At 37.6% G+C, this 144,179-nt stretch overlaps 5 protein-coding genes across 10 annotated transcripts; 3 read left to right on the plus strand and 2 right to left on the minus strand.

Moving 5' to 3' along the window:
• Positions 1–33,062: 33,062 nt before the first annotated feature.
• Positions 33,063–39,843, plus strand: CCNG1 (cyclin G1). The gene is made up of 7 exons (XM_033096729.1): positions 33,063–33,293; positions 34,446–34,706; positions 36,282–36,538; positions 37,109–37,187; positions 37,268–37,366; positions 37,585–37,779; positions 38,584–39,843. The coding sequence occupies exons 2-6, from the start codon at positions 34,446–34,448 to the stop codon at positions 37,774–37,776; spliced, it is 888 nt and encodes a 295-aa protein (XP_032952620.1). The 5' UTR covers positions 33,063–33,293; the 3' UTR covers positions 37,777–37,779; positions 38,584–39,843.
• A 5,831-nt stretch (positions 39,844–45,674) lies between these two features.
• Positions 45,675–51,797, minus strand: NUDCD2 (NudC domain containing 2). 2 transcript variants are annotated; one of them, XM_033096964.1, is made up of 4 exons: positions 51,350–51,797; positions 49,959–50,007; positions 49,571–49,722; positions 45,675–47,260 (listed from the first exon to the last, which is right to left on the minus strand). In XM_033096964.1, exons 1-4 carry the CDS (start codon positions 51,512–51,514, stop codon positions 47,177–47,179), a joined length of 450 nt encoding a protein of 149 aa, XP_032952855.1. In that variant the 5' UTR covers positions 51,515–51,797; the 3' UTR covers positions 45,675–47,176. The 2 variants fall into 2 exon arrangements, with proteins under 2 accessions (XP_032952855.1, XP_032952853.1); XM_033096962.1 differs by having other exon boundaries at positions 51,326–51,791.
• Positions 51,798–52,076: 279 nt separating this feature from the next.
• HMMR (hyaluronan mediated motility receptor) lies at positions 52,077–80,744 on the plus strand. Of its 2 annotated transcripts, none has more exons than XM_033097058.1 (18): positions 52,077–52,212; positions 56,160–56,258; positions 56,692–56,771; positions 58,587–58,634; positions 61,520–61,708; positions 62,760–62,846; positions 62,934–63,034; positions 64,612–64,686; positions 64,821–64,999; positions 65,463–65,611; positions 66,943–67,157; positions 69,214–69,330; positions 71,372–71,518; positions 71,798–71,950; positions 72,035–72,134; positions 72,788–72,964; positions 78,089–78,251; positions 78,810–80,744. In XM_033097058.1, exons 1-18 carry the CDS (start codon positions 52,167–52,169, stop codon positions 78,827–78,829), a joined length of 2,145 nt encoding a protein of 714 aa, XP_032952949.1. In that variant the 5' UTR covers positions 52,077–52,166; the 3' UTR covers positions 78,830–80,744. The 2 variants fall into 2 exon arrangements, with proteins under 2 accessions (XP_032952949.1, XP_032952950.1); XM_033097059.1 differs by having other exon boundaries at positions 52,093–52,212; positions 58,590–58,634.
• A 7,643-nt stretch (positions 80,745–88,387) lies between these two features.
• MAT2B (methionine adenosyltransferase 2B) lies at positions 88,388–102,727 on the plus strand. Of its 4 annotated transcripts, none has more exons than XM_033096296.1 (8): positions 88,388–88,739; positions 95,807–96,001; positions 96,511–96,622; positions 97,333–97,447; positions 97,641–97,793; positions 100,214–100,407; positions 101,333–101,446; positions 101,837–102,727. In XM_033096296.1, exons 2-8 carry the CDS (start codon positions 95,904–95,906, stop codon positions 102,005–102,007), a joined length of 957 nt encoding a protein of 318 aa, XP_032952187.1. In that variant the 5' UTR covers positions 88,388–88,739; positions 95,807–95,903; the 3' UTR covers positions 102,008–102,727. The 4 variants fall into 4 exon arrangements, with proteins under 4 accessions (XP_032952187.1, XP_032952184.1, XP_032952183.1 ...); XM_033096294.1 differs by lacking the exon at positions 88,388–88,739 and adding an exon at positions 90,984–91,142; XM_033096293.1 differs by lacking the exon at positions 96,511–96,622 and having other exon boundaries at positions 88,394–88,739.
• On the minus strand, positions 102,021–105,904 carry LOC117016712 (receptor expression-enhancing protein 5-like). The gene is given in 2 exon segments (XM_033096297.1): positions 102,021–103,667; positions 103,670–105,904. Coding segments are annotated over 2 exon segments (702 nt in total). The 5' UTR covers positions 103,971–105,904; the 3' UTR covers positions 102,021–103,266.
• Positions 105,905–144,179: the final 38,275 nt, after the last annotated feature.

Consider the following 144,179-nt stretch of genomic DNA (forward strand, 5'->3'; position numbering starts at 1 on the left):
GAGGAAGAGGGGGAGGAGCGAGGGTGAAAAAGAGCTAAATCTTTATCTTCCACTGTAGAAAGGTCACCAAAAAAAGTGACTAAAACTGAAAAATCAAGATATAACACTAAAGGCCTGTTATTTAGAATTTTGCAGATAAATGCCAAAAGAAATAGATGGAAGAATTCAAGGCATTTGTCTCTGGAGGATTGGGGATAGAGCAAAGCAAAAAACAGGGAGGTGAGTGCTGTCTTTAAAATAAACGTTGAGAAATTATTTGATTCTTAAAGCCGGATATATGAGTACATATAACTAATTTTTAAATGACAGTGTTTTTTAAAAGCAGTAAATGGGCTAATTGGAAATTAAAATATGAAAGATGGGAATGAAGACAAGAAAGAGGCGAATGAATGTTGTAAAAACGGGTGCATCTCCTAGAGATGGGCCACCAAATTGATCTTCTCTAATACATGTAATTCTTGGGAAAAAAAAAAACTCTTCACCAAAAACTTTGTTCTCAGAAAAATATACATCTCTATGATTGCCGTTAGCACCTTGTGCCTAAAAAAAAAAATGTGTCTTCGTTTTCAATTGTTCATTGGTAAGCTACTGGTACCATTTCCAGAAGAGGTAGGTCACTGGGAAAGGATCGTCCAGAAGAACTCATTCTCCAAAATGCACCATGACCATTAGTGACATTTTTCTCAAGATGAAAAATGATGTTTGATGGCCCATGTATGTTGTTAGGCAAATATTTCTGATATGGAAAATAATGAGAAGGTCATGTTCTGCAGCAGAGAATGCATAAGTTTAAGAATCAGGAAAACTGAGCTGTGGACCTGTCCAACCCAATATGGTAGTCATTCACCACATGTGGTACTGAGTATCTGCTGTGTTGCTAGTCCAAATTGCAATGTTCTGTATATGTAAAATATGCAAGTGGCTACTAGAAAATTGTAAATCACATCTGCGGTTTGCATTACACTTTTTTTGACCGTGCTACTCTAGTCTTAGCCCTTGCCTTTAGTGATTGCATGGTAATGACAGTATAGCAAATCATTGAATTTCACTGGGCTTTAACTTCTTAAGTATAAAATAAGAGGTTAAATAGATGTCCTCTAAAGTCCCGTCTATCTCAGAAATTTTACAAGGGTAGAAACCTAAAATATAATAGATATTAATGAATTTAATTTTTGATTTGAAAAACCAGTAGATGTTTCCTTCAGATGGCTCCCCCCTAACCACGCTGAACTTAACCCCCTGGCACCATCAACACCATCTAGACGTCTATACCAAATGCCGCTCTCACCAGTCAATAATGTTTGTCCCATGTGAAATGCTTTACGGTTATTTCATTATCTCCCAATCCCTGTATAATGAAATTGTGTTATTACCCTGTTTCACAGATATGGAAACTGAAGCTTGAAAAGGATAGGTGACTTTGGAGGACCTCAGAGGCAGGACTGGAGGACTCAGGATCCATGTTCCTCTGAATCTCACACTTGAATTCTTTATCACTGCGCTCTGCTCCCCTTACAGAAACCAAATTGGTTTTCTTTTGAAACCTAAATAACAGCCCCAACTTTTTGAGTCAGTACACCTCTCCTGTGTTGTTTTCCATCCCTGGATCCTTAGCCCCTGAAAAGTATGGGTAATGAACATTATGCATCATAATATTCTGAAATTCTGTGTCACTTGGTTTAAAATATATATTACACTTTACAGTATGCCTACAAAATAATATGCAGTGGTTGGACTTTTAAGACTAAATATTCCCCCAAAACATATACACATGATTGTTGTGCACTTCAGATGAATACCTTTGAAGAGTTATTCCAACATTGTTGTCTTAATTCAGAAAAGAATTAACTTCTGCTTATACATGTCATTGGAGCTTACAATACATTCCTTTGAATGTCTGTGGCACAAATTTTGTCTTTTCCTTATGTATTGTTTTTGTTGTACCAGAGAACAAGATATCAAAAGGACTCAAGAGCCGACCTGAAGAGACCCCTAGTGGTCTAAAATGGGACAATTTGAGTATCAAAAAGGAATAATAATAGTATCTGATTAAAATAAAGCAAATATTTGAAAAACCATACTGGAAAAAAAAAACCTCATTTATGATCACTGGAACTTGCTATATAACAACTCATACTCTAAAAATCGACAAAGGGAATAAATCAAGCATTTAGCCCAACCTTCCTGTATGAACTATATTTCAGAAAAACCAATAGCTGCTGAGGAAAAATGTCTTTTACTGAACATTTCTAGCAAATAAGTGCAGAAAGAATGATAACATTAGAATCACCATTTTGTACCCCCTAATAAAATAATGGATCAGAGCAATAATCAACATCAATGCTAAACTAAGACCATTAGGTGAATGTGGATGAAGAACTTTAGAATGAAGAAATCAGGCTGACACTACCTCAAAGTGGAACCTTCAAAATTACGTGTCTCTTCATGTGATGCGATAGAAACTAAAGAACACTTGCTCTAAAAATGAAGAAGAAAAGAAGGAGGACGAGAACAACCTGAATCTAATCAACCATCCAGTTCTAACTTCCTATTTACAAAAAATTGGGGAGGCTAGAGGAAAAAAAAAAAAGTTAAATACCAGAGAAAAATCAGCCACATCCAGAATTCAACACATTCTGCAAGAAAATTAATTTGGTTTGTTCAATAAATAAATAGCACTTTTTTTTAAAAAATGTGAAAAGGAAGGACTATTGTATAAAAACCAAAAGTAATGTGCACACCTTATTTGGACCCTGATTCAAATAAACTAACTAAGAAGAAAGAAAAAAAACCTTTTGAAATAAACAAGGAAACTTGAATATGGACTGGGGATTATGGGGATTAGATAATAAGACATTGTTAGTTTTTTAGGTATGATAATGGCATTGTGATTGTGCTGAACATATGCCTTTATATGTTAGAGATGCATAAAAAAATAGCAACTCAAGATAGATATCATGATATTTGGGATTTGCTTTAAAGAATGAAATACACTAGCAAAAACACCTCCAACATCACCAATAGTAACAGAAGTAATAGGGATGGGAAATAAGACTAACAAAATGCTTATAATATGAAAACTGGATGAAAGGTACATTAGGATCATTATATTTTTCTCTCTGCTTCTGTATATGTTTGAAATTTCTCTAATAAAAATAATTTAAGCTCTAAATAATTTGTAAGCAAGTCTCATGAGCAAAGTATTGATTAAAATTGTGTTATTCCATTTTTGTTGAAAACTGTCTCTACCATAATAAGTGGTTTTCTTTTGTGTTTCTGAAGGCAATTCCAAAAGAGGAGAACTGGATTTTAATTATCATTCTAGGTGACCTTGGGCAAGGAGGCCTCCACATATCTTGCTTTCCTTATCAGTCAACTGAGAAATTGAATGACTTGATCACTAAGATCTTTTCCAGCAATATTCTAGAGCTGTTTTTGTTCTGTAATAGAATTATTGGGTAAGAGAATGGCTTTTTCACGTAATAATGATCATTTAATTATGTAAGTATTCATTTTTTAAAATAATCTAAAAGACAGCTTTATCACCTGTAATGACTATATTTAATATTTGACCACAGTGATATACAAGAACAAGAATGTTCAAATAAATCAATTATATGAACAATAAACTGCTTTCATTTGTACTTGTCCAGTAAGAAGGAACTCCTGGAAATTCTTGCCTGCTAATAGTAATCCAATCTTAACTGTCTACATGGCTCAGATCACCAGATTAATAGTTTAATTTACTACAATAAATGGACTGGTTGCCCCATCACGTGACAAAGAGTCTTAAAACAGTAATCTGATACTATATCAACTAAAAGAAAAAGAATGGAGGTTTTATACTCTTCAAACAGTTGTGATAAGGACTAGAAGTTGACTTTGTGAATCAAATATCGTCAGTTGAACTAGCCATTACATCCCCACCTTCCATACACACCAAGGTAAAGTGAGGTCAGCAGGAGAGCCTAGTTTGGGGTTTGGCTTTTTATTTTTGTTTCTGTTTTTGTTTTTTTAATTCTCAGTCCATTATTTTTTTCACAACTCCATTCTATACTCTTTCAATTCTTAGGAACTTTTCCAAGTTAGGATCAAACAAATCACTCATTACGAGTAATGTTTCCGTAGCTCTCTTTTGATAATTTTACTTAATTCAATTGTTAAATTGCCACTGGCATGATTTGATTCTTAAACTAATTTTCATCAGACAGAGAAATTTGTCATATCCAATGCTGCTCCTCTTACTTAAGCTGACTTTAAAACTCTAAGTCACTGCTTTTCAACAAGGGAAGAAATATAACTTGCAATCAGTAAAATAATTAAATATTTGTATTGGAACATGGCAGATATCATTAACTACAATCATAATTAGGCTCCAATCTGAAATATTTGAGTGATGGCTAATTACCTTAAAAATATTATTGCAGCTATTTACCTTTATTACTCAATATGAGTATCTTTTTTTCTTAATTGCAAATAATGAAACAACCTGTCAATAATTTTACATGTTAAAAGATGTCAAATCTGGAAGAAAGTAGAATTTGATGACGCAGTTTTGAAGTTTTCAGCAATAGCTCTGGTTTCTTGCCCTTACATAGAAAGAGAGTAATCACACTCTATGTACATTTAGAATTTTGAGAGAGTTTATGCAATGACCCTTTGTTTCATTTTTCTAAGCCCTTTCAAGATAAAATTCTACATTATTGTAGTTTATGAAATGAGAGGTCTGATCAATTTGAAATAAAGTATTGTTATTGAGTTCCTTCATGAATTTTGTATCAGGCTATTAAATCCCTACTAGATAATTCTGGATTGAAATGTTTAAATTTCCCTTGAAATAAACTTCCAAATACAAGTTGTCATTGTTTTCAAAAGCCCTGTAGAAAACAACTTGAAATTGTTTTGTACTTTAATTGTTAAACATATATATATGTTAACATATATATGAATATATATATATATACATACATACATACATATATACACACACAAACTTCTAGTAGAGCTACCACACTGCATACCTTCAAACAGTAGCATCCATTCTAGTCTGTGTAAATGATGCCTCTTGGACTATACTACATGACTATGTGTAGTGGTCCTTACCTCTGGCAATTTCATGTTCAATTCCATAAAAATGTTCTACCAAAAGTAAACACTCAATGATTTACTAACTAACTACCAGTTTCTGCAGCAGCAGATTCGGTTGAACATTGGTGGGATATTAGAAAACTCAGATTTCAGAAGTTCTTAATGATCAACTAGTAGCTGATGAAACAGTTTTTTATTATATTAAACTCTCCTAACCCAGGCTATATTTACAAAATGGGTCAATAGTTGGCAATCTTTAACTTCATTCGTTACAGAGATAAACAAATTAGACTGGTAATAATACAAACCAGCAGTGTAATAGTAGGCATTGATCAAGCAAATACAGTGAATACCAAAATTCTGTTTTGCTCTAAGAGAAACACCTAACAATCACTTCAGTGTGCAACACAATATAAAGCTTTTTAGCTAGGAGTGCCTTGCTCTTAACAAAATGCTGTCACAGAGTTTTTTCTTTTCGTTTTCAACAATGGCATGAGGTGTTATTATTATCAATATTATTATTACACATTGGAAGAAGCTGAGACCATGAGAATTTAAATAGATTAACTATGGTCACAGTAAACGGTAGCCAAAACTGAAATCCCTGCACTTTAACTCCAAGACTTAAACACATTCCATCACAAAAAGTCAGGTTCTATTTTAGTCACTCTTTAATTCTTCCAACCTTCTCTCTCTGTTGCTTGAAAGTAAAATAAATAAATAAATAAGTAACGAAAAGAGAATTAGGTTACTGTATAAAACTGTGATGAAATAAACAGCCAAAAATAAAGATAGGCAAGTCATTTTGATTTGCAAACTTGTGATATAAAAGTTTATGAAATGAATGGAATGAGACATGTAGCTTACGAGTTGACCTTTATCATTAAAAATATCTCCCCTTCAGTGATTGGCAACAGTTGGGGGGCAGGGAGAGGTAGAATAGAATGGCACAGTTGGAAGCATTCCTTAAAGCCCAGACTTATTCCAAAAATCTGGGCACAAATCCAACTAGGTGCCCTTAAACAATACTGAATGTCACTGAGCCTCAGTTTCTTCATCTAGAAACTGTATGGCTTAATACCCACCTTCACAGTAGGTATTGTGGGATTGAATGAGATATCATATGTATGACATTTGTACATGACATTTACGTCAGTTAAAACAAAAGAGCCTTTTTTTTTAATATTAGCGCAATAATATTATAGATGTAAGGGGGTGGGGGGAAAAAGGCATGAAAAAGGATATACAGATAACTGAAGTCTGAGAACACTGGATTAACCTAACCCATCTTTCTCTTCGGAAATGACAAAACGGAAATTCAGTGATGTTACATAATTGCTCAGAGTCACACAGCTGACTAGGGCCAGAGCCTGAGCTATGTTTTAACTTTGTTGCAGCAAGTCTCCCAAAGCAGGGACCTCTTCAGATTAGATGTGGTTATTCCACACAAAGAGACACGGCATGCTATTATTATAAAAAGGCACAATTTTCCCACTCATTTGGATGGAGTCTAACATCCCTTTGTTTAAAGACTTCCTGGCTTCTTCTATTCCTCCATTTCAATGACAATCACAAACTGTAGAAAAAATATTAAGATTTTGGGAAAGAGAGGTGGCTGGCACATTATTATCACACAGTAGGCCCTATGAGTGTCTTTTGAAGGAAGACATAAATATACACACACACTCGAGACACAGAGAAGGACCCTTGGTGATTGATTTAAGTAAAAGAATGAGAACCACATTTTTTTTTTCTTTTAGTGATGAAGGACTGAACTGAGGAAAAGTCATACTGGTGATCTTTAAAAGTGCTGAGTGACAATGATGTGAAGTTTTTACAGGGACCTCCAAATGCTGTAATCATTCCACTTCTAGAACTTAGTAGAGTCTTCTTCTAAGGAAAAAAAAAAGTAAAGGTAATAAAGACCTGTATCCTAATTCTGGACCAAGGCTGAGTCACTGCAAATAAACTTCAGCTGCCGGTAAATCATTTGCCTTGAAGAATGAAAACAATGAGTCTTCCAGGTTTAGACCTGCAAAATAGAAGCACTTGACATTGTTCTGCAGATGCATGAAGTACAAGTTCATGTCTCCTGGGTTTGCTAGCGCTCTTCTATTTGGGAATTCAAATGTGTCCAACAAGCCTGCAAAGACAAGCAACTAAACAAAGGAGAGTTGCTACAGTACCATGAAGGCACAAGAGACTAGGAACTTGGAGACCCAAATTTTTTTTATGGCTAAAACATAATAAAATTCCAAAGTCCCTGGAAGAAGAAAAGTTACCAATACATTCACCGTAGGATACAAAGGACTAATTGCACAGCCTTTCCTTCCTTCTTTTCCAACAAAACTCTGCTCCAGAAAAAAAGCTGGGATACAACTCTTCCAAGGCCTCCTCTATCACTTACTAACTAATGTTAGGCAAGTCATGTAAGCTTTATGAACTCCAGCGCTCTCTCCACCTCTACAATAAGATATATTACCTACTGTTCCTAAGAGAACTAAATGAGATAATACATCGAAAGCATTTAGCAATATGTCTGACATAGAATAGCAGCCTGAATAATGGACGACTAGTATTTTTATTGATATATGGCAAGGACAGTATGACTGGAAAATAGCTTGAAGACTACTCAAGCCAGTTTACATGTAGTGAGGGACAAAGATAAAAAGTTCAAAAGAAAAAATACAACATTTCTCTTTCTTTAAGATTTTGCTAAAGCATGATTCCAGGTTTACAATAGTAGAAAGCCAAGCACCAGACTGTTTTCTTTATTTTCTTACAAAGCCCAACCAGTTCTTCTAAGAATGGACCCTGTGTGGACCTCATTACACTAGGATTGCCAGATTTAGCAAATAAAAATACTAGACACCCAGTTAAGTTTGAATTTTAGGTAAATAATTTTTTTAGTATGAGTATTCCATGAAATATTTGATACATATCTTTACTTTAAAAGTATTTGTTGTATTTCTGAAATTCAAATTTAACTGGGTATTTTGCATTTTATATGAGAACTCTATCGAACACCTGGGCTCCAGAAATCAGGAGATTCTAGATGGTGTACCTAAAAGCAACCTTCACAGACCACAAGTGTAAGCCTAGTGGCTGATGAGGGTATTTAAAGGAAATGGAAATATAATATTTACCTTCACTGGCTTGAATGGGTTTCTTTTCCTTGCAATCAAAAAGGTTTGAAAAGCAAAACATATATGTTGTCTGTTTTAGTTTTCCTATCTTAAAAGATGGAGGAATAATATTCATAAGGCTCTTATAAAGACAAAATGGAAACTGAATGTGAAAACGCTTTGTAAACTAGGTTTTGGGAATGTCTGGGTAAAAAATGCTAGACTGAACACATGCTCGCTCCCTCCAGCAACCATACTACAATAAGAGGAAAGGGATTTTTTCACGCATGAGCCCAAAAGAAAAGGGAAAACAGAACCCTAAGGGACAAAGAGGAAATGACAGCAAAAACAACCCCTCCAACCAGTTAGTTCTCTGCTCTCTTGGGTCTTCTAGATAAGACCAGCTAAATACCATCAAGTGACCTCAGTCAAAAACAGATGAGAACAACCTCCCAGCTAAGTCCTATTCACATCCTTTAACAATAAAAATGATATCATAAAATAATGGGTGTTTTAAACCATTAATTTGGGGTAATTTATTATACAAAACTGGAACACATAACAGAAGGCAGAATGGGATTGGTGACATTAAGACATAGGGTACTATGGGACCAGGTGGAAATCTACTTCTAACTAAGCAAATCACAAGGAAGTTGATATTTCAGCTGCTGTTAAAGGATATGTAGAAAACAAGATGCATGTCAGACAGTATATAGCATAAGCTTAAAGACCTCTCTTTCAGAAGACTTTTGAGAGTCCTCGATATTAGCGTGAAGGTCTCCTCAAATTATGGGGAGACACGAGGATGAACTGAGCAGTAAAATCATAGGTGGTAATGGGAAAGATGAGAAACTTCATTAAAAATATTAGCTTCAATTTGAAAATAAGACTGTGAAAAATACATTATTTCCCAATACCTTTCAAAAAAAATTGCTAACTGCAGAAAGTTTTTATTGCCAGTGTAAACAGAGACCCTGAACATTTAACATAAGTATTATTGCTCTTTCTTTTTATGGACTGTATTAAAAAAGACTATTTCTGTTGCATCTGACAGAATGCCAATTGAAACCAGCTTAAGCAATGGGGCAACTTTATTGAGTTAAGAAACTTAAAACTTCAGACATGGAATTGACCTTCTCCAAGAATTCAAATGATAATTTCATTCTCTCTGCTTCCCTCTGTGTGCTGTCTGTGTTGTCTCATTTTTTCCTATCATACAGAGGCTTATGATAAGCGTGGAGCAGGCTATGACTTCAGATAAGACTAAGTCATCCCAGTTTAGCAAACCCAGACGACAGTGAAAGCTTTTTGATTCCCAAGCCCTCCTTACTAGTATTTCAAATCCCAGAGAAAGTCCCTTGTTCACTTGCCCACCCTCTGTCCATCATTTGATAGGATGACATAATTGTCCATGGCTCAAATAAGTGAGTTAATACCAGTGCATCCCCAACAGAACCACTTGTACTGAAGGAATACCAGTGCCTACTAAAGAAAGGTAACAGGGCTGTGTGAATCGTGTTGCTGGGCTGATTAGATACAGATGGCTAGGACATGGGTGTGATGGCTTTGTTTTCAGAATTACAATTTGAACAATGGACCCTCACACTTTTAAGGGCAGCATAACAATTCCTTCCACATGCACTTTTTCCTTATCCCATCTCTGATGGACTCTAGTCTGATTGACGTTAGACTTAAGAAATCATAATCCTTAAGGAGTTAAACAATGTGTACATCACAAAGGAGGCCACTAAATAGACCTAGCAACATAACTCACTTTTTCTGAATTCCTGACATGTGCAACAAAAGCAAGCATTCAAGCAGGGATACACGCCTTGGGAGAATGCAAAATAAAAATATAAACAACACAAGTAATGTGAGAAATGGATAAATTTTCCACTCTTGCACCAATTTTTCTCCCCAAACATCTCATTCCCTCTCAAAAACTGCAGTGCAGATTTTGCAGGCACGATGGGTTACATAAGTAGGATTATGTACTCTTCATGCAAACTCTAAAGCCAGCTGTCCATCCAGTTCTATTTCCCAGTTAGGAAAAAGGATTACTGCACAGCTCCAACACAATGCTGGATAGATATTAATAAATTCTGCCTCTCTTATTTCAAGTTAGGAAGAGGAAAATACATTTAAAAAGCTTGTTCAACTAGACTCTATCTTAATGAAAGCAATGGCATTTTGATCTATAGTTTTATAGTTATAAAACTATAGTTTTATAGCTTTATAGTTATATATACAGTGTGCATATCAGGGATCCACAAAACATATTTTAATATCATGGGTTTAATTGTGTCCTCCAAAAGTTCATTTGTTGTAGTCCTAACCCCACCCTTCAGACCAAAGAATGCGACCTCATTTGGAGTCAGAGTCTTTACAGAAGTAATCCATTTAATACGAGATTTTCAGCATGGGCTCTAATCTGGGGAAATTTGGAGCCAGACTCACACAAGGAGAACGCTATGTAAAGATGAAGGTAGTGATCAAGGCAATGCTTCGGCAAGCCAAGGAGTACCAAAGATTGCCAGAAAACCAAGTACAGGATTTAATGATACAGAGGGGGGTAGACAAGAGGCATGAAATAGATTCTCCCTCACAACTTCAGAAGCAACCAACCCCACCAACACTGTGATCTTGGGCTCCTTGTGTCCAAAATTATGAAACAATACATTTCTGTTGTTTAAGCCACCCAGTTTGGAGTACTTGGTTACGACAGTGATAAGAAACTAATACATTAAGAAACTTCACTTCAGAAATGAAAAGAAAGAATGCATTACCTCTAAGAACTTTAAACTTTTATTATCACATTTACCCTATAAAGAAAGGATTTAGTCTATTTTCCCCAGACCAAATAAAAGTCAGAAATTGAGATAACTGCCTTTGTAGCATAAGTCAGAAACTCTATTAAGTTTTACTCAGTAAAATCAGATGAATTGAAGCAAGATGAGGTTCCTTCCTGATGCTTAAATTATCCAGATAATGGTCTTCAACCTTCAACTTTGATTGTTCATTGTGAAGTAAACCTGATTTCAAGTCAAGGAATTTAGATCACCTTTGACCAAAAAGATTTAACACCTCCACCAGAGCTCCTTGGCTCACAGTGAAGAGACCTCTCCTACGTGACTACCTGCTAAGCAATTTGCCCCAGTTTCCGTGTCTGATCTAATATTCCCATTCAGTTCCATGTGGGTTCATGTTTCTTTTTGTGCAAGTTGGGGGGAAGGGCAGGGTAGAGGTGAAGATAACACTGGAAATGCATAAGTAGCAACCCCAAATACCTGAGTCTATGTGTATACAGAGGGTGCCAAAAAAATGTATACATATTTTGAGAAAGGAAAAAAACTGTATTAAAATTGTAATTCTCAATATTTACTGATGACAAAAGATGAATACAGTCATGTACATGCATTTTTTTGGCACCTATGGTATGTGTCAGGTAAAGGTCAAGATTCAGTAATTGCCTGGGAGAAGACCTAGGCTTCTCAGCTCTTTTATTTCAGTTGCATTAGCAGTCCCACGCAGCCAAGAAAAGGAATCAGCTTTAGCGAAGAAATTATAAAGCTGATATCCTTACCCCATGATTCCAACAAATCTCTTTATAGGCCAGTGCACAGTTTTAGCAGAACTACATGGTCCCTAGCTACTTATCCATTGGTCAATCTGAGCATGAAATTCAATTGTTTCTCCAATAGGTCGCAAGAAAGCGGGAAGCAGAGAGGCCAGTTCTCAACTGGTCCTAAGGTAGCCTGGAAAATCTGGGGTTTGTAGTCATTTCAACCTCAGTTGGAGTCACTAGTAGACATAAAAGTAAAACAGAGTTAAGATGATCGCATCATTCAAGAAACAAAGATTCTAGGAGAAGCATGCCATCCCATTCTTGTCTCTGTTGTCTTTTTGTTAGAAAACATGTCTATTTACCAATTGCAGAAGCCCACTTAGGAATGCAAAGAGCATGGTAGATACGCCAACCTCTGCATTCAAAATGGCAAATGTCACATTGTTCTGTGTAGGTAGATGGTGAACATTTGGGAAAGGCTTTGAGGTGCATATATTTTGAGTAGAAGTAAAACTGCAAAGCTTCAAGGAATCTTCCCAGTTTCAGACCCTTCTCCCCTCCCAAACCTGCCCAATCCCCCAGATGACACTCCTTTCACTTCAGGCTTGGTTGTTGCCTCTCTGCATGCCCCACCCCCTTGGGACTCACACTGCCTTTTGGTTTTAACACGTGCTTCACTTAAACACCCTCTATTCGTACAACATTCCCACCCTTACCCCAGCTTCTTCTCTGTAACTGAAGATCACCTCTGCCTCACAGTACACCCCAGCACCAGCTCACAGCCTGGTGGTGCACAGCTTGGTTTGTTGTGCTTATTTGAAGCTTGCCCCATATTAATAAATATAGGAGATTTTATCCCAAATGCCACTTCCTATTAATTGATAGAGGCTGCTTCAGGTACTATGTTAAGAAGGATTCTGAGGTCTTATCCTAACTTAGTGGGAAAGGATGCCTAAGCAATTAGCAATACCAGCCATAGTCACTGGAGAGAGAAATGGAAAAACATCTGCTATGAGTATATATATTTGCTAAACCCTCTCTGTACCACTGAATTCTGTGCTTGGTTTAGTTATTTACACACACACACACACACACACACACACACACACACATTTTTAGTTAGATATTCTTACATCTGGTAGTTCAACCCACGTGATCAAGGCAATTTTAACTACACGGTAGCAACCCGGTGTTGCAAACCCAGGGATTTAAAAATGGGGTTTGCAAATTTAACTTGTAAAAAGATAACAGTAATATGACACATTATAAAACATCAACACATACACTTATATTTATTAACCATACTGCCTCAAAAGATCCTGAAGAAAGAGAGTATGAAACAAGTCATTTTGATGTACTAGGAAGGGAAAGTGTTCCTTCCAGTCTAATGCATGGGGTAGGGTCTGGGAGGTCACGTCTAGAGGACTGGAAGGATTTTGACAGACCAGGTTAGAAACATCCAAGGAGATTCTGAATAAAAGGACAGGACCTCTAAAAGAAAAAAAGCACCAAAAATCAAGTTGCTTTTGAGGTTAGATGCTAACTACAGGGAACATCTTGTGAATGAGATGGCATTAGACTCTGTCCCCGAAATGAATAACCTTGAAACCGAAATCCACAAAAAGAAAAATCACATGAGTTGGAGCCTCCATAGTCTATCTTTACGCAGAACTGGGGGTTGGGGGAGATCTATTTAAAACAAGTACTTAGAAAAGCATCATTTCCCTGGCATGATTATTAGGTGCTTCAGATTGGCAGGAAGACTTCATTTCCAGCGATATTTTTCAATTGTGAAAATAAAAAATCAAAAATCTCTGCTGCCTGCTTTGCAATCCATAATTTTGTATTTTTAATTTCAATAAGTCAAGTGTCTCTACACAGAAATAAGCTGCATATTCGTGAGTCGTGCTTTGCTGCGACGCTTATTTCTGAGGCTCTGTATCTGTGAAGACTCCAAGCGCTTGAGTCTTGTTCTCAGACAATTACATCACATTGGTTCAGAGGTGAGGAAGTTGGGAGACCCCACTTCTTCATTTTTCTCTTTGAAGGGCTCTGTTGGTCTGAGGTCAACTTTTCTTGCTCCTGATAATTAGTGGGGGTGATAATTTGTTGCCTCAACATTGGCAGGAGGGATAAAAGTCTATTTAATATGTTAACTAGAGAATTGTTAACTTTTCATCAATCACCCTTGGGTCATAGCCAGCAAAGGGAAAAACCAAAATGGGGGGAAAAGATATATTAAAATGAACTGAGCAAAAGTTAAGGAAGGAGATATATATTATCAACAATATTTTGTGTATGTGAAAAATATGGATGGAGAAATTTAAAAAATTAAAATAAAACGTAGATGGCATAGGAAAAAATATATACTAGGAACTAGAAAAACATCTAGAAATCATCTATCTTCCTGTATAAAACTTGGCTTCTCTTGGTGGAACTAGCCCGGGTTTGGGGTTCTACGAAATGGGAATTTGAACGTCAGGCCTGCTACTTACCAGCTATTTATTGAAGGGCAAGTTTCTTAACCTCTAGGCTATGGTTTCTTCACCAGGACTAATACCCTCATCTGTGAAAGGATGATCACACTTCCCTTTAAAGGTTTGTTGGGAGACTTAAATGAGATGTAATGAAAGTATATATGTAGTATGGAGTCTAGCACAAAGTACACACTCAATAAATGCCAGTGTCTTGCCCTGCCTGATTTCTCTTTTTTCTCTTCTGGCTAAATATCTATTCTGTTTTTAAAGGACTTGCAGCTCCCTTTGTAAATCACTCCAGACTATAATAAGCATCTCATTTAGATAGTTCTTCCTAAAAGATAAATCTCTAGAGGTCATCTATCCATTTGCCTGCAATTGGGCTTTCCCTAGATAAACTGGAAAGAGTACAAACCAGGATTCAAAATCTGGCACCACCATTTACTAGATACACGAGTATGACAATGGATTTTCTAAACTTCAGTTTCCTCATCTTTAAAAATGGGGATAAAATGATATCTACATTGTAGAGTAGTCCTTTTTCAGAATTAAAAAAGATAAATTGTATGAAGGGGCTTACTGTGGTAGTTGAACAAAGTAATAGAATATCAAATACATGTATTATCGTTATATCTAGTCTACTCTTCCTACTTCCCCAAGAAAACTCCAGAAAGAAGAAACAGTACATATGGGGGCTATGTTCTTCCTTTCTGCAGTTATTTGGCAATAGTCATGTGGCCACATCGTTCAGTTCCCGAATCAGCTTAAATCAACAGCTAGATTCCACCCAAAACTTCCATTTTTCAGATGACGCCCATAAAATTATGGGCGGTCACATAGCAGAGGAAATCTGAAATTTTAAAACCATGAGATCAAAATAATTACGTGCTCAGCTTCCTGGAGTGGCTCAAATCTACATCTTTAAAAATCCAACCCAACAAACCATTTTTTCTGCCTGTCAGTCAGTCTGTTTGTTTCTATGTTTGTTTGGGGAAAGTTTAATTTGAGATATATTTTACCAGCACATATAAAGTACGTTTATTCATTGATTTAGAGAATTAATTTCTACTAGGGAAGTAAGTTTTTCTATATAATTTTGAGAACAAGGATTATGTCTTAACCTTTGGATTCCTAAAAGTACTTAGGAAGATACCTCCTAATCATTATTTGTTAAATAAATCACGAAGAATTATCTAATTTGTGGGGAGGGGTTCTCCTACTTTTCCCTGGCTCTTTCCTTACTGTGCCATTCACACAGGACAGAGTTGAACTCTCTCCCCGCTGAGCCTTTGCACCTGCTGTTCCTCTCCCAGCAATGCTCTTCCCCATCTCATCAATGAGCTGCCTCATTCTTTTCCTTCAGTTTCTGGCTTATTAAGTGCTACTTCGTCCCAGAGGACATCCCACACCATCCTTTGTAAACTCCAGTTACCTATCTTGCATCCCTGGTAGCTTTTTAAACTGTGCCCATCACAATCCGAATGACTGGATGGTATATTTTACATAAGCAGTGAGAACAGATTGCTTATCTGACTTGTTCTCTGCTATATGCCTAGGGCCTAGCATCATTCCTGGCAGCCAGTAGAGGATCCACAACTAGTCACGGAAAAGTGAGCAAAAGAATGCAAAACCGGGACCCAGAGTGAATTTCTGATCTAGTATTAGGATTACATGAACTGACTCCTATTTGTCTTCTGTTAAGAGTTAGAAAATGTTAAAAAAAAAAAAAAAAAAAATCCTATCATATCGGTGCACTGGGTTTGTTTTCTTCATTACTTAAAAAACAACAACAAAAAAATCAATTAATGAAATTTATTCCCGGGTGTGAGTTGAGCACATTGCAGGATTCTGAAAGCTTCACACACCGACTCGAGGCTTCAGCTTGATTCCAGGTGACTATTGAGGCCTCTAAAATCATGATTGGTAATTGCATTGGAGAGCTGTTATTGTGTTCCTTTTGAAAATTGAGTCCCACCTACCATTCAAGACATCAGCACTTATGCCTCAGTGTTTCCTTGTTTGGTAACAGAGAAAGAGTAGGTCGATTCCCAGTACAATGATTACACTGGCAGGCCCTCCCCTCCACCAAATCTTTCTATATAAGTGAATCTGAGCTGACAGGCCATTAGGGCAGTACAGTACCCAGCTGCCAATATTGACTGAAAAGCAGCTACCTTGTTTATTCTCTGTTGACTAAATGATGGGACAGGCACAAACGGAGCTCCCTGTTTTAGCTTTTAGTTCTTAATCCTATCATAGTACATAACCACTATCATATTGGTCATGTAGAGAAAGCAATCAAGCTAAAAATAAAAGCCGGGCTAGGATATTTTGAGAAGATCACATGGCAAATATCATTCTTATATTTAGAGTTTTCTCTCTTACATCATATTAATGAATCATAGGAAAATGCACCCCAAATGTCTCATTAAAAAGCAATTTTTTGCTATATACACATTCTTAAATATTTGATAAATTGTGTTTGTTAAATTATTTGGCTCTATATAGCACATTTAACTTCCATCAGCGATCATTACAAATACTGAGAAATTCCTATGAGGTGAGCAAATTAATCTAAAAAAAGTTTTCAAATGGAATGGAATTTTATGACTTCATTTAAGGATTACTAAAATTAACAAAGTATTAGATTTTATAATATTTGATTTAACATTTATTCCATTATGATTTTTAAAGTTTTTTTCTTGCATCTTTGAGTCAATTGAAAGAATTTATTTATTTTTTTCCGACCTCAAACACAGCCCTTTAAAAAGCCCATAGACCCTAATAGACCCTAATCTCTTACTGGATAAATCAGCTCTGCATGTGCCTAATCCATGCAAAAGTCAGATTTAGAATTGATGGCTTTCAATGGATAATCATTCCTCTACAGTAAAACGACTGTTGGATTATCCTGAAATTGTGCACAAAAATAAAATAAGTAATATTGGATCTATATAGTAGAGAAATGAATAGGCTCTTGACCCCCTTCAGAGAAAGACTTAATGGAAATGAGATATGTTTGATAGACCTAAATAGAGTCTACCAAATAGTAGGTCGTCACAATATTTTTTACTCATGTAAATTTATATTATATAGAGAGTGGCCGGGAATATCTCCAGTTCTTCTGCATAACCCAAATACCCATGCATCTTCATTTGGTCACGGACATGACCACCTTAAAATATTTTACCCTGAATTTATATTTCTTTTGTACCCAACTATTTGGAAACTTCTGGTATCCTAGATATATTTGCAAAAGTGGTTACAACCGGTTTCAAATAAATAGTTTGCATACTATACATTCTCTTATAGATACACTGAAAGGCCTTTTAATTACTGATTTTTTTTTTAAGAAAGTTTATGTGGGGTGCAAATGAGAGGATGAAATAATCGAGGGCACGATATATCCATATTCTCCTTCCCTCATAGTTCAGTATTAACATTCACTGTAATTTGAAGCAACCCTCTTAAATCACATTGGTAATTAGGTAATTTTCCTCTTCAGTTATCCAACTTTTCCGAAGCTCATCCCTTGAAGGGAGTGCATTAATATTAAAGTTTGCAAAATAGCAACCTTAGAAAAAAACGTATGTTCTGACCTTTCCCCTCTCAGAAGTGACTCATCAGTGGCTGCAGCCATCTGATGCCCTATCAGCTGGATACCCACGATGATAATTATTAATAATATTTATCGAGCACTTGTAATATGTCAACATTGTGCTCAGCACTTTACATAGATTACTTCTTTGAATTTCTACAGCAGTCCTAGGAAGCAGGCATCATCTCCATTCTATAGATGATGGAACTGAGGCTCAGAAACAGTAGTAAGTCTCACAGCTGGCAAACTGTTATCGGGATTCACAGCCACGTGGTCTGACCCAGAAGTTCACACTCTTACCCTCCAGACCAGTTCTTTTCTTAAGTAGATGGTAATTCAACTAATCATTTAACAGGCACAGGCAAAATTCTACACAATAATGGATTTCTTTTTTTCTTTAACTAGACCAACAATCTTGACATTGTGATGATAGAAACACTACATCCTGAACTCCCTACAATTAAACTGATTGTATCTTATTGTCAATTATTTAACATGACTTCACTGGTAGTGAATACTGACAAAAGCTTTCAAAACATGGGGGTAGGGGGTGGAGGCTCCAGGTGTCCTCATAGAGATGGCAACAGCTTAAAAGATGTACTCTAAAAAAGCTACAGCTTTTACGCTTCAGAGTAAATATTGATTGACCTGTTTTCTTTTCCTTTTTTCTCCAACTTCCGAAAAAGATGTGGAAAGAGAATAAAAGGTTGAGCTAAGCTGAGAACATGATCAAGGAGGAGAGGATCGGGAGGAAAGAAAAAATGAATCTCCCCTAGTCTGCGATTGTTGGCTTTACATTTACTCTGCTATCTATTTGAATAACTCCACTTGACTTGGGTGCTTTGTCAAGGAAATTGATAGTCATAGAACTGGAAATATCCTATCCCGCTTGCAAAAATCTATTTTGCCTTCTTGAAGCCTTCTTTTGTGGTCTTTATTCAACGCAATCAAGCAAAGTACAAAAAATGTTCATTGGATTCACTGCAACTCCTCACTGACCATTTGTCTCCGCCCTTTCAGACTGCCGTGACAAATACCACAGACTGCTGCCTTGGCAACAACAGACCTATATTTCACACAGTAATGGTGGCTTGAGGTCCAAGATGAAGGTGTCAGCATGAGTGGGTTCTGGTGAAGGCCCTCTTCCAGGTCACAGACTGCTGACTTCCCATTGTGTTCTCGCTTGTTGTAAGGGGCAAGCTAGCTCTCTGGGGTCTCTTGCATAAAGGCATTGATCTCATTCATGAGGGCAGAGCCTTGTGACCTAATCCCACACACCTTCTAATACAATCATATTGGGCATTAGGATTTCAATTTATGAATGTTGGATGGACACAGCATTCAGACCATAGTACTTTCCTAGACAGATATAATCTCTCTCTCTATCTCTATCTCTATCTCTATCTCTCTCTCTCTCTCTCTCTCTCTCACACACACACACACACACCACCACCACCACCACCACCACCACCACCACCACCACCACCACCACCAAAATGACCTTTATATTTACTTCACAATTGCATGCACACCTCAGCTACTTAAGGGCTTTTATGATTCTAATATTCATTCATTTCCACATGCTTTCATCAAAGGTTTATCGAGTAGCTGTTAAATCCCAGACACTATGAAGAACACCAAGCATACAAAATGAATAATCTATACTTCCTATTGGATTTTAAAAGATCTTTAATTGAGAAGACAAACATTTAAAGAAAAGAGAGGGAGCTTTTTTTGAGCATTTATATGCCAAGCTGAGTGATTCCCACTTATTCTCTCAGTCATTACAAGAGCCTCGTAATGTAGGTATATTTTTTTTTCCCATTTGCCAATTGAGGTAACTGCAGCTTAGATAAACCAAGTGATTTACACAGAATCACAGTTATTAACAAAGCTGCTGCTACTACTACCAGTAGATATATATATATAAATATGAAATAGTTACTATTAAGCAAGAATTGATCTAAGCATCTTACATAGATTAGCTTATTTACTCTTATTACCTTCCTTTCACCAATGAAGAAACAGTAGCACAGAAATGTTAAATATATTTTCCAGTTACCCAACCAGAAATTGGTAGAGCTGGGAGGCAAACCCCAGCATTATACCAGTTCTTCTTAATAACTCACAGACTCAACTCTGACTATCCTAAAACCCATGCTCATAACCACTCTGAAACAGGAAAATAATGCATGGTGTCCCCAATTATGCAAATGTATCAATCTTCCTGGTCGGAATACTAATGAAAGAAGAGGACTTAAGGACAACGGCTTATTTCAACAGATCAGACTTCTTTCAAAATACTTTCTGATTTCAATCTACAAATTGTGTTCAGAAGTTAAAAAATTCAGCAAGAAACGGCTCCATTACAGTGCCATTACATGGCTCCGTTTCCATCTATTTTTCTTATTTATAACAAACGAGTGAATGACTAATAGTCATTGACTACATAACAATGCTTTCCAACTCTGAGGAGTGTGTTCCATAAGCAACCTCAGAGCAGAAAGTAGGTCCATTTTTATTCACCATTTTGTTTAGAAAACTGAGTATACTGATTGGCCCATAGTAGTCACTCAATAAATTTGGACTGGCTACATGTTGAGAAAAACCTGTCTGAACAAGCACTTAAGAGTATTTCTAGGGCTGGGTCTACGGTGCGGCAAGTGAAGCACCCATCTTCAGTGAAGCAAAATTTAAGGGAGTATCAAAAATTTCCTTTTGCCTCAGGCTCCAATATGACTCAGCATGGCATTCTTATGGATCTCATCTTTATATAAATTTTATGTAAAATTTTTATTTCTTTTATATAAATGATTTTGCATTTAGTTTTTTCTCCACCCTTCTTATACATATTCTGATATATATATATTTATATTCTACGAATATAAATAAATGATTCAGGCATAGATCCTAGTTTTTTTCTCCACCTTATTACACGTATTCTGATATATATATTTATATTCTAAGAATATAAATAAATGATTCAGGTATAGATCCTATCTTCCTGAACTTACTGGGAAGTAGATGATGTCATCTGTAAACACAACTATACAACAATACAAAGTAGAAAGCGATGCATACCATTAAGAAAATCACACTTAAATTTTTATGAGCTTTGAAGCAAAAGAGTAAGAATTCTAAAGTCCAGTTGGAATCAGAGATTTTTATTTTTAAGTCCCAATTAACTGATTTCTTTCTATAATAAATCTAGAAAAGGCTAAAACGTGATCCCAGCAAATGAAACCAGTGAAACTCGTAATGTTAACATATGGAAAACAGTTATTTTAAAGCCTTGTGTATGACTCCTGTATTATAAAACTTGAGGTTGAAGCTAACGGTAATTTACCGAGATTTCAGGAAAATTACTATTTCCAATGACCATTCCTCACGGAGTTAGTGAGGGTCTTTTACTGGCAAGTTAAGCTAACCTGGGTTCCAAACTCAGTTCTACCCTTCACCTGGATAGTCTTGAGCTCCTTGCTAACCTCTCTGACTCCCAGTTTTCTCCAGTGTAAAGGGAGAGGTAATAATACTTATTTCATAGGGATGTTATGAGAATTAAATGAAACAATTTATGTAAAGGGCCTAGCGCATGGTAGTCACCCAGGCAGTACCCCCTCCGGGTTTAATTAAAGCTTTGGCTCTCCGCCTCTCAGTGAACAAAAAATTTTGAGTGTCATAATTAATGGAAGAAATCCAAAAAAACAATGTCAAAACCACGCGCAGGATAGAAATGAACGAGCTGGCATCCTTACAAACTCCTAGACTCCTTTTTTTCCTCCTCAATTTAGACTTTTCTGGCTGCTGGAAAAGTGGCACAAGGCTGCCATCTATTGAGTCAATGAATGAACACCAAACCCTTTGTATTGAAGAACCAGAGCTATGAAGCCTTTCAAAAGGCATCTCCAATTAAAAAAAAGAAAAAAAGAAAAAAACAATAATTAAAAAGAAAATCTTAACATTAGACATGATTGAAAGTAAAGTGCCATCTTCCTTAGTCACAGCAACAAATCTACTGACACATTGTCTTTGAGTTCTGTTCCACCACATGCCCCCCCTTCCCAGCCAGGGTCTTACTGTTCTGGAGTCTTAGCCTTGTCCACCTAATAAAAACCTGCTATCACCCACAATAGCATTGAAAATAATCTGATTGATTTACTTTTTTTTTAATTCTTAATTCAAGGTTATTCCATGGGAGAAGAGATTTGCATTTTAATTTGGATTGAATTTGTTTTTGTTGTTTGCATTTCATTATATTCTGCATTCTGTGAAGAACACAAATGCTTAAGGCAGTGTCTCTCAAACTTCAGTGTGTATCAGAACTAGGCTGAAGGCTTTTAAAACACAGACTATTAGTCCCCATGGCTATACTTTCTGGGAAAGTGGATCTCTAATGAATTACCAGTTGATAGGATGTTGCTGGTGTGGGGACCATACTTTGGGAACTACGGACCAATTTCTGACAGAATTTCATAATGGGACACAGCTGATAACAGCGACAATTTTTCAAGGAGCACCTTTGCAGACCTGTCCTATGCTATCTCCTCTATTTATGAAATCCATCTATTTTCTCCAACCCCACAGCCACGTCAGTACTTAAGATGACCACTGCCTCTCTCCTCCATTCCTACCATGGCCTCCTTCAGTTTTGCGCATTTGAAATAGATACTCCATCAGTAGACTGAAGGGATCAAAAGCATGTCATCATCAAACCCCATCAAAACCATGAACCTCAGGACCCAATTCAAAGATATCTTTTAAGATCCTTTATAATGTACTCTGCTTCACGTTCAGTTCAACTCTAGCCAACCCCACACCTCATGCATTGTGTTCTTTATAGCCCAGTGGTCCCATACAATGGAATGTCATTCACCCTTAAAAAAGGAAAGAAATTCTGACACATGCAACAACATGGATGATCCTTAAAGACATTATGCTAAGTGAAATAAGCCAATCACAAAAATGACAAATACTGTATCTATAAATAAATTTTTGTTGACCCAGTCTGTGGTATTTTCTTATGCCAGCCTAACAAACTAATATACAATCTCTGCCCTGAAAATCCAGCAAGTTCTCTGGGAAGTATGGGTGAAAAAATATATGTAAAAGCCCTTTATAAACTATGACATTTACTAAAAATAGAAGATACCATTCTCTCTTGATGGGAATCATCATACACTTTCATATATAAGGGAGAGTCCATTTAAGGAAAATGCTTAACAGAACAAAGACTAAAGAAAAACCTGAAATACTGGTTTCTCTTTATTAGTTGATTTGTATTAAGCCAATGCCTTCCAGTTTATGAGGTCTTATATCTGGCAGCTTAGGACATGAATTCCCACTTTAAGGTCAAAACGACTGGAAGATTAACTTACTCTTGTAAATAATAAAGGACAAAGATCCTGATAACGTTGGTCATTTAAAATATATTTAGTCATTGATATCAGCTGTGCCACGAGTTATAATTTATCTCTCAGAAGATTCTTATTTCTATAGTCTAATGGCCTCCTAATTTAATTATTTAAACAAATCAAAGCCCCACCCTACAGCATCACTGGAAATGAAGTCCGAGAGTCCCAGCAGGATAGCGTGTACACACAGTGCCTGGCACTGAGGCACTGTGGGCCATTGATCTGGGACCAGCCTCAGGGTGGAAGAGAAAGGACCCAGGACTATACTACACCCACCGTCCTAGGTCACTGCCCTCTCAAACTTGTCACGGGTTGCCTGATGTAAATTTTTTATATAAATATATACATATATGTATAAAGATATATTTTATATATAAAAATAAATTATATATATATATATATATACACACACATATACTCACATATACACACCCACAGCAACATACACATATCTACATACATAAAGCAAATGCAATTGGCATTGAAAAATTTATTATTTCCTATTTACTGAAGGACTTTTCTTTTCACCTAAAATCACAGTCACTGCATTACTAGCATGCACTGTGGTATCTGTACGGAGGGATTCTAGGCTTTTGACTGCATTCCATTGTTAGTAAGGCACTCTGTCTTCTTTGACAGATCCTGTAAACTACTTAATTGTGAAATATTGTTTGCTCACAGCATCTCTTCCTAGATAACTATGCAAAATGAGCTATTTCAAATGAAAACAAGATAAACAGCTATATTTTTACCCAAAGAAGACCTTCTTAGTTTACTTACTTTGAAACACATGATCTGCCTCAGCTAAGATTTAATTTTACTTTGAAGCTATTCTTCTCAGCCTCCGGGTCAAATGTCCCCATCACCCTACCCTCAGAACCTTCACTTACACTACACCCAAGGTGCCATAACTCACCAGTCTGGAAGGGATCCAGACTGTCGCAACCCAACAGTCACTTAATGCTCTATGCCAGTCAGCAGTTGGTACCAGTAATTAGACTGGCTTTAGCAAGAAAAACATCAAATGTATCTATTTGTACAAATTTCTGATTGGCCAAGTTGCAAATAATAGAATTTTGGAGTGGTTCTTTTTCACTCAGTTATCAGTAACTTTCACAATAAACACTTATTGAGCGTGAAAATAATCAGATCTCGTTACACAAATGTAAGTCACTTAGACTTTAAGTTCAAAAACAGCGTGAATAAGGCACATGAATAAGAATATACTTGACACTCAAATGTCACAGACTCACTCTTTCTTCATAGAATTCTAGGTGACCTTCAAGTTCATGTTCTTTTCTGACTTCCCTTGACATTACTTTTTTCAACATTCATCTTTCAAAATGTCTACTTTTTACCAATTTTATAATTAGGTGGTTTCAGAGTTTTAACAAAGAACTCACACTGATAACATCCTGACCATTTTGGATGGCAATATTCCTATAGAAATTTAAGCAGCGATGATAAGGGAATGTATTAGAACATTCCCTTCAAATCCTGAGATTGAGTTGGCAAAAATAAATTCCACTTTGCAAGACTTTGCATGGAAAACTTGGCTCACTTAACCCTTAGAAAGTTCACTGTGCCGTTTCAGAACTGGCCCATGTACTGTGAAATATGTGGTTGCGTACCAAATGTTACTGAAAGAGCTGCCTAAATACATCTGTCAGGAGTGTGGTTTATTGCCTGATATTCCCACTTTAACAATCATTTCTTTAGATTTTGATGTTGTCATTTTAAAATTTGTATGTTACCATTGGGAAGTATGTATATTGTATTTTCCAAAAATAGCCGCATCAATATATCTGGTCTTACCTACTCCTCCAGAACCTTGCAGCTTTCCATCAAGAAGTAGAGCCCATTTTCCCTGCCCTTGAACTGGGCGAGGCTACTTGACCAATCGAGAACAAAAGAAGAAATGTGGTATGACTTTAAAACTAGTTCATACAAGACAATATGGCTTCTTCCTGTTCTCTCTTTCTCTCTCCAATTGGTCATCCTTGGAACCCAGCCACCATGCTATGAGGAAGCCCAGCAGCCACCTGAAAAGGTTACATGTAAGTACTGGGGCCACAGCCAAAGCTGAAGTCCCAGACAGCCACACAGGTGAGTGAGTGAGTGAGTGACCCTTCAGAGGTCACTCGAGCCAACTCTAGCTGAGCATAGATTTGTTAAGAAGCAAATGATATCTTTGTTTTAAGTCACTTAGCTTTCAGTTGCTTCTTTATGTAATCACAGGTAACCAGTAGGAGTGACACATTAATATGGTACCAGCTAATTTTTCAGATTAGCTAGCCATTGTATAGTAGATATAAGGACCATGAAGGATTATAACCTGAAGAGAAAAAGCAAGAAGACATTTTCTGCTTATTTTGGGTTGGCTAAAACTATAAAACTCTTAGAAGAAAATGGAGAAAAAGCTTAATGATATTGGATTGGCAATGATGTCTTGGATCTAACACCAGAAGCATGGGCAACAAAAGAAAACATAGAAAATCAGACTGCATCAAAGTGAAAAACTTCTGTGCATTACAGGACATTATCAAAGGAGTGAAACGACAACCCACAGAATGGGAGAAATATTTGCAAGTCATATATATGATAAGCGGTTAATATCCAGATTATATAAACACCATGTTTCCCCGAAAATAAGACCTAGCCGGACAATCAGCTCTAATGAGTCTTTTGGAGCAAAAATTAGTATATGACCCAGTATTATATCATATCATATCATATCATATATCATATCATATCATATCATACTGGTTTTATATTATAGTAAAATAAGACCAGGTCTTAAATTAATTTTTGCTCCAAAAGACACATTAAAGCTGACCGTGCGGCTAGGTTTTATTTTCGGGGAAACATGTACAACTCAACAACAACAAAAAATGATTAAAGAATTGAGGGAAGGACTTAACAGACATTCCTTCAAAGAAGATATACAAATGGTCAATGAGAACATGAAAAGACACAACATCTCTGTGAAACGGGTGTTTTTATTTTTACAATGAAGAGGGAATAGATGCTCAGAGAAGTTAATAATGTTCCCAAGTTCACACAGTTAGAGCTAGCCTAAATACAGAAAGTTCTAAAGTAGTAAACTATACACTGCTAAGAAGAGCTTCTTGAGGTCCAGGATCATGTATTTTTTTTCCACCTGCCCAAACCTAGGTCTTAGAAGACACCTAATAAACAACAGTTGAATGAAAAGAGAACAAAAAGAACATTAAAAGATGCTCAATATCACTAGTCATTAGGGAAATGCAAGTCAAAACTACAGAAATACCATTTCACACCCATTAAAATGACTATTATAAAAAGAAAGGAAATAGCAAATATTAGCAAGGATGTGGAGAGTTCAGCACCCTTGTGCACTGTTGGTGGGAATGTAAAATGGTGCCGTCACTCTGGAAAATAGTATGGTGGTTCCTCAAAATACTAAAAATAAAATTACCATTTGATGTAGCAATCCCACTTCAGTATACCCAAAAGAATTGAGAGCAGGGTCTCAAAGAGATACTTGTACACCAATGTTCACAGCAGCATTATTTACAACAGCCAAAAGATGGCAAATCAAGGGTTCATTGATGAGTAAATGGATAAACAAAATATGGTATATACATACCATGGATTATTAGTCACCCTTAAAAAAGGAAAGAAATTCTGACACATGCAACAACATGGATGATCCTTAAAGACATTATGCTAAGTGAAATAAGCCAATCACAATAAAGACAAAATACTGTACCTGTAAATAAATTCTCATTGACCCAGTCTGTGGTATTTTCTTATGCCAGCCTAACAAACTAATATACAATCTCTGCCCTGAAAATCTGGCAAGGACTCTAGGAAGTTTGGATGAGAAAAATATATGTAAAAGCCCTTTGTAAACTATGAAATTTACTAAAAATAGAACATACCATTCTCTCTTGATGGGAATCATCGTACACTTTCACATATAAGGGAGAGTCCATTTAAGGAATATGCTTAACAGAACAAACACTAAAGAAAAAACTAAAATACTGGTTTCTCTTTATTAGTTGATTTATATTAAGCCAATTCCTCCCAGTTTATGAGGTCTTATATCTGGCAGCTTAGGACATGAATTCCCACTATAAGGTCAAAACGACTGGAAGACTAACTTATTATTGTAAATAATAAGGGACAAACATCCTGATAACATTGCTCAGTTAAAATATATTTAGTCATTGATATGAGCCGTGCCACGAGTTATAATTTATTTATCACTAAGAAGATTACTTATTTGTAAAGAAAATAATATGCAACATTTATTGAGCCCTTACATGTGCTTTTTCCAAGTATTTGTTCAACTGGTCCTTGCAACAACCTTTGACTTTGACGTGGTATTGTTGTTATTTCCCAGTTACAGCAGGTCCCAATTACCTGCAAGTGGTATGTTCCAAAATACCCACTGCATGCCTCAAATCGCAGATAGTACTGAGTACTATATATACTATTACTTTCCTATAAATATATACCTATGATAAAGTTTAATTTATAAATTAGGCTTAGTAAGAAATTAACAATAATTTCTAATATAACAATTATAACAATAGGCTGTAATAAAAGTTAAGTGAATGGGGTCTCTCTCGCTCTCAAAATATCTTATTGTACTCTACTCACCCTTCTTGTGATGATGTGAGATGAGACAATGCCAACGGGACGAAATAAATTGAGGCGAATGACATAGGTTATGATGGAGCATTAGACTACTTTTGACCTGACAATAGGACACAAGGAGGATCATCAAGCCACGACGCACACATTTAATGCCTTTTCCATCTTAACTAAGCACTTACCATGCACTGTGGCGGTATCTTGTGCAGTTTGAGGTGCGACAGCAAAACTAGCACAAATTTCTTTTTCCTCCTTCACAATTTCACAGATAGAAATTTGTTCTTATCGTAGATGTTAGCGACATCCGCATGTGTTTTTTGTTGCTGTTCCTTATTAAGTGGAGACATTTCACATTTTCATTTAGACAAAGCACTTCATGGCTTCTCCTTGGCAAATCCAAATTGGTAGCATCACTATTTTAGCACTTTCGGGTCATTACTAAGTAAAATAAGGGTCACTTGAACACAAGCACTGCGATACCTCCCTGGACGAGCTGGTAACTGAGATGGCTACTTAATGACTAACTGGTGTGGAGCATATCCAACAGGTGTGGAGACGCTGGAAGAAGGGAAGATTCACGTTGGGGGTGGGACGGAGCAGAACTCGCGAGATTTCATCTCGCTACTCAGAACAGCATGCAACTTAAAACTTATGAATTTTATTTCAGGAATTTTCCACTTAGTGGTTGACCTGGCGTAACAAACCAAGGTAAGCAAAACTGCAAAGAAGTGGGGACTACAGTAAAATGTGAAAGTACTGAGGCTGTGAACCAGTAACTCAGAAAACAGATCCAGACTGTGGCCTTTCCCTCAGTGTCTCAACCAAACCACTGCTTTTTGTTATTAAAAGTTCTTCTAGAAGACCAGGATTGACAGGAAATTTCTTACTAAAAAAAACAAACAAACAAACCAAAGAAACAAAAAACTGCTTTGATGCTATTTGGCAGTATTATTTATCACATCCAAGTATTTTCATGCTCACACACACTGTATTTATGGTTGCATGATGTAAATACATGTATGTTTCCATTAAAAGTAGAAATTTCCATAATGCACCTAAAGATTTTATTCAATTGGAGCTAAATCTATGCATGGGTAACTGCCAAAGAAAAGCTAGGTATTTTAAGAAGTCTTGAGAAAATTGATGCCTTGTTCCATCATATTTTAACTGCATAGGGGTACATAAAATGTATGTTTTTATTTATTACTCTTAAGTCAGCACTGATATAAAGCTCTTAAACTTGACAAGCCAGAATGTTTTAAATCAAGAAGAGTCCTTTGACTAATTTGAAACTGGAAATTATGAATATAAAATTGATATAGAAAACATAAACACTTATAAAAGATTTAGTGATATTTCTTTACATCTATTTAATGAATTTTAAGCAGGCTAAATACACAGAATTCTGTTCCTTTGTGCTGTTTGCTTTCATTATATTCTGTGAATATTTTACTAGAAGCTTCTATAACAATACAGCTGACCGAATGTAAATTGACTAGCGTAAATTGGCACAAAATCTAGTTCATCTTGAAAAGCAAAATCTCTCTCTCAGTATCATGTCCACCCTCTGTTTATTGCCTCTACCCCTCACAGTCAAGCTCCTTGAAAGAGTGGTTTGTATATTCATTGATTTCATTTTCTCTCTTTTTTGTTAATACTTCATTGTATCCTCTTTGTAGCCTCAGATATCTAATTCTCTCCTTGAATCACTTTCTCTTGATTTCTGTAACATATTCTCTTCTGTCTCTCTCATTCCTAACTAATCTACTGCGAGGATTCAAATTACCGCCTATATTATGATGAGCCCCAAAGCTATCTGCAGCACCAAATGTTTCTCAAGGTGCATTTTGGACATCTCTTCCTGGAAGACCCTCAGGCATCTCTAGCTCACATCCTTCCCCCACAAACCTGGTCTTTTTCCTATATCCCTTGATCTTACCACATATATAGAATCTCCATTCAATCTTTTGCTTAAACCAGAAATTTAAATATTATTCCTCACTCCTCCTTCTTCTTGATCCCCTAATCAATCAAATATAATCAATGGTCACAATCCATTATTGGCTGATCTTGGCTTTGAGCCCTGCACTCAACAAAGTCTATGGCCATTAGACTAAATGCTAGAAAGTGGGAGCTCGCTCCCTAATGTCTCCCAGTGCCTTTATATAGCAGTGGTTACTTGACAAATAAAGTTTAGCTTTCCATGGAATATAGTAAAACCCCAATTAATTAGAAGGGGTTCTTTTATCTGAGGTAGCTAGAATCTCTGAATGGCAAGATATACATGACATTACTAATCTATTTTCTGTGTAACCTCCCTGCCTCCCATCACCATCCAGACAACACACAATTTCTTTGGTATCCCAGGGGCTAATAAAGACTCCACGAACCCACTGACAGGCGAAATCTCATCAAATGAATAAGACAGAGCAGATGCAGAGAACTAGAGAACAGTTGGCGAGATTGCAGGGGCTGTAAGTCAGTAACTCCAGGAAGGATCAGGAAGTAAAGGGGAGGGGACTTGGCTGAAGTCCTTTTGATCCTCCTTCCCTGGCCCTCATTACGTTTGCAGAAATCTATATCCAAAACTTCTGCCTGAGAGCCTGAACAGACAGAGAGGTACAAATCCTCTTCCAATCTCCAGGATGGACACAGAACCAACGAGGAATTTCCATATGAGGTAAGGCAGCATTTGACACCCTGTCATAGCTGCTTGTTATCATTTTCGTTGCTCAAAGGCACTTCTGCAGTCTACGTAGAGAATATGATTAAATCTTCCTGTTACTGCCTGGGATTCTTGCCCCTCTAGAGACCATTTTTCTGAGCTCCGGTTCTTGCTGCACTTAACTGTTGTTGATGAAGAAAAAAGTATGAAGATGGCAACTGAATATATCACTGAGCCTAAAAAATACCCTAGAAGCCAGTCATTTGAAAAATTCCCCAGAGAAATTCATTACTAAATCCACACATCTTTAAAAATAAGATAGTTAATGCTGGGCTCATTTTCTTTCTTTTACAAAAGTACATAATTGAGTCTTACATTTGCACATTTTGCTAATTAGGTCTTTACAATTATTTGAATGATAGTCTGTATTCTAATATTATGGAATTAAAATGATAGTGGGGGTGAGGGGAAAGACAAAAGACTGTCCATTTTGACTTGATTTACATTTAATTCATGTTTCTTCAGTACTAGTGAAATTATTATTTTTTTTTTATATAGGGAATTTCAGATTTTACTGAAAAGTAGTAACAAGGCCCTAATGTGAGAGAAAATATTTTTATTACATAAATAATGATATGTTAACAAAAGACTCATGTGAAAATTTCAAGTATAAATAAGGTGTAGAAATTAATACATGTAATTTAGGTACTTCTATTAGTGTTAAATAATTTTAATACTCTGATTATTGTCTGAGAAGACTAAGTCTGACAACAGAGAAAACACAATCAAATGCATGTGTAAGCACTCATTTCAAAAGATATATTAGTAATTTAATAATAAAGGTTATCCTTTAGCAAGTACTTACTGGGCACACTACCTACCTCTTTATGTACTTTGCATTATTTAATCCTCTCAGTAGCCCTACGAATAAGCGACCTTTACTTCCCACTTTTGAGAAAAACTTTATTTTCTAGTTAGTAGCCTGTGATTTGAAAATAAGTCAGCTTTATTCCGAAGTCTATGCATTTATATTGTCCACAAGACTAGGTGTTCCAAAGGACAGGAACCAGTATATTTTGTTCCTCATTGGCACAAGTTATGTGTTCAATACTTGTTAGTGAAAAGTGCATGTATATATATATTTGTAATTTTGTTACTAAAAGCCAAAAGGAGAAACATGTACATCTGTAAACTCACAGATTATTGTTAAGTACTTTTCAAATGTTTTAAATGGCCCATTTTATATTCATTACGCAAGTTTATTTTCGGGGAGGACCAAAACTGCTTCTCCATTTACAAGGCCACAGTTTGTCAAATTGACTTGATTATGTGCCTGAGGTATTATTTTGCAGTATTAATTTTTTCTCCCTATTTTACCCTCCCCTTTCCTCCCACAACTCTGCCCCCATTTCAGGGTCTGGTTCTGTGGCACTGCCTTAGGGAAATACATGGTAGGGCAAACAGCAGAGATGCCAGCAAATCTTTCAGATTTTCACTTTTTCAAAGCCCAGATAACCACTAAGAAGGAAGAGGCCATGAAACAGAGAAATTCAAGTACAGAGCATGAGATGTGATAACAGACTCTTGTTTTACCAGTCCTAAGGCTCTTTTAATGTAGACCTTTTTCAATTGTGACAATCTGGGAGAGAGAAGAGGGAGGGAGGGAGTTCAGGAAGGACTCAGGCTAATGTTTTTTCCCAATAACCTGACATAGACTCACAATCTGAGATCAAGTTCATTTACAGTAAATAACGATAATATTGCTTCACACATGGATCTGTGGACTGAGATTCAGTCACTACAATTAATTTGCCCATGTGTTCCTCTTAAGAGTCAACCACATACCTTTCATTATAAGCCACTGAAAAACTAACTTTTCTCTTTCAATTTGCTAAAAAATCAAATTCAGAAAATCGATATAAGACCAAAAATTCATGTAGCCTAACTCTACTCTTTGACAAGTTACATAAAAAGAAAAATAAGGCAAGGACCAATTGATTTCCAAAGCTCACAAAGAGAAACCTCTGGAATTTAATAAACTACACCATTGAAAATATGCCATCTCTTCATCTAATGAAAAAGCAGCTTTACTTTTTTTTTTTTTTTTTTTGGTGACTAGCCACTGTACTTTTAGAAAGAGGGGGCAGAACCGCTCTACTAAACCGCACAGAACAAAAACTCCCAGTACATTCTGGAATGATATTCTGGCGAACCCAGCCGCTAGCAGACACCTGAGCTCGGCCAGGGTTGGTGAGCGCAGCGTTTATAAATGTTCTCCCTGCTCTCCATTGAAGACACTTTGGAAAATTCTCCAATGAGAGACGCCCAGAGGTAGGGGCGTGGCCTCAAGGGGCGGAGAATTGGACTCCCTCCCACTATAGACCAGCTCTCTTTGGTCTGCGAGGGCCATCCATCAAAAGAACTACACCAATCAGCGGCGAAAATGGTCCCTTCCTCTCCTGAGGAAGGCTCCGCCCTCCAATATATCTCTCAGGCGGTCAGTCGCGGTCCCTTCGGCCCCGAACTGACCCAGACGAGGGCGGTGTTGCCTGAGCGGCTCTGCGAAGACCTCCACCCAGGACAGCTCCCCCTCCCCGGGCCTCTCCCCTTTTGCCCGCTAATCCCCTCGGCCTCGAAGGTCTCCCGGATCTGATAGCGTGGGCTGAGGTGAGAGCAGGCCCGGGGAGGGTGATCAGCGCTGAGGAGCCGCATTCGTGATCAAGGTGAGCTGGGACTGCGGGGTTGACCTCGGGGTTGAGGGTAGGGAGCCAGCTGGGGGGCGCCCGGTCTGGCCCGCGCCCATTTCCGCGATTAGCTATCCCGCTGCTGTAAGCGACAAGTCCAGACTAGTCCGAGCCTGGAGAGGCGGGTCCATATCCGACCTGTCTTGTATCCGAGGTGTCTTAGTGTCAGGCCGGCGGGGTCCCAAGGATCAGCCCATGGAGAAAGATTTGGACTCTTAAAGTTAGTGGCTCCTTATCTGTCCCCGCTTCCGTTGCCCAACTCTAAAGATCCCCTGCCTTCCTGTCTCTTAGTTGGTGTGCGGAGGGGACCCTCCGTGTATCCAGGGCTTAGCTGCTTATGCCCGGGACATAGATGTGCAATATTATTAATGAAATTATTAATAAAAATTAAATTTATTAATAAAAAGCTTCCAGGTTCATCTTGCAGGCTAGATTAGCCCCCCCCTCCACGTGCTCCCATAATATCCTTTAAGCTTCTTTTCCTAACACCAATAAAGTTGACAATTGAGTACTGTGTGCCACACACTGCTAAACTCCACGTGAATCATCTTGTTTAATGTTCACAGCCAAGAAGACAGATATTGTTACCTCATTTTACAGACATAGGAATACGTTTATTATTATTGTCCAGTATTAATTAGGCACCTACTGTATGTGCTAAACTCTATACCTAGGTGACCTCATTTAGTCGACACAAGTCAGTGAGGTAGGTAATAACCTCACCCCCACTTTACAGACGGGGGACTAAGGACTAAGAAAAAGTAACTAACTTGAACAGTTTACATCGTTTTAATATGTCACAGAATACATTCTACTACCATCCAATTTCAGAGTTTGGGTTTCCTTTCTAACAGCATCTATTCAGTTATCTCTTGACAATGAATGACTTTCACAAGTATTTCTTGAAGATGTGCATTTTTTCTTTAAAGACATGGCTCCTGCCCTCTAGGAACTCTCAAGTTTGAATGTGACCAACTGGTTGGGGGATGGGTGGAAGTGACAGATGGCACTTTGCAATAACTTAGTTTCAGTAGCAGCATTGGGAGAAAAAAAACTTATAAAGTACTTGGCGCAACACAATGTAGAAAGGGCTATTCTTACACTTCTTTCTGGGCTTTGTTCTATATATAGATGATAGAGGTACTGACAACTGACTCTCAGAAACTGCTACACCAGCTGAATGCCCTGTTGGAACAGGAGTGGAAGTGTCAGCCAAAGGTCTCCGGCTTGAGACTAATTGAATCAGCACATGATAATGGCCTCAGAATGACAGCAAGGCTAAGGGACTTTGAAGTAAAAGATCTTCTTAGTCTAACTCAGTTCTTTGGCTTCGATACGGAAACATTTTCTCTAGCTGTGAATTTACTGGACAGATTCCTGTCCAAAATGAAGGTATGTTTAAAGCTACATTACCGTATTCCTTAGTTTTGCTCAATGTGTTTTGGAGATGGAATTGCTAGCTTTGGACTGGTGTTCATAAACTTGACCTTTTTTATTCTCAGCAGGTAGCCAAAACATGGAATTCTATGTACTACAGCATTGATGAATATTCTTTGTTATAATCAAGAGTAATGCATCATTTATGAAATTTAACTTCGATACTGAAAAATAGTCAAACATCAAACAATTAATTGCAGTGTCTCCCGATAGGAGACTTGGCTGTTGTTTTTAAAAATATCTCAATAGATTCTGTATTTTCATTTACTATTGGTTTTCAATTAAAAGAAAATGTATTAACAGCAAAATGCTAGATTGTGGTAAAGAATTAGACTATATGTATTTTTTTTCTTTTTTGCTGATTCCATCAACCACTTGGTCAAGAGTACATTTAATCTCTACTTATATAAAGTTCTGATTGTTTTAGCCTTGGACTTACTCGAGTCTTGCTTATGTTTGGCATTTCCAGCCTCAGCTGGCCTACAGTAGAGAAGAGAGTATCTAATGAAGGAGGAGCATTTATATGATTATTTCCCTGTATCAGATAAGTAGTTCATCAGTGTAGCTTTCAGAGCTAGCTTAGCTGTTCAAAAATACCTCTGCCTGGTCTGTGTGCCTGTCGTCAATGATGGATAATGAGATAATCTGACAGTCCTCGTTACCTAACACAATGCACCATATACAGGAGAAACTCAGTACGGTTATTTGTTGAATTGGCTGGTTCAAGAAATCTGTTCAACAAATTAAAACAACTCTTTAGACAGCATGTGCAGGCACTCCCTTTGAAGCTATCAGTGTTGCACAGATGAATAAAATACATCTGTCCGTTAAGCGTATTAGTCTTATGTGAGAATGTTTGCACCAATAACTATCATACAGTACAAGGCATAAGAAAAATAATTACCTTATACCTCTAAAGTGGCATAAATATATTACTGAAGGGGTTTCAAGAAGAGGAGAGTACAGACAACTGGTAAAGGCTTCTTCAAGTTTCATTTGAGGTAGAACTTAAGAGTGGATAGAATTTGGACTGTTTCTCACATTGTAGACATTCAGAAAATGATGACTAAAAAAAAAAAAAAAAGAGATTGGTAGTGGACAAAGATTTCCAGGCAGAGTAAAAGGTATATGCTACAGTGTTTTAAAACTATTTTACGTGTGTTACTACAAAGAAAGCAGCCTGGAGAAACAATGTTCTGGAAAGAAATTTTGTACATAAACTGTTATTTCAGTCCTCATTTAAGCCTTTGACCAGTTAACTTATTTGGTGCAAGTAGAACACAGTGCTTATAGTTAGTTCTACAGGGATTTAAAAACATTCTATGGAAACTTAGTCAAATTGATCCAAAACTGGTTCCAAGTAACGTGCACTGGGCTGATAGGCTACAGTTGATCTTGTTATTTCCTTCACAGTTGAGAAATATTCCTCAGATACATTTTCATAATGATGGGTCTGAGTTATAGGTTATCCCTTATGTTTTTTTTTTTTAATTGAAATAAGGTGAAGACATGGGCTTATTGTCTTTTTAGGTACAGCCCAAGCACCTTGGGTGTGTTGGACTGAGCTGCTTCTACTTGGCTGTAAAATCAGTTGAAGAAGAAAGGAAAGTCCCGTTGGCAACTGACTTGATCCGAATAAGCCAGTATAGGTTCACAGTTTCAGACTTGATGAGGATGGAAAAGATTGTGTTGGAGAAGGTGTGTTGGAAAGTCAAAGCTACTACTGCCTTTCAGTTTCTGCAACTCTATTATCATTCACTCATTCAAGAGACTTTGCCATTTGAAAGGTATGTGATCTTTGTTTTGAACACAGACATTTGGAAATCCGAATGGAATTGTCTGGATGTTGCTTACAATCGAAATCCTGGGAGAATAAAATAAGTAAAATGACAGCTGCAGCTCCTTGAATTTCACTTCACTGTCCAGCAAAAGTGAGAAGACTTGCAGTTGTCAGTGGCTTCCTGAAGTCTGTGAAGGCTCCTTCTTGGGATTAAAAAACACTTCAACTCTTATTTATACTACATTTTCCATTTATAGACTAGTTATAGAACCTGGTGGGTAAGCATCTAACACAGGTTTATGGGAAAAGGAACTTCAGTAGATGCACAAATAGATGTATTAAAATGAAAAGAAAACTTGATAGTTGTGAGATGATATTATTTTGGCCCAAATCATTTAAAATTCATGTATGGTATCCTTCAGGAGTTAATGACTCTGAAGAAAGGGGAATTCTTTATTTCAAATAATTTATTTCCTGTAAGTGTGCATAAACTTTAAAATTGACTGTTTTTCTAAAAATTTGTACTTTAACTAGATGTAAAATTATCTACATAAAATAAATCTTTTTCTTTTTAAAGGAGGAATAGCCTTAATTTTGAAAGACTGGAAGCTCAACTGAAGGCATGCCATTGCAGGATCATATTTTCTAAAGCAAAGGTAAATATTTTATATAAAGAGTAAACCTATTTATATACCTGCTTTATATTCATTCAACATTTAAAATTGATCTCTTTTAGCCTTCTGTGTTGGCATTGTCTATCATTGGATTGGAGATTCAAGCACAGAAGTGTGCAGAGTTAACCGAAAGAGTAGGATGTCTTCAGAAACATAGCAAGGTATGTCGAGGTTATAGCCTAAATCCTGTTAACAGCTGTAAAAGAAACTAAACCACTTGTACTGTCCTGAAGTAAAATGAGATATCATGTGTTTGAAACTTAAGCTTTTCCTCAAATTTTTTTGATGAGGAAAGACACGTTCATAAGATTGCAACTGTTATTGCAGTTAAATACTATAGGACTTAACTAATATTAATTTTTTTTTAATTTACGTATAGATAAATGGCAGAGATCTGACCTTCTGGCAAGAGCTTGTATCCAAGTGTTTAACTGAATATTCGTCAAACAAGTGTTCCAAACCAAATGTTCAGAAGTTGAAATGGATTGTTTCTGGGCGTACTGCACGGCAGTTGAAGCATAGTTACTACAGAATAACCCACCTTCCAACAATTCTTGAAACGGTCCCTTAATTGGTAAATTTGGCTCATAGTTATTCTCCATATAGAGAAAATTTTCTAATGCCCTAGTTTTCTTCTGTAATTCAAGAATTAAAATGTGAATTATTTTCAAAATAAACAAAAGGGAGTTGGAATAGCAAAGGGGAAAGTGACTTCACTGATACAGTGTAATATTTGAGGGCATTTACTACATTCAAGGTACAACACCCTAAGAGCAAGGAATTATCCAACCTTTGATATGTATGTACGTTAGCCATTTCATTAAATTACCAGCTTAGAAAACAGCATCTTCTGTAATAACCTGAATTTTAAAAGGAGCACTAAAACAGTAATTCTACACTGCCCATCGCTTTGCAATATGTAGACTCAAGCTCTGGGTCATTTAAAGTTACACAAACCTGAGTAAGACAACAGGACAAAAAGTGAACCATATATGAACTAATTTGAGTGTTAGCTTATAAGCAAAATCAGTATGATCTTGCACGTTGTATACTTAAATGTAAGTCATGGCAGAGAGTCCTCACATTGGTGTCTGGGAACCGCCAGGGTATCTGAACACTTTAGTTGCGTATCATTGCTATTGCAATTGGAACACTGGAAAGTAGATATATGTGTGATCATCACTGATATATACATTCTTGGCACCTAAATTTAACTCACAGTGGTGAGTTAACTTTTTTTCCTATTCAAAACTAAATGTTCACATTTAACAAATCTACACATGACATGATTATGAATCTTAGATATGTACTAAGTTAATTTTCAACTAATATTTGTTTGGCAGACTTCTGATAACTTGATTTTTGTTTGTTTAAATAGGATTACTACAGCAACAAAAAACTTCTCTGAAGCCTTTCTCCACAATCCTGAGCTATGGATTCCTTAATGTTGTCATGGGTTTAAAGCTGTGAAGCCTCAAAATGTCACAACTCGATTAACACTGATGTTGTCAGCTTTGGGGAAACTGCCTAATTAACATTACACTGTAATGGAATTATGCTTAAATCTAATTCATCCGTGAGACATACAAACAGCCAAGAGCACAAATGTGAATTGTTAATGACAGTCTGGGAAGGTAAACTGTAAATCTTCATTTCTAACACTGATCCAACTTTCTATATCAGGTCAATATATTTCAGTGGTATGAAAAATGGTAAAAATTCACTTCGTTTAATTTTGATTTTAAATTATGAGGTTTACCTCAAAACCTACATTTCACAAATGCACTTTGAAGGCGTAACAACGGTCAGTATTCTAGGCAGTGAAAATGGTTTCTTGACCCCCGTAATACAAGTTACAGATAATCCGGAGATGTGGACTTTATTGCTACATGGGAATTACATTTAAATTTGGGGGCATTTTATATAAAACAAAACTACCCACCTAATAATTTTGGTATATTAAGTTATATTTAACGTGTTTTCTAGAAAGCATGTGACGTTTGTATCCATGATAAAAGTTTTTATACAAAGTCTACTGCTTCAATATAGTTCCATCGAGACACTTAGTTTTCATTGTATAAGTAACTCAAAATAAATTAACATCACTCTGAAAACTTGCCAATTTAACACTCCAGAAGTTTTCACTAAGGACTGTTTCTATAAAACTGCCATTGCTTCTCATTTAGAATTGTGTTTAAAATAGAGACTATACTTTCACTATTTGCACCTATATGCCAACCGAAAGTCTTAATAAGCATCTCTCATAATTGTGAGGTTGCTGAGGGTAGAGTTTAGGATTTCCTATTAAGTCAGTGAATATAAGGAGATATACAGTGTTGTGTTGTAAACAGTTACTCAGTGCAATGTGTAACCTGAGTCCATCTAGGACGGCTGTACACAATTTTGACATTCTGTTATGGGTAAATATGCACTAGAAAATAAACCAAAGAACCACAGTGTATCCTATACTTTTGTAAACCATGTTTTGTAGATAACTTTCCAGTTTTCCCAAAAGGCTGATCTATTTCAATATTTTGGTTACATCCGTGTTAATTTTGAGTTGGCAGAGGCCACCTACCCAACTACCATTACGCTTTGGTACCGGATATAGTACATTTCAATGAAGTTACTGAAATGCGTTATGTTTACTGTTTGTTTCTCTTCTGATTTAATTAACTATTTTGGAAACGTGATGGCAGAACCACAATAAAAAGCTATCTCTGCTCAGTATATTTAAATTTAGCACTGAAGTAAGATGAATGGTAGTAGAAACAAAATCTCTATATGGCAGTTACCTACTTGATGTTTTACTCACTAATGGCTTTTTAAAATAGATGCATGATGACAGGCTTAATGTGCATTATAAAGTTGATTTTAATGCACTGCGGTCACTTTTGTCATTTAGATTCATCACTATTACGGCCATCTTTAATACAAAGTCACCCTTAGTTAGATTGGGCCCACTTGAAGTTCTGTGCAAACCCTCTTACCTAATTAAACAGCATTCCAGCAAGGTGGTTGGTAAGGACAGGTAACTGCCAAGCATTGTGCTAGCCTGCTTAGATCAACTGGTAATTATTGAACTGAATACACAATTTTGAACGATTAATTATACCAGCAAGACATAAAGTGTACACCGTAATGAATTACCGATAAAAACATAAAAGGCTCCTTTTTCACTTGGCTCGTATTTAATATCTAATTTAGATGGTTAGATATTTAATATCCTCTCTTTTCACAAGTGTTATTTTTAAAAAGCATCTGAACCTTATGTATTTCCAATTATGCAACATATTATCTAAGCAACTGACATTTCTGATCTAGTATTTGTGGTTAGTAATGACAGCTTTTACTGTCAGGTACTACTAGGTAGCAAATATTTTATATGAATCATCTCATGTAATCTTCCAAACTGTATGAGGTTATCCCAATTTACAAACAAACCTGAGCCACAGAGAAGATAATTGATCAGCTCAAGGTCACACACCTGGTACTTGGAGGTAAGATTCAAATCCAGGCAGTAAAGGCTGTGTTTTTAGCCACTGCACATTACCTACCAAAATAGAAGATTAAATGGACTCATGTGAAATTGTATAATTTCCAGTCAAAACTGACCACATTATGTTATTTTTAAAATATATGTTTTACGTATGTCATATTCTGGCCAGATTAACTGCAATGATCATTAAACAACACTATTTTCCCTATTTTATAACAATTTTTATAAAACGTGTTAGTGCTTACTCAGTGTAAAACCTGTAATTTCCATAAACCCAAACCAGTAAGCATAAGTCAAATAAGATGAATTAAAAGATAAGAGTATTTTTTTAATATGAATTCAACAAAATAGAGTTAGGAGCAATCAAAATAACCAGGGAAAAAGAGGGGCATTAAATAGAACAATCAATTCACCAAGAAGACATGACAATCCTAAATATGTATGTACCTAACATCAGAGCTTAAAAAATAAAAGAATCAAAAGAGACAGCATTGAAAGGAAAAATGGACAAAGCTTCAATTATAGTTGGAGACTTAAAACATTCCTCTCAGAACTACTAGAAAATCAGCAAGGACGTGGAAGAAATGAATAATATCAATAACTAACCGGATTTACTTGATATAAAAAATTTCATTCTAAAACAGAACAGGCATTCTTTTCAAATGCACATGGAACACTCACCAACATAGACCATATCGTAGGTCTTAAAACAAACATTAAGAAATTTAACAGAACTGAAATCATACAAAGTGTGTTCTCTAATCATAAACTAGAAATCAATAATGGATAAAGGTAAAAATCTCCAAACACTGGGAAATTAAACAACAGACTTCTAAATAAATTCATGGCTCTAGGGGGAAGTCTCCAGGGAAATAAAATATTTTGAACTGAATGAAAGTGAAAATATAAAAATGTATAAAATGCAATTAAACCAGTGCTTAGAGAATAATACATAGTCAACTGCTTTTATGAAGAAAAAAGGTCTCAAATCATTTATGTAAGCTTCCACTTTATGAAACTAGAAAAAGAGCAAAATAAACCCAAAGAAAGCAGAGGAAGAAAGTCATAAAAAAGGAGGAGTAAAAAACCAATGACAGAAAACAAATTAACAGTAGGGAAAATCAAAACCAAAACTTCGTAGTTCTTTGAAAAAAGCAAACCAATTGATAAACCTCTAGCAGTATTGACATAAAAGACAGAAATGACCAATCTTAGGAATGAAAGAGATACCACTACAAACTCTAAGGACATTAAAAGGATTCCAAAGAAATAACCACAAATCTATGCTCATAGTTGTTAGATCAAATGAATCAATTCCTTGAAAGACATGAACTAACAAAACTTAAATAAATTAAATAATCTGAATAAGTTCTATAATTTTAAAAATTGATCCATTGTTTAAAATCTTACTGGCAAATTCCATAAAACATTTAAAGACTTAACACAAATTCTACAAATCTCTTCCAGAAAGTAGTATAACTTCTCAATTATTTTATAAGGCCAGCATTACCCTGATACCAAACCAAGATACTAGGAAAAAACCTACTGACCAATATCACAAATGAACAGACATAAAAATCCTCAACAGAGAAATTCAGATATATAAACTGAACAGTGCTCCATGACCAAGTTTGGAATGGAGGGAAATACAACCTGGTTCAAAATTTGAAAATCAATCAATATAATCCACCGTGAGAACAGCCTACAGAAAAAAAAATACATATATATATTTGATCACATAAACTGACACAAAAAAAGCATTTTGAAAACATTCAAATTCACTCGTGAGATAAACTCGGCTAACTAGCAATAGATGAGAACTTCCTCAATCTGATAATGGTCATCTCTAAAAACCTAAAGTTAACATAATACTTAATGGTGAAAGACTGAATGGTTTAGAAACTAAAATCCAGAACAAGGGAAGCTAGCTTTCACCACTCCTATTGCAGCAAGAGCAATGAGGCAAAAAAAATGAAACCAAAGCACCATAGACTAGAACAGACAAAATAAAACTGTTATTTGCGGAAATAAGAAAATCCCAAGGAGTCATTGACAAAAACCTCCTACAACTAGTAAATGACTTCAGCAGGTCACAGGATACAACAAGGTCAACAAACAAAAATCACACATACTTTTATGCACTAGCTATGTGCAATTAGAAACCAAAATTTCAAGAAAAATCATTTACAACAGCTCCAGAAAATGAACACTTAGGAATAAATCTAACAAAAGATGTAAAGGTTTTGTAAGCTGAAAACCACAAAATGCTGATGACTGTAATGAAACATCCCAAATGAGAGATGCTCCATGTTCATGGACTGGAAGACTTACACACTATTGCAATGAAAACCCCAGCAGGACTTTGTGTAGATATAGACTAGCTGATTCTAAACTTTACACAGAAAGGTAAAAAAAAAAAACTTAAAATAGTCAGAACAATTTTGGAAAAGAATTGTTGAAGGAATCATGCACCCAATTTTAAGACTTACTATAAAGCTGTAATTATCAAGTCAGTGCAGTATTGGCAAAGGGATAGACACAGAGATCAATGGAATAGAGATTAAAACAGATCCATATAAACAGCAATTGGCTTTTGACAAAAGTGCAAAAACAATTTAATGGAGAATGGGTAGCTTTTTCAAAAAATGATTTTGAAGCAACTGGACGTCCACCCATAGGTAAAAACATGAACCTCCACTTGTATTTCACAGCTTATACAAAAAATAATTTAAAATGTCACAGATCTAAATGTGAAACATAAAATTATAAAAACTTTTAGAAGAAAATATTGGAAAAAATCTTCATAACCTAGGATTATGCAGAGTTCTTAGACATCACATCAAAAGCATAATCCAACAAAGCATGACAAATTAAGACTACATCAAAATTAAAAATTTCGTGCTTCAAGACACCACCTAGAAAGTAAAAAAAAAAGAAGGTACAATAACATATGCAAATCAAATATCTGATAAGGAACTTGTTTCTAGAATATATGAAGAACTCTTAAAACTCGGAAAAAAACAAAACAAAAAAAAAACAGACACCCCAATTTAAAAAGGGACAAAAGATCCAAATAAACATTTCTCCAGAGAAGATACACAAATGGTAAACAAGCACAAGAAAAGATGCTCAACATAATTAGTCATCAAGGAAACACAAATAGAAACGACACTGTGCTAGCACTTTACAACCACTAGGATAGCAAGAATCGAAAAGTGACACAAGTGTTGACAGGGCTGTGGAACTCTCATACACTGCTGGTGGGAATGTAAAATGGTGCAGCCATTTTGGAAAACATGCTAGCAGTTCCTCCAATGAATAAACATCAAAGTTTTCATATAACTTGAAATTCCAGTCCTAGAAATGAAAATATACCTGCACATAAAAACTTGTCCTCAAATATTTGTAACAGCATTATTTATAATGGCCGAAAGCTGGAAACCTCTCAAATGTCTATCTACTGACAAATAGATAAACGTGTGGTAACCACACACAGATTATTTTTCCATCCATACAAAAAGAATGACGTACTGGCACATAACATGGAAGAATCTCTAAAACATTAAGCTATGTGAAAGAAGCCAGTAAACAAAAGACCACATATTACAATTCCATGTATATGAAATGCCCAGGGCAGGGAAATCTATGAGATGGACAATAAATTAGTGGTTGCTTGGGGCAGGAAGTGGGAGGATGACAGCTGAAAGGTATGGGGTTTCTTTTGAAATAATGAAAATTGACAATGGTGATGATTGAATATACATGAATATACTAAAACCACTGAATTATACACTTTAATGGGTAAAATGTATGGTATATAAATTATCTCAATAAAGCTATTTTTAAAAAAGATTACATGATTCCATTTATGTGAAGTTCCTGAAGACAGATCTAGCTAGCATGAAGGAATTTTTATAGTAACCTAATTGTTAAATCTCCTGATTTTGGAGGTAACATATTTATACGTTAAAATTCACAAAACTACAAAGTTAATTTTACTGTATGTTTATTCAAAATATAATTTTTTAAATGTCAAAATGAGAAGCCAATTAAAAGAAAAAAGCCTCTTTCCCAACCATTCATTCCTAAAGTTATTAGGTAACTTGAACAAGATAGACATTTTGCCAAAGGGTATGGACGGGCTGCTGTGGCCGAGTGGGGTGTTAGGGTCCAAGCAGGTGAGAAAGGTATCACTGCTTGGCATACGGTCCTGGAGCCTGAACAGAGTGAAGAAGGTATTCATGTGGGGAGACGGACTAGAATAGGGACCCAAATATGTAAAGGATAACAGGAACCAGGTTTCTCACTGTTACTGAAAGGAGTTATAAACACAGAACAGGAGAAAACAATAAACCCCATGAGTAGAAAAGAAAGTTTATGTGTGAACTCATGGTTTTCAATACATATATATAGAAATAAATACAGAGGTAAATGTATGCATCGTATTTACACATCAATAGGAATTACTAACTACCGTTTCCCCGAAAATAAGACCTATCAGACAATCATCTCTAATGTGTCTTTTGGAGCAAAAATTAATATAAGACCCAGTATTTCATATTACATTACATTACACCCGTTCTTATATTATAGTAAAATAAGACAGGGTCTTGTATTAATTTTTGCTCCAAAAGCCACATTAGAGCTGATTGTCCAGCTAGGTCTTATTTTCGGAGAAACACAGTCACATGCAGATCTTGACTTCTAAAAACCATTCTCCACTAAAAAGAACCAGGACTCCTTGGAAAAATGATTCTTGCGCTAGGGCAGAGAAAGCATAATAAGCCCGCTGTGCCTTGTGACAGAAAGTAAGAAATTGCTCAAATAATGATGGGGATGTATCAAAAGGACACAGAAGCCACCTATAATGGTTTTCTTTCTACTGGCCAAATTGAGAAAAATGTTGAGCACCAAAGTATTGGGAATAATAGATTTTAACCCACAAAATAAAAGAGGAAATCATGAGTCTATAAAAATATAAAATGAAAGTTTTATGAGAAACAAGGTAGTAAAATTTTGAAACTACCTTCCACAAAATAATTATAAACATAAAAAGCATAGCTTTACAATGGAGAAGACTGACAGACATCACTTAATCAATGACCTAAGTAAACATCATCAAAAAAAGGACAAATTGAAATTATTAACTCATCATAGGATGCAGTAAGACACAGCATCACTTCTGTAACATTCCTGCCAAAGATGCATAATCTGAATTTAATCATGAAGAAATATCAGACAAAACTCAAAATGAGGGATGTTGTACAAAACTAGCCTGTAATCTTCCAACGTGCCAAGGTTGTAAAAGTTAGGGAAAATGAGGCCTTATTCCAGATTGAAGCAGACCCTTACAGACATGTGACACTAAGGAAAGACATGATTCTGACCGGATCATTTTACTGTAAAAGACATTATTAGGACAATCAGTTAAACTGGAATGGAATGAAGATCTGAGGATTAGATGGTCATGAAGTGTCAATGATAATGTCTGGATTTTAATGGTTGTATTGCAGTTATGTAAGAGCACGTCCTTTCAAGGAAATACACACTAAAGTACTCAGAAGTGATGGGGCATCCTGTCATGAACATACAAACAGGTCAGGGAAAATAAAAAAAAATTCTGTGTACTTTACATGTAACTTTTCTATACACTTGAGATTGCTTACAATATATACTTTTTTTTAATTAAAAAGGAGATAAAAAAGCTGAAATAAAATTTCAAGACAATTCTTACCCATATTATCTGGATCAGTGATGATGAAAATGATGACTTATAATCACTGACCGTAATTTTTTTTGTCACTAACAATGGACTCAACCCATAACCATACTCATTTCACCAAATCTCTTTTGTATTAAGCCATTCCTGTTTTTCAGTTTCTTGACATAAAGCCATCTCTCAAGGAATAATATACTAATTCAGTTTTCATCAACTCCTAAAATTAACTTAGAAAATACCTGTAGATTGATTTTTCCTTTCTTAAAATTTTTTTCAGTAATGTAATTCCCTTGTGTGAACTGGTGTATTTAGACAAAGGGGTACAGGATTCCTACTTAGAAAAGTTTATTGAACATTATTCCTGCATCACACTTATTGAAAGAAAAACCTAATTTTGTCTGAAGGCACCCTGTCATTTCACATGACCTATACTCTAATTTTTTTGCAAAAAAATATAGGTTCGATATGAAATTAGTAAAATGCAGCATGTAAAATTTCATGCTGAGCAAAAACAAGTCCAAAAAAAAGTTACCATATATCAATAGAGTAATTCCCACAGTACTTAAGATGTTTCCTATGTAAGTCACATTTGAATGCAATTTTTAGAACCATTATTTAAATATATTTTGCAATTTGTTAACTGTAGGCATCCACATTTTTCTTCCACCACATAATCTGTTCCTTTGATCAAGATGGCAACATCCGCTAAGATCCACAGAATGCAGCAAAAAACAAAACAAAACAAAAAAACTGTTATTTCTCAAGATTTGAGAAATCTGGTCCACCTTTAGTGTAGTTTCCTGAGATTTCTGCTCCACTGAAGTCAAAACCAGGATTCTAAAGGACATGGAAAAATTTTCAGTTAATAGCTAGCATTTTAATATATTTTAATAGCTAGCATTTTTTGAGACCTTACTGTATGCCAGGCAGAACGCTAAGAACTATACATATATTAACATATTTCATTCTCATAGCAATCCTCTGAAGCAAGCACTACCCAGGCTTTAGTCTTTTTCAACAAACATTTAATCAATTCCTACTATCTGGAGGACACCATTAGAGCACATGGAATTCAAGACTGAGCAAAGATGCCTGCTTCGGTGGAGTTTATATTCCAACAGGAGGACAAACAATAAATCATTATCTAGAGCAGGAGTCAGAAAATTTTTCAAGACCCAGGCAGTAAATATTTTATGCTTTGAAAACCATATAGTCTCTGTCGTAACGACTCAATTCTGTTCCTGCTTTATGAAAGACAACACAAACGAATGAGCATAGAGCTGTGCTCCAGTAAAAGACTTCAAAAACAGATAATGCGCTGGACTTAATCCACGGGCAATAGTTTGCAGATTCCTGTTCTAGCGTATTAAAAGTTCGTATATAGTATGTTAAAAGTTGGTTAAGGGGGCGAGGGGGAGGGCGGGGCGAAGGGAAGGAGGAGAAAAGTAGGACAGAATAAAGGAAATGAAGAGATCACAGTATTTAAATACCGTGTTTCCCCAAAAATAAGACCTAGCCGAACCATCAGCTCTAATGTGTCTTTTGGAGCAATAATTAATATAATATAATAAAAATAGTGTAATTAATATAATACCGGGTCTTTATAACATAACACAACATAATACCAGATCTTTTATTAATTTTTGCTCCAAGAGACGCATTAGAGCTGATGGTCCGGCTAGGTCTTATTCTCGGGGAAACAGATAGGATGTTCAAAGCTCAAAGCATGCTCATTGAGCAATGAGTTGATAACAGTGAAGAAGTTAGCCACGTTCTGGGAAAAAAGCATTGCTGGAATGGCCTGACACAATTAAGGAAGAGCAAAAAGGCCTGTATGGCTACAGCAGCATGACCGAGGGGGACAGTAGGAGGAGAGGTCAGGGAGATCATGGAAAACCAGATCAGAAAGACCGTTATATAAGACTTTGTCTTTTACTAGAGTGAGAGTTCTGAGAAGTGATGTGATCTTACTTGCATTTTAAAAGGACTGCTGTAACTGCTATTTTGAGAAGACTGTATGTAACTTGGCCAAGGGAGAAGTAAAGAGAACAAATAGAAGGTTATGGAACTAATGTAGACAAGATGTTAGAGGTAGACCAGGTCAGAATGGTAGTAGAACTGGTGGTGAGAAATGGTCAAGTTCTGAATATACTTGGAAGGTACCAGTAAGTCTTCCTGACAAAATGGATACAGTGTGAGAGATGGACAGGAACAGAGTCTGATTCCCAATTTTTTTTTTTTTTTGGTCTGAACAGCTAGTTTCCATCAACCATGATGAGAAGGCTAGAGGTAGAACAAAAGTAGGAGGAAAGTTAGGGAGTTCACGTTGGTCAGGTTGAGTTTAATATGTCTGTTAGCTAATGGAGATGTTAAATACACAACTGGAGGTGCGAGTCCAAAACTCGGGAGAAAAGTCTAGGCTAGAGATAAACATTTGGGAATCATGTAGATGGAAATTATCCATCAAAACTTTAACAGTGCTTTGCTCCAGTAATTCTTCTCCTAGGTATCTATCTTAAAGGAATGTCTGAATAGTTTCAGATGAAAGCACAATCTCTGTTTGAAATAGTAGACACAAATGGAGAAATCTCAATCTTACCAAAGGGGAATAGCTAAATAAATTATTGCAATAAATTCAAACTAGAAAACACCCTATAGCAGTTAAAAGAAGTTTTATCTATATGCGCTAGTAGGGAAAGAGACTCAAGACGTATTATTAAAAAGCAACATGAACGATACAAACAGTGGGAGCCTCCATTCATGTTAAAAACAAACCAAGCAAATATATATTGATGAGATGAGAATGAGACAGAGGCATGGAATGCAGAGATATTGATGAAGGGGACTTTCACTTTTTTACATTCTGTAAGTCTACACTCACTGAATTTTTATGAGTTTATTCACACATTACTAACGTACATTAAATAAATTTAAACTTCAAAATCATGATCATACAAATTCTTCTCAATTAAAAAAAAAATCAAATCCATACACAGAAAGGGCAGTCATTTTTCTAATCATTTAACTTAAAAAATTCTTCTACAGAATTTTAAAATTTTTTTATAAACACATTGAGTTTTAATTTCAAATAATAGTTATGATTTTAAGATGCTTAGCTATATATACTCATACATTTATTTGACTCACTTCTTTCTGGAATCTCTCTAACGTAAGTTTTCTCTGCATTTGGTCTTGCACCCAAGGATCAGCTGCGTATTCAGATTCTAGAAGAGAAGTCCAACAATTTGCTGCATCTCTCTTTGTCTTTGTAAGAACAATACGAACCATTTTTCTGTCCTCTAAACAAATAAACAAAAATCACAAAGAAATTAGAGTTCATCATTACATTTATTATTTTCAAAAACCATTAGGTAACCTTGACATACAATTATTTTCAATACATTTCTATTACTAGATCTTCCAAAGCTGCAAAGACAAAGGACCCAATACAATAAGGGACACAGTATACTAAGTTCCAGGACAAAATTAATTTTTAAAAACATGCTAAGATCTACCGTATAATAGGTTACCTTACCCAAAGTCCACGTTCCCTCATCAGCTATTGTAGAATCAAAGAGTTTGCCCTGAAAAATAAACAAATAAGGTACTAAAGATATAGAAATTTCATTAATTTTTTTAAAGCTTTCATAATTTAAAACTTAACTAATTTCCTACCTAATCCACATATAATTGTCTAAGTTGGTTAGAATAGGGAGGTAAAATTTTATACCATTTCAACACATTGCTAGGCGCTCAACCCTGTTTCCTCCTAGAGGGTGAAATGGAAACTACTTTACACTGCTTGGAATATTTATTAATACTATGACAAAGAACAGGGCTTTCTAAAGAAAGATCAAGGTTCTTTAATTTTGAAAGCTGAAGAAATAAATACTATTGATCACTGATTAGCCAAATATGAAATTAACATCTGAAATGCTTTATCAGTTGAATTATATTAATTTCATCAGGAGAGCTCTTATAATTCAATTGAATTATAAGAGCTCTCCTGATGAAATTAATAAGAAATGATGCTTTTTAAAATAAACTCTTAAAACTCTTAAAAACTGGTTCAATGTCTTTTTTGGGCAATTTGGCATTAATCTTTTTTTTTTTTTTTTTGATTTGCTGCTAATTGCCAAATTTAAGTTTTAGTAAATGAAATGAAAATGTCACGTTAAAAAAAACAACAGTTTTTTCCCAAATGTCAGTACTTGTGCAAAAAAATCCTACTGGTCTATATGTACACCCAAGATCTTAGTTATTGTTAAATTCCCAAGTAATTGGAATTACTAAAGTAACTTTGAATTGTAAATGTAAACTACTGTTCAGGAAACTATGAATTGCGCCACTATTCAGAAAGGTCATTAACATCCAAGTTGATATAAATCACTGTCTTTCACATGAATCTTCCTTTTCTCTATGGCACTCATAGCATTTTCCTATAAAATAATAGCTAACATGCAGTATGCTTATTACATACCAGGCACTACCCCAAACTCTTCATTCACATGAATACTGTTATGCTCAAGATAACCCTGTATGACACTGTAATTGCTGCACGTTATGGATGAAGGCTTAGAAACACTGACTGATCTCTTGCCCAAGGATACAAAACTAGTAAAAATGGCAGAGTCGGGTATCCTACCAAGTAGTCTCCCTTCACTACACTACACTGCCATCAAACATCTTGGGGCTCCAACCTTAGAAAGAAAATTAACTTCGACTTAATTGAATTTAACTATAAATCTTACAAGGAAAGAGTGGGTCCCAGACCCAAAGGGCACTGATGAAAATAACAGGGGTATTCTTTTCTTCATACACCCCTTGACCACCTGCTTACCCACTCCACAACATGCAGACTATTTCTAAGGAGAAACAGCACAAACCCCAACCTGCCGCTACCTTGAGGATCTCACGGCCACCCACCGCCAGGGCCACATGCCGGCTCTGCAGGCCGCACTGGATATCCTGGGCGCGAGTGCCTGGCGGCACCTGAACTTCAATGAACACTTCCTCCAAAGTCTGGTACCACTGTCCCCACGGCGTCCCGCACGGAACTACCCCACTGCGTTCCTCAAACGGGGCCGACATGCTCCCGGCTGCAGCCGCAAAGAGCGAACTGAACGCATGCGCCGAAGTCTCCCCGATCAGGCTACAGCCTGGCGTCTTCGTTGGGGTCACTGCTCATGCGCAGGGATATAAGCTGACGTCTCAGTGTGTTTGTTCCTCCCTTTCAATGGCCATTTAGGACACTGGCGGGACCCAGTTTGAAAGAACTGAAATCCAAAAAAGCTTACATCCAAGGAATGGTGGGACAGGGTTGGAATCAATGAGGCTGGAACTCACTGCACTGTTACCAGTATGACGCCACATACAGACTTTCAAATTTCTCAGATATGAAGTACGCTTGCGCAAATGCTGCTAGGGCAAGTTAGAATTGAGTAACGCTAGAAGTGATTGGGCATGGGGGAGATGGGGGCAGGAGACAATAATAATCTCCTATTGGCTGGTAGCCTAAACTCACAAGCCATCTAATTGGACGCGGTGAGAGCTGAGTGCGCATGCTCTCTGCGTGTTCCTTTCCTGGATTGGTGCGCTCAGGGTTTTGGTTTTCCAATTGGCTAACGTCAGGATGGGCGGGGAAAGAGCCGACATTTGAATTTGAAGCTTGTAGGCCAAAATAAATACCAGGAAGTTGCCGAGGAACGCTTGAGACCTTCGGTTTGTGGAGCGGGTCGTCAGCATGTCGTTTCCTAAGGCGCCTTTGAAACGATTCAATGACCCTTCTGGTGCGTACGGGGAAAGGAACTGGGGGACGGGAGTTGCTCTCACGCCTCTTGCCCCTCTCGGTTTCCCTTGTCAAAGGCAAACAGGAAGCGATTTTAGGGCTAGGATGGGGCTCGTTCACTTGAATCATCCTTCTGAAATAAATACTAAGTAAGCATTTACTACATGCCAAACACCTTCTAAATGATAAGGATACAGCAGTGAGCGAAGCAAAGTCCCTGCCCCGTGGACTTTCATTGAATTGGAGAACACAGACGATAGTGCTGTGTAGAAACGAGCAGGGAGAAGGACTGGCGATGAGATAGCATTGGTACCTCTTTGGTGGGCAAGTACGGAAGGCCTCACTGATGAAAAACACTTGACCGTTGCATTTTGTCTAAATCTGTGGATTTCTTTTTGGATATTCCTTCGGGCATAAAGAAGGAAGTTCGGTAAGGGCAGTTTACAGGTGTAAGATCACGGCAGTAGCATTTACTGAAAACACTAACTGAAGTATAGACAGCTGATAACACGGTACCCTAGGCACCAAAGTGCATCTTTCAGTAGATTCTTAGGTCTTTTTAAATTCAATTATTATTCATTATTTTATTGATTAAAAAGACTGAGACTTCGAGTTCCTCGATGTTACAGAACGAAGTTGGCAAAACCGAGGCATGAAACCAAGTCTCCAGGAATCCAGCCTGTGCTCTTAACCACTGCAGTGCATAAGCGCAGTAACCAGGAAGCCTTGGATGCGGTGGATAAGGCACTCATCCATCATTTAGCACGTGGATACAGGGACTGTGCTAAGGTTTTTCCTACTAGATCTGGTTTGTTTGTTTGTTTCCAACAGCCAGATGAGGAAGGTAATGATTCTGTCCTTATTTTACAGAAGAGAAAACTGAGGGGTTTTGTAACTGTATTAAGCAGCCTGTAACTGGTAGAGCTGAACACAAAGTCCAGCATTTATCCATTTGTAAGAAAACTAATGGTCACTGATTACATCTTTAATTTCTGTCCGACAACATGCAGATAGAACTGTACACCACTCTACTCCCAAAGAAAAGCCACGTGACAAAATGGATTGGCAGAAGCTCATTTTCCGAATTAAAAAACTCAAGGATCATATTATTTCCCAGATACTCAGAACCTACTCTAAGTTCTGTCAGCAGTGTGTCTTTTAAACAGACTTTTTTTCCCCTTCTTCTTCATAATAGAGTAAACTGGCTTTACCATTGACAATATTTCAGGCTCACAGTTTCAGGAGTAATAACAGTTACCATTTATTTGATGCTGTGTGTGTGTGTGTGTGACTAGTGATTTTTCACGTTACTCCAGTAACCCTAACAATCATACTATAAGGTAGACACTACTTTTCATTCCTGTTTCATGAATGAAGAATCAGCCTCAAATAGAAATAACTTTCCAGATGTCTTAAAGCTAGACTGAAAAAGGACAGAGTATAATGTTCTTATTCACTGTCCTCTCCCTAAGACTGCACAATACCTGGCACAAAGTAATGTCTATTGATTGGCAGATAAAGTTGGATTTGAACTCTGATCTGGCTGATTACAAAACCCTATTCCCATTGCCATGTCCCCAAAAACTTTCAGTGTTTTCTTTACCACCCTGCTAACCTCAACCTTAAGCTAAATACTGGGGATACAGTCATGAATAAGACAGTCCCTACCTTCAAGCACTTTTGTCTAATGTGGGGAGTGAATAAATACACTATTATAAGCCATACAAAAACTGTAAGTTCTGTGATAGGAACGCTACGCACAGGCTTCTATGGAGTGGGGGTTCTAAACCGATTTGGGGATCAGAGAAAACTGGAAAAGGTGACATCAGGCTAAGATCTGAAGGATAAGTGGGAGTTGGCCAGGCAAAATGGAAGGTGGATATCTGTTCTAGGTGGAAGAAATAGAAAAGAAAAAGCTCTGGAAGTTTGAGCGTTTAATGTAATGCACAAAATGTTGTATTTGCATACATGCATCGACTGCTGGTGTTAACTTCCGATCATTGTTGATCAAGATATAAGTTGTTGCAGAAAGCTTGTGGTATCTCAGAAGTTATCCCAGTTCTATTTGATGTCGCCTCTCTCCAGATTTCTAATGAGTCATATCTAGGATGTAGTATATTTAGGTGTTAGTAAGGAAAAAACCTAGATCATGAAAATGGTATGTGCCCCAAACAGATGGCCAGAATTTCAATCTAGTTCTTGAATCTAAATACTTATTACTATCAAATTTGACTCTTGAGTCTTTATGGAAGAGTTTTTAATCGTGGTTTTTATTGTTCTCAACTTGCATGATTCGGCTTAGTTACTGTCCACCATCCCATCATTTGCTGTCCCTTATCCCCTTTTGGGATTGTAGCCTAAATAATGATGAACTAGAGTACTAGAATTCAGTATCAGGGTTTTTTTCTGGCTGCTTTGCTAAGTCTAGAGCAGTGCGTCTCACACGTTTACAGAGAAGCATCCCTAAAAGCAGAGAGCAGAGGAGATTAACCATCCCCTCATCCCCACTTCCCCAAAAAGGCATAACATACAGTAGTGGTGACAGTTTTCTTTGAAGTCTCCTGTTTGCTTTAAAATATAATATGCTCCCCACTCCTATCCCAAATCAGTAAAATAGATGCTCTAAGATGTGCCACCATTAACCTGGTTTTAGGGAACCCCCCCCCCCGCCACTCTACAGTTCATCCCATGACCTTACCCAGTTGTGCAGTGTGAGGTATCTGAGCCAGCCAAGATTACTGCTTTTTGCTAAATCCACCTTTAGCTTAGATTCTCCAGTGAATTTTACACTTCCCTTTAAATAAGACTCTCTCCTAATTGGAAACCCCACTACCTGCACCCCTTATTGACCACATTTAGATTGGAAATGTGGGTTCTTTGTGTCAGTACATGTAAATAATTATTGGTCTAGATAGAGGAATGGGAATTTAATTCCATCTCAATGGCCTACTGAGAATTGAAAGCGACGATTTCAATACTTGAGTCCCAGGGTGAGAAATAAATTGTATATCTCTGTGCGGGATATATTTTTATATTTCTACACATAAACTGAAAAGTACCACAAAACAGTGTTTAATTCTGCTACATGTGAGTCACACTGGTACTTTCTATTGTTTCACTTGTTTTTGTAATGCTAGTCAAGATACACTAATGAGCCTTTGTCATCCCATTTGAAAACCACTTAGGGGAGAGTAGGAGTTGCCTTGGAATGGTCATACTCCTGGCTGTTCCTATTTATTTGCCTGGAACTCTGAAGAAAATAGCTTTTCAGAGAATTGTGTAAATCTGTTGATTCCAAATCAGCGAAAGCTTTAAGCTAATGACAGTATTGTCAGTCTTGAGAGCCAGATCTCAAGTCTGCTATCCATAAGAACTCTGAAATGCCTTCAGTTTGGGACTCCGGTTACTTATGTGAGATTATACAGTATCAGTTTCTGGAACATAGATATATAGTCTATGGTTTTATACATTTTCTGATGTATCGAGACCAGCCAGAGATGGATTATCACTATAAATTTTTATTCCAGGCTGAATCTTGAGGGCTAGACATTCTTAGTTGCTTCATTTCTAGAAGCTGATGGTAGTCACCTCAGTGACTCTGAGTAGAGTTGATTCCTAATATTTTATTTCTTATATTCAGTCTCTAATAAAAAAGTCATGTTGCTTGTTCTTACATGATGCTCATTCCGAGACTGTCTTTGCTGTTTTCCTCAGTTGCCTGTGTTCCTTTGACCCAATTGAAATAATGGGGATTTTGGAAGAAAATGATATTGTTCCCCATGGAGAGGCCTACTTTATAATATTACATAGGTACTATTTTTACATTGAAAAAACAAAGATACAATTTATTGATGACATACTTACATTGCTCACTTTACTATGGCATGTTTTTAACTTTAGATCACAAGTAACATTGGGTGAAATGTTAATGTTTTATGTTTCTTCTAGGTTGTGCACCATCTCCAGCTGCTTATGATGTTAAAACTTCAGAAGTATTGAAAGGACCAGTATTCTTTCAGAAATCACAAAGGTTTAAAAAACAAAATGGTAATGGGTCCCCAAATAAAATAGTGGTTATATGATCTCCTTAGTTTTAAAGTTATGAATAACAGTATATCAATTAAAAGATGCTATAGTATTTCTAAAAATGTGAAGCTACAGCTATATTTAATTTTTTTGTATTTGATGGATTTATAAAAGGACCATTTACAGAATAATGCCTTTATCATTACACTGTTGTATAGCCAGTAGAATTAATCAAGACACTCACATAGATATGTAGTTTCCCTTTTGTTAGTTACCTTAACCTTCTGTCATTAGGACTTAGGAAAATCAGAAGAGTGTTAGATGTGTAAAAAATATTGTGCAACTAGTTATTTGGAAATGTACAATCAAGAAAAGAATAACTGTAAATGGCTTCAATAATAGTTGCGATAAGAATTTTGAAATTGTGTTTTGTCTGTGATTCAACTTATTGCAGAATCTCAACAAAATCTTACTGCTGAAAAAGATACTACCTTGTCTGCTTCAGCAAGAAAAGTTAAGACTTTGGGAATAAAGGTGAGAAGCCCTTATATTCTACCTGGTTTATGAACTATATCATTGAAAATATTTCTGAAAGGTATTGTATTTGACTAGAATGGGTTAAGTGTATAAATTAAGGTTATAAGTAAATCTCTAAGTTAATGAAATATATTATCATTAGGACATTAGTAAGCTTTACATTTCTGCATACATCATTATTAAATATATTGTGCTTAAATGTGCCCTTAATTCAGAATTACAAAATGGTCTCCACTTCTCAGGCATTTCTATATCTAGATAAATTTTATAATACCTACGAAGCCTTTAAAAATTATGTGATGTATAGATTTGTTATTATAGTTACCATCATTTGAGTTATTTTGTTTTTGTTTGTGGGGAAAGGTAAAGAAAAAGAAAAAAAGAACATTCTAATGCGTGAAAGATATTACTATTCAGAAACGACCAAGGAGTGGGGGGCGGGAGGGATTAAATTTTTAGAGTTGGGAAACAAAAGCCAAAGGTTAAGCTTAGGCTTGTTCATTCATTTGGCAATTGTAACTAAGTCTCTTGTTCTGTAATATAGAGCTGTGTAGTTCAGTAAGGAAGTGGTTAGCCAGCCATGTGGCTATTGAGCACTTGGAAATGAAGAACTAAATTTTTAATAGTATTTAATTTTAATTAATGTATATTTAAAAACTGATACTTGATTCTGTTGTTGGAAAACTCTTAAATGTTTTCAGAACAACTTGGGTATGTGAATCTATTTTATCATCTATACGTTTTAGGAAGTCTAAATACAGATAGATAATTTCTGATGAAAATTTAGCATCTGAATTGAGATGTGCTATGAGTGTAAAATACACAGCAAATTTTGAACACCTGGAACAAAAAATATAAAAATCTCACTATTTTATACTGATGACAGGTTGAAATAATATTTTTGATATTTTGGGTTAAGTAAAATGTATTATTAAAAGTTTTGCTTTTTAAATACAGTTACTAGAAAATTTGAAAGTATATCGCTTGCATTATATTTTTATTGGGCAGCACTGATATAGACACTCTTAGAAATTGATGTAAATTTCTTGGAGAAACAGTTCTTAAATTTTGACTTTATGATAGAATTCATAAAAACGAAATTACGTATAAGTTTGAAGTTTGTGCAACGCCCCAAAATAAGAGGCCTTCCTTGATAGAAAACGTCATCGGTGGTACATTAATAAACAAGAGACTCATGTGCCCCCCTGGCATCCCTAACTTACAAACATATAAAACAGATTTCATTCAAGATGCATTTTCTTCCATTTTTGATGGAAAGGTTTTTGGTCATTGTCTCAAAAAGGCTGTTGGATCTAAAAGGATGGAGTGTGAAAATTATTTCTTATTTAGAATAAAGGCAATAGAGTAGATTAGAATCAGAGCTTGTGCTATTTCATTTCTTTAGTTTTTTTGCGTTTTTCCCCCTCTTGGGGTATCTAATTTTAAGTTGGTTTCTCTTTGTAAGATTCTTTTCTTTGTGAGATAGCATAATTAAATATTCAAAATGTATTGCTGTTTTACATTAGAAAGAAACTGTGTGGTAGTTTTACTCATAAAGCTTCACCTATTTTTTGTTAGAAAAAACCTAATCTATTGGGATGAAAACTTTTAAGCCTGAAATATTTTGAGATTTAAAGAACCTTTCTTTCATTCACCAGATAGGTAACCTACAAAATGTTTAGTAGACTCGGGGAAATGTTTAAAATTAACTGTTTGGAACCCTTAATCTTTTTTGATAACTAAAAATCAAATTTGACCACGATATTTGTAGCACTTAAATTTGATTATCATTGTTCTTTGATTTTTAAATAGAAGGAATCTCAAAAGAATGATAAAGATTTGAAGATACTGGAAAAAGAGGTAAGCCATGCTTTCAACTTATTGACAAATAAATGTGCTATATAATGGAAAAAGAATTATGTAGGGTTAAGAGACAGGGATTCTATTGCAGTTTGAAGAGACACACAGTGAGGCACATATTCCATGCAGACCAGTGCCTACAGGGTAATCGTTCCTTGGCTGGGATACCGTATTTCAGAGCCTGGATGTCCGTGTGATGTGCTAGCAAAGTCAAGTTGTTAGCATGCTAAGGGACAGAATCAAGATAACTCACTTCATGAAAAAAAGAATGATAACTGAAAGTCAATATGTTGCTTTACTACAATTATGTGAAAATCAAGTCTTTACATTTACATTTCCTTTCTGTTACTCTATATGTGAAGATGATGACTAGCTAGAGAATTGCTCAGGGAGCATGAAATCTAGCAGGTTAGTTGGACTGTGATGGAGTTATGCTAACCTGATGCATTCCTCTGCACCATTGGTATATGTCCGAGAGCTACGCTGTCCTATTTGGTCGCTACTTACCACATGTGGCTATTTAAATTAAATAAAATTAGAACTCAGTTCTTCAGTTGCACTAATCATAGTTCAAGTGCTTAATCACAATACGTGGTGAGAGGGTACCATATTGGACAGTGCATTTTCAACATGGCAAAAATTCCTATTGAGCAGAGCTGACCTTCTGTAAGAACCCTTCTGTAAGTAAGTAAGAATCCACTTCCTTCCCTAAGCAGGGCTGAGCTGATCCCTGCCAGCTTTCCTTTTCTGGAAGTCTTTTTTTCCATATTTCCATTACCAACTCTTTCCGGTAGACATATTCTTTTGATATATTAAAACTTTCAATTGCTTACAGTTAAATATGTCAAGGTAACTGCAAACCTCTGCCTTGGTTGCTCTGATCCTTTTAACATTTTTTTTTTTATATTCGCTATCATTTTATTGAGGATACATGCCTGTGATGTAGGAATTCATGCTTAGAGATGTAATAACTGAATCTCAGATAGCTGGTGAGTGGCAGTGCCAGGATTAGAAGTGGTAATTTGCATCAATTACTTAGTCTTTTAGAATAGAGATTTTTGACAAATAGAGCTCTATTTTATTTAAGCCCCACAGTACTAGTTGTTTGTGTTGTTTTTCTTAACTTGAATTATTTATCAATATTTGAAAGTACCATTCCATGCAAAATAAATTCAACCTTTTGACATCCTGTTGTAAAATCAGTTCTGACAATGCTGTTTCCATATTCCCCTCCAGGGTAACAGTCTGCCAGGGCTATGCAGGGCTGCCTCCTCTTTACCTCACATTTGCTCTCCAGTCCTCACTCTCCTTACTTATTAATAGTATCTGCTTGGCCGTGTTGGCATTGGAGGGTATAAACACTTTTTTAGAGCTTAAGCTTTTTTAACTGCAGAAAGTGGGATGTAGATCCTCTCAATGTTCTTTCTCCTATGGTATAACACTGTTATAAACAATAGGATAAGTATAGAGAATCTTCTGGGGAATCTTAAAGCTTGTTCAGTCCCTTGTTCACAGCTGTGTACATAAGTAGTGCTTGATGCATTTTTAGTTAAGTAGCCTTAAAATACTGAGATTAGAATTCAAAACGAACAGGAATAAAAAATACTTTTCATGTTACTTAATACAGCTATACTTTCTTGACACTTACATCCAACAAATAGTCTATTTTGGTAACTGTTTTATGTGCACTAGAAAAAAATGTATATGTACTTGTTGAGTATAGTGGTCTATATATGTCAAGTAGTTCAAGTTGGTTAAATAGTTTTGTTCAAATCTTTATCTGTACTGATATTTTTGTCTACTTAATCTGTTAGTTCCTGAGAAAGGTACTTTTAAATTTTCAACTCTGTGAATTAGTCTATTTCTCTTTTTCATTCTGTCAGTTTTTACTTTTTATATTTTGAAGTTATGATATTAGGTGCACAACAAATTTAAGATTATGTCTTCCTTTTTATCATAATGACCTTTTTATCATAAAATTCCCTCTTTATCACTAGTAATATTTTTTGTCTTAAAGTGTACTTTGTATGATATTCATATAGATATACTGGCTTTCTTTTATTGAATATTTACATGGTAAATCATCTCTGATCACTTTCTTGTCAACCTGTCTGTGGCCTTATAGTTAAAGTGCCCATCTCATAAACATCTGGGATCATTTTCCTTCAGCCTGAAAACTTTAGTGTTTCTTGTTGTGCAGGCCTACTATATTGCTAAGTACTCTCGGGTTTTTTCTCTGAAAACATCTGTACGTCACCTTCATTTTTCTCATTGTGAATATTTCATTGTGAATAAAAGGATATTTTCATTGTGAATAAAATTTTTCATTGTGAAAAAATATTTCATGGTGAATAAAATTTTAGATTGGCAGGTTTTTCCTTCCTATATTTTAAACATGCCATTTCATTGTCTTCTGGCGTCCACATTTTCTGTTGACATATTATGTGGTTTTGATTTTGGGTTTGGTTGTTATCTAGTAATTACAGCAGAAATGATGGTTTGCTGATGCCGACGGCACCCTACTGAGAATTCTTCTGCCTCAATAAAAAAGATATTTAGCATTTGAAACTATAATTTGATTTCATATAATTAGAACTAGAGAAAATAAGAGCTCTTATAGGTAGAAAGACCTTAAAAGTGAATAAAGAGTTTAATTACACCAGGAAGCTTATGGCAATTAAAATCCTGTGTTCTTAAAATGCACACAGATTTTTAAGATGTATCGTGAAGGAAATATGATTGTTTAAACAGCTAGTAAAATTAGAACATCTGAGAGCATCATGTCACAATCAGAGGTTTTTCTAGAACTTTAATGATCAGTAGCAGGTAGTTACGTGGGCATTGAATCAGTGAATCATTTATTTGTCCACCTTGTTTCCATCCAGATTCGCATCCTTGTGCAGGAACGTGGTGCTCAGGACAAGCGGATCCAGGATCTGGAAGCTGAGGTGGAGAAGATGGAAGCAAAGCTAAGTGCAGCAGTCAGGGAAAAAACATCTGTCTTTGCAAGTAATGCTGCTCTGGAAAAACAGGTTGCTGAATTATCCAGGGCTAATGAGCTACTAAAATCTAAGGTATTTGAACCTCATGATAATACTTACAATTGAATAAATAATAAACATATTTTTTCTTCTCGCATACCGGTTGTTTGGGAATTTTAGGCTCCAGTTTACTCCTTTTCCTTCACTATACGTGCCTTAAATATTAAGCTGCTTCCAATGGGAATTATGATTGTATCTGTTTATCATGATGCCTGACACATAAGAAGTTATAAACAAACAAATTACTTTTTGTTTTAATGTCTCATATTTCCTTACTCTCCTTCAAAGTAAGCCCCAACAGTAAGGCCATTAATCAAAGTTGCAGAATTCGTACCTAGAAGTCACTTTAAAGATCTCTCTCTGAAATAAATAATAGCATAATGGCAGGTTTCCATCTCACATCCTTTTGAGAATGAAGTGGGGAATGGAAAACTTTGTGGAGTAAATGTGTTCAATGAATTGTATTTATTGATGTTAATATACTAATAGATCTGAAAGTACTTAACAAGGTCATCCTGCTTGTTACAGAAGTAGAAGGTGGCCGTAAACCGCTGTTCGGTTTAATGACAGTCATTGATTCAGGGCCTGGAATGTGCTGGGCTCTTTGCTTACAAAGAGAGTGAGGGTGCATAAGAATCAAGCAGGAGAGAGGGGTTCCTGGGCCCCCACCTAGGACGATTTAGTTGGCCTGGGATGAACCCTGCAGTCCACATATTTCAAAGTAGACGGGCAATCTGGATGCATTTTGTGAAGAGAACACCCTTTATAAAATCCTCTCTAGGAAGTTTTCTTCTTTTTTTTGGGCCTTGCGATGTACTTTCCAGCATGTAGATAGATGTAAGTGACCACCAAGGTTACTTTCAGAAATAAACCAGAAAGTCACATTAAAGAAAAGGAGAGACAAAAACATTAGTAGTATAAAATCAGTAATCCTGGGGTTGGTCAAAGGTGGTTTTCTCTACCAGAGTATATTATAGACAAATAATAGTCCCAATAATTGGTAGAATAATCAATACTTAAGTGATTTTGTATGTGACTTAGCAGAAAATATTTCTGAATCTTTTACGTGTTTTGTTGTACTTAGTTTTCTGAAGACGGTAACCAGAAGAATATGAGAATTCTAAGCCTTGAGTTGATGAAACTTAGAAACAAAAGAGAAACTAAGATGAGGGTGAGTGATTGATACCTTTGCTAAGTTTGTTGGATCTGTGAATCTGAACAACTTTTTTATTTCCTAAAACACATTTCTGTTGTGCAGAGTATGATGGCTAAACAACAAGGCATGGAGGTGAAACTGCAGGTCACCCAGAAGAATCTCGAAGAGTCTCAGGGGAAAATAGCACAACTTGAGGGGAAACTGTGAGTGACTAAAAGGAAAGAGAAAGTATTAAGTGTAACCAGTTCTTGATTTACCTCCGTCACCTAGCTATTGTTTACTGAGACTTTCATCTTCCCTCTATACCTATCATTGCCTTCCTCTAATTGCCCTATTTCTTTTCAGAAGTTGTATTTGAGACCTAATCATTCCCAAACATTTTATGCTGAAAAGATGCATGAATGTTTGTTACTTTTGTACATCTTCTGTATCAGTGATGAGGAAAGGCCTCATCTTTCTAATAGCATAATCTTGTGGAGGTGGTGAAACTGACCAAAACTGAGCAACAGTGGTATAGGAGGCTTTGATTAATGCACAGTCCTAGCCTTCTTTTTATGACTGAGCTGAAATTTACATACAATAAAACACACAGATCACAAGTATTCAGTTTGGAGACTTCTGACAATTGTGTATACCTGTATAACCACCACCCAAGCATGATACAGACCGTTGCCACCTCCTCAGAAAGTACCTTTTTGACTCTTCCTGCTCCAACCCATGTAATACCCCTCACCGCACAACCACTTTTTGACTTCCGTCATCGTGAATTAGTTTGGCTTTTTGGGGAATATTTATTAGAGCATGAGAGTGTGTGTGTGTGTGTGTGTGTGTCTGTGTGTGCACGTGTGTGTGCATGCATGTGTCTTATTTTGTTGAACATAGTTTTTTGAGCTTTATCCATACTGTTGTGTGTATTGTAATTTGTTCGTTTTAATTTCTGAGTAGTATTCTACTATATGAACATACCTCATTTATTTACTCTTCTCCTGTTGATCAATATTTGGGTTTCCAGTTTCTGGCTATTATGAATAAGACTGCTATGTGTGCTTTTTTTGTGGACATGTTTTTATTTCTGTTGAGTAAATATGCGGGGGTGGAATTTCTAGGTTATAGGGTAGTACGTGGAACATTTTCAAAACCTCAAAGTGGATGTACCATTTTACGCACCTCCATAGCAGTGTATGATACTTCCAGTTGTTCCACATCCTCACCGACATTTGATTGTATCAGTCTGATTTCAGCCCTTCTAGTAGGTGTGAAGTAGTATCTCATCTGTGATTTTAATGTTTCACTATTAATGTGGAGTGTAAATGTATGTGCTTACTGACAATTCATATGTATCCTTTTGTAAGGTGTATGTTTAAATATGTTGCCCATTTCTTAAATTGAGGTGTTTGGAGGAGGTAAGCACATAAGGAATTGAACACGAGGCAGCCTGGAAGGCTTTATGGCACACAAAATGCTATTTTTATATCTGGTGGGTAGGGAAACCAGGAAAGCTAAAAAAAGATTATTTCTAACCCTTGGAATGTGGTTGATGACGACTTTTGTCATCACAGCCCTTTTATCAGAATATATTTGGAAAGCTTCCTCACTTAAAAAAAAAAAAAAAATCTTGGGTGTCCTATTTGCACACATTAAATTGTAAATTTGAGAAGTCCTATAAATGAGTGGTTAAGAGTTTGGACTCCAGTCAGCCTGCCTGAAACAACAGTGTCCGGTATAGAGTTAGCATTATGTGTAATTAGTGTATGTATTAATATATGCAACTTCTTTTTAGTGTTTCAATAGAGAAAGAAAAGATTGATGAAAAGTCTGAAACAGAAAAACTCTTAGAATACATCGAAGAAATAAGGTAATAAGAATAGCAGTTTGAAATTGGACCTTATTTTGTTGAAGTCTAATGAATATATAATTTTCATCTCTTTTCAGTTAATTTTCCCTTTGCTTAAATAGATATGCTCTTCAAAGTAATTTGTTTTAATGCAGTTGTACAGCAGATCAAGTGGAAAAATACAAGCTAGATATTGTCCAGTTAGAAGAAAATTTGAAAGAGAAGGATCATGAAGTTTTAAACCTTAAGCAGTCTCTTGAGGAAAATGTTGTTATGTTATCTAAACAAGTAGAAGACCTGAATGCTAAATGTCAGCTGCTTGAAAAGGAAAAAGGTATTCTAGTGTTTACAGTATTAATTTCTTTAGATAAGTACGACTACGTACAATATTTAAGAAAAGCACTGTTATATTAAAACAACTTTTTAAAATAATTATGTAAACAACAACAAAAAAATCTTTTTCTGTATATGAGAATTTTGTCTTTTATAATGTTTGTTCTCTGTTTATTTCAATATATTGCCTGTCTTGATTAAAATATGTACAATTGTGCTGTTCTTTAATCCCTGTTTTGTGGCCATTTAAAATTGGTAGAAACAAAACTAGGCTTGGGGAGTGTTATTATATATAGCATATATAGTAATGATCCAATCTTCAGAGTTGTTTTTTTTCCTTTGAAAATACTTGATCTCTGTTAACATGCTAACAGCAATATCTACAATAAAATTATGGGACTCTGGATTCTTAAAACTTAATGTTAGGATCCAATTATAGCACTTTTAATGTTTCCCTTTTATAGAAGACCTCATCGACAGGGGTAGAGAACGGGATGAAAATCTAAATTCTGAAATACAAAACATAAAACAGAAGTTTATTCTTGAAAAACAAGAACACGAAGAGCTACAACAAAAAGAGCTGCAAATTGATTTACTTCTGCAACAAGAAAAGGTAGTTTACAACCATTTAAAATAAAACTGTACTTATTTTATGTCATACATTTCCCGTGATCAGAAAACCTTTCAATTGTATACGTCCTTTGATCCAACTGGTCTGTTTTTGGAAGCTTATTCTTTGGAAATAATGATGGTTGTGCTGCAGATTAAGTACGAAGATATTCACCCCAGGGTTATTGAGAACGTGAAAAAATTACAAGCAACGGATGAAGCAAAATAAGGAAATTGTTTAAAAACCTTTTCTAGCACATTCTTGCATTAGATTACTACATAGGCATTTATGGTTATGCTGTAGAAGAGTGTCTAATCACATGAAAAACAAAACTGACAATTTTTAAATATCTAGATTATGTAAAGAACTTTTTACATATCAGTGAGAAAAAAGACAGTCCACTAAAAGAAAAATACGGGCATAGGATGGAAATAGATAATTCTTAGAAGTATAAAGTCAGATAGCCTGTAAACAATAATAGTAATAAATGCTCTGCCTTAGTAGTCATCAAAGAAATGGAAATACGTTTTCACTTATGAGATTGACACAAATTTAAACATTTGATAAAACACCACTGGTGAGAGTTGGGCAAGCAGGTACCCACATGCACTGATGTGAGATACTGTATTGTTGGGCAACTTGCGACAACTAAAGGGATTAAGTAGATCTGTGAATACTGACTTGAAAAGATCTCAACAACTGTTTTTGATCTCAACAACGATTTTTAAAATGACATTTACATATACAGTATATACCATTTATATTTTTAAAAATATATAAATATATAGGAAAAGACCATAAGGTATACATGTGGACCAAACTAGTGGTTGTCTCTGGAATGGCAAAACTAAGATTGGGGTAGGAAGTGGTCAAAGGCAATTTTCACTTAATTTATAATGTTACAATCTTTTTTACACTGGTGATTTACTTGTATTTATTTATTTATTGGTATTTATTATAACTTTAAAATATTTTATATAACATTGAAATCATAGTACTTTTTATATAATATCGTATGAGAAAAATATATGATAAAAGTCAGTGTAGAATATGATTTTAGTTTTACCAAGGATGTGTGGGTTGTGTGTGTGTGCGTGTGTGTGTTACATAGAAGAAAAATTGAAATAATATTTATCACAATTACAAGAAGATATAGGATATAATTCCAACAAAAAAGGTATATATCTTTATGTTTCCAAATTTCTTTGAAGCTTTTGAATTTAGTGTTCATACTTTATTATCTATATTTATTTTCTGTCCGTAAGAAAATGTCACAAATTATTAAATTATTAAAACCTTTTAAATTATTTTGGTTGTTTTTTATTTGGATATAGGAACTATCTTCTAGCCTTCAGCAGAAGCTATGTTCTTTTCAAGAGGAAATGATTAAAGAGAAGAATCTCTTTGAGGAAGAATTAAAGCAAGCTCTGGATGAGCTAGATAAATTACACCAAAAGGAGGAGCAAACTGAAAATCTGGTCAAGCAACTGGAAGAGGAAACAAAAGCTAGGGCTGAAGAACTGAAACTTCTAGAAGGAAAACTGAAAGGGTTTGTATTAACTGGACCTTTTATTTACATATGACATCAGATTTTACAAAGTATTTTCTAGTACATTCTCTCGGGATTGTCACATCAATCATGCAAGTGAGTGAAGTTGTAATTATTTTACAAGTAAGGAATAGACACCGGGAGGAAAGTATACATGCATAGGATATATACACAAAAAAGTATGACAGCCAAAGTCAGAAGCCATATCCTTTCTTTATTGAAGGGGTTTAATTAAAGAGACTTTTAATTTTAAAATGACCACAATTTTGGGTTCCTATAACTACTGTTATGTTTCCTAAAAATTACTGGACATTAACATTACAGTGGTAACAGATTTAGAAAAATAACCAAAAACTGAAAATCACCCACTTTTATAAGGTACATTTCCATTTTTTGTCTAAATGTACATCAGTGTACATAGTGTAAGTTACGTCTTTAATTACCTTTTCTGGGGGAGCACCACAAATACTTCAGAAGTAACAATAAAAAAGCAAAATGGGAAAAAGGAACCAGAACTGAGACACATTCAAAAATAAGAAATTTGTCATTAAAAGTAGAAAGACTGAGATCTTGTGGTTTTTCACTCTAGTTCCGTATAGTTTTCATCACGTTATGTGTCCTGCGCAACATTTACTTCAATTACAATACCCAAGTTGATTATTAGGTTCAAATTGCAAATAAAATAATTATATTGTTTGAATCCTTGGGATTTCATTACTGAATAATTTTCTAGCAAGGAACCATGAACTAGACATGAGGTATATCTCACAAGTATGTATCCATCTTTTGTTGGATATTTTTTTATTAATCTCTTTTCTGTTTTTGTTTAGTGAAAATAAAAAAGAACACCAAGGTTTTATACATGCATGCTTTTTGGGGTGCAGTACCAAAGTGTAATTAAGGGCATTGGTCTGTACTGCAGCCAGTCTCAGGGAATAAGCACTTTAAGAAACTGAGTAGATGATATCAGTTTCAGAAAGAAAGTTGAAACAATCATTTACTCTGACTCCAAGAACTGGGTCCAGAGGTCAGGAGATAAGGATTTTACTACTAAGTCTATTAACTAGCTGTGTAATTATGAACAAGACAATCTAAACCTCTTTAATTTCCTAGTTCATTAGATATAAAGGAGTTTTATGAGATGTTTTCTATGGTCTCTTCCAGCCTGGAAATTTTATGCTTAAAAGAAAAACTAAGAGTTGAAAGTGATTCGCATTGGGGCCAGGGAAGAGAATAGTATTATTATGAACCCTTTAGTACTATTTGATTGCTTTTAGCTGTGATGTGTATATTTTTAAAATCCCATATTCATCACAGAATGAATTTGATGAGCTGTTTATCTTGTCTCAGTGTCAAACTTAGTCTGTAAGTGAATAATGCTGTGTCGTTTTTGTTCTAAATGTTCTTTAAAGTATCTTTTATAAGCTCATATGCTTTTCTAAAAATTTATATCACCATTTTGATATATAATTTTTTTTAATCTCTGAGATTTGTAGTATGTTTATAAAAGTGACTTAAGAGCCATTCTGTCTATGCAAAATGATCCACTAAATAAGTTGTTGAATCATTGAATAACAATTTATGTGAGTTGTTGATATAGTCAAAATAAATCTACATAGTCCTGTAACACTTTTTTCAAAAGAACTTTTAAAACCAACTGACCTTAACTGTGCTTCGTATTTCTTAAATGTCTGCATGCAGAGAATGAAACTTGATTCAGTCCAAGTGTGTTTTAACTGGTGGTCCTTTACATTGTTTAGTCTTGGCTGCTGTTAAGATTCTGTTTGAGTCTTTTTATCCTACTTTCTTGCAAAAAAAAAGCATTCAAACTACCTACATAAATACATATGATATGAAAAAATAAGTTTAGAAGTAAGTAAACAAGGAGGAAAACAAAAGTAAAATAAGAGCAGGGAAGATCAGATGAAGCCGTACATAAGCATGCAATCAGGTGTAGGTCATACCTTTAGACAGTGTCAAAGGGGAATACTAATCTCTTTCTTAGGGTAATAATTTGTAGTTAGCAGTTTATCTTTTAATTGTTCTTTTTTCTTAGGAAAGAAGCTGAACTCCAGAAAAGTAATGCTGCTCACACGCAGGCCACCCTGCTTTTGCAGGAAAGGTATAATAGTACCGTGCAGAATCTTGGAGATGTTACTGCTCAATTTGAAAGGTATTTTTATTGGGAGACTGCACCCGCAGCATAATAAAAGCAGGGATGGGTTTCCACCTAGAGAAAATTGTGAACAAAGCAATCACACAAATAAAATTATTGGTATCACTTTAAATTCCAAAATGACCAACCACAAATAGGCATTGAGTTTTACATGGTAGTCTTACATATAGTAATTTACCTTTTATTTTTATGTAGTTGAAATTATAGATTTTTATGTGAACACTTTTGCAGTTCATTAAAGAACTTATTTCTATCCAAAGAACATAAAGATATTCACCTATTTTTCTTCTAAAAGTTTCAAAGTTTCACTTTTCACTTTGTCACCTAGAACAGATTTCTGTGTGTGTAGTGATAGAGGATCAAATTTATTTTTGTTTTTCCATTTTGTTTTTCCATTCCACAATCAATTGCCTAGTGCCTATTTGTTGCATAGTACCTTGTTTCCCCAGTGGTCTGTTCTGACATGTGATATAACATATATATCATATATATACACACACATATAATATTTATATGTATACATTATAATTTTTATATTAATATGTCAGAGCATAAATATAAATTATACGCATTATAAATACACACATATATGATTTTTACTGCTGTTCTCAACCCTGTAAAGGGATTCCCCTTCTTGCTACTTTGAAAAATAGTACCTTAGGAAGTTTTTAGCCATTCTATTTCACTCACCATCAGTATGCTAATAAATAAAATTGTATTTCTTCAACCCACACCTCTCCTTTCAGCTCTGTACCCGTGTATCCAGCTGCCTATTTGACATCTCCAAGTAGATATCTCAGTATCATCTAATATTAACCTGTCTAAAACAACTCTTGATCTTTCTATCTCTTTCTACCTCTAATCTCATTCTTTTTTTTTATCTCAGTCAGTAACATCTTCCCAGCTTCTCATTTCACATATCTTTCAGTCATCTTTGATTATTTTCTCTCCTTTTCTCCCAAAATCCAATCTATTTCTGGAATTTTAAAGTTCTGCCTCCAAAAAATATCTTGTATCTTTCCATTTCCAAGTCCTTAATCCAAGCCTTCTATACTACTCACCTGGACTGATAAATAATTGCTTTCTAGTTAATCTTCCAAATTTGATCTCCTGCCCTTTCCCCAATCCATTATCAGTATCCACATACCGTGTTTCTCCGAAAATAAGACTGAGCCGGACCATCAGCTCTAATGCGTCTTTGGGACCAAAAATTAATATAAGACTCAGTCTCATTTTAATATATAAGACCAGTTCTTATGTAATATAATATAAGACTGGGTCTTATATTAATTTTTGCTCCCAAAGACGCACTAGAGCTGATGATCCGGCTCGGTCTTATTTTCGGGGAAACACGGTATCTCCAGAGTAATCCACACACCTACTTAGAAATCTCAGGTAAACCCGTTGTGCCTCGCGGTGATGACTGGCCTCTTGCATCTCTAGATTCTATTCCTGTCTCTCAAATTCTTTTCCCTGACTGCCTTCCTAAATTCTCCTTATTCATCATGTCTCAGCTTTTCACTATGTATTCCTCAGAAAGGCCTTTTCTGAATCACCAACCAAAATGTTGGGTCCCCTGTTCTATTAGCTTAAGGTGCTCTGTAGTTGTTCTTCATAACACCAGAAATTTAATTCTATACTTATTTTTCCAGTTTTTTTTGCAAAAACCGAGAGGCATTTCCCTCTCTTCCCCTCAAGACCATAAACTCTGTGACAGTAGTAAGTTCAGGGACTGTAGAATTTTTTGTTTCAGCATAATTTTCATGTTTGGTAGTTGTTTCCATCTCTGTACGCATACTTCCTGCACATAGTAGGCGCTTGATTTTTTTTTTTTTTGAATGAGCAGCATATGCCATATAAGCTCATTAATACTGACCTGAGAACACTGAATTCTTACCTGTGGAAATGCATAAATAGATACTAAAGTTTTATTTGTTTTACTGAAAAGTTTACAAAATACGAATTCATCAGCTATGTATTTGTCACGTATACAATAGTTAGAAAAATCCTTTAACTTTTTTTTTTTCTTTTTAATAAGCTATAAAGCATTAACAGCCAGCGAAATAGAAGATCTTAAGCGGGAGAACTTTACACTTAAGGAAAAAGTGGCCAAGGCTGAGAAAAGTATAGAGGATGTTCAACATCAGATACTGGCAACTGAGAACTCAAATCAAGAATACGCAAGGTACGTAGTGGAAATAAAACCTGCCCACACTTGTGGCCTTAGAACCCTAACGACAACTTCATGTTGAAAGTCAGCTACTAAGGGATGCCGGGAATTGTAGTTCCATGGCTTGCTTTGGGTGAGCTTAAATTGCAAATTAAGAATTTACTTAGTAAGTTAAGAAAGTACAATTCTTGAAGAAGTCCTGAAGTTTTTTTTTTAAAAAAAAGGAAAGGGGGAGAAAAAGATAATTAAAATGGCTGTAAAATGTTTAGTGGACTCTTCTCTCTCAAACCCAAGGATGATTCTAGATCTGCAGACCAAATCAGCACTTAAGGAAGCAGAAATTAAAGAAATCACAGTTTCCTCTCTTAAAAAAATAACTGATTTGGAGAACCAACTCAAGCAGCAAGGTGAAGACTTTAAGAAACAACTGGAAGAGGAAGAAGCAAGGTAATCTAGGTGTAGAACCTGAGTGCCACGTACCTCGGGCATTTATTCTAAGACACTATGTCTTAATTTCATTTGCCCTTACAGAAAAGCTGGAAAAGAAAACTCAGTGGCAGACTTAACGGAGGAAATGAACAAGTGGCAACTCCTTTATGAAGAACTATATAATAAAACAAAACCTTTTCAGGTTTGTCAATTAGGACTAAACTTACTTGTGTTTCTTTTAGGAATTCACTTTGTCCCGTCACAATCATGACAATAACTTGGTTTTTGTAAAAGAGCATTTTGTGGTGCATTTACAGTGCCAATTTAACTACCTGTTGAAGAAGGCTCACAAATTTTATTAAATTATTATGTGTACATTTGTAATATAGCCTTTATAGGCCAAAAATATCTCCTAATAAGAGACTTAACGTTAATAGCTTACAAGGTTCTTTTGACAATCTATGTCAATTTGTTATAATTATTTTGTTATGATCTTTCTCAGTGTATCTCAAATTAATACAATACACTTATCTTAAAAGAAAAAGGATAAATGCTAATCTTGGCACTTGGGTAAGGGGCAGTATTGGATATAATATGGCGACCCAGTTGACACATATTAGGCTGGCTAGCTGGCCTTTTTTCCTTGTTTCTTTCCTGTTTTTATGATCTTTGAAATGAAAAACACAAAGGTTTTTAAGAGTCTCATAGATGATTTATGAAGAGCCCTGAGAATGTGTCAGCCTAACCTGTTTTTGTTCATTTTCATTTTCTTTTACTTTTGTTTTCTTTATAGTTGATGTAGGCAAGAATTAACAGCTTTAAGTCTTAATTTTTTATTAAAAAAATATTTTTCAGCTACAACTGGATGCATTTGAAGCAGAGAAACAAGTGTTGTTGAATGAACATGGTGCAGCTCAGGAACAGCTAAATAAACTAAGAGATTCGTATGCTAAATTATTGGGTCATCAGAATCTAAAGCAAAAAATCAAGCATGTTGTGAAATTGAAAGATGAAAACAGCCAACTCAAATCGGTTTGTAAAGTAACACTTAGTTCTATTGTAGATATTGGGGTGGGGTATTTTTTATTCTAACTATTTATAATGAAGTAAAATGACAGTCTTTTATGTCAGAAAAAACTAATGTTGACTAGATGAGTATTAACATTCTCTGGTTTTCCAACTACCTCATTAGTAGATTGAAAATTACTAGTATGATTGGAAGAATTCATAAAACTTTGCACATCCATTTCTATTTGCAAATTACCAAAGTCCTTGATGTAAATAAATGCCATAAAGATAAGCAGTGTCCAAAAATAGTTAGGTGTTTAAATTTTCTAACAGCTCTCTTGAGGTATATTTCACACACCATACAATTTACCCCTTTAAAGTGAACAACTCAATGATTTTTAGTACATTCACAGATTGAAGCAAACCATCACCACAGTCGATTTTGGAACATTTTTATCACCTCAAAATCAAGCCCTTTATTCTTTAGCTATCATCTCCCTATCTTCTCATCCACTCCTCCTACCAGTAATCTACTTTCTGTCTTTATAAATGTCCCCATTCTGGACATTTCTTATTTGTGGAATCAAATAATAATATGTGGTCTTTTGTAACTAGCTTTCAATCAGCATAACGTTTTCAAGTTCATCTGTGGTGTGGCATGTATCAGTACTTGTTCTTCTAAGGCATAATAATATTATGCACATATGTTACATTTTACTTATTCATTTGTTAGTTGATGGGCATTTGGGTTTCCACCTTTGGGCTGTTATGAATAATGCTACTATAAACATGTAGAAGTTTTTGTTTGGATATATGTTTTTGTTGCTTTGAGGTTCTATCTAGGAGTGAAATTGCTGTGTCATGTGGTAACTCTGTGTTTAATCATTTGAGGAACTGCTGGACTGTTTTACAAAGCAGCTATATACCCTCTACTTTCCCGCAGCAAAGTATGAGGATTCCAATTTCTCCATATCTTCACCAACACTTGTTATTTGACTTTTTGACTCTAGCCATCCTAGTGGATGTGAAATGATACCTAATTGTGGTTTTGACTTGCATTTCTCGAATGACTAATGTTGAGCACCTGTCTTCTCATGTGTTTATTGACCATTTCTTATCTTCCCGGTAGAAATGTCATGAGATCTTTCACCCATTTTTTAATTGGATAATTTGTTTTTAATGAATTGTGAGAGTTCTTTATATATTCTCTATACTGATCCCTTATCACAGCTATTATTTGAAAATATTTTCTCCCATTCTGTACATTGTCTTTTCACTTTCGGTATGATGTTCTTTGCAACACAAAATTTGATGAAGTCTAATGTATCTGTTTTTCCTTTGTTGCTTGTTCTTTGGTGTCTAACAACTCTTTGCCAAATTCAATGTCATGAAGATTTAGCCCTATGTTTCTTCCAAGAGTTTTATAGTTTTAGCTCTCACAATTAGCCATTGATCTATTTTGAGTTAATTTTTGTATACAGTGTGAGGTAAGGTTCCAAAGTCATTCTTTAACATATAGATATCTAGTTTTCCCCCCACCATTTGTTGAACAGCGTATTCTTTACCCCAGTAAATGGTCTTGGTATCTTTGTTGAAAATCAGTTGGCCATATATGTAGGGGTTTATTTCTAGACTTGTAAATGGATTCTGTTGATTTATGTACCTATTCTTGCCACACTGTCTTGGTTACTCTTGGTTTGTTGCGAGTTTTGAAACCAGGAAGCATGAATCATCTTACTTCGTTCTTTTTCAGGATTGTTTTGGCTCTTCTGGGTCCCTTGAAATAAGAATTCTACAATCGGCTTTTTTTTTTTTTTTTTAAAGATTTTATTGGGGAAGTGGAACAGGATTTTATTGGGGAACAGTGTGTACTTCCAGTCAAGTTGTTGTCCTTTCAATCTTAGTTGTAGAGGGTGCAGCTCAGCTCCAGGTCCAGTTGCCGTTGTTAGTTGCAGGGGGCGCAGCCCACCATCCCTTGCGGGAGTCGAACTGATGACCTTGTGGCCGAGAGGACAGACTCCAACCAACTGAGCCATCTGGGAGCTCAGCTCAAGGTGCCGTGTTAAATCTTAGTTTCAGGGGGCAGAGCCCACCATCCCTTGCAGGAGTCAAGGAGTCTAACAGGCAACCCTGTGTTTGAAAGCCCACTGGCCCATGTGGGAATCGAACCGGTAGCCTTCGGCGTTAGGAGCACGGAGCTCCAACCGCCTGAGTCACTGGGCCGGCCCCTAGAATCAGCTTTTTAATTTCTATAAAGAAGTCATCTGAGATTCTGATGGGGATTGTGTTGAACCATCAGTTTGGGGCATATTGCCATCTTAAGTATATTATGTCTTCCGATCCATGAACATGGAATGTTTTTTTCCAATTATTTAGAGCTTTAATTTCTTTCAACAATGTGATAGTTTTTAGAGTATAAGTTTTGCACATCTTTTGTTAAGTTTATTCCTAAGTATTTTATCCTTTTTGATGCTATTGTGAAGGAAATCATTTTTGTAATTTTATTTTTGGATGGTTCATTGCGAGTATATAGAAATACTATTGATTTCTGTATATTGATTTATTCTGCAACTTTACTGAACTTGTTTAGTAGTTGTAATAGTTTTTAGTGGTTTCTTTGAGATTTTCTGTATAGAAGATCATCTGTATACAGAGGTTGTTTTACTTCTTTTCTAATCTGAATGTCTGATTTCTTTTTTCTTGCCTAAGTTCCCTGGCTAGAACCTTCACTACAATGTTGAACAGAGGTGGTGTGAGTGGACATCCTTGTTTTGTTCTTGATTTGGGGGAAAGCTTTCATAATTAAGCATGATTAGCTGTGATTTTGTCTTTATCAAGTTGAGGAAGTTTTCTTCTATTCCTAGTTTTTTTCAGTATTTTTATCATGGAAAGGTATTAAATTTTGTCAAATGCTTTTCCTATTTCTATTGAGGTGATCGTTTTGTATTTTTTTAATTCTGTTGATCTTGCTGGATTCGTTTTGCAAGTATTTGCTGGAGATTTTTTAGATCCGTATTCCCAACAGATACTGGCCTATAGTTTTCACGTAATCTCTCTCTGCTTTTGGTATCAGGGTAATGCTGACCTCGTAAAATGAGTTGGAAAGGGTTTTGTTCTTTCTATTTTTTTTGAATTGTTTGTGAATAATTGGTATTAATTCTTCATTGAATGTATTGTGCAATCCTGACCTGAGCTTTTCTTTGTCAGTAGTTTTTGATTACTAATTCAATCTCTTCACTTCTTATACGTCTATTCAGATTAACTGTTTCTTCTTGACATTTTCAGTAGTTTGTGTCTTTCTAGGAATTTGTCCATTTCATTTAAGTGATCTGGTTAGTTGTATACAATTATTAGTAGTATTTCTTTATAATAATTCTTATTTTGGTAAAATCAGTAGTAATGGCCCCTCTTTTCATTTCTGATTCTAAGTCTTCTCCCTTTTCTTTCTTTTTTTTTTTTTTTTTTAGTTCCTTTAGTTCTATGAACATAAATATAATGGCTACTTGAAAATCTTTTCTGGATAAATCAAATATCTGATTACTCTCACAGGCAGTTTTGTTTTTCCCTGCTTTTTCTCAATGTATAGGTCATGCTTTCCTGTTTATTTGCACACCTGGGAAAATGGGTATTTAGATCATACATTGTAGCATCTCTGGGTCTTGCCCACTCCTGCCAGGTGTGATGTTACTATCTTGTTATTTGTTTCCTCATTGGCTTGATTGTGTTACAAAAGTTTATTTTTCCTCCCTACCGCCTGTAGTTTTGTGCCTCTGGTGTTGCTGCTTAGGGAGGCTCAGTTTTAGGTATGTGGCAATCACCCTGGGATGACCCTGGGTTTGGTAGCGCTGTCTTCCGTCCTCTCTTTTGCTGACCACAGTTAAACGCCCCGCCCCCCCCCCCCCCCCCCCCCCCCGTTGCTAGATGACTAGTTGCTTATTGCTCTGTTGTTTTCAACAATGCCTGGGGGCATAAATTGCTGTATAAACGAATCCAAATGATGGCTCTTGTGTTGGAATTGTGGCTGAGGTCAATGGTTGAGTTTGTTCTGACTCCACAAGGGCTTCTCCCAGTTGTCTTATTTACCAGTGCTCTCCTACAAACTACATGACCTACAGTTTAGCCTATATTTTGAATCACTCTAATTTCCTTGTACCACCACCTGTATCATTATTTAGAGCAGCCTTTGGCTTGAACTCCTCCAAGCACTGTTGCAAATGAAGTCAGTTCCTTTAGGAAGAATTTAGGAGCTATGTGTTTTACAGCCCTCAGGTAGAGTCTCTGAGGCTGGGCTCTGGAACCGGAGTTGGGGGCAATGGCACACTTTTCTCTGAGTGATACCTTTGCCCTCGGACCGGAGTGCTCTGTAGACATGAGGGAGAAGGGGTGGGGAGCACCCTGAGGTTCTCTCAGCGGGCCCGACCTGGCGTGGAACCATCACCTTATGAACCAGGGCAGGGATGATCAAGGTCCAAGCATTTTCGCCACTCTGCACCTAAGGCAAAGCCTCTGTTCGATGGGAGAAAGGACTCTCTACCTCTCAACCATATTACCACAGGTGGCGGAGGGCAAGATGAGAAATGCCGATGTCCTGCTCTTCCTGGCAGGAAACGCCTCTGACAGGCTGCTGTGTTCTTGGCTGCAGAAGTTTGGTATGGAGTTTCCATCTTCTGAAGCTGGGAGTGGGGCAAGAGGGAGCAGGCTTGGTTCAGATGTCTGCCTTTCTTACCACATTTGTATAGATTTGTTTGAATAGATGTTTCCTCCTTGGCTATTTTGCCTTAGCATCAATTTTAGAGGCTTTAAATGGTTGCTGTTTTCTAATTTTTAGTTTCACTAGAAAGCAAATCAGCAGAGCTCCTCATGCTGTCATGCTGGAAGTGCAGCTCAGCATTTAAGTTAGAGATGAACTTTTACCAGAAACATAGCTTTGTACCTGTAGAGGGGCCAGAAGATTTAAATCACTCGTTATCTGCTTTGTCACAGCTGTTCCGAATCATTTTGTCATTTGTGGTCTTAAAGTCTATACCTAGTAGTCATTTTTACCATTTGGTGTGATACCTGAGCAGCTGTAGAATTTGTCGGTAACATTGGTAACACATTTCACTAACATGATCTTAATTGTTCATTGTCTTTATTTTTCTGACATAGGAGGTGTCAAAACTCCGCTCTCAGCTTTCTAAAAATAAACAAAGCAAGAGAAAACTTCAGGAGGAATTGAATAAAGTGCTGGGTATCAAGCACTTTGATCCTTCAAAGGCTTTTCTTCATGAAAGTAAAGAAAATTTTGCTCCCAAAACTCCATTAAAAGAAGGTAAGAAATGAGTAAGTGTATAAAAGTGTCATCTTCCTTTGAATTAGCTTTTATAACATTTAGTAAGTTATCCATTTTTATGAACTGAAAATTTGTTGACAATTTCTGATATGAAAGAAATTCTTTCCAAGATTTTTGTGTAAAATTCCCTTTCTTTCTTCCCTAATACTCTCCATTTTCCATGTATCCAGATCCTGTCTTTCAAGCCCCTTTCAGACTCCGTCTTCTTGAAGCCTGATCTGACTTTTTTGCTTCTACCTGCTTCGCACCAGAATTATTCCCTCTAACATACTCTTAGCATTTTAATCTAAATGTCTGATTTGTAGTTTTGAAGAAATAGGTGTTCTCTTTCCTGACTGTGTGAATCTTTGTATTGTTGACAATAAATCAAAATTGGTTGAAATAGGGAATGAAGAAATACAAATAAAATTATGCCACAGAACGCAAACGTTGCTTCATCTGCCTCATGGGATAGGAGATGCCTGTTTTTAGTTTATAATGTGTGATGATTTAATTTTAATTGAGAATACTAACACCTCTTTTTAATAATCCTTCCAGGCAATACAAACTACTGTTGAGCTCCTGTGGAGTTTCAAGAATCATGCAAGTAAACATCTGAAAAACCTGTTGAAGATTCTTTTATTCTTATTATTTTTATTGTTGTTGTTGCTGTTACTATCATTATGTTTGTAATGAATATTTTTTTAATGTATTTAATACGAACTTCCTATCCTTAGGTATCCGAAAGGAAGTTCAACATTTTTATCAATGTCTTCTGACATTTTATTTTCTGTTGTCAGTACCTCCTCCTCAATGCTCATTTTTACTCACCTCATTCTAAACCTTTACCTGGCTTTCCAGCTTTAGAACTCATCCCATCAATTCAACATTCGTTTTAAAGTCGCTCTCATATTATTGCCCCCCTATTCTGAAACCTTAGATGGTTTCAAGATTCTAATCCGCAGGTTTTGTAGGTTGATACTGAAGGGGTTTCCTAACCTGAACCTGTTAAGCTAGGATAAAACACCGTGGCTTGTTCTTTCCTCTACTTTGATTCTCCTAATAAGGTTCATTCTGTCCTCCCCATCATCCATTTTTCCAGTTCAAGTAAGAAGGGCACACTTAATTCCATAGGAATCTCTTTATCTCATATCAGAGTCACTGGGTTGGTCAATAATTTGCAGATTCCTAGACTCCATCCCAGTCCTACGAAATTAAAATCTGGGGTTTGTCATGAAAAATCTGCCTTTTAAGCAAATTACTCAGTTAATTCTTAGATACACTGAAAATCTGAGAAACTCTGCTCTTAACCTCTTTAGAGAATTTTTCTTATACTCCTTGGCATAGGCCTGACAACTGGGTATTTGATTAGTATTTGTGTAATACGAAATAAAAACCACACATTAAGTCATTAACCCAATTATTCAACTTGTTTTATGTGAAGTTGCATTAATGCTATTTAAGATGTATTTATTGTCTCTGCCCTCCTCTCCTCACCTTGTCCCTAGAATTACAAATGGTGGTATACTATTTAAGAATGGTGATTCTCTATCCAAAATGTCTGATTTAAAAAGCATATTATAAGCCACCTTTTTAATAATATTTTTTCATTGATGGACTAACAGAGACTATTAGAATAGATTTTCATAATAAATTATTTTGGATCTTAATACATAGTTGAATTTTTAAATATTTGAATTAAGTTCAGAGGGAACGTAGGAATTAGGAAACTTGTCTAATAAAAAGAAATAGTTCAAGACTTCTCCCTTTAGCCAAGATGGAGTAACAGGGATTGGACTTATTACTCCTCCCCCTACCCTACACACACAAAACACACACGCACACACACGCACGTACGCGTATGTGCAAATACACCTAAAACTATCAAAAAACTAGACAAGATATACAAAAGAATGATTTTCAAGATGTTAGACGTAAGACAACAAAAGACAGAAATCCCTGAGAGATGGGAAAAATCAAGGTGAGCCCTGCCTTTGATCCCTATTCACAGCCTTGAGAGAATTTCCAAACAATGAGGTAGTGAAGGGGAACCCAGGCAGAGTCCACCCAACTACCTGAGTTGAAAAAACAGAGCTGAGGTCTGGGGAGTCCGAAGTAGCTAGCATTCGCAGGACAGAGTACTAGAAAGGAAAAACTTGTACACACAGAGGTCCCTGGAGATCTACAAAGGGTCTCTCAAGTATTTACTACTCATGCAGGTGAGGAAACTACCTGACGCCTGGGAAAGAACCACCCCCAAAAATTTAGAAATGACAATGCTCGAAGCTCAGACAAGGCTAGAAATACTGCCTGTTCCCTCCAGCCAAGTCATGATTTATTGAGTAGGATATCCAGAAAGGGTTAGCCTCAGTATTGGGAAATACAGGCATACCTCGATTTGCTGCACTTCACTTTATTGCACTTTGCAGATATTGCTTTTTTTATAAATTGAAGGTTTGTGGCAACCCCATGTCAAACAAGTCTATTGGCACCAAAAAGATTATGACTTGCTGAAACTCAGATGATGCTTAGCAATTTTTAGCAATAAAGTATTTTTCAATTAAAGTATGTACTTTTTTTAGACACAATAATATGACACACTTAGTAGATTAGAGTACAGTGTAAACATAACTTTTCTATGCACCACTGGGAAACCAAAAAATTTGTTTGACTTCCTTTATTGCAATATTTGCTTTATTATGATGTTCTGGAACCAAACCCACAATATCACTGAAGTATACTTGTAATTAGTCCTAAAGTGAGCATTGCTCTGGTCTCACTTAACAAATCTTAAAAGGAAGACCCAAAATGATAAAACTATTTCTAAGATACTTAATTACATCCCAGGGCAAAGCTCAAGAATATTTGTAGGATTATAAAAATATCGAGCACCCAAAAAGTTAAATTCACAGTTTCTAACATCCAATTGAAAGACTACTAGACATACAGAGAAGCAGGAAACATCACCCATAATGAAGAAAATAGTCAATCAACCCAGAACTAACACAGAGCTTAGAATTAGCATAGGACATCAAAACAGTTATTCCATATATACCAACAGTTTAGAGAAGACATGTAACATTAAAAAAAAAAAAAAGGTCCAAATCTAACTTACAAAGATAACAACTACACTACTCGATGGGAGTAACAGTAGATTAGATATTGCAAAATGAAAAATTAGTGAAGCTGAAAACAGTGGCAGGACCTATCCGAAATGAAACAAACAAGATTCAAAAAATGAGCAGAGCAAAGGGATACGGGTGTCTGAAAGAGGTGAAGGAATATAGTCTAATATTGTGATAAGTTTTCACAGTGACAGATGGGTACTAGACTTAGTGGGTCATCACATTGTAAGGTATAAAAATGTTGAGTCCCTATATTGTACACCTGAAACTAATATAACTAATATTATATACCAAGTATACTTAAATTGTTAAAAAATGAAAGTAGGAAAAAAAAAAAAAGCCAGCACTGAGGTGCTCTGGGACAACTACAGACCGACTGATATATATGTAATTGGAATTCCCAGAGGACAGAAGGAGGGACAGAAAAATTATTTGAAGAAATAATGGTGGACACATTTCCAAATATGATGAAAACTATCCACCCGCAGAGCCAAGGAACATAATGAACCCTAAGAACAAGAAATATGAAACATCACAATCAAATTATTAAAACTCAATGATAAAAACTGTCAACCTAGAACTATCTCAACAAAAATAGTTTTCAGAAACAAAGATGATAAAGTGATTTGCAGACATAAAACAAAACAAAACAAAAAACAAGTAAAATTATCTCCATCACCACTAGAAAAAATCTTAAAGCAAGTCCTTCAGGCAGGAGAAAAATAATGCCAAGTGGAAATAAGAGTCTACACTAAGGAATGAAGAGCACCAGAAATAACTTCATGGGTAACTGCATGAGTCTTTTCTTACTGTGTTTCCCTGAAAATAAGACATAGCCGGACCTTCAGCGCTAATGCGTCTTTTGGAGCAAACATTAATATAAGACCTGGTCTTATTTTAATGTAATATAAGACCGGATCTTTATGATATGATATGATATGATATGATATAATACTAGGTCTTATATTAATGTTTGCTCCAAAAGACGAGTTAGAGCTGATGGTCCGGCTAGGTCTTATTTTCGGGGAAACGTGGTATTACTTTAGTCTCTTTAAAAGACAATTGACTGTTTAAACAAAATATCAACAGCATAGTTTGGAGTGTACTCATAGTAAAAATTGAGCGTGACAGCAATAACTCAAAGTCCAGGAGGGGAGAAAATGGAATTTTGTGATAGCGAGGTTCTTACACTATATGTAGCGTGGTATAATGTTACTTAAAGATAGGTTGTGATAGTTAATAATATAAACCCTAACTAAGCAATCACTAACATAAAACACTTGCAGCCATAAGCCCATAAAATAGAATCATAAAAAATATTCAGTTAATTCAAAGGAAGGCAGAAAAAGAGGGAAAGGAAAACAAAGGACAAATGGGGCCAATAGAAATCAGATAGCAATACAGTGAATTTAAACTTAACCATATCAATAGTCAACATTAAAGATAAATGGTCTATATATCCCAATTAAAATACAGAAATGATCAAATTAAAAAGCAAGACTGAGTATATGTTGCCTACAAAAATTCACTTCAAACTTAAAGACAAAAATAGCTGAAAAGTAAAAGGGTATTAAAACATACACCAAGCTGAGAGGTGACATCACCAAGATTACGCGTTAGAAAACCCTAGACCCTCCTTCCCTCCATAGACACTGGTTCAACAATGATACAGAAACACATTCCCTTTGTGAGAAATCCAGAAACTAGCTGAGAGTGCCAAGAATACACATGGCTTTAGGATAGTTTCATCAACAAATAGTGTCGACAGAACTGGATATCCAAAGCAAAAGAATGAAATTTGAACCTTATCGTAAACCATACACAAAAAACAACTCAAAAAGTATTAAAGATCTAAATGTAAGGATTAAAGACCTTAATCTGTAAAATTACTAGAAGAAATTATTAGGGGGAAAGCTTCTTGACATTGGTCTTGACAATGATTTCTTGGGTGTGATACCAAAATCACAGTCAATAAAAGCAAAAATGGACAAGTGGTACTTCATCCAACTAAAAAGATTCTGTATAAGAAAGGAAAACCGTGAAAAAACAACTTATAAAATTCAAGAAAATATTTGCAAACTATATATCAGATAAGGAGTTAATTTCCAAAAGATATAAGGAATTCCTACAACTCAATAGCAAAAAAAAACTAATAACCTGATTAAAAATGGGCAAGAATTTGTACAGACATTTATCCAAAGGCTACATACAAGTGGCCAGCGGGTTTATGAAAAGATGCGATGCTTAGGGCCTCTAATCATCAGGGAAATGTACATCAAAACCACAATGAGGTATCACCTCACACCTGTTAGGATAGCTGTTATCAAAAAACGAAAGGTAAGTGTTGGCGAGAAGGTTGAAAAATTGGAATGCTTGTACACTGTTAGTGGAGATGTAAGATGTTGCAGCCGCTATGGAAAATAGTATGGAGGTTCTTCAAAAAACTGAAAATAGAACTACCATAGGATCCAGCAATCCCATTTATGGGTATTTATCCCAAATAATGGAAATGAGGATCTCAAAGAGATATTTGCACTCCCATGTTCATTGCGGCATTACTCACAATAGCTAAGGAACAACCTAAATATCCATCATTGGATGAATGGATAAATAAACTGTGGTACTTCCCAGACAATGGAATAATAGTCAGCACTAAAAAGATGAGCTACCAAGCCACGAAAAGACAAGGAGGAGGAGCTTTAAATGCATATTACTAAGTGAGAGAAGTCAGTCTGAAAACAATACATACTGTATAATTCCAACTCTCACATTCTGGAAAAGGCAAAACTATGGTGATATTGAAAAGATCAGTGGTTGCCAGGGGTTGAGGGGAGGGAGAGATGAATAGGTAGAGCACAGAGGACTTACAGGGCAGTGAACATACAGTATATGATACCCCAATGATGGATACATGTCATACCTTTGTCTAAACTCATAGAATGTACAACAGCAAGAGTGAGCCCTAGTAAACTGTGGCCTTCAGGTGATAATGATGTGTCCATATAGGTTCATGAATTGTAATGTATACCACTCTGGTAGGGGATGTTGATAGTGGGGGACGCTGTGCAGACATGAAGGCAGGGTATATTTGGGAGACCTCTGCATCTTCCCCTCAATTTTGCTGTGAACCTAAAACTGCTCTAAAAAATTAAAGGTGTAATTAAAAAAAAAAAGTAGGGCTAATTTAGATGAAAAGAGAACTAACAAAATTTGGATAGAAAGTATAAGGATGTTCTTTAGGCTATTCATTACACTTTTGTGTAAGTTTGAAAACATTTATAATAAAAAATTTTAATTCCCCTACATTAGCTAAAAAGTTATAAATGTTTTAGCTCAGGCCTCTCGTCAAAGTTCTGACTCAAATTACCCTCCTTCCTCCCCAGCCTCAGCTGATGGCATCACTACATAATTAACTGAAAATTGAAGCCGTTGGACAGGAACTTCCTCATCTGTCCTCTATTAAATTTGTCAACGTGAATACATGTGTACTCACAACTTCTGCCTTTATTCCTTGTAGCACCTTCTATTATTCTTCAAAATACAGTAATTTCAAGGGGAAGATAATACTTCTTCACTCCATTAATATCCCAAAATGTCCCTTCATCACCTTTTCCCACTCCTCCCCCCACCCATGTATAGCCAGTGTAAATCTTTTCAATCCAAGTTATCTGTCTTCCCCAAACTCCTTGTATAAAAGAGCCCCATGCATCCCAGGATGGGGGTATGTTTGTCTTCTCCATCTAGTCCTACGCTGCTGGTGTAGACTGCATACCCCAGAACCTCGTCTTTTTTCTGGCTAGCGTGTGGCTCCATATACACCCTTTCTTTCAGGACAACTTTCACCCTCAAAACTTTTTAACAAAGGCTTCCGCACTGCAAGATTATGCTACACATTTTCCTCTAGTGCTTTTGTTCCACGTTTTAATTAGACATTTTTAATCTGTCAAGAATTTATTAGTATAAGTGAAGTAGGAATCCAGCCTTCGTGTTTTTAATGATTCGTTTTTAATTTATGTCTGTCCCCTAATAAGTTACCATATGCATATTTGAGTCTAGCTGAGTTAATTAGTATAATAGTAACTTTCACACCAACCTGGGAGGTTAAGAGGAAGATTGGGGTTGGGGAACAAGATGGTTACTTAATATGAAATTTACTTTTAGTTTCTTGGACCTATGAGTTTGATATGCCAGAAGAACATACAGGTAAAGATTTCTTTTATGCATTTGGAATGGAGCCACTATAGCTTGGGAAAGAGATTTAGGTCAAAGCCATTCATGTGGGTGTCCCAGTTACAAAAATGGGAACGGCTTAGATGGCCGAAGCAGAGGGTAGTTTACAAAAAGAGGGAAGGCTGCAAAAAAGAAGAAACAAAACTCTTTTTCTTGCCCTTGGGGTATCATAATCACTTAGAGATATATTTCTCAAACTTGACTAATGTAGGCATACCCTACCAAGGAAAAAGGTCTTGATATCTTAGATCTCGATGAGTTTAGAAATTTATATACTGTCCATTTAGTTCTTCACTCAGTCCCAATGCAATGGTTAACACTACCTCAATCTAGTATCCTGGAAATTGTTGACTCAGAATAAGGTTGTTACCTAGATGATCCAAAATATGACTATTACTGTTTTAAAATTGAGGTATACATTACATACAATAATACAGACAGTAAAGTGAACAGGTCTTCATTGTTATAGTTCAATGAGTTTTGATGAACAGCTACCCTGGTTATCCACACCCCTATCAAGATGTAAAGCACTTCCATTATTGCAGACAGTTCATTTATGGCCTTCACCGGCAGTCCCTACCCTTCCCCCAAGGCAAGATAATTTCTTTCACTAGAGATTAGTTTCACCTACTTTAGAATTTCATCTAAATGGAATCATACCCTTTTGTGTCCAGCTTCTTTCTCTCAGCGTAATGATTGTGAGACTCATTCACATAGTTTATTTCCTTGTAGAGCTCAGCAATATTCCACAGTATGGATATACCACAATTTGTCTATCCGTTTATCTGTTGATAGATGTTTGGGTTCTGTCCAGCTTTAGGTTATTTGAGTTAAGCTACTATAAATATTCTTGCACAAGACTTTATGGATCTGTGCTTTCATTTTTCTTGGGTAAGTACCTACCTAGAAATGGAATTACTGGGTCGCGGAATAGGTGTTAGGCCATTGTTAGGCCAGGAGCAGAAACCATCTTATCTTCAAAGCCATTTGTACCTTCTACACGGCAGCTTGAACCATCTTATCTTAAAAGCCGTCTTGTGCCTTGTACCTGCTGGCTTGTATTTGCCTTAGACCTGGAGAAACCATCTTAGCCTAGAAGCCATCTTGTCTTGCTTTGTGCCTTGCACCTGCTGACTTGAGTTTGTCTCCTAGGGGCTTATGATCAACTGGGCCTGGGCATTCTGGATTGTGGCATGGGAGCCAGGATGTGGAGCAGGAAGGCATAGTCATGCCCCGAAACCCTTTATTATGAGAGACAAAGGAACGAAAAGACCCTGAAGTATTGAAGGGGACCAGCCTCGTTTACCCCCTCCTATAAAACTCCATACCCCTTTTTGCTCGGAGAGGTTATGGTCTTTTCAAACCTGACCTCCTGCAGCTCAAACATGACAAACAAATTCTAATAGACCAATTTTGGTCTTCCCAGCTGTGCCTATCAGTAGGTGTATGTTTACTTTATCATAAACTGCTAGTTGTCTAAGGTGGTTGTATTATGTTATACTGCCACTAGCAATCAATGAGCATTCTAGATTCTAGTTGCTCAAAATGCTTGTTATCATATGAGAGTCTCAGTCTTTTTAATTTTAGCCATTCTGTTAGATATATAACGGTATTTTAATGTGATTGTCATTTACGAGTACATTTCCCTGTTGTTGAGCATCTTTCTCCAAAGCTCTTTCTCCCTGAAGGGAGGCTTAGCCATTGCTTATATACACTTTTTGGTCAATTATATGTTCATTTCTTTTTTTTTCCGCAGTTGGCTAAACCTATCTGATTTGGTTCATGTCACGTTCACCGGGCTGGAGCTTTGTGTGCAAAAATACTGTGCCACATTTTAACATTTAGCAACAGCATTTAGTAAGAACCACCTAGACCTTGAGACCCTGGCCCTAGCTAACATTTTTATGTGATTATCGGCCGTTCTATGTCTTCACTTTGTGAAGTATCTGCCCAAAACTTATGTCCATTTTAAAAATGATTTAAGATTATTGAATTTTAGTTCTTTAAATATTTTGAATATAAATCCTTTGCAGACATATGTATAGAGATTATTTTTTTCCAGTCTGTGTTTTTATTTCCTTAATATTATCTTTTGGTGAACAGAAATCTTAAATTTTGTTGCATTTTAATTTATCAGTTAAAAAATATGTATAAGTTCTTCATTAATCATAGATTCTGCAAGCCATATAGAGTTTACCATGTGCTATGCAATCTAAGTGGATAGTATATAGAGTTTTTTGTTTGTTTTTTTTTTTAGCTCTACCTGAATGGCAATTTTGTTGTTATTGTTAAATTGTTATAAAGCCATAATCCAGAGCAGTGGTACAAAATTTAAATTTCCATCACCCTTGAAATGGTTAAAAATAATATTGCTGGGCTTCACCCCTACAGAATGAATTTGTTTCATAGGTTCTGTGGTGCAGGCAGATTTAGGAATCACTGATCTAAAAGTCCTTAGTGCTTGGCCAAATTTAGGGTTATGTCACCTGCAGTTTTCTCACACACAGGGCAAGACAGTCTTAATGGAAATAGCCTGTTGCATTTTAATTTCTGCACGCTGTTACCACCTGCCATTTACTACCTTTGAAATAGTTAATTAGAAAGCACCGCAGGGGGAAGCACTGGAGAACTTCACTAATTTACTGAAGGTTCTGTGGTAATAAGGTGTAACGGAATAAAATATTTCAGAACAGGAATCGATTGCGTGGTCTCCATGCTTTATAACCACTGGCTCCTGCTTTTCTTCTGCAAGAGAAAATTGCAACAAGTCTTCACAGTAAGGTTTTTTGTTTGTTTCTTAAAAATAAGGTGTTTCCCCTAACGGTTTTGCCAAAGGACCTTGACTTGTCTGGCAATTAAAAATGAAACTTCTCATTGGGTATTTTCAAGTCTGCCACAGGGAATCAGCTGCCAGTTTACTGCAATGTAGAAAACTGCACGAGATTCTGGGATTGGCATCAAAATGCTAATTTCAAAGGTCGAGTAAAGCTGGCGCTCACGTTTTCCGTGCCTGCGCTCACTGCAGGGAGAACAAAGACCCAGCCAAAGGAGGCAGGGGCTGAGATTCATCCCAAATCTGTTTTCCTGAGACAATTTTGGAACCATGCCTGAAATGCCGGAGAACATGGAACAGGTAAGAACTAGCGGTTCAGGAGATGAAGCATTCTGAAGTTAGAGTTTCTTTAAAAGCATCCAGTGAACGTCTGCTAAAAGCTGAAAGGGTGTGCAAAAAAAACACACCGGAAATGGGTGTCATTCATTTCTTTAAAACATATAACTTTGAGATGTGAAAGAATAAGCCAATTTTAATTATTGACCCTGTATGGAGAACTCAGCTAAGTCTCATTAATTGACAAAAATAAAATGTAGAACAGCAGTTTCATTTACCAGATTAAATGCAATGATGTAGGTGAAGATTCTGTATAAATAAGACTTTTTATCTGCAGCCTGTTATCTAGCCTTTCTTTGTCTTGGCATGAATTGAATCTGCTAATGTTAACGTTTAGCTCCAGGTTGCTCTCTTTAAATTTATAGACTTAACCAGAGCACTTAATTTGGATGTTGTTTGTATAAAGATGGCCTTCTTATTCACATGGAAACTTTCCTCTTTGTGCCCCTAGAACTATACCCAAGTTTTACCTGCCAAGTATCAAACCAGATTCTCAAATGTAGGCAAGTAACTCTTTTAGTTTCTCACTCTAGACAGTGCTGCTCTGAGAAACAATATGTTAATTGTATGTGCATGTCCTTAAATCTTCTTCACATTCAGTACTTAATTTTTCTTTTTCCCAAGAAAGATTAGATTGCGTCACATGTTGCAATTGGAGACTTAAAAAAAAAACAAAACAACAACAACAACAACCCAGTTCTTAAAGAGAGGAGAATTCAGAGGCTCTTGAATATTCTCCCCTATTCCCATCCCCCCTTTTCTTTGTTGTCTGCAGATCACGCATGTTTAGGGATGGGGCAGTCCTTCCAAGGACTTTCTAAATAATATTAAACTGATTAACAGTAATAACCTGGATTAAAACAAAAATCGGAAAGCGAGGGGCCTTGGGCTCTCATTACTGTTCCAAAGAAACTTTATGTTTACATAAATAAGGAATGAGTTGTTGGGGGTTGGGTAGGAACGTCTTGAGACTCAGACATGGAAAAACTTTTTAAAAGGCCACTCAGGCTTTAGCTCTAAGATTGTACCAAAAAGGATTTTGAAAATGAGGTCTTTTTAGACAGATCCAAGAGCAGTCACGTTTGTGGGCCACTTTTAGGTCTTGGTCTCCTGTGTGTCTGGAGAAGAACACTCAAACTGTTCCGGGAAAAACTGGCGAACCCTACACGGTTTATGCTGTTTTATGTACGTATGTATGTACGTATGTATGTATGCATTTATTTTCTGAATAAGTTTCACAGGCATCCTGGCTGGCGTGGGAATTTGCAGTTTTGAAGTGAAAGGGAAATCAGTCGCGTGTTAGGTTGATCTCAGCACTTAAGGCTGAATCTGATTTGTTACTTAAAAAAAAAAAAAAAAAAAAAAAAAAAAAAAAAAAACAGTATAGAAGTGGTCCAGCATAACTTTCACCCCTTGGTTCCTTCTTCAGCTTTCTGTTGTTGTGGAGACTAGGCTGGTGCAGCCCGAGCTGCAGCCCTGAAGGCGGTGCTGCTCCAAGGGTGTTCTGACTGTTAAATCCACTAAAATGTAGAGTCCCTGGCTCTACTACCACAGATTCTCATTCTATAATTATTGATAAAGTCTGAGAATATGCATTTTGAAGAGGCACCCAAATAATTCATCCCCCATTCCTGTACCTGCCCCTCCTGTTTTATTTTTAACTAGTTCAAAATAGTTTGGCATCTTTGGAATTTCACACACTACTTTTTAGCATCCCAGAAAGACAAATTGGTTCTAGAGATGTTAATGACTCAGATACCAACACTTTTATTTGTATTCGTTGTCTCTTTCTAAATCTCTCAAAAACACTTCTAATGCTCTAGAGATACATGTCTATTGTACTTTCTCCCTCTCCTCACGCCCCATGACTTATGTTTTATCCCAGTTTATATATTACATGTCCACTTGATTCTTATGCGCTGAGCCCAGTGTGCAAATTTGAATTTCCAGGCGATCCAATTCAATCCTTCCTTAGTCAAGGAAAAAAAAAAAAGCGCATAAACAAACCCCTCAAAACAAAACTTGTGTGCCCCGCTTAAGGCCGAAGCCTTTGTTTTGTGTATCCCTTTAAGACTTGGCGCGTGGGCTGAAAGCAACCTGAGCACACCGCCCCCTTTTGGGGGGGGGCATTGGCGGAAGTGTCCAATCAACAGGCGCGACCTTGGCGGCGGAAGCCGGAAGCGGTGAGCGGGGACCGGCCTGGACCTATAGGAAGCGAGCCGAGGGCGACGGAGCTGCGGCCCGCTGCGGTCCTCGACTGGAGGAAGTGGCGGTCGCCGAGGCGGCCGCGTGAAGACCGCGGAGATGGTGGGGCGGGAGAAAGAACTCTCCATCCACTTCGTTCCCGGGAGCTGCCGGCTGGTGGAGGTGAAGGAGTCGTCCCGGGGGTCTCGTGGGAACCAGGGCTGCAGAGGGAGACGACCCAGGTCTCAGGGGTTCGAGTTGTTTTCCTGGCGCATCATCCCTGAGTTGGAGCTTCTGGCGCCGAGTCTGCTCAGTGCCACCTTCCAGCCCTGGGAGACCTGGGCGGCGCCATTGAGTTTGTTTACCTCGGCACACACCCGTTAGTCTTTTCCTGCCTCTGCGACAGGAAATCGAGTAGATCGGGTTTCACTTTTTGAGTGTCCAGTTTCCCCTTTTGGGAATGAAGAGGGGTTTTCAGAGCTGTTGTCAGTTTTGATTTTTTTCTTAATTTTTTCTAAATCCGTGTTCGTATCCCTCGATCTCATCTGTTTGTATCTCTTAGGTAGAAGGGGGAAAGGTGGCTTTTCAGAAATACTAACAGTATTGGAGACGACAACTTACTCATCTCTTAGTTTATACAAAATACTAAAACTACGTTATGCATCGTACATACGTTATTTACTGTAATCTTAGTCACTACGAGATTGTTTTTCCTCCATTTTACAGATGAGGAAATTGAGGCTTAGAGGGTAAGTCCGTGGCCCAAGTTCATTCAGTACTGTTTGGACCTAGGATGCAAATGCAGGTCTCTTTTTCTGGGACTTTGAACTAGTATGCAGTTTGCATAAAGGAAGGCTACTACTATGTTTGGGAAAGACTCCCCCTCTATTCTATTCCAGCCCTCCCAGCATTCATCAGTCAACAGAATATTCTGTCGCGTTTAAAAGAATACATTTACTCCACTGTCTAAATTTTTCCAGCTGGGCTAAACAAATTAACAGATTAACAGGAAAGTCAAATATCCAATACATACTCATGGGGAATTCACATAAGCATGAAAATTTCAAAGATAGCGAGGCAACATTGAGTATATACGACATTCTGGACAAAGGAGAAAAGGGATGGGATGGGGTTTTAGATTTCAGAAGTGAAAATGAGTCATGTGCAGATAGTTCAGGAATAGCTGAACGTACATGATAGGAAAATTCTTGTTGGGCAACTCAGGAACAGTGGGACGTATCTAGCTAATAGGCTTGGAGTCTTCCTGACTAATTGTAGGGTAAAAATTCTTAAGTAAGCCAAGGCTCCCTTCCCAGCATAGGTTTTTCTGTCTGAATCTCTTGGGCAGGAAAGGGGGAGAGGCTCAAAGGTTCTCTGAGTCTTGTGTCTTAAACAGCTGAAAATCTATATCCTCAAAGCAGCTTCAGGGTAGCAAAATTTTGGTTTTCTTCAATATCTAGCATGGGGATGAGAAGACTGGTAATATCCCGACCAATATGCCCTGTGGGTATAATAGGAGGTGGCAGCTTTTGGTAATGCAAAATTTTTTCACCTGCAAAATGTAGAGTGTACAGTGATTACAAGTAACTTTGGGGTTTTGAGGGTAAAATTAGAATAGATTGGCTGTTTAAACCTTTATATTGTTCTTATGTACCCCAAATAGTGCCGAGTACTTGTTACCTATTTTAGCTTACATGTATACATACATATTGGTATGTGTATGTGCGTATATAAAACTCAAGTTTCACAGTAGGAGTTCAGGAGCCTAATGAAAATGGGTTTTCCTTTATTACAAAGGGTACAACCAAGAAGCTTGGCATGTATTTGCTCCTCTCAAAACATGTATAGAATGAAAACTCACTTGTGAGAATGAGGGCTGTCTTATAGTTTATGTTAAGAGAAACAGAGTAGTGGTTTTTTAAAAATAATACTGGCTGGGGCATACAATAGGGTGACAGTAGGAGTTAGACCAGTGTCATCTAAGTAGTCATGGGATCTTAAAAAGTTTTTTTTAAAGTCCAGGAATGTCTACTCAAAGATCTGCCTTGACAGGAACGTTGTGAGGATCAGTTAAAAACTTCACTAAATTTAAGATGTCTTAAAAATAGCAAAGTATTGTTATATTTACTACTAACGTTTATGAAGATCTCTCTTTAGATATTAGTGATGTTTCACCCTACTTGTTCTAGGATATTTTTAATGCAAGTATGCTAAATTAGAAATCCCAGAGTATTGTTTTGGATCATTCTGAAGGTGTCATTTATCTTTCATTACGTATACTGTTTATTTGAGTTGATTTGCATAAGAAGAGTGGTAGTTCTACATTTATTTATATTTGTTTAATTTTTCAAGAAATGTCTTGGTGTCTGTAAATCTGGTCACCTGAAGTTACTGAATTTTGTACATCTAAAGAGTTTATACAGTAAGAGGCAAATATGTTCAGAGTAACTTAAAGCGCTGTTTGATAGAATTTACCTGTAAGGTAATAAAAATTGAGAAAGTAGACTTTTCAGGCAGACAGAATATTTTCAACTCTTTCTTGTGGTTTGGATTAACTAAACAACTTTTTAGTCTTCCATTCTGAGTTCCTTAGGGTGTTTGGACATTCCTCAGTTTTGCAGAACTAAATTTGTAGAGTAATGGTCCCAGGTAATTTTCAGAGGACTATTTCTTTTAAAAATAAAACAAACAAAACAGTATGCTTTAAAAAGCTTAGGTAAGGTTCTGTTTATATAGAAACTCACAAATAGAAGAGTTATTTTTGTTTGGCATCTTTTAATTTCAGAGTGATGCACATTTTATTTGCCAACCACCAATACACTTGTAATTGAAATGGAAAAATCTTTTGGTTCCTATACTGTGACAGAAACTCATTGAGTCTCTAGACAGAATATGTGAAAAGAGTAAAAGTTACTTTATGTAGGTAAATTCACGCTCTTCAGATCCCTTTGTGGTAAGGATAATATGGAAAATGTTAGAATTGTAGAACTGGAAAGCTGGAATATCCTTGTCATCTTGTCCAAATGCTTCATTTATAATATAAGATCAGTAGAGATGGAGTAACTTCTCAGTACCACAGTTGGTGACAGAGCAGATAAAACTTAATTCTCATGATTCCAAATACAAGTTCAAAAGATTGAGACAAAGTTTAGAATGTATTTGGCTGGACCATAGAAGCAAGAAGACCTAAATTCTTATCATAACCTTTTCCCTTTTACAGTGGGCAAAACTTTTAACATCTCTACACTTCAGGTTCCTCACTTTGGAAATATATCTGCCCTGCTTAACAAGGCTATTTTTATGATCAAAAGGAATGATTATGATCAGAAGATATGGTAATAGGTTTATATAACACTTGATAGTTTTCAAATATAACATTGTTTGGAATCATTTCTGTTTCAGAAAAGTGCTTGCATTTCAGATCTTTGCTCTTTGAATAAAGAAAATTCTCGAGCATTGACATCTGACCACATTTCCCAGGGTGTAAGGATGTAAGGTTGTATTTTTTCCATGCATCTCCCATCCTTTTTTAAAGTTAAGTGCATTATATTTCCTAAAATGCCTTGCTGTGCTTGTAACAATACTGTATTGCATCACGTCTAAGAAGCTCTTGATTATAAGGTCATCTGGGCCCTTATTTAAAGATGCACTGAAAAGCAGAAAACACTGCCAAACTGACACATTTCATGTATTTCATTCATTTAACCGAGATGTTAAAAAGAGGAAACAGTGTTTCACAGACTCAGTGAAGTATGCAGGAATCTTAACCTACTGTAGTAACCTTTGTATCTTGCATAATGCTTGTTCTTTGACTTTTTTCTAATTTTCCTTTTTAAGGGGGAAAAAGGGAAAGATGTCACTTTTAGAAAGGTAGATGGCAATTTTTTGGCTTGTTTGAAAGATAAATTGATCTTTAAGAAAGTGTTGCACTTTCCTGGAATTCACCACACTTGTTAGAAATGCATATTATCTGAGAGCCTTCCAGACATTTCTGATCCATATCCTGGATCCTGAGAACCACTGACCTAAGAACTGCTGTCTAGTTCTTTGCTTCTTAGAGTGACGTAAACCGTGAGAAATAGAAGAGACCGAATCATAGCTCTAAATAGTATTTTCCTGGAGATCTTTATGGTATTTATCCTGTGTAAATTTTTCTGAGTGTATCTGTGCTAGACTTGGCATGTTTTTGCCTCTTCACAATTCAGTCTTTGTAGAGTTGTTTTCTTGCCAAAATTCAAAGAAAATATTTTGCTGGCCGAAATCCTTGTTTTCATAAGTCTTCACTTAGAGTGGAGTTTTGGCAACAGAGTCTAGATGAATTTTCCTATAACTTTTAAAATGTCTTGAAACTGGTTGAACTAAAGAAAAAAATATTTTAGAAAACCTTTATGCTGTCTCTTTCATTTCAGGTTTTTCCTATGATAAAAATACCTGATTTTGGTGGCCTTTTCTTTTTTGTAAATGTGTACGTAGTCTGCTAAGTTATCCTGCTGAGTAAGGACTGAAAAAGAAAGATCTTTGGTTATTGTGTGCATATTTAAAGTTTTTGACAGTTCAGAATTAGATGACTATAGCAACACTTGAAATAATAAGTCTTCAAGAGGATAAAATTTAATAAAACTTCTGTTTTTTTAATAGCAAATGTTGACTTTATTCAAGAATCTGGGAGGAAATTGGTGTTACTCATCTTGGAAAGAAGGGAAATTTGAGAAACTATGCCTTGCAAATACAACTTAAACTGTTTCCTAAATAGTAGTTCCTTTTAATTGTGGTGTGCAAGGAATTTTTTTATGTTTCACAATAGCAACACAGTAAATAATCCTTTTTCTCCTCTCTTTACCCTTTAGGAGGAAGTTAACGTCCCCAACAGGCGGGTCCTGGTTACTGGTGCCACTGGGCTTCTTGGCAGAGCTGTGTACAAAGAATTTCAGCAGAATAATTGGCATGCCTTTGGATGTGGTTTTAGGAGAGCAAGACCAAAGTTTGAACAGGTTAATCTGTTGGATTCTGATGCAGTTCATCACATCATTTATGATTTTCAGGTATGGTTTAGTGTATTTTAACACACCTGTGAACTATATTAAGAATCATCTAGAAGATATAGAAAGTGTTGCTCTCAAGGAAGTTACTGTACTTAAGCTCTAACGTATTAGGTAGCAATATCCAGTGCACTTTTTTTTAGCATGGCACAGTGTATGCAATCCTTGAGAAGATTAGATTGAGACGTGTTGGCAAAAGACAGAAATACGAAGCATTTTATAAAAAGCTTATGTTTATGAAGTACTCTTGTAAGTACCACTTCCTGTGCAACTGTTCTTTTAATATTACCTGTAAACCTTACAAATAGATAACATCATCTCCATTTTAGAGATGACAGAGGCTTAGAGAGGTTAAATAACTTGTTGGCCGTGGTCATAGTACCACAGAAAAAAATAGGTTTTGTTCCACCTCTAATTAAATGGAGCGTGCAGGTTCTTTCTAAAAATGTGTTCCAACTAACACTTGCATCAGAATCTTTTGGGCAACTTGTTCTTCGGCCTCTCTTTCCCAGAGATTTTAATTCAGTAAGTCGGTGGTGGGACCCAGGACTCTACATTTTAAGAAGCACCCCAGACTGTGCACATTCAAGTTTGAAAACAGCTACGATCGTGCTCCCTCAAGTAGTGAGTTGTTGAGGGGGACATTTGGTATGTGGGTACAACATAGCCTTGCCTGTCCTGTCCGTGATTGTCCCAAATATTAGCTCTGGCTCAGCTCTTCTGAGAAATAGGTGCCTCTTCTCTCCAGAGGACCCTCTGCATTCCTCTATCTTCACGTCTGTCACAATATAGTCCAACAGTCGTTTCACATATTTGTCTTTTCCACTTGATTATGAAATCCTTGCTCTTTGCACAGTGCCTAGTATATAGGCGACATAGAAATGCTCAACTGGGAATATAATTTTTATAGACAGTTGATTTTCTTTAAATGATTGGTCTAAGATTTGAATTTATGAATTTGATTTGCAATTGGTATTCCTTTTTCTTTAACAGATTTCTTACTATTTAGGTCATATTAATTACACATCATATTAATCACACAAATGATAGCTCTTTTCTCCCATCCAAATGAGGGGATGAAGCTTATTTTGATTGAGAACTAGAGCTGTTGACCTAAAGGGTTGTCTGGTTTTGCCTAGGGCTTACTCAGTGGCTCTTTCCTTTTAAAGGAAGTTGGAACCTTGAAAAAGGGAAACGTGGGAAAACTACCTCAAAAATTACAGTGATTCGATGGAATGTCAACTTAACATTTTTCTACAAATTAATTTACTGTTGGAAGGCTTCAGTTCCTGTTATATTCCTTTTTGGGTTAAAAATCAATACTTAACTTCCAGCCCCATGTCATAGTACATTGTGCAGCAGAGAGAAGGCCAGATGTTGTAGAAAATCATCCAGATGCTGCGGCTCAACTTAATGTGGACGCTTCTGGGAATTTAGCAAAGGAAGCAGGTAATGATGACTGTATAAAATCTTTATGAAATATTAAATGATCTCTGAGTTTGTAAAGATTAAAGTTTTGTGGATTGCTCATAAGACATTTGTTTTTATATATGATGAATAAGCCATTACATCAATTCCAGTGAAGAGTAAAGAGTAATGTCAAATACTAATTTAAGAGATTCTTTTCTGTCTTGTTTTGTAGCTGCAATTGGAGCCTTTCTAATCTATATTAGCTCAGATTATGTATTTGATGGAACAAATCCTCCTTACAGAGAGGAAGACATACCAAGTCCCCTAAATCTGTATGGCAAAACAAAATTAGAAGGAGAAAAGGCTGTCCTGCAGAACAATTTAGGTAAGAAAGAGCAATCTCTTCAGCTCCTGATTGTTTTTGAGGATTCATTTTTGTTTATTTTTTAATACACGTACATACATACATATATACATATGTATGTACGTACAGAGGGTGCCCAAAGAAACGTATACACATTTTAAGAAAGGAAAAAACTGTATTCAAATGGTAAGACTCAATATATACCAATAACAAAAGATGAATACAAGTCACGTTTGACTTCTGCAATGACAAGAGGTGCTCAAAGTGGTTACCATCTGCGCCCAGACACTTCTGATTATGGCAAACTACTGCTTGAGCAACGTTGACCAAAATGTCTACTTGTATCTCTGCACATGCCACTTCAGTTTCTTCCCGAAGTATTGCCAGTGTAGCCGATTTTCTACAGTACACCACATCCTTTAAGGTCCCCCATAGGTAGAAGTCAAAGTCAAGGCGTGTTAAGTCAGGAGAATGTTCTCGATTTTCAAATACCAGTTCAAAATGGTCTTGTGCTCCTCGAACAACTGTGCTTCCGCCATTTTCTTTGTCCTGCCTGTCGCATGGTGATGCTAGCATTCATTTGATTAATGCCATCCTTTGAGCAAGCGTCATACTACATACACATTGCTACCATAATTCAACTTCGAAAAGTAATACTACATAGATAGCATCTCTAAAATGTGTATGCATTTTTTTGGCACCCCAAGTATATGTGTATATGTGTGTGTGTTTATATATATATATATATTAAATTAATCAAGGATCACAAATCATTGGAGAAAAATTAGAGCATGCAGTTAATAAAAAAGAAAATTAAGAATTTTAGAAATCTTGAAAAATTTATGAATCCTTCAAGACTTTCTTCTGCTATCAGTGTATACATAAATATCGTTTATGTGATCTAATTTCAAAAAATTGGTCAATATAATTCCCTTAGATTGAGGTATTTTGTTATTTATGTGGCTTCTCTTTTTTCCCTATATGTATTTGTCTATACATACATATAGACATACATGTATATGTGCTGGTTATAAAAGGTATAACCTCCTTGAAAAAAAATTTAAAAAAATTACAAAATTGTAAATAGTGTAAGTTCTTTTATAATGCTACCTCAGAGAGAAGCACCAAATTTGGTTACGTATGAAAGTGCCTTTTGTGATTTTTTTTGAAAATATATGTGTGTTGTTTTGTGATCTGTTTTCCCCCCACATACTTGCATTTCAGTACATACGGAGCCATCTCTTGGGTGTCTTTTTCCTATCGGTGGCTGCATAATACTTGATTTAACGATCCCCTGCACTAAAACTACTGCCTAAGACTGTACTGTGTCCTTGAGAAGCATCCCTTGGTATAGATATCATATTAATAGACATTCTGTTTTTCGGCTTTTTTCCTATTATGAATTATCCTGCAGAAATTATCCTTGAATACATACTTACATACAGTTATCCACTAATTTAATTTAATTAAAAAGGTCTGTTGTAACCCCTCAGTAGGGACCAACATAAAATTAAAATACCTCATAAATCTTTTGGTTTTTTTAAAATTTTTGTTTATTTAAGTGTGTTTTTCCAGGACCTATAAGCTCCAAGTCAAGTAGTTATTTCATTCTAGCTGTGGAGGGCGCAGCTCACAGTGGCCCATGCAGGTATTGAACTGGCAACCTGTTGCTAAGAGGACCACGCTCTAACCAACTGAACTAAAGGGCCGCCCCATAATTCTTTAATTAATGATTTCAAGAATTATGTGGTGAATACTCACATACCCTTTATATGGATTCACTAATTGTTAATGTTTTGCCACATGTGTTTTATACATATAAATTTTTTTTTTCTGAACTCATTAAGAATTATTGGATTTAATCCCCAGATTCTTCATCGTGTATCTTCTAACAAGGATGTTCTTTACAATGCAGTTATCACACTCAGGAAATTTAACATTACTGCACTATAATATACAGTCTTTATAGGGATTTTCCCAATTGTCCCAATAATGCCCTTTATTACATTTCACTCTTTATCTAGGATCCAATCAAGGATCACTCATCGCATTTAGTTGTAATCATCATAATGATGAAGATATTATATATAAAAATACCCTAAATGAGAGAATATTTAAAACCATTCAGGATCACATTTGTTAAATGGGCATCATTATAGGTGAGCTGTGTCATTTTGGTATCTTGCAAGTTTTCTACTACGATATTGTTTAAATCCACATATTTTCATCTTACATCAAGACTTAAGAACCAGTTAGGTTTTGCTTTTTTTTTTCAATTACAGTTGACATTCAATATTATATTAGTTTCAAGTATACAACAGTTGTTAGACATTATATAACTTAAGAAGTTCCCCCCCCCAATAAGTGTAGTACCCTCCTAGCACCATACATAGTTATTAAAGAACCAGTCAGCTTTAAAATATTACCTGCTTCATTTCTAGGAGCTGCTGTTTTGAGAATTCCTGTTCTGTATGGAGAAGTCGAAAAGCTTGAAGAAAGTGCCGTGACTGTTATGTTTGATAAAGTGCAGTTCAGCAACAAGTCAGCAAACATGGACCACTGGCAGCAGAGATTCCCCACACATGTCAAAGACGTAGCCACCGTGTGTCGTCAGCTAGCAGAGAAGAGGATGCTGGTGAGAATCTTGGGAAGGAAGATGTCCTAACTTCCATCACAGGGAAAATCCTGTTAATGAATGAAAATTAAAGTCCTTTTTTTTTTTAAACTACAAGACCAGACAAAAATAGTTTACAGATAGGAGGCTGTATATGTGGATAATAAAAATATCATATTCTTGTGTTTACATTCATTTCTCAAATACTGCAGACACCATTTATCATTGTTTTATTACAATATGACTGAACATTTGTATTTTTATTTTGGGTAACAGTAATCTGAAGTTTTTTAAGAAGGTACTCGTAAAACCTACGTAATGTCAAAGAAGAATCCACATAGGTATTAATAATTTCAGCCATCTTGAGAATAATGTGTTGTTGTTTTTTTTTTTTTTAGATAGCTGAATAGGAGTTAATTTTAAACTTTTGAAAAAGTTGGAGCTAAATAGAATATTCATAAAAAGAAAGATCAGAGACATTTATTTTAGAATATAAAATATATGACTGTATTTAATACATAAAAATTTGTATATATATATCTTGAATATGTACTGTCAGTATTTAAGGATGTTATGACTAATTAGCTCATCTTGAAAAATGGTTCTTAAGTTTTGTTTTTAGCTTCTTACTATAATTAGAAATACTCATTAAATTGGGCTGTGTTTCCATAAAATCTGTAATCATTTTTAGGATTCCCACTAAGTAAAATGGGAGTCATTTATATTTTCATTTAAAAACATTCTCAAGGCTAAATTCCAGAAATTGCTTTTTATGTTTAGCTGGGATTACTTATAGGGATTCTATTTTAGATTTCTTGTGGAGAACATTCCAGAAAGGAGAGATGCATTTCTTTTTTGGACATTTTAAATTACCTTTCTTGTCAGACCTACCATTTCATTCAACTCAAAAAGTTGAAACTATTTTGAATTTGTGTGTTCTTGTTAGGATCCATCAATTAAAGGAACTTTTCATTGGTCTGGCAACGAACAGATGACAAAGTATGAAATGGCGTGTGCGATTGCAGATGCTTTCAACCTCCCCAGCAGTCACTTAAGACCTGTAAGTACACACATCATTTAAACCCTCCCCTTTCGAAAGTCCAGAACCATCACGGAAGTGTGTATCACTACCATTTTCATGTTGCTTTGGAAGTATTGGTAACTTTATTTTTAGGTAGTAATCAAAGTGGACATCGCTTGTATCTTCTCAGTTTATATTGTTATTTTTCTCTAAATTATCATGTATGATAAAGAAGTCCATAAGTATTGGTGTAGTTTATAGAAGAAGTATTGTCTTGATTGTGGCAGACTTTTTCTTTATTTTTCCAGGGATCAAATCCGATTTCTTACACTGAGGTAAAAAAAAAAAAAAAATGAAGTAGAGAATGTAAAACCTGAACATGTAGCTTTCCATTTATTTTTGATATTTTGCTTTTATTTTTCTTTAAAGATAACTGACAGCCCTGTCTTAGGAGCACAACGTCCAAGAAATGCTCAGCTTGACTGCTCCAAATTAGAGACCATGGGCATTGGCCAGCGAACACCATTTCGAATTGGAATCAAAGAATCACTCTGGCCTTTCCTCATTGATAAGAGATGGAGACAAACGGTCTTTCATTAGTGTATGTCTTGTCTTTTTTTGTAATGATAAATATAGTATGTGGCACTTTTTAAAGAAAAAAGGAAATAGTTTTGTATGCGTGCTCTTTAATTGTGACTCATGATCTTTCAGGTAAATGATGCCCTTGCACTAGTGAAATTGTGTAAAAAACTACGGTCAATAATGCCTTGTTTGAAGTCATGTTTCTTTTCATCCTTTTGTTGGTTCTGGCTCTGAGTGTAGGAGATGATGATTCTTAAATGAGCCAGGATGAAACATCTGCTGTAGACTTTCTTTGGGGGGTGGCGGGATGCGATACATTATTCATTTCTATAACCTCTTCATTTTTAGGACTTTTGCAACTGTTGACCTTTTTGTTTTAAAGTGTATTAAATAGTATGAAAATCAATGGTGATCATGATTTGCTTTGCTTGAGCGCAGGTCAAAATGTTTGAAGAAAGAAACTTTATTTTTGCAACTTAAGTACAATTTTTATGCTTGAGATATTTCAACGTTATGTATATTGGAGCTCCTGCAGCTTGATGCCTCCTGCTTTTGTAGCAGTGGGCACTTGACAGAGAGCATGTGTGTATGTATTTTTTAAATATATATAAAAGTGTCCTTTTCACTCCACGTTACAAAGTGATATTTCATATGTGTGATTAATAATAATGGGCCTTGTAAGTATTTTGACTATTCATGAATAACAATAAATACGTACTGCTGGCATGGTCATGCTTAGTTTTCTTGTATTGACTTGTCTTTTTAAATGTAAGGACTAACCATCTAAACTAATTGTTGTTTTGTTGTTTTAATGTAACAGGCATACGAGAGAATATAGTTGACATTAAGATATAAAACAAAATAATAAAATGAACACAGGTGAACGTACCATTGGAGATCTAAAATTTTACAGATATTGTATCTACTTGTGTCAGCTGATTGTTTTTTAACTAAAACTAAGTAACTATGTAATCTTGTTATATATTTACACAGAATGTTCCTTCTGAAGAATGCAGAGTATTTGACTGTATTGTCTGTACTAAGTAATACTCAGGTGACCTTAGCCTCAACAGTATCTTTGGTCCTTAAGAAGAAAGCGCAAAGGTAGAGTGACTTACATGACTTGGCTTCTATTCAGGGGTCAGTGCAAACTCGGGTTTCAAATTTTCTTTGTTTTGTTTTTTTGTTTTTTTACAACACATTCCTTTTTTTACTATATCAAAAAATGTTTCCAAAGCAACATTATTAAAATGATTATACCAGTCCCTAATACAACATCAAGCTCTAATAGGAAGATACAGAGAGGGCAGGAAGGTTTCATCCATCAGTGCTTTAGTGCTCTTTTTTTCACCCAGTAAATTCATGGCAGCTTTCTTAGCTTCTTTAGTGATGGCATCTGCAGTCTCTTTGGCTTTGACCTTCAGGTGATTCACCACATTGTCTACCTGGGACTCTTGCTTCAGGAAGAAAGGAGGGATGATGCACCTGTAGAGCAGTTCCGCCCCGTTGGAGGGGTTGGGGCCCATGCACCACGGCAGGAAGCTGCATGTCAGCATGTAGAAGTGGAACCATGACAGGCAGTGGTCAGAGAAGAATTCAGCAATGCTGCACACACCATACCCTACCCGGTAGGTCAGGCACGGGGTGTCATCTTCGTTGGGACTCGGTATGGCTTTGAGATGCAGGCTGGGAAGCCAAATCCTGTCAGGTTGCTGAGGACAGAGGCTCCACAACCGAACACCAGGTGCAAGGCCACCAGCCCCATGACACCGAGCACGATGTAGCTTCGGTTCACGGCGGTCTTGGCCTCCAGGTTGGCCAAGAGGTCGGTCATGCAGTTCTTGTGCAGAAACTGGTTGAACGTCTGTCTCATGGCCACGGACATGCAGAGACTGCCGTGCCGCCACCTTGGGCTACTCCTGGTGCAAGTGGCTGCAGAGCAGGGTGACTGACGGGCAGCGCGCGCTGGGGCCAGCCTCATCTGCGCAGCCCTCCCGCTGCGCGTCCCCACTCCGCCCCCTCCTGTCCCCGCCCGATCCACACCACCCCTCCCCCTGGTTTAGGTTTTCTGATTTCACTTGTGGGTTATTCTTGCCCTACGTTATGATCTTAATCTCTCATTGAACAGAAAGTATTTCTAATTTCCTCATCTACTTAGAATTTTGGGTTTAGAGAGGATCAGATTTGGGTGATTTGGTTAAAGCAACAATTCCTAAACCATGCTATGTTTTGTAATTAACTAGGGAAATTTTACTGATACCTGAGCCCTACCCTGGATTCACTGAAATAGAATTTCTGGAATTGATGCCTGCTCATCTAGGTTTAAATGTTCCCTAGATGCTTCTATTTTACAGCAGCCAGCCTGGCACTTGTATTTGGCAACCACTGAATTGAAGCATTCTGGGTTTTGTTTTTTGTTTTTTCAAGTTACTTCATTTCATGTAGTACACAATTCAGATTTTCAGAGAGTAAAAACCTATTTTTCATCCTTCTCCTCTAGCCACCTATTTTCCAACTGTGGAAGAAACTGGTATAGATCAGATTCTGGTATGTTTCTAGAGGTACTCTGCGTATATAAGAATACACTCACAATCCCGCCCCTTTATTTCCACAAAGGAACATGAGCATAATACACATTTTTCTGCACTTTTTTTTTCCATTTAATATGCCTTGGAATTTGTTCTATATTAGTTATAAACAATGTCCGTGTTCTTTTTTTTTTACATTTTGACATTTCAGTCTTACAGAAAAGTTGCCATAATAGCGTAGAGAATGCGTGTATTTTCCCTTCCAGTTTCCCTAATTGTCAACATTTAGCTACATTTATCCTATCATTTTGTTTCTCATTTTATATACACATGATACAGTATTTTTCCCCTGAACCATTTAAAAACAAGTTGCAGCCATGATACCTAATCACCCACTTAATTATATATAAACTTGTGTCTATTTTCCAAAAATAACACACTTCCACATACACCCATAATATAACCGTCAAAATTCAGAAGTTAACATTGATACACAACACTATCATCTAATCCACAGACCCTATTCACAGTTCATCAGTTGTCCCAGTAATGTCCTTCATAAGTTTTTAAAATCTAGGATTATTCATGGCATTTATCATCTTGCATTAGCTTCGGCCTGGAACAGTTCCTCAGTGCTTTCATGGTCTTGACATTTTTGACACCTCATCATGAAGGAAACCATAAATTCACATCGATATCAGCAATTCTGGTATTGCTCCATAAGGTTTATTTTAACTTCTCTCTTTCCATCTTTGTAGCTCCTTCACTCACTTGGTCAAGTCCTCAATAAGAATCATTCTGATGACGTCAAGTCCCTCGTCACCCAGGCCTCCACGAGCCCACTGAGCATCCGTGACCCCAGCCCTGATGCCAGTGACTAGATGGGCCCGATCATATCGTTAGCAGTAACCATGACAGTAGGTTTTAAGTCAAGTCTATAGGTTAAGGGAATTTTCTGACTTGAAGGCAGTTATATATAGCGAAAAGAATCAAATCGGGATCGAATACGATTCAACCACTTGTTCCTGACAAGTTTTTTTGTTTGTTTGTTTGTTTTTGCTTCAAGATACCTGTTTCCTCCAAACTGCTTTTGTTTGTTTGTGCTTGGTCTGTTTTCTGTTGGAAGCTCTGCTGCGCTGTCTGGTAATCTTAGGCTGTCTGACCGTGATTGAGAGTGATATACTAAAACAAGGCTAATTGGAATTGCTGAGTATCGGTGTGTAGACGGGCTGACCCGGACGTTGTAAGATGCTTAACAGTGTCCTTGACTACTTCTCAACGAGATACCAGCCACACCTCTCCGGTCATGACAATCAAAAATGTGTCTAGACATCATCAAATGTTCCCTGGGAGCAATTAATGTAAGACCCGGTCTTATTTTACTGTAAGACAGGGGCTTAATTACTATATTATAGTAAAATAAATTATTTTACTATAAAAGACTGGGTCTTATATAATTTCTGCTCCAGAAGATGCATTAGAGCTGATTGTCTGGCTAGGTCTTATTTTCAGGGTAACACGGTAAGAGTGCCCATGGTATAAAAGTTACGCATGGATCTAAAAATGGTTGTCTCCATCACCGAATCTGGTATCTCTAAGGTGCAATGAACGTTAGTAGGAAGAGGCTGCCACGAGTGCTGCCAGCCCCCAGGATGATGACCCTTCCGGCCCCTCCATCTCCAGCCTCTCAATAGCCTAATGGCATGATTGAGGGGCTGAGGTCCTCATCACAAACGAGGACAACTATTCTAGGACAGTGTGAGCGGTCCCTTCTAGTTGGGGAAACCCCAAATGTCATTATTTTTAGGTTTTTCAGGTTGGATTCTTCAGAAAAGGGTCTTCCAGTCCCCTGTGTGGAGGGCAGAGTTCTGACTGCCAGTGGTCTGTCTTGTGGCTGATTGGGAGAAAAAGCCTGAGGTCTGTACTGTTAAGCTATTAGGGTGTGTATCAGGTGGAAGTTTATCACAAAGTATAGCTAGAGGGATGAATTTGCTAAGCACCTCAGCCCTCAGTCATGCCGTTAGGCTATTGAGAGGCTGGAAATGGAGGGATCCGGAAGGGTCATCATCCTGGGGGCTGGCAGCACTCGTGGCAGCCTCTTCCTACTAAGGTTCATTGCACCTTAGAGATACCAGATTCGGTGATGGAGAGAGCCATTTTTAGATCCATGCGTAACTTTTATATCATGGGCACTCTTACGGTGTTACCCTGAAAATAAGACCTAGCCAGACAATCAGCTCTAATGCGTCTTCTGGAGCAGAAATTATGTAATATAAGACCCAGTCTTTTATAGTAAAATAATTTATTTTACTATAATATAGTAATTAAGCCCCTGTCTTATAGTAAACTAAGACCGGGTCTTATATTAATTTCTGTTCCAAAAGACGCATTAGAGTTGATTGTCCGGCAAGGTCCTATTTTCGGGGAAACACAGTACTTAAAAGTGCTATTCATCCAGTAGACCTAGTCCCCAGATAAAGGGTGAGCTGTTTTGCATTCCTTGCTAGATTATGTTCGAGTTCCCACACTGTTCAGAGATCCTGAAATTGACATTAACCTTTCCTGTGTTCACTTATTCTCCCCGTTTTCATAGCCCCTACTAGAAACCTCCAAATGTGTAATGTTCCATGTCAAGCAGCGTCATGACTAAACCACCTGGTAACACAAGGACATGGAAAATGCAGTCACTTTCTGAGGCTCATGTAAAAGTCATTTTGCTCTTTGGGAATGGGAATTGCTGCCCAATCCCATCAGGCTTCCACCTCATGTTCTTAGACTGACTTCTGCCTTCCTTTGTTCAGGTCTTATCCCTCAGTGTCGATGTTGAACGCGCCGCCCAAAACGAGTAAGCCTGTTCCTTGTAATCTGCCCATGGAGTCATCGGGTTAAGGGTGTATCTATTCCGTTCCTATGCAGGACCTTCATCCTCAATCTGCCCGTATCTCACCCATCTCCCACCTTCCAATCCAGAAATCATCTGTGTTAGTCTGTCCAGAGGGTAGAAGCTCCGTGATCTGGAGGTGTTGGGAAGGGCATCTGGGAATCGAATTTCACTCATTTCTCTTTTCTCTTTCCCTTCACTTTCATCCAAGATGTAGAGGTAGATGGGCCTGAGCCTGTGGAGGATTTTCACAGTAAATTAATTTGGTTCTCAGTGATCCTAACCACTGGTTACAATTCAGCTTTTGGGGGTTGGTGAAATCCTTTCACCATGAGTCCCCTTTGCTCTCCAGCTTACAAAATTTTGTTACTCTTCTCTGCTTTCCGGTTTTTCTTGTTATTTTAAGAAGTGTTTTAAAAAAATATTTCTCACTGGGGTTTTGGGAGGAAATGAAATTTGATGTCTGCATTTCATCCACCATCTTAAAATGGAACACCCTACTTTTATTGATTGTATAGGCTTAGATCATGAATCTCTTCCTGCTTTATGAGCTGCATACGCAGTTTTCTGTAGTTTGATGTCTTCCATAGCAGTTTTTGTGATGTCCTGAATTGCTATTCTTTGCTGTGTCTTTGGGAAACCTAATGAACTGCAGCTGGACCATACGTGTATCATATAAAGTCATCATTTAATACAAATGAAGCACCAAGTTAGCCATTTTATTTTCGGTTATCAATGTTGCCGGGATGGAATTCACCTAAAAGAAGTGATGCTGTTATTAGACATGGTTCCTGTTGTATTCGAGTGTCTTTTAGTTAAAAAAACCTACGTAACTGTTGCTTCAACTCCCGTGGACGTCTTCCTACAGGCTGCCAACGTTCAGCTGTAAAATGGAGAACAATTAATTCCCTGATTCTTGCCAAGAGCAATCCTTGGAAGATGATTACGGGTCAGCATGTCATATTAACATCGTTGATCTAAAACAAAGCTAATAATTCTTGTCTTCTATCCAGTGTCCCAGTCAGTGTTTTTAAGTTAATAATGTCAGTTTCCTGAAAGGACACTAGCATTGTGATATTTTCCATTTGTGAGACATCATTTGATTTTAGCAAGTACTGTTTGAATTTTCATTGCACAGGGTGTTGCTGACTAAATACTGAATGATAATAAAATTAATATTACATCTCTTGTATTTGGACACTTCCAGGATGATCTGGGTACCAAAATAAGATATTATGCTATAGACAACATTAGAGTTTTCTATGTAGCTTAAAACAATTCAAAGATACTGTCTTATAGTTCTGTAGGTGAAGTATCTGACACAGGTGTCCCTGGGCTAAAATCAAGGTGTCTCCAGGCTGCATTCCTTTCTGGAGGCTCTAGGAAACAATACATTTCCTCCTGATTTGGGTTGGTAGAAATCGGTTCCTTGCATCTGTGGGAAGAGGTCCCCATTTTCTTGCTGGTTATAAGCTGAGGGCTGTTCCCAACTTCTACAGGTCACCACATTCCTTGGCTTGGGGCCCCCTGCCTCCATCTGCCAAGCCAGCAGGAGCAGGTTGAGACCTCACCTCGAATCTCCAACCCTTCTGTTTCATCTCCCTCTGACCACAGCTGGGAAAGGTTGTCCAATTTCAAGAATGCATGTGATGAGTGGGGTACGCCCTCACAATCCGGGATAATCTCCCTATCTCAAGGTCAGTAGCCTTAATCACATCTTTAAGGTTTGTTTTTCCATGTGTGGTTCTGGCGTTCAGGGTGTGGACATTCGTGGGCGACCATAATCCTGCCTACCTTGTAAATTCAGATGCAGTTTGTTCTGTAACTAAAAAATGAGATTAGAAATGGCAGCTTGAAAACTCAAGATAAAAGTGTTCTAAAATGAGTTAAGTAAGTGTTCCATCATTTGCTTAAATCTGTTAAAGCAGGGTAGCAGAAACAAACCAGCCTTTGACAATATTCCTTCTCCCAAATTTTGGTTACTTTATTTTTGCTGTAGTCCTTATTTAATCTTTGGTTAAAATTCCTCAGAATAACAAAGACTGTACTTTTATCCTTTTGTACATATTGACTGTATCTACTCCCAAAGGGACAGCCTTCGCAGTTGGACAGATAAAAATGGGACATTTTCTTCTCTCTGTTCTCAGACTTTGTCATTTAATTGGAAACCCAATTAAAATGGAGACACTATAGTTTAAGAGGCAAACGTTGCCTTCCTTTGCTATCTCTTACCCCAAAACTTCAGCGTGATCCTAAGACAGACTGGCACCATTGTCTTCTGTCTTTTATCAGGCTCCAAAAAGCGGTTGATTATCTTGGAAGGGTTTCAAAAGCAATTAAGAAAATCCTTTATGTCAAGTTACATTTCAGATAGGACAAATTAGATGTATGGGGAAATGTCCTGATAAAGTACTCGAGAAATAATGAATCTGTGTACAATTTGTAACTGCTCCTGCAAAAATTTACAACATAAAAGAGGCTGTGAACCTGAGACTGGAAGCTCAGAGATGATTTTTCATTTATTTTTTTCATTACAAATGCAAATGCCTTATGAAATCAAGCCCAGAGTGATTTTTTAAATGTCCAAAGTGTAATTCAAAACATTGTTTATTACATTTCTGTCTGGGCTTTTCACTGTATCACAAGCTGCTTTGTAAGTGCCGATTTTTAAGCCAGCAGGTCTGCAGTGAATAAATGGCCGTTTTGGCCCCCGAATGCGGAGCAGGTCCTACATGGCAGCTTGGCACCAGAATGAAGGGTAAGGGTTAGCACCAGTGCTGCCCAAGGATGGTGAGGACAGTGATTGAAAAGACGTTCAGCTAGTGAGTACCCGCGAGATTGTTCCATTTGGTTTCTTCTTTGTGAATTAAAGGTAGATCTTCAGTCTGCACAACCCCCTCCCGGTGACTACAGAACAATGCAAGCTCCATGGATGCCCCTGATGACTTGATTGGGGATGGGCGTTGGTGGTTTGAGTGTGGGTGGCTGGGGATACTCAGTCACAACTAGGTATCATTTAGATAGAGTACTTTCATCACAATGCTGGGAAATGCAGATGCAATTTCCTTCCCTTATGAGCTGCTATTCCCCTCTGAGTAAAATGATTTCGACTCTTCCAAATGACTTGGATTTTATCCTCAATAAAGAAACTTTACCCTAACTTTTGAAGTATAGGTGTGCCCACTGCTAATTCCCTCCCCCACACCCCGTGATAAACATTAGCAAGTGGGAAGTTATTCTAGGGTCATTATGCAATATTTATAGACCACGTTTTTTTATTTGTGAAGTGTTTGAAGGTCTCTTACATAGGAACTGTTTCCAAATAACGGGCTTATTTTTCATCTTGATCCAAATCCCATGGAAGCAAACCAATCACGAAGCAAAAAAGTCACTGGCAGCCCCAGGCTCGGAACCCAGCTGTGGAGCACGAACTGCTGGGTTCTGTGCTGCTGGCAGCTTTGAGGAGCCGAACCACGGGCACAGGCGCTCATTTAGGAATCCAAGCTGGTGCTTTGTTTCCGGAAGCCTTTTGCCTGAGCTGAGGAAGAGAGACTAAATCCCTCGTAGGAGCTCAAATTGTTTAGACTTTTTTGTTCTTACACAATTCCTTTTGAGACGGTTCAATAACATGATGTCTTTTCTGTTTAAAGAAGAGGGAACAACAACAACAAAGCCACTGAAAAACAAACATCAGGGTATTTCCATCCACGGGATGCCGCTGATTTCTAAGTTTGTCATCATTAATGTTCTATTCCACTTTCATCGGACCGTGTTCTCTCAGTGAGCTTTTCCCCCGCTCCTATCCTCAAATACCATCACAGGTCCATGCACTGAAACCTCCCCATTATTTCTCTTACCTTGATCTATTTTCCTCTTATTTACAACCTGGTCATCCTCTTTCTCATCAAAGTGTGTGTGTCCCGATGCTCTCCAGAGTTAGCATTTGACAGAATAACGCTTACTAAGAACATATCTAGGTGTTTGACTCAGATAAATGCATTTATGCTCAAAACAACCCTCTTGGGTAGTTACTGTTGTGGTGATTGTTTTACAGACGGAGGAACGGGAGATAAACTGATGACCAGCATGTTGTTTAAGTCTTACAGCTGCCAAGTGGTGGAGTTAGGATTCGTCTGGCCCCAGAGCCCACTGCTCACCTCTGCGTGTCATAGGCTCTCCTGGTGGCGAGAACATCTGCTGCAGGTCAGATGGACCTGGGTGTGAATGCAGATCCTGACATTTCACTAGCTGTTTGACCTTGGGCACATTAAGTAATTCCTCTAAACTTTAGTTTCCTCTGCAGTAAAATCGGGACATTCATGTGGCGAAAACACCCATAAATGTTCACAGTCATAGGAGGTCCTTGAGAAAATTGGCTGTATAGTGTTTGCAAACCTTTTCCCTCAGACTCCTCAGCTACGGAATTTGCAAATGAAATGAGCTGATTTCTGTATGTTGGTGGGGAAAGTGGTTTCATAGGTTCCCTCTCTCATGAGGTAACCAGGCATCATGACATTTCAGACTGGTAGACTTTTCAACAGATCAGGCCACCTCGGCCAGAACTGCATCTTCTCTGAAGTTGTACCAAGTCCCACGTTCTTGGGTGTACTTGTTTTTAATCTTGAGCTTTTGCATTTCCCTTTAGACGATGTGCTCGCTGATAGGATCCTCAGGAAATTTTCTGAAGGATGAAATGAAGTGGAGGGCCGAGACCCCCCCCGCCCCCCGACTGTGGGTTTGTATCGTATTATGAAGAGCTGGTGGGCTGGGCTGGTGCTGCAAGCATGGCAGTTACCCATGGCAAGTGTTTTGGCAGCTTCAGCCATGGGGCCAGCTGTTGCTGTCTGCACACTGTGTGGTGGGATGTTCCTTCTCCAAGCTGGACCCTTTCTGGGAACCACACGGACTATTAATTTTACAATGACAAATACAACTGCAGATGGCTGTGTGCAAGGCTGGGTGGCAGGATAAACACGATGAGGTATCTACTTTCTGGGGACGAAATGGAGAGTGATCTGTTCTGTTGCACTTACCACAGTAGCAAGTAGAATGTCCTGTTTTTTGCCAAGTTTCAGTTACACTTATTTATACGAGATAAAAAGAATATGAAAAGTTTGTCGTGTTTGAGTACTTCCTGAAATGAGCCCTCACATTATTTTCGTGATCCGTTTGGACGAATCTTTCTACTCCCCTTTCTTTACTTGGCTTTCCCTTAGGTACATCTGTGCATATCAATCCAAAACCAATTATTATTGAGTATCTACTATGTGTGATTTCCGGTGCATGTGGGAATGTCAAGGAGAATAAAGCATGATCCTTGTCCTAAAGGATTTTGAAATCTAATAAGAGCTAGGAATTAAACGTAAAAATTTTACATATTGCTGTTTTAGAACAATAGCTATTTGCAAACTACCAATTATTTAGATATCTTTCCAGAGATAGCCTGTGTATAGATTAAGCATATGTTTATATACATATGCTACTTAAAAACACAGTTAAAATCATGCTGTGCATACAGTTACATTCCTTGTTTTTTTCCACCAAACAATATGTTTTGTAGGTCATTTCATAGCTGCACATAAATACCTGCTCCATTATTTTTAATAGTTTCATAGTATCCTATTATTTGGAAACCAGTTATTTTCTTCTATTACTACCTTATTGATTTAACCCCAACCAGGTACATTGAACTTAATCATTCACTTTCGTCTTGGATTTAAATGAATTTTAATTGATTTTTTAAAAAGTCTGCTTGTAAGGAGAAATAAACACAGAAGTTTGGAGCATCATTGAAATAAGTGCGTGTCTTTTCTCTGTGACTATTTTGAAGGGGATAACGTTTGGATTTAAATCCTGGCTTGTTTGTATAAATAAGCAGCCTTATTAAATTGCAGTCACATGAACATAATAAACAAATGCTACGAAAATATTAAAGGGGTTCTGCATATGGAGAGATTGTTGGAGTGATTTTTAATAAAGTAGTACCAACATGTGTCATGGGGCACCCTGTCCCATGGCTCCACTGGTATTTGAAACTGGGCTTTTGGCTTCCTTACTCTAGATTGTTATTTTATTTTGTTTTGTTTTGTTTTTATTTTATTTTTATCTTATTTTAGTAAGAACACTTAGCAGGGAGGTATCCTCTTAATAAATTTTTAAGTGTACAAGATAGTATTGTTAATTATAGGGAAAATGTACAACAGATCTCTAGAACTTACTCATCTTGCATAACTGAGACTTTATGCCCCACTGATTAGCATCTCCCCTTTGTCCCCTCCCCCAGGCTCCTGGCAACCACTTATCTACCCTCTGCTTCTATGAGCTTGACTGTTTTAGATACCTCCTATAAATGGAATCATGCAGTATTTGTCTTTCTGTGGCTGGCTTATTTTATTTGGCATAAATTCCTTCGGGTTCATCTGTATCATCATGCAGGATTTTCTTCCTTTTAAAGCCTAAACAATGTTTCGTTGTGTATATACACCACATTTTCTTTATTCATTCATCCCTCCATGGACCCTTAGGTTGTTGCCACTTCTTAGCTATTGTGAATAATGCTGCAGAAGAGAACGTGGTAGTGCAGGCATCTCTTTGAGATTCTCATTTTAATTGTTTTGGTAAATAATTCACAAGTGGAATTGCTGATCATTTTGATAGGTTAGTTCTGTTTTTAATGTTTTGAGGAATCTCCATACTATTTTCCATAGTGGCTGCACCATTTTAAATTCCCATTGACAGTGTTCTAATTTGTCTACATCCTCGCCAATACTTGTTTTCTTGTGTGTTTTTGATAACAGCCATCCTAATAGGTGTGAGTGATCTCACTATGGTTTTGATTTGCATTTCTGATGAGTAGTGGCATTGAGCAGTTTTTCATAGACCTGTTGGCCATTTGTATGTTGCCTTTGGAGAAATGTTTATTCAAGTCTTTAGCCCATTTTTAAATTGAGTTACTAGTTTTTTTTGCTATTGAGTTGTATAAACTCCTTATATATGTTGGCAATTAACCCCATATCTGATGTATGGGTTGGCAGATATTTTCTCCAACTCTATAGGTTGCCTTTTCACTCTGTTCTTTTCCTCACTCTAGTGTTTTGCTCTTGTTATTTGTTTGCTTGTTTATTTTATGGCAACATAAAAAGAGAAATGACATATTCAGCAAATTTTGTTAACTGGTAATTTTCAAATTTTTAATTCAATAAAAGCTGATGTTTATAATGATGTTTTGGAAATTCCAAGGTGCCTATATTATTTTGTTGAAGAAAGATGAAATCCACACTAGTTTATTTTTACACTTATTTCCTATATATTTCCTTTATTTTTACTTATATTTTATTCTAAATTTTCCCAGTGCACTTACTGTTGTGCTAGGTGCTTTACATGCATGAGGTCATTGAATCCTCAGGTTATGTGAGGTACGCATTATTCCATTTTACAGATGAAACAAGCTCAGGGAGACTAAGTAACTCACCCAAGGTCACACAGCAAGTGGAAGAATTGGAACCGAGGCAGGCCTCCTTGTATCAAAAGCTGTATTGTTTCTGTTCTGCCACACTACATCTAAGTCTTTGAAAACTGTGGACCTGGATGTTGCATGCATGCACACAAATGTATTCGTTTACACCCACCCACAATTTAACTAGATTACTAGTCATAGAAATGGGGTCTAGACCCCCACATTATAACATTAAACTCATCTTTTCACTTTAAAAATCTTTGGCCAGCACTGCCAACAAGTAACTATAATTTGATTCATGTGAATTTTATCTCAGTCTTGCCTGCTTTGTGATGCAAGTCAATGAAATGAGGCGCAAGAGTGAGCTGATGGAAATGGCATTGTTTAACATTCACGAAACAAGGAGCTCTGTAGATCTATGTGGAGGAAGCCCATCTCTACGCTGTCAAAGCTCACTTTTCTTGAGGAAAACCCATTCCATGTGGTCCTCATGGGACTGAATTTGTCCTCCCTGCTTGATAAGTGGCGGTCATATGATACGTACTTGGCCAGCATGCCTCATTTCCCTAGCCAAAGGGATTGGATCAGAAATAGGCCTTTGACCCAAGCTGTGTTCATTTGACCTCTCCGTGGGACTTGTGCTGTGCCTACCAGGAGTTTTTTTCCTTAGGAACAGTAGTCAGAAGGGTAAGCCTCAGTGGCCATCTTAGTCCCCATGTGTAGCTAGAATGTGGCTTAGGAATGAAGCTGAGAAAAGCAGAGCCAAAAGTTTGAGAAAGATTTGACTTTCTAATGACATCAGTTAAATTCTGAATCAGCTGTTCTTTAAGCCAGCATCATTGCCTTGACACCTCTCCTTGGAGAAATGGCTCATTCCAGAGCTGGAATTATGAGAAGCACATAGGTGCCAGAAAGTGAGAAAGGGCTCAAAAAATAATGCAAGCATGTCCAATGGACACTGGAACCAACTTGAAGGAGCTCCCAATGGCCAATTCCGGGGCAGTTTTAGCAACAATAATAATAATAATAATAAATAATAATAGTAATAGATTATATTCCATGGAATGGATATTTGTGAGTTCATACTGATATAAATAAATGAATAAATCAGTGATATGGGGCAGTTCTTCCTTAGAGCAGAATCCCAGTTAATAAATACAGCATCTGAGTACGTGGTGGAAATAGAAACCATTTGCCAATCACCTCAGTAACAATTGTAAGCAGTAATCACTGATGGGTGCTAAACTGAGTGAGTGAAAGGATAGTAAGAAAAAGTAGACTTACAGTCTCAAAGTATCACCTCACAAAACTCACAAATACTTACTACTTACAAAGGACAAAGTTGTAAATCTACAGTGGAGACACCTTGCCGAGGCCGCCCCTAGTGAGTGACCATAATCAACATTACAACAGTGAGCCCCGTTCACATGTGTCTCCTGATGTGAAGTACTGAGAAGGACACCACATCATTTTTCCAGTGTTCTTACCTCAAATGCATAACCTCAGTTTAAATTGTGACAAAATAACTAGTCAGTGTTCTCATTAAGGTCAAGACAGATTCAGCCTGAGGAACTGTGCCAGGTTGGAGGAGACTAAGGAGACACGAAGCCTAAATGCAATGTGGGATCCTGACCCTGAAAAAAGACAAGTGCCAACATTTAATCAGGTCTGTATATGAAGGTATTTTATCAATATTTGCTTCCTGGTTTTAATTTATGACAGTAAGTTTCTATTTAGAGAAGCTAGATGACAGGTATATGGAAATTGTGTAATATTTTTGTAATTCTTTCGGAGATCTAAAATTATTCTAATTATTTTCCTCTTTTGTTGTCATTTTAAGTTATTTTATGTTGGGCTTCTCTCATCTGAAATAAAAAATGCTCTAATTTAGTAAAATATGCTTATTTTGTCTCTTTTACACAACAACCCTATAATGTGAAGCCTATTATCTTCTTTTATAGATCATGAAACTAAGCCTTAGGTAATTTAAATAATTTTCCCAAGATCACACAGAAATGACAGGGCCAGGATTTGAATCTGTGTCTGCTTGACATCAAAATTTTATGTGTATTATAAAAATAATCAACTGGGTAAGTAATCTGTCTTATTTTAAAAATTACTGTATTTTCAAAAACTGTCTTGTTGCAGAGAAGACTTGAGTCAGACTACTTGAGAAGTGGGTGCAGGATAGGAAAAATGCTAGCTAAATATTAGAAAATGTTTTGGTGCTTGTGTTTTATAAGCATACAGTAGACTAATTATGTGGTACAGGAGGGCATGCCAGCTAGCCTCAATATGGACTTCCTCTGAAAATTAACATTTGATAGTATGATCAAATAAACCAGACAACTGAGGCATTTTCCCAATAGGGGAGATATATATATATATATATATATATATATATATATATATATATATATATATATATATATTTGGTTTAAACCTTTGATGAATGTTTTTTAAAATATGGGAGTTGTTTAAATTTAAGGAAAAGCAAATAATAGGGTACGTTAAAATATCCATTAACTAAACACCATGAAAGGGGATAAAATGCCTCCAGCTGCCAAAAAACAATTAGGCTGCAAATTCGCCTTCGGTTACCTAACCACACATTCCCTAAACATTTAGTTCTAATTAATTTTCTTCATTACACAACAATGCCTCCCCTAATTACACTAGAGAAATTCTATAAACCTACTAGCTATCCGGAGTCTTGATTGCGCAAATTATCCTGGTAGGTCCCTATTATAAGCAAATCCTCACTCTCTAATTTATACATACCTCATCTCAGCAGACACGAGCTACTTAGTAAACCCTTGACAGCCAGGAAAACTAATCCAGTATGTGACCATATTCCAAATTAGTCGTTTTAGCGTGGTGGAACATCAAGGCTGAATAATTTAAAACCTACCAAGGTAAAGGTGAAAAGGACAATCACTGGAACCATGTAGCATCTGAATTCATACACATGTTGCCAAAGCTTGTGATCCCTGGGTCAGCAGTAGAGGCTGACTCGGAGGGACAAAACTCCCGTGCTTTCAGCCAACTCGTCAGTGCAGAGGGTAGGCAGAGGCAGAATTTAGGCACCAGGAACAACCCAGTATGTATAATAAACGTAAAGGACTGCAGAACAGGCAAAGACCCCGAACCCATCACGCAATAAATGAGGAAATCAAGGCCCAGTGAAGTGACATGAGTTGGGATAGGACGAGGCCTCCCCAACTCCCTGACCAGTGATGACGCAGTGTCCCTCTAGAGAGTAGAACTTACCACAGCCTGTTAGCTGACTGGTGACAGAATGTGATCCTTGTAAAGCCATTTTTCGCTTCCTTTCCCAGCCACATAAAAATTTGTGATCTTAGTTTCCAGGGTTTTGGAGGATGGCATGTGGGCCAGTCAGTACAAATGCATCCTTAATATGCAAGTCTCAGAGCAAAATGAGGGTATGTTAGCAGCCTCACTTTCTATGCCTGAAGTATGCTGATCAACCAACCATTTCAGCCCAGGCCTGGGGACCTGCTTCTGATTTTTACTAATTTTTTTTAACATGAAATTTCTCTCATGACGTTGGATAAAAAAATAACCTAAGAGTTTTGCTACTCACCTGTGTGGTCTGTGAACCAGCAGCATCAACATCACTTGGGAGACTATTAGCTCCCAAACCTACTGAAACAATTTGCATTTTAACAAGATCCCCAGGTAATTCATGTATGCATTGGTGTTTGAATAGCACGGGTCTAGAGCCGTGGTCTTTAAATTTCAACGTGCCTCCGATTGATCAAATGATGCTCTATCCCCAGAGTTTCCAGGTCACTAGGTCTGGGGTGAGGTGGAGAATTTGCATCTCCAGCCAATGTCTCAGGATGTTTCTGAGACAAAACCTTCCTGGCTTCTGGCAGTACTCGGCCTTGTGAAGGACTTTGGGGTTTTGGAGATTAAATTGTTGTAGGTGTTGGTAGCCAAAGGCTCTACCAGAGTTACTGTTCACAGAGTATGGATTTGTACAGTCTTTTTTAGGTGATTCTGGAAATTCTAAGTGCATGGTTCCCAATTTTAGGGGGAGGATGTTAACAGTGCAGCTTCCTGGTACCCATCACCAAATGCTCCCCCAAAATTAGTGGCTCTGGAAATCTGCATTTTCAATAAACATTCAGATGATTCTTGGGACAGTGGTCAAGAGACACACTCTGAGAAACATTGATTTAAATGCTGAACGTCTTAGGGAAAAAGAATTTGTGCCCTCTCAGCAGCAGAATTTCAACGTCCTCCCAGTGCGGCAGCCAGCACATCTCATAATTTAGCAGTTGAAGCAGTTCCAGGAAATCAGTCCGCTGGGCCTTTCCCTCACTGAAGCCCAGTAGAACTCGCTTCGCCTTTCTTAATTATGTCTGGGCAGCACAGAGCATTTCAAACACTGTGTGCTTTAATCTGCTTATCCATCTTACAACTCCAGTTAACCAGGTGCAGCCATCCATCTGGTTAATATGAGGACAAGCTGTTAATTTGTGAATGAAAAAGGAAGGTTTGAAGACAACAAAAAACTAGCAAGCAACTCTGGAAGGTAACATTTACCCCAATCTCTGCTAAGCAGGTGAGGGGGATGGAAATTCATTTGTTACAATGAAAGAAGGACATGCTTTTTCATGGAGGGAAGCGCATAGAGAATTTAGGCCTCTCTGGGTACCCATGTGACTTACCCCATGTCATTTCTGACTAGTCTCTTTAACTGTAAAATAGGAGGATCATAGGACTTAATCTTCATCTCAGGGAAGTTAGGCGATTTCATTGAGATTAAGTGAGATAAAGCACTTTGAAAGATGCAACAGAAAAAAAACAAAAACAAGTAAAAAGATGCAACAAATATTTTCATTAGGTTCTGTGCATTTCTTTTACTTATTTTATACATTTATACAGTGGAATCTCTCTTCATGCACATTTGACATGTTATGATTAGTGTTTTCTAGCAAGCAGATTGTACAGTTTGGTTACATGATGGCTTTACTATTTTATAGTCTTCAAGTATGTTTTTTTTAAATTATAAAAGCTATAATAAGACAGATTGTCCTGTCCTTTCCAACCCGTGTTAAACTTAAGTGCGCATTGGAGTGTGTCATGGACTGAATATTTGTGCCCTGCTCAAATTCACATGTTAGAACCCTAACCCCCAATGTGATGGTATTTGGAGGTAGGACCTGTGGGACGTAATTAGCTTTACATTATGTCTCGAGGGTAGGACCCTCATGATGAGATCAGTGCCCTTGTAAGAAGAAGAGGAGCTGTCTGTCCATGTGCTCACATCTCGGACAGGCCATCTGGAGACACAGAGAGAAAACAACCATCTACACACCAAGAAGAGAGCCCTCACCAAGATCTAAATCTGCGTGCACCTTGGCCTTAGACGTCTCAGGCTCCAAAACTGTGAGAAAGAAATGTGTAAGCCGCCCCAGCCTATGGTATTCTGTTGTGACAGCCCAAACTGCCTGAGACAAATCACTGGAGAGCTGGTTAAAACCCAGATGACTGAATACCCCCCCAGAGTTTCTGACTGAGTGTGGGCCTGAGAATTTGCATTTTTGACAAGATCACTTTCTTAAGTATGCTGGTCATGGACTGCGTTTTGAGAACTGTTACATTAAAACAAAACCTCCCTTGATTATAAAATACAAGCTTTCCCTCAAAAGTTAATATTCTCTACCTCAAATTCCTATTCCTGGTCTCTGATTTAAAAGGAATCGTGTTCCAGATTTAGAGCTGAGCTGAGGTAGTAGAAAATAAACACCCACTGACTTTGGCTGTTCTTTTGGCAACAACACTGCTAAGCACGTTTTTTTCTCTTCCCATGTCATTAAAAAAAAAAATTAAAACTGTCCAACTACGCAAAAGTTTGTGATCAAGCTGGGGGGAGACCAAAAACACCCTGTAAAATACTTTGTGAATAATTACTGAGCAAAATGAACTATAAATGCAAAACAGCATTGCCTAAAGTCCCAGGTGAGAACGCCGGCACGTTCCTAAAAGGAGAAACTGTGATATAAATCCCAAATGCTCAGAAAATCTACTTGATCACTTCAACGTTTGTACAGCTAGCTGGGGGCAAACCTAACTTCAGTTCATCCAGAGATGTAAAACTTGGACACACTTCCATTGGCCTCAGTGTCCTGCGTTATTAGATAAAGTTTGAAAGCAGTTTCTCAGAGTGGGATCTGTGGGCGAGCTGTAGTACAATTGCCTTAGACTATACAATGTACACATTAAAAATGACCCGACTGGAAAAGAATCTTGGGAGTGAGGTCTTGCAAAGTTCTCCTTTAACCAGAGACTCTCTAGGAACTTCTCCCACAGCCCCACCCAATGCATCTAACTGGGATTATTACCACATTGTGCTTGGGACAACTGTACAGCAGACATGAATGAGTCCGCAGTGTAAGGAGAAGTTTATAGTTTTCTGTTTCGGCCTCAGATTCTGGGCAGATTTAAGGTCCCAGCAGGGACTTGATTCCACCTGTGATAGAGGTCTTCCCTTTGTACCTGCTGGAAGCACCGAGATCTGTGATGGAAAGACAGGTGGCAAGGGAGGAAAGACTCCTGTACACACATAAGAGAAAAGGATCAGGGTGTAGGGTAGTCAGAAAAGCCACGTTGCTCTTGGTTGGGTCCCAGGAAGCTTGCCAGACTAGGTTAAGAGGCAGACTTATCTTTGTTTCTTTAAATTTAGAAATTTAAACAAATTTCTGCAGGGAAAATTGTTCTGATTCACCCATGCTATCTCCAGATAGAAGATTAGATATAAAAAGTCCTGTGGTCCAGTCGTGAGCTTCAGGGTGGGGCAAAGCCTTTCTTCTTGAACTCCATTGATCAGTTTCTAATTATGAATTAATACATAGCCAATGCAGACACCTCTTAGAGCAGCAATAAGTGGAAATAAATCTAATCACATGGAATTAATCTAATGGTGATTACTGAGTCCATATTGGTGTGGGATTTCAGATTATTCAATGGAGCCACACTGTGCATTTGCTACCTGCCATTTTCACCTACTACACATACAGTCACCGTCTCTCCCCCTTAAAATATATTCTATGATCTAATTTTTTACATGTCTGCAAAGCTTCTCAATGTACTGATGTGGTGGTTTGTGTATATAGTCATTGGTGATGGGATGCCATATCCTTTGATATTTCCCAACCAGATTGCTCTATCTTATACTCGATGCCCTTCCTAGCTTTGCCTAACGATCCAGGGGTAATGTTCTGATTATGGTAGCTATTCCGTTTCCCTCCCTCCAAATCACTTAAGTTTTTATTTTATCTTTTGGTGCCTGCTAAACACAAATGCAACAGTCCCAGCCCCTTGTATTTCATTCTTTAATTCATCTAGTCAGCAAATACTGAGGAGATGGAGGCGACTGAGATACAAACCCTGCCTCTCCTGGGTTTTATTCCGGTGGAGCCCAAGGGCAACATACAAGTCAAAATAAATATATACTGTAATACCAGGTGGTGGTACGAACAATGAAGTCGGCCTAGATTTATTACTCTCCCCTGGAATGGCATCTGTTGTAAACACACTAGTCAGCAAAGTCAGAGTCAAGGGGAGGGCATCAAGGGTCCCTCCCCACCAACACACACACGCTTCCTATTCAGTCACTGGTGGTCTTCTGGTCCCCCCTTTTCTGTAACATGTAAAGAGGCCATCTGATTATTAGCCAAACGCATGATCATTTTTAAATTAGGTAAGGGAACACTAGGCCTCCTTTCTAAAGCAAGTCATTTTATCAGGTTGGTACAGAAGTAATTGCAGTTTAAAAGGTTCTAAATAATTGCAAAAGCAGCAATTACTTTTGCACCGACCTAATATTTATAACCGTCCTGCCTTTGGCTCGCTGCCCATTGTTTTTGTGGTTTTTCTTTTGTTGCCTTTTCCATTTTTTTTTTTTTAATCAATGAAGAATTTAGACTGGTATAGAGAGTGTTAGGAGGTCTAGTTTCTCTTTTCAAGTTGAACAGAACACTACTTATTGTGTATTTCTGGGGTCAGGCAAATCAATAAAAGAGGCCAACAAAAGCCTGCCCTTTAGAAGGTACCAGCTCACTGAACGTGTGTCGTGGCACATGCTGAACTTTTATATCTCAAGAAAAGGGACAGATCTGAATACTGACTCCTCTGTTATACAACAGATGAAGAAAAACCTGTCTGGAAAGTTGTCACGAATTGGATTTCCAGATGTCCGTTCATAGATGAGCTTCTAATTAACCAAAACCTGGCTCCCATGAGGTCAATAAAAATCTGACCCTTTTTCAGAAGTAATTTGTAGAGCGACGTTCTGGTCATTTTAGAGAGCATTGAAGCATAAAAGCGTTTTGCTTCCCATGGAAGCTCTTTTTGGTTAGAGTCAAAGATAAAGTCTCCACGATCCCTTTTGTGTTTCTAAGGATCATAGCTCAACAAGTCAAAGAATTTTCCTATCATTTTTTTCTGTAATTCAAATCTAAGCAGGCTTAAAGGGAACAATAGTGATTCTAGGATTGGCTTGTCGTAGACCCAGATGGCATATTTTTATTACACATTTATTTGGTAATCAGGAAGTTATTTTGATTCTTATATAAGCAGTTCTTCACACAGAGTAAAATCAGAATTTTAAGTGATTCATTAAGTGTTATGAATATATCTGTATTTAGCCCTATCTTTATGGAAAGGGAATTAGGAAGTACAAGTTCAAAACTTGGTTAAGTCTGACCATTCTAGAATCTATTTACTGAATATGGCATGGCTAAATGTTTGTGAGTTAAAAAACAGAGGGTGATAGATTAGTTGATTTGGGCTGCCATAACAAGGTATCACAGCATGGGTGGCTTAAACAGTCGACATTGATTTTTTCTCACTGTTCTGGAGTCTGGAAGTCCAAGATCAAGGTGCCATCGGAGTGGGTTTCTGCTAAGAGCTTTCTTCCTGACTGGCAGTGCTTCCTGACAATGCTTTCTTGCTGTGTTCTTACATGGCCTCTTCCCTGTGCATTTGCAAAGAGAACACTCTGGTTTCTTTTCCTCTTATAAGAACACCAGTCCTCTTGGATTAGGGCCCCGCCCCTGTGACCCCATTTAATCTTGTGAACTCATTTATCTTCATAAAGGCCCTATTTTCAGATACAGGCACCTTAGGGGTGAGGGCCTAAACATAGGCATTTTTGGGGGGATGATGGGGGGAGGCACGATTTAGTCCATAGCAGATGGATCAGTTCTGGGGGACATTGTGCGGGATGTTTCTGGAAGAGGTCTTCTCAAGGGTGCAGAGCTTTCCAGGCTCTATCACTAAAACAGGTACAGAAGAGGGAGATGGTAATCTGAAATGAGACCTTTCAGAAGTGCTGCCTGAGCCTCAGAACTGACCATCTGTGTGGACACAGGACCCATGGTTCCTGTTCAGGAGGTTGTTGATACTTTTCAGTTGAGAAATGAGGGCATTTAGAATCAAGACTGGAGAATGTCCACAGGGTTGCGTGATCCTTTAGGCTCCCCAAAGCTTTCTTGAGCAGGTTAAGTAAAAGCCACCGTTGCTTTCCCTGTACAGTTACTCCCCAATCAAGTTACACACACGTTCCTGACCTCTGGACTTGACGCAGATCCAATGACCAGTTTGGTTGAGGATTCACGGGCGCTTCCCTGTGCTCTGTGAGAAACTTGGGCGAGTCCACACCATTTCGTCAGCCTGCCTCACTCTAGTTTCTGTATGTCAAGTCTCTCCATCTTCGTAAGGGAGCCACTGTGCTCCCTTTGGACATGAATGCTCTTGCTGTCAGTGAAATCAGGTCTGTTTTCTATTTCACACTATTTCAGGGCTGCGGATGTAACAGGATGGATTTGATCATATCCTTGCTGTAGGCTTTTTAGGTTGTCGCTCCCCCTTTTTTGATGTTGTTTTCAGCACAGTGTATGTTCTACAAAATGAAAACCAAAATGTCCATTTTCTGAGACTTGGATGTTTACAGTGGGTATCGGGGCGATTTGTTTTTCCTTTTGACTACCTGGAAATTGTCTCTTATATGGGGTTATAAACAAGCATGCTTTAAATACGAACATGTCAGGAGAGGGGGAGGGACATCAAAACAACTCTAAGGGGCAGAAAGCACATGTCTGGATCTCTCGTCTTCTTACGTCACAGCCCCTTCTCTCTCCTGACCCCTTCCTTCGATTCCATACACATCTTCTTTAGGGGGGACGGAGGCTGGGTAACTTTATTTTGATAAAATTGTAAGTTTTTAAAACACATGTAAGGAGGCTGGAAAGAGCTCCCTTTCAGAAACACTTGATTTATTGATTTATTTTTAGAATAGTTTTAGATTCACAGAAAAATTCAGGGGAAAGTACAGATTTCCCATGGACCCCCTGCCCCCAGACAGACACATCCCCCTCCCATTATTAATATCCCCCAGGAGTGTGGGACATTTGTTACAATTGATGAACCCACGTTGACACATTGTAATCACCCAAAGCCCATCGTTGCATTAGGGTTTATTCTTGGTGTCATGCATTCTGTGAGTTTGGACAACGACATAGTGACATTTGTCCATCATTGTGGTATCAGGTAGCATATTTTCACTGCCCTGAAAATCTGTGCTCTGCCTGGTCATTCCTCCCTCCCTGACTCCTGTCAACTACCGATCTTTTGACTGTTTCCTGGTTTTACCTTTTCCAGAATGTCATAGAGTTGGAACAGGGCCCCAAAAGCTGGAAACTGAGTGAGAGTGGGGATTTTCACCTGGGAGCGTCCCTGTAAGGTGACTTGATTATTTTGTTAGGGTGCCCCCAATATCAGTATTGTGAGGTTGTTTTTCTTTGGCTGGTTAGATTGTTTTGTTATATCCTGCCCAGAGGGCATGACTTGGGGTGCCAACACTCTGGGCCCGGGTCCGGGAGGAGGTTGGGAATCTCAAGTTTTGGTATTTGAAGTTCTCTTAACTCTCCTGTTTTGGGTAGATGATCCCTGCCCTGGGCTCTTTCTTATCCTCACTGGCCCTCTAACTGCTTAGGAAAAAGACTGACACTTTTCAGGTTTTTAGTTTCATCCTTATTCCGTTGTTCTGGAGATAGCGAATGTGATCAACTCTTGTGCATTTTGGGTTCTGATGTCAAATGGGTGGCTTCTTGTATCTCCCTGTTTCCAGTTTAGGATTCTGTTTTCCCAGGTCTGTTAAATCAGTGACCACTTAGTTTGTTTTCCAGATCCCCAAATTTTATTTTCTTTGTCTTTATGAGTTTATACCTTTTTTTAAAAAAAATGTTCTTAATATGGATATATTGAGGTTTTGGGAGGGAGAGTAGATCATGTGTGTAATCTATTTGTTGAATTTTATTGAAAGTTTCCTAACACTTTCTTTGTGTTATGTTTTTATTCCCATGTAGGTGAAGCATACTATTGATTAAGAAGCCCTGCCCGTTTATCTCACTGTACCTTTTTTTAACAGGAACAAGCTCTGGAGGGGGCAGATTTTTGTTCAGACAATGGCTCTAGCAGTTCCTATCTTTGTCATCATGGGAGAGTCACTTCGCCTCTCTAAGCTTCAGTTTCCTCACTTTAAAATTAAAATTAAAATGGGACTTGCTTCATGTGAATGTTTTAGGGATTAACTGAGACAATAGATTTAACAAGCCATCATGGAGCCTGCCACATAGTAGGTGCTCAGGAAATGGCCACCCTTAGCCTTGTGCTAATCCTCATGTCAGTTTAAGATATGGGCAGCAAATGGTCAAAAGAGAGCTACGACATTTTCAGGAATTGAGCCTGTTTCTGAAATGCTAATTTCTGTAAGAGGCAATCTTTAGGTCTCACCTAGATGGGCAACTCTTGACATTCGAAGCAGAGTGACCTAATCCACAGGTGAAGACCATAGCAACCCTTACTCATTCATTCACTCGTTCAACAAAAGGTGCCCAGTATGCAGAAGATATTTAAGTAAATATATATATATCTCCATCCTGTCACTGAATCACTAAATACTTAACAATGCCCCTCAAAAAAGACATTGTTTCATAATAAGAGTTAATTATCAAAAAAATATCTTTAATGTTATCTAATATCCAGTATATATTAAAATTGTTTTGATTGTTGTAAAACTTTTTTTCTAAACAATTGCTCTATTGATTGGGTTTTCCAATGTGGTCTGTTAATTGTTTTTTGATTATTACATCTCAATTTTCTCTTTGCTCTATTTCCTCCCCTCCCCACAAACTCCTCCTTTTCTCCCCACCCACGTCTTTGCTTGTTGTAGAAACAAGGCAATTGCCCCCTAGAAAATCCCATACTCAGGATCTGGCCAATGCTTCTATGTGGTGTAGGTTAACTGGTTCCGGTATCGCCAGTATTCTGTGTAAGCGGGAAGGAAGATAGAACTAAAGCAAATTAGTTTCCACATCAGTTCATTTTTTGTTTTGGAAGAACAATATAGTGGTGCCAGGTAGTTTATATTTTATCATTTCATGTGACGTGTAATGGTTGTTGTTTTTCTTTTAGTGGTACTTATATTGATCAGTGTGTTTAGGTGGTGATGTTCTCATCCTCTCAGTGTAAAGTTTTCCATCAACATTTTATTTATTTATTTTTAATCATTGATTGATAACTATTACGCATTGAATTGTGCCCCTCCCTCCCAAAGGAAAGATATGTTGACATCCTAACCCCTGGTACCTGGGAATGTAATCTTACTTGGAAATAGGGTCTTTGTCGGTAAAGTCAAGTTAAGACGAGGTCATGAGGGAGGGTTTAAGTCTGACGTGACTGATATCCCAGAAGAGGAAAAAGCCATGTGAAGTCAGAGACACACTGCAGGGAGACTGCCATGTAATGACAAAGGCAGAGAGGTTGGAATCATACAGCTGCAAGCCAAGGAATGCCAGGGGTTGATGGGACTGCCACCAGAAGTGAGGAAGAGGCAGGGTAGGATTCTCTCCAGAATCTCAGAGGGAGCATAGCCCTGCTGACACCTTCGTTTCAAGCGTTCAGCCTCCAGAACTGTGAGAGAATACATTTCTGTTGATTTCTGTTGTTTTAAACCACCCAGTTTGTGGTACTTGGTTACGGCGGCCCCAGGAAACTAACACAATGACCACTGCCTGGATTTAGTTATTTCATTAAAGTTGTGAAATGATGATTTTAAAATTCTCTCATTTCCTCTGCATTTATTAGCTGGAATTCTTTTAGATGAAAGGACTTACTTTCCTTCACTAAGTGTATTTTCATTGCCTTGAAATGTATTTTTTACCTTAGAAAGGTGTAGTAGATATGCTGACCTTATTGTTACTTTTTAATTATCAAATTTCAGAGTAATGAGTTGGTTTTCTAGCAGCCCTCAGTGATTTCCAATGAGTTTATTTCATTCCCTATTTTCCTTTTGAATGTATTATAGACTTACGAAGAGAGCTTATTTAAAGAAAATGTCATTAACAAATTATTCTTGGCCTCTGGGCTTCTCCACATTGTAAACGGGATGCAGGATTGATGTCTTGCCCTTGAGTAAAATGTACACCCAGAAAAATGACCTTGTTAGGATGTCTAAGATAAGAAAATACCTTTTAGTGACTCTATGGGAGTCTGTCTAATTTCCAAAAGGGTCAAAGTTGAGTTTGGTTCAGACAATTCTCTGAATCCCAGTATAATATTGGGTATAATTATATTACTATTTGGTTTCCAGTTTGATAAACCTTGTATCTCCATCGAACTGCCACCATTTTTTTTTTTTTCTGGAAAAGAATTAAACTTAGATGCATTCTCAGAATTCCTTCCTATTTCCCAACCATTACAAGCTCTGAATAGAACTTCTCTTTTTATGGCAGATGAGCAGGACAAAGAGTTGCATAGTAGCAACCAAACGGAGATTTGTGTTTATAATCACCTTGTCTTTTGAAAATAAAAATCTGCGTATGAGAATTAGTGCATTTGAGAGAAAAGAACAGATTACTTTTAAATTGTCTTAGAAATGTCTTAGAAAACCCACTTTTTGTGGTCTTGGCTATATCTCCGATCTCCCCACTAAATTCAAGTTCCCCCAGTGCAAGGCTGTGTCTAACTTATTAAATTCCCCAATACTCAGTGCAATGGTTTCATAAAGTAGGTGCTTCATAAATAAATGAATATAATCAGAATTCAGTGCAATTAAAGTTTCTCAAAAGATCAATATAGTTGAAACCAATTTAGAGCAATGAACATCATGTGAGCAGACAGAATGAATCCAATTACCATAAACATGATATATTAACTGTATACAGAACGACGTGGAAGTACATTGATAAAGCTGCCCACGATGTAAAACAGGTTATGGTATAACATAGTAGCATCCTATTATATAAAGAAAAATGGGAGCTAATGTTTCCATATGAATTAAAAGAATCTTAAGAGGAATATATGTGTATGTATAATGGGTTTTTGTCGGTCAGGATGAAATTAAGCAGACAAGGCATGTCAAAAGGGGCTATATTTCATTGTCAGAACACACCCCCCCCCCCAAAGTAATGGTAAAGTGATTGAAAGAAATAGTGGATCTGCACAAAGCATTTGGGACTGACGCTCACAGGAAAAATAATGAGGGATCAAGGGCCAAGCCTCTTGTCAGGAATTGGTCTATAAAAGGGCCTGGAATACAAAGTAGAGAATGGACAGTTGGTTGAAGGGAGACTAGGGACTGGGAGCTTAACCCATCTGCCCAGTTCTTGATGCGAAGAAACGAAGGTCGGGGGCTTGCTTTTGGCAGCTAGCGGGACCACACTAAAACACTCCAGGCTAGGCAGGGCTGGTCACCCCGATGTGAAAAGACTAAACAACAGCCAGACAAACTTGGCGGTGCGAAAACCTTCTAGTTAGGAGTCATCACTTCACCATTCACCCTTGTCAGCCCAGCCACTGGGGCGACTCGGAAGGGAAGGAAAATGATCAATAGCAGCCCCTGACAGGTTACAAGGGAAGAGGTAAATGTTGGACAAATGGCTGCAGGCCATGTTGGCCAGTCTGGCTGACTCCCAATCCTGCCCTCAATCTTGATGCTGGAGAGTTTACATCCCTCATAGTCACTAAATCGCATCCAGAGGCTTTTCGGCTTCTGATGCTATTGCTCACCCCAACCTGAAATGCACTTGGCCTGCAAAGCCTGCTTCGCACATTCACAGTGCCAGCTCTCTTATCATTCTTTAACATGTGTGATGTGTCAGGAACTATGCTAAAATCTTTCCAAGCACGCGTGTGTTCTCACGCCTACCCAAGGAGCCAGGGACCATTGTCCCCGTTTTATAGATTGGGATATAAACTCAGAGATGTGGATAAACTCAGAGCTGTGGATCACACAGCTGGTAGTGAGGTGAGGCTTGAACTTGGGTGTATCTGATGCCACAGCACATTGAGAAATCTCAGACTCTGCGATCCCATCTTTCCGATGTGAATCCTCAATGAGCCGTCTTGGTTGTATGTCTGATGAAAGAATCATTTCCTGCTTCTAAAGGTGGAGTAAATAAATAATGGATTCTTTCCCTTTAATTGAGTGGACACTCAACGCAGAACACTGATATGCCTGATATAAATAAAACAAAGCCCAGCGATTTTGCCCCTTGTTCACCGCTGGGGAGTAAGGGTCCCACTCATTCTCGCGGCAGTGGTGGGAGTTGGGACTGCACATCCCTCATAGCAGCCTGCTGCCCTCAGAAGTGCTGTGGGTCCAGCTGGTTAGGATCCAGCATAGCCAGCCATTCAGTCAGCAGTCCCACCATGTCACACTCGCCTGGGGAGGGGCTTGAGGGCTCCTCCCTTTTGCAGCCAATTGGCCTGGTTTTAACACAGGAAGCAACCAGGCCGTCAAGGGCTGGGTCACAAACCTCAAGCAATCCCTGAGCTTTCAGATTATTACCTAAACAATCACATCCATGAAATTTAAATCTAACACTTGCACCTAAATTCAAACTAGGACATTATGATAAAAACCTACAGGTTTTGACCCAGCTCAGAGAGACTTGGATGCCCAAGAAACCCTAGTGATGGTAGGATCAATTAGACGGTGTTACCCCATTTTACAGGTAAGAAAGCTGGTTCAGAGGGGTTTCTATCCCGAGTGTGCCTGGCACCTTGTTTTATGTCTGTAGATATTCCATTTTAAATACTTGTTCATTGACTGACTGTCACCCTATAGTCAGTGGAAGAGAGAAGAAAATAGAGGTCTTAGTTATTGTTTTTTAGGTATAATGTCCTCAGTCTAGTTGACCATGGTCTAGTTGACCATGTTTGGGAAGTTTTCCTTTCTATGCTCTGTCCAGGCACCAGGTTCCTGCCACCCTTTCAGAGGCTGCCTGCTCAGGAGTAGCCTCTGGGCTTATCTTGTCACCATGGATTTGAAAGGTGCAGCCAGAGGTGGTGGTATAAATTAATGGTCTGGAGACGATAGATGAAAATGGGAAGTAGAAGCCCGCCTCCCACCCCCCATGCAGGAAGGCAGTGAGGTGGGCAGCCAGGTATGGGCACTGTGGTGGGAAGTAACCGATGTTATCATTAGGTCCCAGAGTTGTGTCCTTGCTCTCCGCTGCTTCCTAATAATGTTTTTTTTCTTTGTTTTTTTTTGCCTCTTGAATTCTTCTCCCTTTCATAAGAAAGCTCAGTGTGGAATAAAACTCGAAGTCCAGGATCTGATTCAAATGGAGGCTTTATTATAAGTGATATTTGTATTTCTTAAAATGAAAGTTTCTTCATATATTGCCCCGTGCTATAAATGATTTATATTTATGAGAAGTACATTTTTCAGTCACAACCTTTCAAGCCTCTTTGGAAAACAGCTGCACTATGTGTTCAGACCACAGGAGGGCAGTAGTGTCACATATAAAAGAGACCTGCCTTCTTTCTGAACAGATGGCACATTTGTTAGACTTCATTGGATGTATTTTTCCTTTATTGAAACACAGGGGAGTTTCAAATTTGCAGGTAGAATGGGGGAAGATAGTTAAATTTTTATACCGTATTTTTATCTCTTTGTTTATGCTGATAAAGGTAGCGAAGGCAGTTGTATTCTCCTTTTTGCTGTTTTGAGGGATGGGTGTGCTAACAAGCTGGGGTGAGTGTTCGTTACCACCCTGACCCTAGCAGAAGATGTTCTGTTGATTTTGCATTTAATTGGAAATGTCACAAAGAGAATACATAAGCCCATCCTTCCTCCAAACCCTCGATACCTTTAGATATGACTTAAATCCTGCTGCTGCTATCAGGAAATGCATTTAATCTCTCTCCACACCTATTAAGTAAGCAGAATCCAGCCAGCATTCTCTGAAGATGGAACCGTGTGACCTTTCCTTAACCCCATGATCATAGGAACTCTGAAGTGTGCCTTTCATAGATCGTCCTGGTGGGTTCCTAATGTCCCCTGGCCCTTACAGAAGCAGGAGGGCTTAACTCAGATCTAATCAGCTGACTCTTATTAAGGCAGGACAATGCAGAGCTTTTGACACAAGGGCGGACAGCTCCAGCATCTGTCCTATGAGTATATTTGGTTTGCCATGCTGTAGTGGCCTATACAGTGTTTAATATATTTAAAAAATTAGTTGCCGACACTGAAATGCAAAGATTTCTTATTCAAGATCCACGTTTCTTGCTTTCCTTGAAACACTGGACAATTTGATATGACCAGCCTGCACCGTCCCCCAGTGACAGTAGTCAGCAGCCGCCTTCTTTGTACCCATATGTAGTCACCACATCCTCGGGTCTCCCCTTTTGTGGCCCTGACACTAAGGGAGGTGTCGATTGTAGTTGCATTCGCACTGTTTTTGTACAATAAAAAGGAAAACGAGAACTTCATACCCATGTGTGTCTCAAAGTAGAAAAATAAAAGATACAACGAGGGAGCCACGTGTCTCAAGAAGAATGAGCCTGACTGTAGACCACCGCCTTGCTGCAGCACTTAGAGAAACTCCCTGGTCTCCAAAGCATCTTGCATTTCGCACCGGGGGGAGAGGAGGGTGCACCTTGAAGGTGGGAGCAGGCCTGGAGTTGACCCTGGGTAAAGTACCTCCCTCTGGTGCTCTTTTCGTCCAGGTGGTTAAATGGAGACAATCTCATTTAACCCTCACAACAGCCCGTGCAGGCAGTGGGTTTGCAGGCTGATGCTCCATGGAGCCTCCTAACCAGCAACACGCGGGCACGATGCAGATTCATTGCCTGACTGGGCTGGGGGAAGAAAGGGTTAAGAGGAAGGGGAGCGGAAGAGGAAAGCCCTTTGGATGGGGGCGCTGACCCGGAGGCGGCTCCACAGCAGCTGAGCTCCAGAGGCGGGAGGAACTGACAGGAAATCCATTCTTGCTCTGCAGGTACATCGGCAAAATGCCCAAAGCAAACAGCAGGGGAAGTTTGCTTTAGTGGAGACAAACTCACAACTTTGCTCTTTCAAAGCCTCTGTTGACGAGTCAAGCCAAGGCTCAGGTGGGCTTTCCCGCACACTCAGCTCTGGAGGTGCCGGGGGGCCTGTTGCTGCAGAGGGGTGCCGCCCCCCGGGGGCTCCGGTAACCCTGTGGGGAGGTGTGGGGGGAGAACCAGTTCTCTACCTATTGAGGCGCCAGGACTCCCCATTGGACCCAGGCCTCCCAGGGTCCAATTTAGGAAACAAGGAGCGGAGAACAGAAGCCTTTAGCACTCTTGAGTGTTAGCATTGAGCGTCACCTGTAGGTTATAGAGTGAAGTGGAAAGTGACAGGTGCTGCCCATAGGTAATTGCAGCCCGAACAAAGGTGCTAAGTAAGCCTTGCTGCTCACAGAATAGAAGCCACTCCAGATATCTCGGGTGGTGTTGGTTCTGTCCCCTGAACAGTGCCCAGTGCTATAGCTGGATTGGGTGTACCTGTCAGCTTGAAATAAAATAACGATTACCGTAGTGTCTGGAATAAACATGTGTAGGCAGGCCAAAGGTAAAGTTTGGTGAATTTTTAAAAGTGTTAGCCTCGATCTTATGTGACTATATTCCAAAGAAACGTTTTCTGTGGGGGAAGTGAGGCAAAGGTGAGGCTCTCAGCTGACTGAGACGAAGTGGAGACCCAGAGGTACCGGGACACCATGGAGATTGGGTGAGTGACTGGCTTTCTTGCCCTTGAGGAGCTGGAGGTGAAAATATCTTCGAGAAGGAAATAGTTTAATACTGGGCCTGGCAAGGCAACTAAATCTGGTTTTGAATCCTGGCTGCGATGCTTTTTAGCTGTGGAATGTTCAGAAAGTGTATTCCTTCTCTAAGCCTTTATTTCTCCGTTGCTGGAAAGGGGACGGTGTGAGAATGAGCGTGTAACTCAAGGTTTCCCGGGAGGCAAATGAGAGTGTGACATTCCAATGGAAATGTCTGAGTTCAAAGCCCTGGCACTTTGCACTGCTCACAGTGCTAGGGACATAACCTGTCTCTCTACCCACTCTGTCCTCCCCAACATGGCCTCCCAATTCAGAGCTTCAGCTCCTACCTAGATCCAGAACCTTCTATCGTGGCTGCTTATGTTATGATTCCTCAGGTCAGGAACCTCCCACTTTCTGTCCATTCAGTCTTTCCAGTTCCTTTGTAAACTAGTCCTAATTTTTTCAAACAGAATCTTTGCCTCTTCCCAACCATAGTTCCTGGTTAATCTTTGCTCCGCTTCATTCCTTTTTCTCAGCTGATCTCACTTTCTGTAATACCTATCCTTCTTCCCAGAAGGCTGGTGTGGGTGTGGTTTTCTGCCTCTGCATTCCTCTCAACTGTTCACACATACGTTGTGCCTGTGGGGCTGAGCAAACCAATAAGTTTGGAAAACAGTTGCTTGTTTAAATAGCATTTAATATTAATGTGCTTTCTAAATCTGAAAGGATGCTCTCACATGCAGGGTTTCTCAAACTACGTGGACCTAGGAATTAAAAACTTCCTCCCTCCCTCCCTCCTTTTCTCTAGTCCTTCCTTTTTTACTTCCTCCTTTGCTCTTTTTTCCCCACTTCTCTTTTCTTTTAATATTTCATGAGGCCAGAAAGTCATGATACAATTGTGGAGGCGACAGCTCTGACCGTGACAGTTGAGGTTACTGGATTCCTAGGCGGGGGGAGCCTAAGGCCAGACTGTGAACCCATTTCTATTCCTAGGTGGGGTTTAAAGAGGGCAGCCTCAGCCCCCTATTGCTCCGCTGGGAGCTCCTATTTCACATCTAGAACTGTGCTCTTACCATTTTACCTGGTGTGGGGACAGAGCCCCAAAAAACAGTTTCCAGACTCTCGGCCTCACATAGAAAGGTGCTGGCTCAGGTAGTAAATGGCCATGTCTGTGATCAAATGGACATCAGCTGTGGCTAGTTAGCCGTCAGCTGTAACCAGTGAGCCATTGGCCATGAATATAACTGCCGTGGCTAGGCTAGCAAAGAAAAAAAAGGGGGAGCTAGCAAGAAGATGGTGGCTGAGTCTGCAAGCGGCACAGTGAGGGTTGAGAATTGTGTGGCTCCTGTTTCCTGTGTCTCCAACCCAGCCGCCAGCAAGAGTATAGTGGTGTGACTCCCCTACCTATGGCTCCGTGGGTGTTCCTTTTTGGCCTCACCATATCCTGCGTTCTTATGTGGGGAGTGGGACCAGAGACCCTGCCGGATACCCCGCGTGACACATGGCGAAGTCGGCAGGATCCCCTGCACTACACCTGGTATCCAAGTCCCTCTCTTATGAGGCATTCCAGTGAGCACCCCCTGCTTTGGTCTCCTGCCCATTATCTTAGTTCCTACTGCTTTCTTTGTCATTCCAAGGTCTGGCATCCTACTCTGTCCCCAAACTTGACTCTGTATCGCTAGTCTCCCCGCATGGCACCTGCTGATAACCCTACCGTTTGCCTTTCTCTGTGGGTCTGTTTGGGTATCCGGGTCTTCGTTCTTAGTTCTGTGCCTCTCCGATCCATTCTAGCTCTTTGCCAAGTGTTTGGTGTGATTTAAGCCTTGAAGAGTTCAGGCTCTGGGGGTCAAACTGAGTTCAAATGTCAGTTCCACCATCTAATAATGGTATACACTTGGGTGAATTATTTAACCTTGGGCCTCAATGTTTCTCACCTGTAAAGCCGAGGTAACACCCTCATAGGGTCCTGATGAGGATTAAATGAGATGTTGCTTGTGAAGTGCTTCTCATACCACCTGGTGTAGAATAAGGCAATGATAGTCGTCATCTCCTATTATATTTCCCAAGTTCCCAGGACGTCTGTGGCCAATTTAGTCCACAAAGAGCTCTCGGGTCGTATTTATTTATAGTTCGTGATGCATAGTTATCCCTTGATTTTGCTTGTGACTTAGTTATAGCTTCCTGCTCTCAATTTGGACTTCGTTTTTTAAAATAATGATGGATAACTTCAAACCTACCATAGATATAGAGACTAATAGCCTGGAACCTCTTTTACCTGTCCCTGGATTGGATCTTCTCTGATAGTTCTTCATTCTGTTCTAACATTAAATCTAACATTGCTCCATACATGAGGGACACATGACCCAGGCTGTGACTGAGCGCGCAAGCCGTCCCCTGGATGAGGCCGTGTATACAAATGGCTCTGCTTAGCCCCTTGGAGCGTGAGGCCACCAGCAAGCCTCTCTTTTCTCTGTTTTTCTAAAAATGGGGAAATAACACCCTACTTACTGTATTGCTTCCTGGAGAATACACTTATTTTCCAAAGCTAAACTCGGCTACCTTCCCTTGTCAGCTCTTCAAAGGGCTTGAACTGTGTTTAACTCATTCTGATATCCCCAACCTCTACCTGACCCTGGTGCAAAATAGTGTTGTTTGAATGAATAACTTCCTATTTTTCTAAAGTTTTATTAGAACTGCTTTCTAGTATCAGATTTGAGTTCCAGTTGTTGACCTTTGAGGCTTAAAGCTGCAGACTAGAAAAGACAGATCTCAGAACTAAGTCCCCCTTCCTCCCTTTTCTCTCTCTCTCTGTACTGGGTGATTGACATCCGGGGACACAGCATATTGACTTCTTTCAAGATGTTGCTCAAAATAAAAACTGTGCTGGAGGAAACATGGTCTTACACTTATTAATGTAACATCAGAGGACGTCTCTGGAAACGAATGTTTTATGCCGCAATTCCACTTGATGGCACTGGAGCCTTAAATATCATTGCTAGTCGGCTCTTTCACATTCTAAATCCTATTATCTAGGTTAGCTCATCTGTATTCAAAAGATCAATGTTGCATTATTACAAAGATCCTTTCAAGTGTAAAAAGGATGGCACTTCATTACAGAAAGTAAAAGAAACTAATCAAACTTTCTTGGTGAAATCATTGACTTTTTTAAGTAAAGGGCAAATTTAAGAATTTGAAAGTCCGAGATGCGAGAGAACTCGGTGGGTTTGGGCTCGCTGCGGCACGCGTCTGGTCCTAGTGTGACTCTCGGAGGCATTTTTGAAAGAGTCTCAGTGCTTGCAGCTATTCTCATTTCTTCTGTCATTGCTTTGTTGTGTGTCTTGGAAAAAAGGAGCAGCTGGTGGGCAGACTCAAAGAGGCATTCCATGATGCGCAGTATATGGGCATCACTTGTATCGATCTGGTGAATAGAAATTGTTAGGCAAACATAGGTAAATATTATTTATTCATTGTCTTAACTCTTCTTTAAATAGACCGTGCTTGTTTCGTGTTACCACTGGTTGCAGTCTGTATTAACAGGCAGAATGTTTATTGGGGAGTACTTTTGGGATGATCCCTGTGGAAGGGAGAAGGAAGCAGGATGGGGCAGTGGGAGAAGTTGACCCATAACGCATGCCCAGGGCTACATCCATAGGCTGAGGGGCTCTAGAGATGGAATGCTCTTTCAAAGACGTCCAACCAGAGGAGGAGAGAACCTGCCTGATTGCTATTGTATGATAGGCAAACAACTCTAGAAGAGGGGCTTGACGTAAGCCTCTGGTTTCTAACTGGGCAGTCCCCAAAGGGAGATGACAGCTGAGGGCTGTTTGCTGTACGTATTCCCAGCATGCTGGATAAAATGCTGTTTATTCCCGAAAGTAGGATCTGGACAGCACATCACAGTGTCTGCCACTCATAACATCTTAAAAGCAAATGTTCATGGAACACGTTGTATGTGCTGGGACTGAGCTAGTTATTAAAACTTGCGGTGATGAATACGTAATAGTCTTTGCCCTCAAGGTATTTCTGACCAGTGTCTTCTTGCTGAGAGTTGTTGATTATTTTGATACACAGGGCATAGTTCCAAGAACTCTACTTAAAATCACGAACTTAACCCACCAAACCACATGGGATACCTAGAGTTCTTAACCTCATTTTACAGATGGGGAAACTACGGCACGTGGTGGTGAAGCTTGGGGCAGTCTTTTCCCAGAGACCCGGTAATCTGCTACTCTGCTACCTCCCAAATGTTGCCATTTCTGTGAGATCAAAACCATTCCTATCTTCTTATAGCTTGTGTCTGAGACTGTAAAAAAAACACACACACAAAAACAAACAAACAGAAAACCTCACCCATCTTTTTACATTCATTGTATGATGAAATAAGATTTTAGATATATTGTGTCAAACAAAAGTATTTTAAAAAATTGACTTCACCTCTTCTACTAGAAAATGTTAAAATTACTAAGTGGCTCATGTTTGTAGCTTGCATTTTACATCTACGGGGCAGTGTTGCCTTAGAATATCTGAGATTCTTCAGATGGGTATGTATTTTGCTCTTAAATTTCAGAGAAATTCCTATTTAATTTGGTATTGGGATCAGGTTCTTTTAATATGCTTCATTTACTTTGTATTTATTAATAGGGATTTTATCCACCGAGTAGCCATTGCTTGCCGGTTGTTTCGTGATTGTTGAAAACTAGTTCAAGGCAGTCTGAGTGAGATGAATTAAAGTTCTATTGTTGTACAGGAGCAAGGTCGTCAACTTGAAATTAATCACCGGATTTCAGATCACCAGGAAGGGATATTTCACCCTCAGCTTTACAGTTGCAGCATGTAAATTGCTGTTTAGAGGAGAGCCTGTAAAATCAATCCAAACTTTCTCCCTTCAGAAATGAAAAACAATTTATTTTTATTTTTGGCAAATCCCAGAAAGCAGTTGTACGTTCAACACCTTTGCCCAGACACCCCACCTGTGTTGCATGTTTTTTGGACTTCTGAGTAGAGAGGTGGGAAATTCAGTTGTCTTGGTATCCCACAAGGTTTGGATGACCCCTCTGATGTCGGTTGGAGAGCCCATCTGTCTCTACCTGATACATTTTATTTCAAATGAGTCAGAAACCCCAAAGCTAAACTTGGCCAAAGTAGCACAGATCATGTGGACTCCAACCAAAGCCGTATAAATCATCCCCGAATCATACCAAACTTGGCCCCCAAACTGGGCACAGATTTTCCAATCTGGTCCTGGAGTTTGCCAGGAGGCAGGAGGACCACAGGGATGTGTGGGATGCATCTGGCTTTTGTCCCAACTTCCGTGGTTAGTGAAGCTTGTCTGATCTGAGACTAGATATAAACACAGCTTGTGGACTCAGAAGACAGTGCATCACCTTGGAGGATCATTTGGTCCAAGCCCCTGCAGAAAACACCCCCACAAATAGCTGTGTATCCAACCAGCCACCCTTCCCCGTATCCCCCTTTGCCCCCAAGGAATGAAGAAAGATCCAGAGACGATCTGTAAATATATACATTAAGCATTCCAACTGATTACTCTCTCAGTAGTTTTTAATGTTAACTGGTGATAAGCCTAAGTTGGGCCCCCAAGTAAATGAATTTCTGTATCTTTCTGAATGGATATGCAGAGGCTGCCTTAATTGGCAGACTGACTCTTGAATATAGCGATGATATGTTTCGTTTTTCTGATTTCTCGGGAAGAATTCTTTTTAAAGTTTGTTGTTGTTATTGTTTTTAATGAAGAAGGAACAATAATGATTAACGTTGTTGATCATTCTTTGTTCTCCTTGGATCAACACCATTTATTTTCTAGTTTGCACTGAGGTGGCACTATGCTACATGGCATTTGTCTGATTTGTGAAGTAACCTATAGTTTGGGGAAGAAGATCTAGAAAGGTTGTTAGCATTTTGGTCTTAAACTTTACGTAGGAGCCCCCAAATAACTGCACCTCTACATAAAGAGAGGTACTATATTCTTAATCCATTCTCCTTTCTGGTTTTTCTAACACGACACATTAATACTCATTTGGTAATCAAATAAGGGCATTTCTGAAAACAGAGGAACAGGTATGGCTGGAGTTTGCAAGGAACTTCTCAGTTAAAACAAAGCCATGATTTCCGTAAGAAGGATTCTTCAGTCTGCCCAGGCAACTGTCCAGCTGGTTAAGAGCGTAGGATTTACTGGCTGTGTATTTGTATACACAAGTTAAGTTTACTTAACCTCTCTGTACCTCAGTTTTTGAATCTGTGAAACAGGGATAAGACCTTATCTTACGGAGTTTAATGTTGCATAAAACTATACTACTGTTTTGTAACTAGCACAGTTTCTGGATTATAGTGAGTTATCAAAGTAGGGAAGCAGTTATCAAATGTAGGTGTCAAAGGTGTCAGAGAGGGGGATCATTTTCTCTAGTCTTCAGGTGTTTCCACAAAGCTGTTGGTTTAAACACTGGAACAGGTTCCTAAATGCATTTGAGCAACTTGCTTCCCTGAACATCTTACAAATAAAATACATGTATAATTCCCAGAAGTTTCTCTTGTTTAAGCCTACTGTGCCCTGAAGTCAAGGCCATGAATTTGATTGCCTCATGAGTCAGTATTTTTAAAGAGTAGAAATTCAAAACAGTTAGACTACTTTTAGTTCAGATAGATGCCTATAGGTTTGGTTGTCACCTCTCTGAAAGATACAGTAGGACCACAGCAACCTGGTCATACTTTGATTCTTTTATCTAAGGCTCAGATTTTAATACCCAGCTGACCAGACATCCCATGCGCCCACTTGAACATGTCCAGAGAAAGTTGTTTCTGACATCACGACAAAGCTGTTTTCATTCTTGTACCACACTGATTATTGGAACATTCTTCCTCCTGGGAATCTGATGTTTGCTACTTCCTGTCACATCTGGTCTTGGTCTTAGATCTGTCTTTCCTTTGGAGAAGGAGGCTGTTGTCAAGCTCACATGGCAGAGGGTTATTTATTTATTTTTTTTGAAGTGTTCCCTTCTCCAGACGAAATATACATTGTTCCTTCAATCACTCCTCACGGGGCAGGAAATGGCCTGTGAGACAGGAACCTTATGTTTCAGTTCTTTATTGTGTAATAACCCTAGTGGCGGAAACCACTTTTTATCATATTAGTACTTATTATATACATGCTGTAATAATACATATGTATAATAATGACATCATTATTATATCTCCTGAACCTCTAGGCTGAGTGAACTCCCTCAGTTGGCTGGTCTTGGCGTGGCTCTCCTATGTGGTTGTTGTCCAACTGTGAGTGGGGCTGGCTGCACCAAATGGTTTCACCACTCACATGTGTGGCTCTGGTCTGGGATGATTTGAATGGCCGGGGCCTGGAATAGCTTGAGACTGGCTGGGCTTCTCTCTGTCCACAAGGCCATTCCCCTTGGCTAGCTTGTGCTTCCTCATAGCATGGTGCTCAGTGCTCCAAGATCGAAAAAGTAGGGGCTGCCAAGCCCCTTAAAATCTATGCTAAAAAACTGTTAGAGAGTCAGTGATATTCTGTTGATTAGAGAAGTCACAGCCACTCAGATGCAAGGGAAGGCACATCGGTTCTGCCTCTCAATGCGAGGAGCATCCAAAATTTTCTGGCTATCTACCCCACCACGCTTAGCTCTTCTGGTACTACTGTCTACTGTCACTGCTTAAAACATAGCTCGTGTGCAAAACTGGACATAAGAGCCTAGCATGCTATCAGAGAGATTATGGGATTTTCTTTGTTAAATGTTTTTTTCCCTTCAATTTATGCTTTCTCAATAGTTTTCCCAATAACTGTCACCCACTGTGGGCTCCTAATAAACTCATGTTTCACTACGTCCTTCAAATCTGTATTGCACAAACTGTTAACAGGTCTCATATTTATGTAAATGCCTTTTTTCATTGAAAGACAGAATTTGATTTTTGTTAATGAAAATTTTATCTTGTTGATTGGAGCTAGTTATTGTTTCGGTAGTAGCTACTTTAGGACGTTTGAAGAGTATAGCCGTAGTTCAGACAGGGTTTGTGAACTCGCTTGCTGTTGCCAATCCACTGTAGCTAGAGTGAACTTCCTACAATACAAATCTGTTTGTCATTCCCCTGCATAAAACTCTTCAGAGCCCCCAAGATATTGTCCTTAGGAAAAAGTCTGACTTTTATGCATGAACTACAAGATTTTTCATACCTATTTCCTGATTACACTCTCAATTTCCTTTTTTTTTTTTTTTCTTTTTGGTGGACAACAGCATACTTCTGTTGGAGGAAGTCATTGATGGGACATGACTTTTGATTGACTCATGAGATTGACCCAGGCAATCAAAGGCTCCTCACCTACTCCCCTGTCCTTGGAATGTACATTCTCCTTACATTTCCCACACTAGAAACTATGTCAAGGATGTATGTAGCCTTGAAAGAGTAGGGTGTTGTTGAGACCATTTGGACTGTGCACTTGACTGAATTCCGTTAAGGCCTCTATCTAAGCTTTTATGATCATGGATGAATGAGATCACTCATCTTACAGCTACCCAAGGCAAGCCTTGGATGTAAGTTCCCTTGCTTATTCAAAGCAGCCAGCTACCAATATGGAGAGGTCTGACTCTTTCCTTCATCTCTCCTTTCCCTCTGTGTACATGGGTCAGTTTCAGATGTCACCCGGGACGTCTGAACGATTTCCTTTAAAATCTTTTTAATTGTTTGTTTATTGACGTATTGAAACACAACTTCAAAAGAAATTGATCTTATATCTAGCAACTTTCTTATTTTTAAGAATTTGTTCTAATAGGTTTTCCATAGAATAATCTTGATTTTCTATGCTTACAATGTCGTTGCCTATGTATATTAACAGTTATTTTTTCCTGTCCAATGTTACGCATTTCATTTCTTGTTGAGTTGTCTGCCCTCTAGTTCAATGTTGAATAGAAGTAGTGGTTGAACAACCTTGGCTTGTTTCTGACTTGAAAGGAAACACTTCTGACTTTTCATCATTAAGTATTCTGTTTGCTGTAGGTTTTTGTTTGATGATACTATTTATCAGATTAAGGCAGTGTCTTTCTCTCTTCTAGTTTGCTGTATTTTTAATGCCTGAATGAATATTGAATTTTATAAGGTCTTTTCTCTACATTAACTTAGGATTATAATCCTTTATTTTCCTTTAATTGTTAATATGGTGAATTACAATGATAGGTTTCTATAGTTAAACCCACACTTAATTTCTTTTTATTGCTGAGTAGATTTCATTTACAGATATAATCACTATTCGTTTATCTACTTACTTGTTGGTGGACATTTGGGTTACTGGCGATGTTTGGCTATTAAAAATAAGCTGTTATGAATGAATATTTATGTACAAATCTCTGTGTGAACATACATTTTCATTTTTCTTGAGTTAATACCTGGGAATAGAATGGCTGGATCATATGATAGGTGAGTTAAAAAAACAAAAACAGCCAAGCTGTTTTCTAAAGTGGATTACTATTTTCTATTCCTATCAGCAATTCATAGAGTTCTAGTTGCTCTACATCCTTCCCTTTACTTGGTCTGATTATCTTTGAAATTTTAGCCATTCTAATCTATGTGTACTGATTATGGTTTTAATTTACATTTCCCTGGTAACCAATGATGTTTTCCATCTTTTCATGTGCTTCTCATCTATTTGCGCAATTTATTTGTGAAGTGTATTTCAAAATTTTGGCCTATGTTTAAAATTGGGTTGTTTTCTTATTATTGATTGTAGTGTTCGTTATATATATTCTGGTTACAAGTCCTTTAGCTGATATATGTTTTTGGAATATTGTCTCTGAGTCTGTGACTTGCTTTTTCATTTGTTAGAGTGATGTTTTTTAAAAGCAAAATTGCTTAATTTTGAAGTCCAAGTTATCATTTTTTTCTTTTATGATTTGTGTCTTATGTGTTCTATCTAAAGACTTTTGTCTACCTCAAGTTCATAAAAATTCTTGTTTTCTTCTAGTTTTATATGTAGGTCTATGACCCATTTTGAATTAATATTTTTGTGTGGTGTGAAGTAGGGGGTTGATGTTATTGGATTTAGTTTGCCGATTCTTTTTAAAAAATTATTTTTATACCTATGCTCAGTGAATTGGCAGCATTTTTTTTCCATCATAATTCTTTATCTTTTTTTGGAGATAAGGTTCTTCTTGTCTCATAAAATGTGGAGAGCTTGCTGCCTTTTCCTATTCTCTGCAATAGTTTGTAT

This window comes from Rhinolophus ferrumequinum, chromosome 24, assembly GCF_004115265.2.
Source record: "Rhinolophus ferrumequinum isolate MPI-CBG mRhiFer1 chromosome 24, mRhiFer1_v1.p, whole genome shotgun sequence".
Taxonomy (NCBI): Eukaryota; Metazoa; Chordata; class Mammalia; order Chiroptera; family Rhinolophidae; genus Rhinolophus; species Rhinolophus ferrumequinum.

Coding starts and splice junctions, on each gene's coding strand:
- CCNG1 (XM_033096729.1), top strand. CDS start 34,446: ATGATAGAGGTACTGACAACTGACTCTCAGAAACTGCTACACCAGCTG. Junction 34,707..36,281: donor GATTCCTGTCCAAAATGAAG/GTATGTTTAAAG, acceptor TTGTCTTTTTAG/GTACAGCCCAAGCACCTTGG. Junction 36,539..37,108: donor GAGACTTTGCCATTTGAAAG/GTATGTGATCTT, acceptor TTCTTTTTAAAG/GAGGAATAGCCTTAATTTTG.
- NUDCD2 (XM_033096962.1), bottom strand. CDS start 51,514: ATGTCGGCCCCGTTTGAGGAACGCAGTGGGGTAGTTCCGTGCGGGACG. Junction 49,723..49,958: donor TGAGGGAACGTGGACTTTGG/GTAAGGTAACCT, acceptor TTATTTGTTTAG/AGGACAGAAAAATGGTTCGT. Junction 47,261..49,570: donor TAGAGAGATTCCAGAAAGAA/GTGAGTCAAATA, acceptor CATGTCCTTTAG/AATCCTGGTTTTGACTTCAG.
- HMMR (XM_033097058.1), top strand. CDS start 52,167: ATGTCGTTTCCTAAGGCGCCTTTGAAACGATTCAATGACCCTTCTG. Junction 61,709..62,759: donor ATGAGCTACTAAAATCTAAG/GTATTTGAACCT, acceptor TGTTGTACTTAG/TTTTCTGAAGACGGTAACCA. Junction 71,519..71,797: donor TCAAATCAAGAATACGCAAG/GTACGTAGTGGA, acceptor CTCAAACCCAAG/GATGATTCTAGATCTGCAGA.
- MAT2B (XM_033096292.1), top strand. CDS start 91,080: ATGGTGGGGCGGGAGAAAGAACTCTCCATCCACTTCGTTCCCGGGAGC. Junction 97,448..97,640: donor GAATTTAGCAAAGGAAGCAG/GTAATGATGACT, acceptor CTTGTTTTGTAG/CTGCAATTGGAGCCTTTCTA. Junction 100,408..101,332: donor TAGCAGAGAAGAGGATGCTG/GTGAGAATCTTG, acceptor TGTTCTTGTTAG/GATCCATCAATTAAAGGAAC.